Source organism: Hemitrygon akajei, unplaced genomic scaffold, assembly GCF_048418815.1.
Source record: "Hemitrygon akajei unplaced genomic scaffold, sHemAka1.3 Scf000082, whole genome shotgun sequence".
Classification (NCBI taxonomy): Eukaryota; Metazoa; Chordata; class Chondrichthyes; order Myliobatiformes; family Dasyatidae; genus Hemitrygon; species Hemitrygon akajei.
Genome location: NW_027331968.1, coordinates 3,461,734 through 3,605,912, shown reverse-complemented (window position 1 = coordinate 3,605,912; position 144,179 = coordinate 3,461,734). Strand labels below are relative to the sequence as shown.

At 45.3% G+C, this 144,179-nt stretch overlaps 1 protein-coding gene and 1 pseudogene across 2 annotated transcripts; both read left to right on the top strand.

The window, feature by feature from the left end:
• Window positions 1–7,871: 7,871 nt before the first annotated feature.
• Window positions 7,872–8,840, top strand: LOC140722628 (uncharacterized; annotated as a pseudogene).
• A 78,571-nt stretch (window positions 8,841–87,411) lies between these two features.
• LOC140722656 (NACHT, LRR and PYD domains-containing protein 3-like) lies at window positions 87,412–136,637 on the top strand. 2 transcript variants are annotated; one of them, XM_073037369.1, is made up of 13 exons: window positions 87,412–87,526; window positions 94,203–94,370; window positions 100,365–100,461; window positions 103,591–103,932; window positions 104,449–104,615; window positions 112,340–112,511; window positions 112,607–112,672; window positions 121,310–123,047; window positions 130,186–130,272; window positions 134,905–135,075; window positions 135,231–135,401; window positions 135,557–135,724; window positions 135,888–136,637. In XM_073037369.1, the coding sequence occupies exons 3-13, from the start codon at window positions 100,452–100,454 to the stop codon at window positions 135,973–135,975; spliced, it is 3,180 nt and encodes a 1,059-aa protein (XP_072893470.1). In that variant the 5' UTR covers window positions 87,412–87,526; window positions 94,203–94,370; window positions 100,365–100,451; the 3' UTR covers window positions 135,976–136,637. The 2 variants fall into 2 exon arrangements, with proteins under 2 accessions (XP_072893470.1, XP_072893471.1); XM_073037370.1 differs by lacking the exons at window positions 87,412–87,526; window positions 94,203–94,370 and having other exon boundaries at window positions 100,343–100,461.
• The last annotated feature ends 7,542 nt before the right edge of the window (window positions 136,638–144,179 follow it).

Below are 144,179 nucleotides of genomic sequence, written 5' to 3'. Positions count from 1 at the left end.
ATATGCTGGGAAATGGTATTATTAGTCCTTCAGCATCAGATTGGAGCTCACCCTGCATCATTATTGTGCCCAAACCTGATGGTAGTGTTAGATTTTGCACTGATAAAAGGAAGGCAAATGTCCTACCCTAGGGTAGATGATTGCATCAATAAGGTTGGAAAATCTAAATTTCTTACAAAGATTGATCTGTTGAAAGGGTATTGGTGTGTTCCATTGACGGACAGAGGCAGAGAAATTTCTGCGTTTGTGACAGCATCTGGGTTGTATGAATACAATGTTTTGCTGTTTGGAATGAAAAATGGTCCAGGAACATTCCAGAGAACGTTTGATTCTGTAATTCGAGGATTAAAACACACAGATGCCTATATTGATGATTTAGTCACAGGGAATGACACTTGGGAAGAGCATATCTCTGCAGTATAAAAGCTGTTTGACAGGCTTTCCCAGGCCAGCATTACAGTTAACTTGGCTAAGAGTGAATTTGGCCATGACACTGTGACCTGTCTTGGCTATGTTGTAGATCAAAGCAAGTTGGCTCCTGTTCGGGCAAAAGTCCAGGCAATTTCTCAAGTTCCAATTCTGACTGCTAAGAAGGCTCTTAGAAGGTTTCTGGGAATGGATGGATATTATCGTAAGTTCTGTAAGAACTTTGCTGCTATCGCTCTTCCTCTGACTAATCTCCTGAAGAAGGTTGAAAAGTTTGTTCGGACCGAACCTTGTCAGTAGGCATTTGATCGGTTGGAAGTTATTTTTTGAGATTAGACCAATCAATGTAGTATTGTCAGCAAATTTAATTAGCAGATTGGAGCTGTGGGTGGAAACACAAGTCATGGATGCACAGAGAGTAAAGGAGAGGGCCAAAGAGACAACCCTGTGGGGTATGTATGCTGAGGGTCAGAGAGACTGAGGTGAGGGAGCCCACTCTTACCACCTGCTGGCGATCTGACAGGAAGTCCAGGATCCAGCTACACAAGGCAGGGTGAAGGCCGAGGTCTCTGAGCTTCTTGTCGATACTTCATGCTTTGTATGGCTACTGCTCTGCCTATGACTGCAAGGAACTGCAGATAACTTTAGAGAGTAGAGAACATCAGAGAAACAAGCCTCCACTCCATGGACTCTCCCTACACTTCCCCTCCCTCGGAAAAGCAGGCCATGTACACAAAGAAGCTCATAACCTGGACATTCTTGCTGCAAACCCGCTCCCACATTGGCAGAGATACAAAACCCTTAAAGTGCGTAACACCAGGCTGAAGGACGGCTTCCTGTCTGCAGTTATAAGCCAAATGAATGATAAAATGGACTCGACCTCACAATGTAACTCGACTTGACCCTGCACCATATGTCTATCTGCACTGCACTTTCTCTGCAGCCATAATGCTTTGTTACAGTTATTGTTCCGTCGTATATCAGCTCAATGTACTGTTGTAATGTATCGATCTGTGTGGATGGTACGTCAGGCAAGATTGTCACTGTAGCTCAGTACATGATGATAATAAACAAATTTCCCCATTTTAATTGTGTGGAAATATTAGACAGACTGAGCTTCTGCTCTGGAACCACAGAAGGAAACTGAACTGTTGTCATTTCTGTGGAAAGCAAATATATGGAAAATGCTTCAATCTCACATTATGATCTGCAGTAAATGGGATCAGGTGACCGCTGGTGGGTCTCCCATATCAATATCAGAATCAGGTTTAATAGCACCGGCATATGCCTTGAAATTCGTTTTCTCTCCGGTAGCAGTAGAACCTAATTCTTAACAAAAGATTTTAACAAATGTGATTTAAAATAAGTATATATATATATATATATATATAGTACAAAAATAAAAATGTAATAAACCATTTTAATTGTGTGGAACTATTTGACTGACTGCGTTGTTGCTTTGGAAATTCTGAAGTGAAGCTGAATTAAACTGTACACATTTATGAGAAGCTCAGATAAATATCAATGGCTAAATTCTCACATAAATGGGTCAGACACCCAGAAACATCGGCTGCACTTCAGCACGTTGAAACAGTGAATGAAACATGCAGAAAATATTGCAGGAAAAAAACATTGTCCACCCACAACGAGAGGACGTGACAGATCCGGATCTCACTGCCTTGTCTGAACGGGGAAAGGTGAAGCTACAGGTACACGTAGAGCAGTGACCCGCAGATGCTGCAGATCTGCAGAAAAACATGAACGGGAAACGGGATCAGGTGACGGGTGGAGGGTCTCCCACCTGAACCGGTGACTCTGCTCCTTGCCCCTCACACACTGCCCGACCCATCCGCCGCATTCCCCACATTGTTCCATATTTACACCAGATACATGTCTACCTTTCCACACCATATCTACACCGATCCCTTTCCCTCCACCCCCAGGTCACAGAGTCACGGGTTCGATTCCCATCCCGGTCCGAAACATAATTCAAGCCCAAACAGGAAGTGTTCACGTTTCATTTTAATCGGTTCTGTGTTTATAAACACTAACTTCTATTCACAATCCTCCGGCCTCACTGGACAGGAGCACTGAAACATCAAGTGAGAAACAGCAGGAGGTGGCCATTCGGCCCCTCTAACTACCAACAAGATGGCGGCTGCTCTTCCATCTCAGCCACATTTTTCTCTCCGATCCTCATTTCTTCTATCCCTTTGGTATCCACACATCTGCCGTCCTCTTTTCTACGTGATGATGATCACTGAGTCTTCACCGCCCTCTGTGGTGGGGATTTACAGACATTTACCACCCTCGGAATGGAGACATTTCCCCTCATCACAGTCCCGGACAGTCCACCCCCTTTTTCAGAGACTGGGATGCCTGGTTCAACCGGTAATGATGTTGTGCATTTCAATGTGTTCGCCTCTCAGTCCTCGATTCTCTAAATGACATTTAGAGTTATCACATTTGATCTTTCTTCATATGATGACCCCACCGCTCCAGGGATCAGTCAGGTGAATCTTCATTGCGCTCTCTATAACAAATACTCTCTAACCTCTTTGTTCATCCTCTATGGAATTAATATCCATCTTTTGCAGCCCCGTGTTGCCCCAACTACTCACCTCCCACCCTTGTCACTATTTTCACCTTCCACCTCCCCCCTAAACTGTATCCACATCTACATCCCCTGCTCTTGCCCCATCCCCACCCCTCACCTCTTTTCTCCGACTATTTCCCGTCCACTCTCAGTCCAGAGGGAGGGTCTCGGCCCGAAATGTTGGCGGTCCATTTCCCTTCACAGATGCTGCCCGACCCACTGAGTTCCTCCGGCAATTTCTTCTTTGGTCTGTATAACCCGTGTTAGTATGGGGAGCGGGATTTTACACCATATTGCAGGGTTAGGGTTAGGGTTAATGGACTTGTCAGTGGGACAACAACATTAATCACGGATTTCATCACTGAATCCAGTGTTGTGAGATGTAAAGTCCCCTGTTATGTGTCCGGCTGTGCCGTGTTGTTGGTGGAGTGGGCAGCGTGGTGTTTGTCTCGATTCGGATCACAACACCAGAATTGCCAGCGAGGCCCACACACAGTGTATTAGTCAACAGAAAACCTCTCGTCCCTGCAGTCTTTGTCTCCTGATAAACTCAACACCCTGACAATGTGGACCATAGGTACCCCTTCCTCTCAGAGTCAGGGAATCACTCAGACAGCTGATCGCTGAGATGAATTATATTTATTGGTCATTAAAGTTCGCCCAGATTCGTTTGGACGGATTTGATGTGGGGTTTGGGGTGTCACAGTGAAAGGGCGGGACGACCGAACTTCCTCCGTTGTCCAATCCTCCTTCCAGGTGAGGCGACACTGCACCTGTGAATCTTCCGGGGTCGCCTGTTGTGTCCGCTGCTCGCGATGTGGCCGTCTCCACACTGGTGACACCGGCTCCTCCTCAGTTGTTCCGGGTAGGAATGTTTTTTAACGGGTGTCGATATTTTTCTTCCCTTTTGTGCGGGAGGGGCAGATTTTGGGGGTTGATGATCGGGATACCGTCCGTTTTGATGCGGGGGGTTGGGATGGAGTTTCATTTTTTTTCTCTCTGAACGACTTTCATGATTTTTTTGTTTCGTGGTTCTCTGGAGAAGAAAAAAAAACTCAGCATTATTTATGAATACCTGCTTTGATAATAAATTAACCTTTGAACTATCCACTCCAAGCGGGACTTACTTACTTAGTCACTCAGCCAGGAACAGTCTGTGAATGCTCCCACCCAATTCACCAATTCCCCTTACACCACAGATATATCTGTCCAGATACTCCCCACACAAGACAGGCTGGAGCCAAAAATATTTACTACATGCCAGGCCCTAAAGAGAAATTATAAAATAGTCATAATGGCTTACACACACAGAACAGACTGAAGCTGTCCTATCTCTACACATGAGTGCACAAGGAGATAAGCATCCTGAAACCCTAGCTAGCTACCCTCAAGAAGAAATATGGCTCAGCATGGCTTAGTACATCTGTTGATCATCAGCAGTTTCTTTCAGAAAAACAGGCTGCTATGGTTTAACGAAGTGTTAACCTTCTAACATACTTTATCATTCCCTCCTTTAGATCATTACATGATCAACAAAGCAGTAACTTTTTACAGAGAAAGCAACCAAGTACAGCATTGACATCTCAGTGGGTAAAAACGGCATACATCAGTAATTATAACAATGATATGTACAACCATTTGGACATAATGCAATATCATGCCTCACCTATTACCGACAGGTCTTCGTAGATCACCATTTCGACCCTTTGGTGAACCCGTGTAAATCCTGCCCTACTCTCTTGATGCTGTCAGTCTCCTCGGCAGTGTGCTTGGAGAGGGATGTAACGTTAGTAGCCTCATCAGGGATATAGGTGCAGCATTCTGTGTCAATAATAGAACAGGTTCCGTCTTTCTCAGCTGGGATAAAATCTAAAGCCGTACGATTCTATACGACTGTTTGCCGGATTGCAATCATTTCAGTGGATATTTCTGTTACTTGGGCCTGTGTTTCTGTCAGGGCCCCTGTAGTATTGTGGCCAGCTCCTCAAGTGCTTGTAGCCAAATTGATTATCTCTCGTGAATTCCTGGCTACTCCATAGGAGAGAAAAGCGATCATCCAAAATCACTCAGTCTCAGTTATTCCTCTCGGCTGCTGGGCACCTGCAGTTATGGCCAGGATGCATGTTTCCCAGTATAGGAAGTTCAGTTTGGTGGGGGCCTGCGATACCATCCCTGAAAACACCGACAGCCACAGTCGTCTCTGACTGGACCACAGTTCCTCGCTCTCTTCCCCAGGTGTTATTTGAGAAAGCCCAGGCTGAGAGTTCCTCACTCTAGTTGAGCAGGATTACAGACATTGGAATCATAGTTTTACGCAGCAGGCCCCTAGTTCTACCAGTTTGGCAAGGTGTGACAGACAGACAGAAAGGTGTTATCATGGGGGCTCCCAGAAAGACAAAAACACGAACACCTCTGTTACATTCCCTCCACGGTTTAAATGAACCAGCAGCAATAGACCACACCTGGAGTGTGCTTTTGATGTTAAAACCACTGTCTTTATTCGTATCTACTTATAATATAACAAAATAAGCAAAATAATCAAAAGCTAAAAGTGTTATGAGTACACATATGTGTAAATATAACTCCCAAACCACTGAGCTCAGGGAATACCAAGATAAAAGTTTTGAGATGGGAAAGTATGAAATTCAGTTCATCCACGGAATCAATAACGAGAGAGAGATATTTGTAATCCAAGGTGAATGTCAAGAGAAGGCAATTACGTTGAATTCCACAAATTCCACAGTGGTAAAACAGGATAACAGTCGCTGTAGGTCTTATCCGTCGTTGTTCTAAATCCACATACGAATTATCTCCAAAAGTAGCATATCACAGGAGTACTGTTTTCAGAAGGAACTACCAGCCAAGCAAGGGTTAACACACGGGTAGATTCGGAAAGGTACTCCCAATCCAGATCCAACACACAAAGTATTACCGACATTGATTTCCACAGAATATCCCTTCTCACAAGTGGTTACCACATAACACACCCGAATCCAGCTAAGGGTTAACAAAAGTGGTAGCCACGGGATACTCCAACAAAATCCCCATATGGATTATACAAATTATCACCAACAGTGATTGGTCACAGGGGTACCTCTTCAAGTGAATTACCACCCCCAAGCAAGGGTTAGCACAAGTGGTCCTCACAGGACACTCCCAAACCAACAGATCTACTCCAATGGATCAAACAAAGTGACAATCACACATTCGGTTTAGGCTGGATCAGTAGTCAACCCACCTTGTGGGCACAGGAGAGTCCAGAGAGTGGCCCTTTGTTTCGAACTTTCCATCTTCTGTCTTTCTCTCTGTCTGACTGTGTTTGTGACTATCCTTGCGTAAATAAAACAAACTGTGAGCTGTGTAAGCACAAGCTGCAAGCAAGTGTAAACACGCTGCATAGTCAAATAGTTCCGCCCCTCTCTCTCTCTCAGTAAGAATAAAACAGGAGCCGGGAAAGCCAGGCTTGTATACACAGGAATTTAGAAGGAGAATTTAGAATTTAGTACTTTCTCCCCGTATCGCCTTTTTAGTTATCTTCTGTTGCTCTTTAAAAGTTTCCCAATCCTCTGGCTTCCCTCTCATCTTTGCTCTGTTACATATCTTCTCTTTTATTTTTATACTGTCCTTGAATTCCCTTGTCAGCCATGTTCGCCCCCTACTCCCCTTAGCTGGCTTTTACCATTGAAATGGTGTGGGAATACAACCAGAGGCCATGGGTTAAGGGGGAAAGGTGAAATGTTAAAGGAAAATGAGGGGAAACGTCTTCACACAGATGGTCATCCGGGTGTGGAACGAGCAGCCAGCACAAGTGGTGAAAGCGAACATGTTTTCAACATTTAAGCGGTTCGTGTAGATACCTGGATGGTAGGGATGTGGGAGTGGGCAGTTTAATTAGTTCAGCACAAACCAGATGGCCCAAATGGCCTGTTTCTGTATTGTAATTTTCCACAAGAACCTGAAGTAATACTAATATTCACTCTAAGTCCTTTTAACAGCTGTGCAGACCAACCATTCACCTCAGCAGGGATTTTTTATATGGCGTTAAAATTGTGGAACTTTAAGTTAATAATACGTGACAGAAAATCCCAGATGCACGTCAAGAAAGACAATTTGCATGAGAGTGTTTCAGTTACTGTGGGGCCAGGCACCCATGCAGCTCAGCAGGAACAGGGAATAATACCAATGGAGAGAGTCAAACTGAGCCAGGGTAGAAATTGCAGATGGAAATGCCCCATTCTTATAGAAATAGGAAGAGCATCGGGGAAGTAACGGTCATTCCAGATACCAGCACTCTGCCCAGTCAGGAGATGATTTCTCTGTCCAACTTGGGTTCAACCTCATTGTAACAGTGAGGAACAGCCAGATCAAAACTTGGCGATTCAAGCAATCTCATCTGAAATGTTGTCCTACAGCCATTGATGGACTTTGTAAATCATTTCACAGGTTAAAACGAGAAGGAATTTGTCTCCAGGAATCTCAAACACAGCACGCCAGTTTTGCTGTCTCTGTCCAGATATTTAAGAAGTGGAGCGAGGGATTCAATCGACTATCCTTCCTACTCAAGACTGTGGGGAGGGATTTATTCGGTCATCTGACCAACTGGCACGCCCGTCATTTTACACAGGAGAAAGGCCGTTCACCTGCAAAGACAGTGGAATAGATTCACTCGGTCATCTCAGCTGAAGGTACATCAGCAAGTTCACACTGGGCAAGGCCATTCACCTGTTCTGTGTGTGAGAAAAGATTCAATTGGTCTTCCCACCTGCGGACACACCAGTCAGTTCACACCGAGCAGAGGCTGGTGATCTGCTGAATTTGTGGGAAAGGATTCACTCAATCATTGGACGTAATGGCAGACCAGCGGGTTCACACTGGGGAGAGGCCATTCACCTGCTCAGTATGTGGGAAGAGATTCACTCGGTCATCCGACCTACAGAGACACCATTGAGTTCATACTGGGGAGAAGCCCTTCACCTGCTCAGAATGTGCGAAACGATTCACTCGGTCATCCCACCTACAGAGACATCAGCGAGTTCACACTGGGGAGAAGCCGTTCCTTTGTTCAGAATGTGGGAAGCAATTCACTCGATCTTCCACCCTTCAGATACATCAGCGAGTTCACACCGGGGAGAAGCCATTCACTTGCTCACTTTGTGGGGAGAGATTTATTCACTCATCCAACCTACAGAGACATCAGCGAGTTCACACGAGGGAGAAGCCCTTCACCTGCTCAAAATGTGCGAAACGATTCACTCGGTCATCCGACCTACAGAGACATCAGCGAGTTCACACTGGGGAGAAGCCGTTCACCTGCTCAGTCTGTGGGAAGGGATTCAGTCAGTCATCCAACCTACGGAATCACTTGCGAGTTCACACTGGGGAGAAGCCGTTCACCTGCTCAGTCTGTGGGAAGGGATTCAGTAAGTCATCCAACCTACAGAGACACCAGCGAGTTCACACTGGGGAGAGGCCGTTCACCTGCTCAGAATGAGGGAAGCGATTCACTCGGTCAGCCAACCTACTGAGTCACTTGCGAGTTCACACTGGGGAGAGGCCGTTCACCTGCTCAGTCTGTGGGAAGACATTCACTCAGTCATCCACCCTACAGAGACACCAGCGAGTTCACACTGGGGAGAAGCCGCTCACCTGCTCAGAATGAGGGAAGCGATTCACTCGGTCAGCCAACCTACTGAGTCACCAGCGATTTCACACTGTGGAGAGGCCGTTCACCTGCTCAGAATGTGGGAAAGGATTCACTCAGTCATCCCAAGTACTGGCACATCAGTCAGTTCACAATGGGGAGTTGCCGTTGTTATAAATCCCTAGAGTTCGTTTGCTGTAGACTGTCATTTTAAGAGAGAGAAATTAAAAAGTTAAATCAGTTTGACTTGCACGTTGTTTACATCGCGTGCAGCTTGTTTCGTTTTAACCGAGGACACAGACACTCAAAGTCAGACGTAGGCGAAGGAGGAAAAATGGAAGGATCGAAACCAGGGAACTAGTGGCCAAGGGTCACTGATTGCAACTTTCCTATGCCCATAAGAGTGGGTTAATTATCGATTCAGCGTACTGAAATGTGTGGTTATTACCTCGTTTGATCCATAGGAGTGGATCTGATTTGGGGAATCCTGTGAAGACCACTAATGTGTTAACCCTTGCTGGGTGTGGTGTGGTAATTCACTTGAAGAAGATACCCCTTGTGACAAGTCACTTTCCGTGATAATTCGTATGTGGATTTGGAATGATGACGGGTAAAATCTACAGCAACTGTTGTCTCGTTTTACCACCGTGGAACCTGTGGAATTCGACATAATTGCCTTCTCTCAACATTTACCCTGGATTACAAATATCTCTCTCATCACCTATTCTGTGGTTGAACTGAACTTTCATACTTTACCATCTCAAGACTCCAAGCCTTGTTTCTCCCGAAATCAATAGTCTGGGAGTTATATTTGCGCCCATATATACACATAACACATTTGTTTATCTTGTTTAAGTTACTATATTATAAGTAGATTCTAATAAAGATGGTTTTAACATTAAAAACAGACTCCAGGTGTGGCCTATTGCTGGTGTTCGTTTCAAAAGCGTTACAATTCATAACAAAATTTGGGTTGCGTCTGGGATATGAACGGATTTGTGGGCGTAGTCGTTAATTATCGATTTCTTTGGGGAAATCCCTTTTGATTTATTTGTGTGTGAAAAAATCAGTAGCAACGGATGTTGATAGATGTCTCGAAGTGCCAGGCATTGGAGGACGCCAGAAGGATTGAGTTGTTATGTACTGCTAAAAGGTTAAAACTTGCTGAGGGGAAATCGACAATGAGGAGGGCACAGATGCAGAGTGTAATAGCTGAACATTATGTATCTGAAGGTGTGTTTAAAGTGGAGGAGTTGGAGGTGTTTCCTGAACGTAAACCTAGTGAGCTTGAGCTCCAGTACAAGTGAAAAAAATTAAATGCGGAGGCTCCGGAAAGGCAGAGGCAGTTCGAGCTGCAAAGGATAGCGAGATTGCAGCAAAGGGGTCTGGCGTTAGACTCTAGCGATATGTTTAAGGCCAGTCAGAAAGTTAAATTGGTACCTCCAGAAGGCTGCTCAGAGTTTAATGTGGCCAAAAGAGGTTTGGCCTATTCTCTTACAAAGTGTAATTAAGGGGAAGGCTCAGCAAGCCTATTCTGCTTTGACAGTTGATGAAGCAGCTGATAATGACATAGTGAAACAGGCTGTGCTCAAAGCTTACGAGTTGGTCCCAGAAGCATACAGGCATAAGTTTAGAAATTTGAGGAAGTCTGTGAACCAAACTTATATGGAACTTGCTCATGATAAGTTTTTGTGTTTTGACCGCTGGTGCACATATAAAAATATAAATGATGATTTTAACAGCTTGTAAGAGTTGGTTTTAATTGAAGAATTCAGAGGGTGCGTGCCTGATGACATAAAGAGATATTTAGATGAAAAGGATGCTGCCACTTTGCAGGAGTCTGCTGGATGAGCAGATGAGTTTGCTTTAACTCATAAGGTTAAGTTTATCCCGAATAAGAGCTTCCAAAAGAGTAGCAGGGATCACCAGTGTAATCCAGAAATTAAACTAGGACTAGTGACAAGAGTAAGGATGAAGGGAAGCAGTTGAAGGAGAAATATTCTGGTCTTACTTGTTACTATTGTAAGAAAGCTGGTCGTAAGATGGCTAATTGTTGCCTCCTGGGGATGAAAAAGGAAAAGGAGGCAGTCCCGAATGCCTGTGATCAGTCTGTTGAAGCACCAGTAAACCCACAGGGTTCTGAACATTCTTTTGAGGCTCAGATTGGAAAAAGGAAAATGAGGCAGTCCCGAATGCCTGTGATCAGTCTGTTGAAGCACCTCTAAACCCACAGGGTTCTGAACATTCTGTTTGAGGCTCAGATAAGGAAAAAGGAAAAGGAGGCAGTCCCGAATGCCTGCGATCAGTCTGTTGAAGCACCTCTAAACCCACAGGGTTCTGAACATTCTGTTTGAGGCTCTGATAGGAAAAAGGAAAAGGAGGCAGTCCCGAATGCCTGTGATCAGTCTGTTGAAACACCAGTAAACCCACAGGTTCTGAACATTCTGTTGAGGTTCAGATAAGGATTTGAGAGGTCTGACCAACTTAAGAAGAGATTCGATCATTTTACGTCAGATGGGATTGTATTATTAAAGGAAGGGTCAACCCCGGTACCACTGAAAACTGTTTGAGATACAGGGGCTTCTCTGTCACTTATATGAGCCAGCATTCCAAAGTTTGGTGATGAGACTGAAACCGGTGAGGTAAATCTTATTAAAGGCATTGGCGGCGTTTTGGTTTCTGTTCCATTGTACAAGGTAACTTTACAGTCAGGGTTGGTTTCGGGACCTGTTAAAATCGGATTGTGCTCCAGTTTACCGGTGGAAGATGTTACCTTGCTGTTAGGGAATGACCTGGCAGATGATAAAGTTGTTCCTGCATTGCTGTTGGCAACTAACCCAACCACTGACGATCCACAGATGGATTTTAACATTTATCCTTCCTGCGCAGTAACTCGAAGTATGGTTAAAAAGTCTGCCGACGCAGACGGTTCTGTGCAGCATGATTCTGATACCCATGATGGCCAAAATCGGGATTCAGGTTATGATGACTTGTCAGGGACTTTTCTGCCTTCATTGTTTCAACAGGATTCCGGTAGTAAGTCTGATGAGAAAGATATATCCCTATCTAGGAAGGAGTTTATAGAACAGTACCGAGACCCTGAGATTGAAGCTTTAAAAGAAACAGCTCTCTCAGATGAGGAGATTAAGAAAGTGCCAGTAAGGTATTATCTCAAGGATGGAGTGATAATGAGGAAGTGGAGGCCACCTGCTATACCAGCGAGTGAGGAATGGGCAATTGTTCACAAAGTTGTAGTTCCTAAAGTTTATAGGGCTGAAATTTTAACTTTGGCACACAGTATGCCCTTAGGTGGCCATATTGGAATGAATATAACTGTAAATAGGTTTATGAAATAATTGTACTGGCCTAATTTGAGGAAGGATGTGACCTTTTTCAAACATGTCACACTTGTCCATTTGTGGGTAAACCCCACCAGGTCAGCCCAGTGGCTCCACTGTGGTCTATACCTGCATTCGGTGAACCCTTTTCTAAAGTTATAGTGGATTGTGTTGGCCCATTGCCAAAGCCTAAAGCTGGCCATCAGTATCTGCTAACTATAATGTGTACTGCATCCAGATTCCCAGAGGCAATAACTCTCAGAAATATTAAAGCTAAAACTGTAGCGAAAGTTATTACCAAGTTGTTTTCTTTTACCATTTCTGGATTGCCTAATGAAATCCAGTCTGATCAAGAAAGTAATTTTACACCTGGATTATTTCAGTAGCTAGTTTATGAACTAGGAGCTGAACAAATAACATCATCTGTGCACCATCTGGAATCACAAGGGCTGTAGAAAGTTTTCATTCTACACTCAAAACAATGATTAAGACATACTGTGTTGAAAATGGAAAGACTGGGATGAGGAATATATTTGATTTTGTTCTCAGTAAGAGAGTCGGTACAGGATCACTGGGCGTTAGTTCACTTGAACTATTTGGTTGCAGACTGACGGGACGTTTGACCTTGTTAAAGGAACAGTGGATTGATGGGGATGTACATGTTAACTTGTTAGACTATGTTTTGAAGTTCAATAATAAACTACACCAAGCGTGTAGTCTTGTGAGCCAAAACTTAAAGATTTCTCAAAACAAAATGAAGTGTTGGTTTGATAAGCGGGCTTGCGAAAGAAAATACCAGGTGGGGGATATCTTATCTTATCTCCAAAGTTGACGAATCCACTCCAGGTGAAATTCAATGGACCGTATGAAATAGGCTCTCAAATTAATGATGCGAATTATGTTATTAAAACACCCGACCGATGTAACTAACACAAGTTGTACACATAAATATGATAAAGCCTTATTTTGACAAACAGGCACCATCTGTGAATGTTGTTGTCAAAATATATGCATCTGGTAACCCTGAGAATGAAACAATTGACTCATCTGAGACTTTTCACAGGCCAAACATGGTCCCAGTTAGGCTAATGAACTCGGTTGTTCCAGAAAACATTGATAACAAGTTGGCTCATCTGCAGCCAAAGCAACAACAACAGCTGAAGGAATTAATTCTGAAGTTTAAAGATTTATTTCCTGATATTCCCAAGCAAACCACGGTCTCAGTACATGACACAGATATTGGTCAAGCCAAACCGATTAAACAACACCCATATCACATGAACGTAGAAAATGTAAATTGGCAGAGCAAGAAATTAAAAATATGCTGGCAAATGGTATTATTAGTCATTCAGCATCAGATCGGAGCTCACCCTGCGTTATTGTGCACAAACCTGATGGTAGTGTTAGATTTTGCACTGATTATAGGAAGGTAAATGCAGCAACAAAAAGAGATGCCTATCCTATCCCTAGGGTGAATGATTGCATCGATAAGGTTGGAAAACCTAAATTTCCAACAAAGATTGATCTGTTGAAAGGGTATTGGTGTGTTCCATTGATGCAGAGAGGTGGAGAAATTTCTGCGTTTGTGACACCACCTGGGTTGCATGAATACAATGTTTTACCTTTGGAAGGAAAAATGCTCCATGAACATTCCAGAGAATGATTGATTTTGTAATTCGAAGATTAGAGCACACAGATGCCAATATTGATGACTTAGTCACAGGGAGTGACACTTGGGAAGAGCATATCTCTGCAGTAGAAAAGCTGTTTGACATGCATTCGCAGGCCAGCCTTACAGGTAACTTGGCTAAGAGTGAATTTTGCCATGCCACTGTGACCTATCTTGGCTGTGTTGTAGCTCAAGGCAAGTGGGCTCCTGTTCAGGCAAAAGTCCAGGCAATTTCTCAAGTTCCTGTTCTGACTGGTAAGAAGGCTCTTAGAAGGTTTCTGGGAATGGTTGGATATTATCGTAAGTTCTGTAAGAACTTTGCTGATATCGCTCTTCCTCTGACTAATGTCCTGTAGAAGGGTGAAAAGTTTCTTCGGAGCGAACCTCGTCAGTAGGCATTTGATCGATTGAATGCCGTTTTTATGTTATTCACCTCTGCTCTGACTTTACAAAGCCATTTTCTATAGCTGTGGATACCAGCGATGAAGCTGCCGGGGCGGTGTTATTACAGAAAGATGATGATGATGTTGAACATCCTGTAGCTTACATTTCGAGAAAATTCAATGAGCATCAAAGAAATTATTCCACCTTAGCGGGTTATTTTTGATATTTAAGGAAAACCTGGACAGGTATATGAATGAGAGCCGTTTGGGTTGATATGGCCCAGGTGCAGGTCAGTGGAACGAGGCAGAAAAATGTTTCGGCACAGCCAAGAAGGGCCAAAAGGCCTGTTTCTGTGCTGTAATGTTCTGTGGTTCTTAGAGAAAGAGTTGTTGTCACTCATCTTGACTTTGCGGCATTTCGATGTCTGTGTTTGTCCTGAGAAGAAACCTCTTGTAGTTTATACTGATCATAATCTGTTGGTGTTTTTGATTCAGGTAATGGGCAAAACCAGATGATTGTTAATCTAGAGTCTGATTTTGCAAGAATATGGTATTGTGATAATGCATATGAAAAGCACGGACAATATCATTGCCGATTGTCTTTCCAGATAAATGTTTTGTGTGAGGGGAAGTGTTATGAATCCCTAAGTTTCGTTTGCTGTGGACTGTCACTTTAAGAGAGTGCCTGAGGGAGGTGGGGACTAACAATGACGTCAGCCGCTGACTTTCTCAGCTCACTTTTGATTTTTACAGAGAGAGAGCTCAAGGAGGCGGGACTCTCTGACTTCCAGCTTGTTTACATTACTCGCAGTTTGTTTCGTTTTAAGCGAGGACACAGACACTCACAGACAGAAGGACGCAAAGAAAGAGAACAAAAGGATTTGGACAAGGAAGCTAGTGGCCAAGGGTCACTGTTTGGAACTCTCCTGTGCCCACAAGGGCGGTTTGATTATCGATCCAGTGCACATCGAATGTGCGCCTGTCACCACGAATAATCCACAGGAGTGGATTTTGTTTGGGGAATCCTGTGGTGACCACTTACGTGTTAACCCTTGCCTGGGTATGTGGTGTGGCGATTCACTTGAAGACGATATCCCCTAGGAAATCTGAAATTCAAACAACAACACAAACAAAATGTTGGTGGAACACAGCAGGCCAGGCAGCATCTATAGGGAGAAGCGCTGCCGACGTTTCGGGCCGAGACCCTTCGTCAGGACTAACCGAAAGGAAAGATAGTAAGAGATTTGAAAGTAGTGGGGTGAGGGGGAAATGCGAAATGATAGGAGAAGACCGGAAGTGGTGGGATGAAGCTAAAAGCTGGAAAGGTGATTGGTGAAAGTGATACAGAGCTGGAGAAGGGAAAGAATCATGGAACGGGAGGCCTCTGGAGAAAGAAAGGGGGGGCAGATGGAGAACTGGTAATCAACTAAATATGTCCGGGATAGGGTAAGAAGGGGAGGAGGAGCATTAACGGAAGTTAGAGAAGTCAATGTTCATGCCATTAGGTTGGAGGCTACCCAGCCGGTAGATAAGGTGTTGTTCCTTCAACCTGAGTTTGGATTCATTTTGACAATAGAGGAGCCCATAGATAGACATATCAGAATGGGAATGGGACGTGTAATTAAAATGTCTAACTTCCGTTATTGCTCCTCCTCCCCTTGTTACCCTATCCCTGATATATTTAGTTGATTACCTGCTCTCCATCTGCCCTCCCCCTTTCTCCCGAATCCTCCCGCCCCATGATCCTTTCCCTTCTCCAGCTCTGTATCACTTTCGCCAATCACCTATCCAGCTCTTAGCTTCATCCCACCTCCTCCGGTCTTCTCCTATCATTTCTCATTTCCCCCTCCCCACACGACTTCCAAATCTCTTACTATTTTCCCTTTAGGTTAGTCCTGACGAAGGGTCTCAGCCCGAAACTTTGACAGCCCTTCTCCCTATAGATGCTGCCTGGTCTGCTGTGTTCCACCAGCATTTTGTGTGCGTTGTTGATCCCTGTGACAAGTCACTTTCGATTATCATTCGTATGTGGATTTGGAACGGCTGTTCACGTACTGTGAATTTGGGAAGCGATTCGCTTATTCATCTAGCCTTATGTAACTCTCGCTTCGGCTGGCAGCTTAACATAGGAGGTGATAGTCCCCTCCCCACCCATCCAAACTTAAGAAATCTCATTTGGGTGGATGCTGCGTGATGTGTCCACTGTTACAAATCAGTACTGTACCCCGAAATAACAAATGGTACACAACATTTGATTAAACAATTGACTTTTATAATTCCTACTTTGACTGAGGCAAAGATGTACAGTGTATCGGTAAAGTTTCCTGTAACATTTGACTTCATTGTGAAGTCTTATCTTGCACCTTCTATCTCACTGAGTTTTCCAAGAATCAGTTTCTGATTGCTAGAACGACAAAAGGTTTAATTGAATGCAGCACCTGGTGGGTTAAGAGTTATAAGCTACGATCGTAGGGCATGGCAGGATAGATTCTAGCATTTTGTTACGAACAGTAACACTTTAGAAACGAACCAGCAGGAACAGACTGCACCTGGAGTCTGGTTTTAGAAACATAGAAACATAGAAAATCGGTGTAGAGGTAGGCCATTCGGCGCTTCGAGCCTGCACTGCCATTCAGTATGATCATGGCTGATCATGCAAATCAGAACCCTGTACCTGCTTTCTCTCCATGCCCCCGATCCCTTTAGCCACAAGGGCCACATCTAACTTCCTCAAATTTAGCCAATGAACCGGCCTCAACTGTTTCCTGTGGCAGAGAATTCCACAAAGTCACCACTCTCTGTGTGAAGAAGTTTTTCCTCATCTCGGTCCTAAAAGGCTTCCAATTTATCCTTAAACTGTGACCCCTCCATCTGGACTTCCCCAACATCGGAAACAATCTTCCTGCATCTAGCCTGTTCAATCCCTTTAGAATTTTATATGTTTCAGTAAGATTCCCCCTCAATCTTCTAAATTCCAGTGCGTATAAGCCTAGTCGATCCAGTTTTTCTTTATATGAAAGTCCAGCCATCCCAGTAATCAATCTGGTGAACATTCTCTGTACTCCCTCTATGGCAAGAATGTATTTCCTCAGATTAGGGGACCAAAACTGCACACAATATTCTAGGTGCGGTCTCACCAAGGCCTTGTACAACTGCAGTAGAACCTCCCTGCTCCTGTACTCAAATCCTTTTGCTATGAATGCCAACATACCATTTACCTTTTTCACTGCCTGCTGTACCTGCATGCCCACCTTCAATGACTGGTGTACAATGACACCCAGGTCTCGTTGCACCTCCCCTTTTCCTAATCGGCCACCATTCAGATAATAATCTGTTTTCATATTTTTGCAACCAAAGCGGATAACCTCACATTTATCCACATTCAATTGCATCTGCCATGAATTTGCCCACTCACCTAACCTATCCAAGACACCCTGCATCCTCTTACCATCCTCCTCACAGCTAACACCGCCGCCCAGCTTCGTGTCATCCGCAAACTTGGAGATGCTGCATTTAATTCCCTCGTCTAAATCATTAATATATATTGTAAACAACTGGGGTCCCAGCACTGAGCCTTGCGGTACCCCACTAGTCCCTGCCTGCCATTCTGAAAAAGTCCCATTTACTCCCACTCTTTGCTTCCTGTCTGCCAACCAATTCTCTATCCACATCAATACCATACCCCCAATACCGTGTGCTTGAAGTTTGCACACTAATCTCCTTGTGGGACCTTGTCAAAAGCCTTTTGAAATCTAAATATACCACATCCACTGGCTCTCTCCTATCCACTCTACTAGTTACATCTTAAAAAAATTCTATAAGATTCGTCAGACATGATTTTCCTTTCACAAATCCATGCTGACTTTATCCGATGATTTCACCTCTTTCCAGGTGTGCTGTTATCACATCTTTGAAAACCGACTCGAGCATTTTCCCCACCACCGACGTCAGACTAACCTGTCTATAATTCCCCGGTTTTTCTCTCCCTCCTTTTTTAAAAAGTGGGGTTACATTAGCCACCCTCCAATCCTCAGGAACTAATCCAGAATCTAAGGAGTTTTGAAAAATTATCACTACTGCATTCACTATTTCTTGGGCTATTTCCTTAAGCACTCTGGGATGCAGACCATCTGGCCCTGGGGATTTATCTGCCTTTAATCCCTTCAATTTACCTAACACCACTTCCCTACTAACATGTATTTCCCTCAGTTCCTCCATCTCACTGGACCCTCGGTCCCTTACTATTTCCGGAAGATTATTTATGTCCTCCTTAGTGAAGACAGAACCAAAGTAGTTATTCAATTGGTCTGCCATGTCTTTGTTCCCTATGATCAAATCGCCTGTTTCTGACTGTAAAGGACCTACATTTGTCTTGACCAATCTTTTTTTTTTCTTTTCACACATCTATAAAAGCTTTTACAGTCAGTTTTTATGGTCCCTGCCAGCTTTCTCTCATAATCTTTCGTCCCTTTCCTAATTAAGCCCTCTGTTCTCCTCTGCCGGTCTCTGAATTTCTCCCAGTCCTCAGGTGCGCCGCTTTTTTTTTGTTGCTAATTTATATGTTTCTGTTTTGGACTTGATACTATCCCTAATCTCCCTTGTCAGCCACGGGTGCACTACCTTCCCTGGTTTATTCATTTGCCAAACTGGGATGAATAATTGTTGTAGTACATCCATGCGATCTTTAAATGCTTGCCATTGTATATCCACCGTCAACACTTTAAGTATCATTTGCCAGTCTATCTTAGCTAATTCACGTCTGATACCTTCAAAGTTACCCTTCTTTAAGTTCAGATCCTTTGTTTCTGAATTAACTATGTCACTCTCCATCTTAATGAAGAATTCCACCATATTATGGTCACTCTTACCCAAGGGGCCTCGCACGACAAAATTGCTAACTAACCCTTCCTCATTGCTCAATACCCAATCTAGAATGGCCTGCTCTCTAGTTAGTTCCTCGATATGTTAGTTCAGAAAACCATCCCGCATAAATTCCAAGAAATCCTCTTCCTCGGCACCCTTACCAATTTGGTTCACCCAATCTATATGTAGATTGAAGTCACCCATTATAACTACTGTTCGTTTATTGCACGCATTTCTAATTTCTTGTTTAATGCCATCCCCAACCTCACCACTACTGTTAGGTGGCCTGTAGACAGTTCTCACCAGCGTTTCCTGCCCCTTAGTGTTATGCAGCTCGACCCATATCGATTCCACATCCTCCAGGCTAATGTCCTTCCTTTCTATTGCGTTAATCTCCTCTCTAACCATCAATGCTACCCCACCTTCTTTTCTTTCCTGTCTATCCCTCCTGAATATTGAATATCCCTGGATGTTGAGCTCCCATCCTTGGTCACCCTGGAGCCATGTCTCTGTAATCCCAACTATATCGTATTCATTAATAACTATCTGCACATTCAATTCATCCACCTTGTTACGAATGCTCCTTGCATTGACACACAAAGCCTTCAGGCTTGTTGTCACAACACTCTTAGCCCTTATACAATTATGTTGAAAAGTGGCTCTTTTTGCTTTTTGCCCTGGATTTTCCTACCTGCCATTTTTACTTTTCACCTTACTACTTTTTGCTTCTACCCTCATTTAACACACCTCTGTCCCTCTGCACTTGCTCCCATCCCCCTGCCATGTTAGTTTAAATCCTCCTGAACAGCAGTAGCAAACGCTCCCCCTAGGATATTGGTTCCAGACCAGACCCGGTGCAGACCATCCTGTTTATACCGGTCCCACCTCCCCCAGAACTGGTTCCAATGCCCCAGAAATTTGAATCCCTCCCCCTTGCACCATTTTTCAAGCCACGTATTCCTCTGAAATATCCTCCTATTTCGGCTCTGACGAGCACGTTTTTGAAGTTAAAACCATTATCTTCATTAGTATCTACTTACAATATAGTAACTTAAGCAAGATATGTGTGTATATGTATGTGTAAGTATAACTCCCAAACAATTGAGCTTGGTGGTGGGTGGGGGGGGGGGGGTCGTGGAGCAAGGCTTAGAGTCTTGAGATGGTAAAGTATGACAGTGTAGTTCATTCACGGAATAAGGGATGGGAGAGAGATATTTGTAATCCAGGGCAAATACTGAGAGATGGCGATTACGTTGAATTCCATAGGTTCCACGGTGGTAAAATGAGAGAACAGTCGCCGTAGATTTTATCCGTCGCCGTTCCAAATCCACATACGAATTATCACCGAAAGTGACTTGTCACAGGGATCAACAATACACACAAAATGCTGGTGTAACACAGCAGACCAGGCAGCATCTATAGGGAGAATCGCTGTCGTAGTTTCGGGCCGAGACCCTTCGTCAGGACTAACCTAAAGGGAAAATAGTAAGAGATTTGAAAGTCGTGGGGGGAGGGGGAAATGAGAAATGATAGGAGAAGTCCGGAGGAGATGGGATGAAGCTAAGAGCTGGAAAGGTGATTGGCGAAAGTGATACGGAGCTGGAGAAGGGAAAGGATCATGGGACGGGAGGCCTCGGGAGAAAGAAAGGAGGTGGGGGGAGGGAACACCGGAGGGAGATGGAGAACAGGCAAAAAACTAAATATGTCTGGTATGGGGTAAGAAGGGAAAGAGGGGCATTAACGGAAGTTAGAGAAGTCAGTGTTCATGCCATCAGGTTGGAGGCTACCCAGTCGATTATAAGGTGTTGTTCCTCCAACCTGAGTTTGGATTCATTTTGACAATAGAGGAGGTCATGGATAGACATATCAGAATGGGAATGGGACGTGTAATTAAAATGTCTAACTTCTGTTAATGTCCCTCCTCCCCTTCTTACCCCATCTGTGACATGATTAGTTGTTTACCTGTTCTCCATCTAACCACCCCCCCCCCCATTCTTTCTCCCGAATCCTCCCGTCCCATGATCCTTTCCCTTCTCCAGCTCTGTATCACTTTCGCCAATCACCTTTCCAGCTCTTAGCTTCATCCCACCCCCCTCCGGTACTCTCCTATCATTTCGCAATTCCTCTCCCCCCACTACTTTCAAATCTCTTACTATTTTCCCTTTAGGTTAGTCCTGACGAAGGGTCTCGGCCCGAAACGTCGACAGCGCTTCTCCCTATAGATGCTGCCTGGCCTGCTGTGTTCCATCAGCATTTTGTGTGTCTTGTTGTTTGAATTTCAGATTTCCTCGTGTTTGTCACAGGGATATCGTCTTCAAGTGAATCGCCACACCACATACCCAGGCAAGGTTTAACACGTAAGTGGTCTCCACAGGATTCCCCAAACAAAATCCACTCCTGTGGATTATTCGGGGTGACAGGCGCACATTCGATGTGCACTGGATCGATAATCAAACCGCCCTTGTGGGCACAGGAGAGTTCCAAACAGTGACCCTTGGCCACTAGCTTCCTTGTCCAAATCCTTTTGTTCTCTTTCTTTGCGTCCTTCTGACTGTGGAGTGTCTGTCTCCTCGCTGAAAACGAAACAAACTGCGAGTAATGTAAACAAGCTGCAAGTCAGACAGTCCCGCCTCCTTGAGCTCTCTCTCTCTCTCTCTCTCTCTCTCTCTCTCTCTCTCTCACTCTCTCTCTCTCTCTCTCTCATCTCTCTCTCTCCTCTCTCCTCTCTCTCTCTCTCATCTCTCTCTCTCTCTCTCTCTCTCTCTCTCTCTCTCTCTCTCTCTCTGTAAAAATCAAAAGTGAGCTGAGAAAGTCAGCGGCTGACGTCATTTTTAGTACCTACCTCACTCTGGCACTCTCTTAAAGTGACAGTCCACAGCAAACGAAATTTAGGAATTGATAACACTCTTCCCCTCACCCAAAAAATTATTTTTGCTCTAAAAGTGAAAATTTTAACTGCAAGCTACCGTATGTAAGACAATGCATGTATGGTTATCATGTAACATATTGCAGAGTCGTATACAAATACCAGATTGTGCTTCACTATTAAAACTGTAAGCTCAGAATCTGGAAAGACAATCGGCAATGATATTGTCCGTGCTTTTCATATGCGTTATCACAATACCATATTCTTGCAAAATCAGACCCTAGTTTACCAATCATCTGGTTTTGTCCTTTACCTTAATAAAAAGCACCAACAGATTATGATCAGTATAAACTACAAGAGATTTCTTCTCAGGACAAACATCGACATCAAAATGCCGCAAGGCCAAGATGAGTGACAACAACTCTTTCTCTAATAACCATAGGGCATTACAGCAAAGAAAACAGGCCTTTTGGCCCTTCTTAGCTGTGCCGAACCATTTTTCTGCCTGCCCCCACTCACCTGCACCTGGGCCATGTCCCTCCAAGCCCCTCTCATCCATATATCTGTCCAAGTTTTTCTTAAATGTCAAAACTGAGCCCGCTAAGCTGGAATAATTTCTTTGATGCTGATTGAATTTTCTCGAAAAGTTAGCTATGGGATGTTCAACATCATCATCATCTTTTTGTAATAACACTGCCCCGGCAGCTTCATCACTGGCATCCACAGCTATAGAAAATGGTTTTCTAAAGTCAGGTGCCCTGAGCACAGGTTAATGACATAAAAATGACTTTCAATCAATCAAATGCCTCCTGACAACGCTCGGTCCAAATAAACTTTTGACCCTTCTTCAGGAGATTAGTCAGAGGAAGAGCGATATCAGTAAAGTTCTTGCTGAACTTTATCCAACCATTCCCAGAAACCTTCTTAGAGCCTTCTTACCAGTCGGAATAGGAACTTCAGAAATTGCCTGGACTTTTGCCTGAACAGGAGCCAACTTGCTTTGACCTACAACATAGCCAAGATAAGTCACAGTGGCATGACAAAATTCACTCTTAGCTAAATGTAAGGCTGGCCTGGGGAAGCCTGTTAAACAGCTTCTCTACTGCAGAGATATGTTCTTCCCAAGTGTCACTCCCTGTGACTAAGTCATCAATATAGGCATCTGTGTGTTCTGACCCTCGAATTACAAAATCAAACTTTCTCTGAACTGATCCTGGACCATTTTTCATTCCAAACGGCAAAACATTGTATTCATACTACCCAGAAGGTGTCACAAATGCAGAAATTTCTCTACCTCTGTCCATCAATGGAACACACCAATATCCTTTCAACAGATCAATCTTTGTTGGAAATTTAGCTATTCCAACCTTATCGATGCAATCATCCACCCTAGGGATAGGATAGGCATCAGTTTTTGTTACTGCATTTACCTTTCTATAACCAGTGCAAAATCTAATACTGCCATCAGGTCTGGGCACAATAACGGGGGGTGACTCCAATATGATGCTGAAGGATTAATAATACCATTTCCCAGCATATTTTCAAATTCGTGCTCAGCCAATTTACACTTTTCTACTTTCATACGATATTGGTGTTGTTTAATAGGTTTAGCTTGACCAATATCTACATCATGTACTGCGACCGTGGTTTGCTTGGGAGCATTGGGGAATAAATCTTTAAACTTCAGAATTAATTCCTTCAGCTGTTGTTGTTGCTTTGGCTGCAGATGAGCCAACTTGTTATCAATGTTTTCTGGAACAACAGAGTTCATTAGCCTAACTGGAACCATGTTTGGCTTGTGAAAAGTCTCAGACGAGTCAATTGTTTCGTTCTCAGGGTTACCAGATTCATATGTTTTGACAACAACACTCACAGATGGTGCCTGTTCGTCAAAATAAGTCTTTATCATATTTATGTGTACAAACTGTGTTAGGTTACGTCAGCCGGGTGTTTTAATAACATAATTCACAACATTAATTTGAGAGCCTGTTTCATATTGAGTTTCACCTGGAGTGGATTCGTCAACATTGGAGATAAAATATGATAAGTTAAGATAAGATATCCCCCACCTGGTATTTTCCTTCGCAAGCCCACTTATCAAACCAACACTTCATTTTGTTTTGAGAAATTTTTGCGCTTGGTGTAGTTTTTTTTTGAACATCATAATATAGTCTAACAAGTTAACATGTACATCCTCATCAATCCACTGTTCCTTTAACAAGGTCAAAGTTCCCCTCAGTCTACAACCAAATAGAAGTTCAAGTGAACTAAAGCCCAGTGATCATGAACTGACTCTCCTATTGAGAACAAAAGCAAATATATTCCTTCATCACAGTCTTTCCATTTTAAACACATTATGTCTTAATCATTGTTTTGAGTGTAGAATGAAAACTTTCTACAGCCCTTGTGATTCCAGATGGTACACAGATGATGTTATTTGTTCAGCTCCTAGTTCATAAACTATCTACTGAAATAATCCAGGTGTAAAATTACTTTCTTGATCAGACTGGATTTCTTTAGGCAATCCAGAAAAAGTAAAAAAAAAACTTGGTAAGAGCCTTCACCACAGTTTTAGCTTTAATATTTCTGAGAGGTATTGCCTCTGGGAAACTGGATGCAGTATACATAATACTTTGTATTTACTGATGGCCAGCTTTAGGCTTCGGCAATGGGCCAACACTATAACTTTAGAAAAGGGTTCACCGAATGCATGTATAGACCACAGTGGGGCTACTAGGGTGACCTGGTGGGGTTTACCCACAATTGGCAAGTGTGATAGGTTTGCAAAAGGTCATATCTTTCCTCAAATTAAGCCAGTAAAATTATTTCATAAACCTGTTCACTGTTATATTCACTCCAAAATGGCCACCTAAGAGCATACTGTGGGCCAAAGTTAAAATGTTTGCCCTTAAAACTTTAGAAACTACAATTTAGCGAACAAGTGCCCATTCCTGACTCGCTGGTATAGCCGGTGGCCTCTACTTCCTCATTAACACTCCATCCTTGAGATAATACTCTACTGGCACTTTCTAAATCTCATCATCTGAGAGATCTGTTTATTTTAAAGCTTCAATATCAGGGTCTCGGTTCTGTTCTGTTATAATCTCCTTCCTAGACAGGGATAGATCTTTCTCATCAGACTTACTACCTGAATCCTGTTGAAACAATGAAGGCAGAAAAGTCCCTGGCAAGTCATGATAACAGGAATCCCGATTTTGGCTATCATGGGTATCAGAATCATGCTGCACAGAACCGTCTGTGTCGGCAGACATTTTAGCCAGACTTCGAGTTACTGTGCAGGAAGGATAAATGTTAAAATCCATCTGTGGGTCGTCAGTGGTTGGGTTAGTTGTTAACTGCACTGCAGGAACAACTTTACCATCTGCCAGGTCATTCCCTAACAGCAAAGTAACATCTCCCACCGGTAAACTGGAGCACAATCCGATTTTAACAGGTCCCGAAACCAACCCTGACTGTAAAGTTACCTTGTACAATGGAACAGAAACCACACTGCCCCCAATGCCTTTAATAGATTTACCTCACCGGTTTCAGTCTCATCACAAAACTTTAGAACGCTGTCTAATATAAGTGACTTAGAAGCCCCTGTATCTCAAACAATATTCAGTGGTACCGGGGTTGACCCTTCCTTTAATAATACAATTCATCTGACATAAAATAATCAAAGCTCTTCTTAAATGGGTCAGACCTCTCAAATCCTTATCTGAGTGTCAACAGAATGTCCAGGACTCTGTGGGTTTACTGGTGCTTCAACAGACTGATCACAGGCATTCGGGACTACCTCCTTTTCCTTTTTCTTCCCCAGAAGGCAAAAATTAGCCATCATATGACCAGCTTTCTTACAATAGTAACAAGTAAGACCAGAATATTTCTCCATCAACTGTTTCCCTTCATCCCTACTCTTGTCACTAGTCCCAGCTTTAATTTCTGGTTTGCCCTGGTGATCCCTGCTGCTCTTTTGGAAGCTCTTATTCGGGATAAATTTAACCTTATGAGTTAAAGCAAACTCATCTGCTGATCTAGCAGACTCCTGCAAAGTGGCAGCATCCTTTTCATCTAAATACGTCTTTATCGCATCAGGGATGCACCCTCTGAATTCTTCAATTAAAACCAACTCTTTCAAGCTGTTCAACTCATCATTTATATTTTCATATGTGCACTAGCGGTCAAAACACACAAACTTCTCATAAGCAAGTTCCATATAAGTCTGGTTCACAGACTTCCTCAAATTTGTAAACTTTTGCCTGTATGATTCTGGGACCAACTCATAAGCTTTGAGCACAGCCTGTTTCACCATGTCATAATCAGCTACTTCATCAGCCGTCAAAGCGGAATAGGCTTGCTGAGCCTTCCCCTTAATTACACTTTGTAAGAGAATAGGCCAATCCTCTTTTGGCCACTTTAAACTTTAAACAACCTTCTCAAAATGCTGAAAGTATTTATCAACCTCTACCTCGTCAAATGGAGGTACCAATTTAACTTCCCGAATGGCCTTAAACTTATCACCAGAGTCTAACACTCGACCCCTTTGCTGCAATCTCCCTATCTTTTCCAGGCCGAACAGCCTCTGCCTTTCTGCCTCTCTTCTGTTTTTCTGCCTCTCTAGTCTCAATCTGCCTCTGTCTTTCCGCAGCCGCCGCATTTAATTTTCTCACTTGTACGGGAGCTCAAGCTCACGAGGTTTACTTTCAGGAAACACCTCCAACTCCTCCATTTTAAACACACCCTCAGATTCATAATGTTCAGCTATTACACTCTGCATCTGTGCCATCCTTATTGTCGATTTCACCGTAGCAAGTTTTAACCTTTTAGCAATACATAACAACTCAATCCTTCTGGGGTCCTCCAATGCCTCAGAGGCTGGCACTTCGAGACATCTATCAACATCCATTGCTACTGATTTTCCAAACACAAATGAATCAAAAGGAATTTCCCCAATGAAATCGATAATTAATGACTACGCCCCCTAATCTGTTAATATCCCGGACGCAGGCCCTATTTTGTTATGAATTGTAACGCTTTAGAAACGAACAGCAGCAATAGGCTACGCCTGGAGTCTGTATTGATGTTAAAACTATCTTTATTAGAATCTATTTATTATATAATAACTTAAACAAGATAAACAAAAGTGTTATGTGTATATATGTGTGTAAATATAACTCCCAGACTATTGAGCTTGGGGGAAACAAGACTTGGAGTCTTGAGCTGGCAAAGTATGAAAGCTCAGGTGATGAGAGAGATATTTGTAATCCAGCGTAAATGTTGAGAGAAGGCAATTATGTCGAATTCCACAGGTTTCATGGTGGTAAAACGAGACAGCAGTTGCTGTAGATTTTATCCTTCATCATTCCAAATCCACATACGAAATATCACGGAAAGTGACTTGTCACAAGGGGTATCGTCTTCAAGTGAATAACCTCACCACACCCGGGCAAGTGTTAATACATCAGTGGTCTTCACAGGATACCCCAAATCAGATCCTCTCCTACGGATCAAACGAGGTGACATCCACACATTTGAGTACGCTGAATCGATAATTAACCCACCCTTGTGGGCATAGGAAAGTTGCGATCAGTTACCCTTGGCCACTAGTTCCCTTGTTTTGATCCTTCCATTTTTCCTCCTTCGTCTCCATCTGACTCTGAGCGTCTGTGTTCTCGGTTAAAACTAAACAGCTGCGAGCGATGTAAACAAGCTACAAGTCAAACTGAAATAACTTTTTAATTTCTCTCTCTTAAAATGACAGCCACAGCAAACGAAACCCAGGAATTCATAACAACGGCCACTCCCCATTGTGAACTGACTGCTGTGCCAGTACTTGGGATGACTGAGTGAATACCTTCCCTCATTCTGAGCAGGTGAACGGCTTCTCCCCAGTGTGAACTCGCTGGTGACTCTGTAGGTTGTCTGACCGAGCGAATTTCTCCCCACAGACTGAGCAGGTGAATGGCTCCTCCCCAGTGTGAACTCGCTGGTGTCTCTGTAGGCTGTCTGACCGAGCGAATCTCTCCCCACAGACAGAGCAGGTGAATGGCTTCTCCCCAGTATGAACTCGCTGATGACTCCGTAGGGTGGATGACTGAATGAATCCCTTACCACAGACTGAACAGGTGAATGGCTTCTCCCCGGTGTGAACTCGCTGATGACTCTGTAGGTGGGATGATTGAGTGAATCCCTTCCCACAGACTGTGCAAGTGAATGGCTTCTCCCCAGTGTGAACTCGAATGTGTCTCTGTAGGTCGGATGACCGAGTGAATCGTTTCGCACATTCTGTGCAGGTGAACGGCCTCTCCCCAGTGTGAACCCGCTGGTGTGCCATAACGTCAGATGATTGAGTGAATCCGTTCCCACTAATTCAGCAGATCACCAGCCTCTACTCGGTGTGAACTGAACGGTGTGTCCACAGGCGTGAACCAATTGAATCCTTTCTCACACACAGAACAGGTGAATGGCCTTGCCCAGAGTGAACTTGATGATGCACCATCAGTTGAGATGTCCGAGTGAATCCATTCCCACTGTCTGAGCAGATGAACGGCTTTTCTCCTGTGTAAAATGATGGGCGTGCCAGTTGGTCAGATGACCGAATAAATCCCTCCCCACAGTCTGAGTAGGAAGTTTGTTCGATTGAATCCCTCGCTCCACTTCTTAAATATCTAGACAGGGACAGCAAAACTGGCGTGCTGTGTTTGAGATTCCTGGAGACAAATTCCTTCCCGTTTTTAACCTGTAAAATAATTTACAAAGTCCATCAATGGCTGTAGGACAACATTTCAGATGAGATTGCTTGAGTCGCCAAGTTTTGATCTGGCTGTTCCTCACTGTTACAATGAGGTTGAACCCAAGTTGGACAGAGAAATCATCTCCTGATTGGGCAGAGTATCTGGAATCCTGGTATCTGGAATTACCATCAATTCCCTGATGCTCTTCCTGTTTCTATAAGAATGGGGCATTTCTGCCATCTGCAATTTGTAACCTGGTTCAGTTTGACTCTCTCCATTGGTATTATTCCCTGTTCCTGCTGAGCTGCATGGGTGCCTGGCCCCACAGTAACTGAAACACTCTCATGAAGTTTGTATTCTTGACGTGCATCTGGGATTTTATTTTATGTATTATTAACTTAAAGTTCCACAATCTTAACGCGATATAAAAAATCCCCGAAGAGGTGAATGGTTGGTCTGCACAGCTGTTAAAAGGACTTAGAGTGAATATTAGTATTACTTCAGGTTCTTGTGGAAAATTACATTACAGAAACAATTGTGCTGAACTAATTAAACTGCCCACTCCCTACCGTCCAGATACCTACACGACCTCTTAAATGTTAAAAATATGCTCCCATGGACCCATTTGTGCTGGCTGCTCATTCCACACCCGGATGACCGTCTGTGTGAAGAAGTTTCCCCTCATGTTCCCCTCAACATTTCACCTTTCACCCTTAACCCATGGCCTCTGGTTGTAGTCCCGCACCATCTCAGTGGTAAAAGCCAGCTAAGGGGAATAGGGGGCGTCCGTGGACGACAAGGGAAGTCAAGGACAGTATAAAAATAAAAGAGAAGATGTATAACATAGCAAAGATGAGAGTGAAGCAAGAGGATTGGGAAACTTTGAAAGAGCAACAGAAGATAACTAAAAAGGCAATACGGGGAGAAAATACTAAATTCTAAATTCTCCTTCTAAATTCCTGTGTATACAAGCCTGGCTTTCCCGGCTCCTGTTTGATTCTTACTGAGAGAGAGAGAGAGGGTCGGAACTATTTGACGATGCAGCGTGTTTACACTTGCTTGCAGCTTGTGTTTACATAGCTCACAGTTTGTTTTATTTAAGCAAGGACAGTCACAAACACACTCAGCCAGAGAGAAAGAAAGAAGATGGAAAGTTCGAAACAAAGGTTCCTAGAGGACAAAGGCCACTGTTTGGACTCTCCTATGCCCACAGGGTGAATTGATTATTGATCCAGCGTATACCGAATGTGTGATTGTCACTTTGTTTGATCCATTGGAGTGGATCTGTTGGTTTGGGAGTATCCTGTGAGGACCACTTGTGCTAACCCTTGCCTGGGGGTGGTAATTCACTTGAAGAGGGTACCCCTGTGACCAATCACTGTTGGTGATGATTCGTATAATCCATCTGGGGATTTTGTTGGAGTATCCCGTGGCTACCACTTTTGTTAACCCTTAGGTGGATTCGGGTGTGTTATGTGGTAAACACTTGTGAGAAGGGATATTCTGTGGAAATCACTGTCAGTAATACTTTGTGTGTTGGGTCTGGATTGGGAATACCTTGCGGAATCTACCTGTGTGTTAACCCTTGCCTGGGTGGTAGTTCCTTCTGAAGACAGTACTCCTGTGATAAGCTGCTTCTGGTGATAATTCGTATGAGGATTTAGAACAACGACGGATAAGACCTACAGCAACTGTTATCCTGTTTTACCACTGTGGAATTTGTGGAATTCAACGTAATTGCCTTCTCTTGACATTCACCTTGGATTACAAATATCTCTCTCTCGTCATTGATTCCGTGGATGAACTGAATTTCACAGATTGCTATCTCAAGAGTTTAAGCTTGGCATTCTCTGAGCTTAGTGGTTTGGGAGTTATATTTACACATATGTGTACTCATAACACTTTTAGTTTTTGATTATTTTGCTTAATTTTTTATATTATAAGTAGATACGAATAAAGAGAGTGGTTTTATCATCAAAACCACTCTCCAGGTGTGGTCTATTGCTGCTGGTTCATTTAAACCGTTATGGGAATGTAACAGAAGTGTTCGTATTTATGTCTTTCTGGGAGTCCCCATGTTAACACCTCAATGTCTCTCTGTCACACCTTGCCAAACAGGTAGAACTAGGGGCCTGCTGGGTAAAACTATGATTCCAATGTCAGTAATCCTGATCAACCAGAGTGAGGAACTATCAGCCTGGGCTTCCTCAAATAACACTTGGGGAAGAGAGTGAGTAACTGTGGTCCAGTCAGTGATGACTGTGGCTGTCGGTGTTTTGAGGGATGGTATCGCAGGCCCCCACCAAACTGAACTTCCTATACTGGGAAACATGCATCCTGGCCAGAACCGCAATTGTCCAGCAGCCGAGAGGAATAACTGAGACCGAGCGATTTTGGATGATCGCTTTTCTCTCCTATGGAGTAGCCAGGAATTCAGGAGAGATAATCAATTTGGCTACAAGCATTTGAGGAGCTGGCCACAATACTGCAGGGGCCCTGAAAGAAACACAGGCCCAAGTAACAAAAATATCCACTGAAATGATTGCAATCCGGCAAACAGTCGTACAGAATCGTACGGCTTTAGATTTTATCCCAGCTGAGAAAGGGGGAACCTGTGCTATTACTGACACAGAATACTGCACCTATATCCCTGATGAGGCTACTAACGTTACATCCCTCTCCGAGCACACTGCCAAGGAGACTGACAGCATCAAGAGAGTAGGGCAGGATTTACATGGGTTCACCGAGGGGTCGAAATGGTGATCTTCGAAGGTCTGTCGGTAATATGTGGGGCATGATATTGCATTATGTCCAAATGGTTGTACATATCATTGTTATAATTACTGATGTATGCCGTTTTTACACTCTGAAAAGTTTATGCTCTACTTGGTTGCTTTCTCTGTAAAATGTTACTGCTTTGTTGATCATGTAATGATCTAAAGGAGGGAATGATATAGTATGTAAAAGGGTTAACACTACATTAAAAATAGCAGCCTGTTTTTCTGAAAGAAACTTCTGATGATCAACCAATGTGCGAAGCCGTGCTGAGCCATATTTCTTCTTCCGGGTAGCTAGCTCGGGTTTCAGGATGCTTATCTCCTTGTGCACTCATGTGTAGAGATAGGACGGCTTCAGTTTGTTCTGTGTGTGTGAGCCATAATGACTATTTTGTAATTTCTCTTTAGGGCCTGGCATGTAGTAAATATTTTTGGCTCCAGCCTGTCTTGTGTGGGGAGTATCTGGACAGATATATCTGTGGTGTAAGGGGAATTGGTGAATTGGGTGGGAGCTGTTCCTGCCTGAGTGACTAAGTAAGTAAGTCCCGCTCGGAGTGGATAGTTCAAAGGTTAATTTACTATCAAAGCAGGTATCCATAAATAACGCTGAGTTTTTTTTTCTTTTCCAGAGAACCACGAAACAAAGAAAACAGGGAAGTCGTTCAGAGAGAAAAGAAAAGAAACTCCCTCCCCACCCCCTGAATCAAAAAGGACGGCATCCCGATCATCAACCCCCAAAACCCACCCCTCCCGCACAAAAGGAAAGAAAAATATCGACACCCGTTAAAAAAAATTCCTACCCGGCACAACAGCGGAGGAGCCGGTGTCACCAGTGTAGAGGCGGCCGCATCGGGAGCAGCGGACACAACAGGTGACCCTGGAAGATTCACAGGTGAAGTGTCGCCTCTCCTGGAAGGATGATTGGACAATGGAGAGAGTTCGGCCCCCCGGCCCTTTCACTGTGACACCCCGAACTCCACATCAAATACGTCCAAACGAATCTGGGTGAACTTTAATGACCAATAAATATAATTCCTCTCAGCGATCAGCTGTCTGAATGATCCCCTGACTCTGAGAGGAAGGGGTATCTATGGTCCACACTGTCAGGGTGTTGAGTTTACTAGAAGACAAGGACTGCAGGGACGAGAGGTTTTATCTGTTGACTAATACACTGTGTGTGGACCCCGCTGGTAATTCTGGTGTTGAGACCGGAATCGAGAAAAACACCACTCTGCCCACTCCACCAACAACACGGCACAGCCGGACACATAACAGGGGACTTTACATCCCACAACACTGGATTCAGTGATGAAACCCGTGATTAATGTTGTTGTCTCACCGAGATGTCCATTAACCCTAACCCTAACTCTGGAATATGGTGTAAAATCCCTCTCCCCATAGTAACACGGGTTATACAGACCAAGGAACTAACTGCCGGAGGAACTCAGTGGGTCGGGCAGCATCTGTGGAGGGAATTGGACCGTCAACATTTCGGGCCGAGACCCACCCTCTAGACTGAGTGTGGACGGGAAATAGTCAGAGAAAAGAGGTGAGGGGTGGGGATGGGGCTAGAGCTGGGGAGTGAGAGGTGGATCCAGGTGAGAGGGGAGGTGGAAGCTGAAAATACTGACAAAGGTGGGAGGTGAGTGTTTGGGGCAACACGGGGCTGCAGAAGATGGAAATTAATTCCATAGAGGATGAGCAAAGTGGTTAGAGAGTATTTGCTATAAGAAGATTATGAAGATTCACCTGACTGATCCCTGGAGTGGTGGGGTCATAACTTGAAGAAAGATGAAATGTGATAACTCTAAATGTCATTTAGAGATTCGAGGACTGAGATGTGAACACATTGAAATGCACATCATCATTACCGGTTGAAACAGAGATCCCAGACTCTGAAAAAGGGGATGGACTGTCCGGGACTGTGATGAGGGGAAAAGTCTCCATTCCAAGGGTAGTGAATATCTGTAAATCCCCTCCACAGAGGGCGGTGAAGACTCAGTGATCGTCCTCACGTGGAAAAGAGGCCGGCAGAAGTGTGGAGACCGAAGGGATCGAGGAAATGAGGATCGGAAAGAAACGTGGCTGAGATGGGAGAGAAGCCGCCATCTTGTTGATGGTTACAGGGGCCGAATGGCCACCTCCTGCTGTTTCTCACTTGATGTTTCAGTGTTCCTGTCCAGTGAGGCAGGAGGAATGTGAATAGAAATTAGTGTTTATAAACACAGAACTGATTTAAATGAAACGTGAATACTTCCTGTTTGGGCTTGAATTATGTTTCGGACCGGGATGGGAATCGAGCCCGTGACTCTGTGACCTGGGGGTGGAGGGAAAGGGATCGGTGCATAAATGGTGTGGAAAAATAATCATGTATCTGGTGTAAATATGGAATAATGTGGGGAATGCGGCGGATGGGTCGGGTAGCGTGTGAGGGGAGAGGAGCAGAGTCACCGGTTCAGGAGGGAGACCCTTCACCCGTCACCTGATCCCGTTTCCTGTTCACTTTTTTCTGCAGATCTGCAGTATTTGCGGGTCACTGCTCAACGTGTACGTGTAGCTTCACATTTTGCCCCTTCAGACAAGACAGTGAGATCCGGATTTGTCACGTCCTCTCATTGTGGATGGACAATGGTTTTTTTTTCTGTAATATTTTCCGCATGTTTCATTCACTGTTTCGACGTGCTGAAGTGCTGTCAATGTTTCTGGGTGTCTGACCCATTTATGTGAGAATTTAGCCATTTGTATTTATCTGAGCTTCTCATAAATGTGTAAAGTTCAGTTAAGCTTCACTTCAGAATTTCCAAAGCAACAACCCAGTCATTCAAATAGTTCCACACAATTAAAATAGTTTATTACATTTTTATTTTTTCTATTTTTGTACTATATATATATTCTTATTTTAAGTCACAATTGTTAAAATCTTTCGTTAAGAATTAACAATTAACAACGAATTTCCTGGCATATGCACTCGGAGTCCTGCCATGTGCAGAAGTTCGCTGATGACACGGCCATAGTGGGGTGTGTAAGGAATGGACAGGAGGAGGAGTATAGGAAACTGATACAGGACTTTGTGATATGGTGCAACTCAAACTACCTGCGTCTCAATATCACCAAGACCAAGGAGATGGTGGTGGACTTTAGGAGATCTAGGCCTCATATGGAGCCAGTGATCATTAATGGAGAATGTGTGGAGCAGGTTAAGACCTACAAGTATCTGGGAGTACAGTTAGACGAGAAGCTAGACTGGACTGCCAACACAGATGCCTTGTGCAGGAAGGCACAGAGTCGACTGTACTTCCTTAGAAGGTTGGCGTCATTCAATGTCTGCAGTGAGATGCTGAAGATGTTCTATAGGTCAGTTGTGGAGAGCGCCCTCTTCTTTGTGGTGGCGTGTTGGGGAGGAAGCATTAAGAAGAAGGACGCCTCACGTCTTAGTAAGCTGGTAAGGAAGGCGGGCTCTGTCGTGGGCAAAGTACTGGAGAGTTTAACATCGGTAGCTGAGCGAAGGGCGCTGAGTAGGCTACGGTCAATTATGGAAAACCCTGAACATCCTCTACATAGCACCATCCAGAGACAGAGAAGCAGTTTCAGCGACAGGTTACTATCGATGCAATGCTCCTCAGACAGGATGAAGAGGTCAATACTCCCCAATGCCATTAGGCTTTACAATTCAACTGCCAGGACTTAAGAACTTTTTTAAGCTATTATTAATGCTTTTTGAGTTAGTTCTTACTGAGTTAAGTATTGTATGTAATTAGTTTTTGCTACAACAAGTGTATGGGACATTGGAAAAAAAGGTTGAATTTCCCCATGGCGATGAATAAAGTATCTATCTATCTATCTATCTATCTATCTATCTATCTATCTATCTATCTATCTATCTATCTATCTATCTATCTATCTATCTATCTATCTATCTATCTATCTATCTATCTATCTATCTATCTATCTATCTATCTATTAAACCTGATTCTGATATTGATATGGGAGACCAACCAACGGTCACCTGATCCCAGTTACTGCAGATCGTAATGTGAGATTGAAGCATTTTCCATATATTTGCTTTCCATAGAAAAGACAACCGTTCAGTTTCCTTCTGAGGTTCCAGAGCAGAGACTCAGTCTGTCTAATATTTCCACACAATTAAAATTGGGATTTTTTTTATTATCAACACGTACTGAGCTACAGTGAAAATCTTGCCTGATGCACCATCCAGACAGATCGATACATTACGACGGTACATCGAGCTGATACACAACAAAACAATAACTGTTACAAAGCATTATGGCTGCAGAGAAAGTGCAGTACAGGTAGACATATGGTGCAGGGTCACGTCGAGTTACATTGTGAGGTCGAGTCCATTTTATCATTCATTTGGCTTATAACCACAGACAGGAAGCCATCCTTCAGCCTGGTGTTACGCACTTTAAGGCTTTTGTATCTCTCCGCCAATGTGGGAGCGGGTTTGCAGCAAGAATGTCCAGGTTATGAGGTTATTTGAGTACATGGCCTGCTTTTCCGAGGGAGGGGAAGTGTAGGAAGAGTCCATGGAGTGTAGGCTTGTTTCTCTGATGTTCTCTGCTCTCCAAAGTTCTCTGCAGTTCCTTGCAGTCATAGGCAGAGCAGTAGCCATACAAAGGCATGAAGTATCCACAAGGAGCTCAGAGACCTCGGCCTTCACCCTGTCTTGTGTAGCTGGATCCTGGATTTCCTGTCAGATCACCGGCAGTTGGTAAGAGTGGGCTCCATCTCCTCTGTCCCTCTGACCCTCAGCACACATACCCCACAGGGGTGTCTCTTTGGCTCCCTCCTTTACTTTCTGTGCACACATGACTTGTGTTGCCACCCACAGCTCCAATCTGCTAATTAAATTTGCTGACAGCACTACATTGATTGGCCTAATCTCACATAATAACTTAAAATCGTTCAAATGCCTCCTGACAAGGCTCGGTCCAAACAAACTTTTCACCCATCTTCAGGAGATTAGTCAGAGGAAGAGCGATAGCAGCAAAGTTCTTACAGTATTTACGGTAATATCCATCCATTCCCAGAAACCTTCTAAGAGCCTTCTTAGCAGTAAGAATAGGAATTTAAGAAATTGCCTGGAATTTTGCCCGAATAGGAGCCAACTTGCATTGACCTACAACATAGCCAAGACAGGTCACAGTAGCATGGCCAAATTCACTCTTAGCTAAGTTAACTGTAAGGCTGGCCTGGGAAAACCTGTCAAACAGTTTTTCTACTGCAGAGATATGCTCTTCCCAAGTGTCACTCCCTGTGACTAAGTCATCAATATCGGCATCTGTGTGTTCCAACCCTCGAATTACAGAATCATTCATTCTCCGGAATGTTCCTGGACCAGTTTTCATTCCAAACAGCAAAACATTATATTCATACAACCCAGATGGTATCACAAATGCAGAATTTTTTCTACCTCTGTCCGTCAATGGAACACACCAATACCCTGTAAACAGATCAATCTTTGTAAGGAATTCAGTTTTTCCAACTTTATTGATGCAATCATCCATCCTAGGGATAGAATAGGCAAGTGTTTTTGTTACTGCATTTGCCTTCCTATAATCAGTGTAAAATCTAATACTACCATCAGGTCTGGGCACAATAACGGGGAGTGACTCCAATCTGATGCTGAAGGACTAATAATACCATTTTCCAGCATATTTTCAATTTCTTCCTCAGCCAATTTACACTTTTCTACGTTCATGCGATATGGGTGTTGTTTAATCGATTTAACCAATATCTACATCATGTATTGCGACCGTGGTTTGCTTGGGAACATCGGGAAATAAATCTTTAAACTGCAGAATTAATTCCTTCAGCTGCTGTTGTTTTGGCTGCAGGTGAGCCAACCTGTTATCAAAGTTTTCTTGAACAACCGAGTTCATTAGCCTAACTGGGACAATGTTTGGCTTGTGAAAAGTCTCAGACAAGGCTATTGCTTCATTCTCAGGGTTACCAGATTCATATGTTTTGACAACAACACACACAGATGGTGCCTGCTTGTCAAAATAAGGCTTTATTATATTTATCTGTACCACCTGTGTTAGTTTACATCGGTCGGGTGTTTTGATAACATAATGCACATTATTAATTTGAGAGACTATTTCATACTGTCCATTGAGTTTTGCCTGAAGTGGATTTGTCATCATTGGAGATAAGGTAAGCACCTTATCCACCACCTGGTATTTTCTTTCGCAAGCCCACTTATCAAACCAACACTTCATTTTGTTTTGAGAAATCTTTAAGTTTTGTCTCGCTAGACTACAGGCCTGGAGTAGTTCATTGTTGAACTTCAAAACTTAGTCTAACAAGTTATCATGCACATCCCCATCAATTCACTGTTCCTTTAACAAGGTCAAAGGTCCCCTCACTCTATGACCAAATACAAATTCAAATGGACTAAAGCCCAGTGATTCCTGTACCAACTCTCTTACTGCGAACAAAAGCAAATATATTCCTGCATCTCAGTCTTTTCCATTTTCAACACAGTATGTCTTTTTTTGGCATGTGCGTGCGTGCGTCCGATGATGTATTTTTCAAGCCTTTATAAGTCATGGAGTGAGAGAGAGAGACAGTGTGGAACACATTATGTCTTAATCATTGTTTTGAGGGTAGAATGAAATCTTTCTAGAACCCATTGCAATTCTGGATAGTACGCAGACGATGTAATTTGTTTAGCTCCCAGTTCATAAACTACCTGCTGGAATAATCCAGATGTAACATTGTTTCCTTGATCAGACTGGATTTCTTTAGGCAAACCAGATAAAGTAAAAAAACTTGGTAAGAGCCTTCGCCACAGTTTTAGCTTTAATATTTCTGAGAGGTATTGCCTCTGGGAATCTGGATACAGTACACATGGGGATGAATAAAGTATCTATCTCTCTATCTATCTATCTATCTATCTATAATAGTTAGAATATACTGATGGCCAGCTTTAGTCTTTGGCAATGGGCCAACACAATCCACTATAAATTTTGAAAATGATTCAACAAATGCAGTTATATATAGACTGCAGTGGGGCCACTGGGGTGACCTGATTAGGTTTACCCACAACTTGACCAATATGACAGGTTCTGCAAAAGGTCACATCTTTCCTCAGATTAGGCCAGTAGAATTATTTCATAATCCTGTTTACAGTTTTATTCACTCCAAAATGGCCACCTAAAGGCATACTGTGGGCCAAAGTTAAAATTTCAGTCCTAGAAACTTTAGGAACTACAACTTGGTGAACAATTGCCCATTCCTTACTCACTGGTATAGTAGGTGGCTTCTACTTCTGCATTAACACTCCAGCCTTGAGATAATACCTATCTGGCACTTTCTTAATCTCATCATCTGAGAGAGCTGTTTCTTTTAAAGCTTCAATCTCAGGGTCTCGGTTCTGTTCTGCTATAAACTCGTCAGCGTCGGTAGACATTTTAGCCATACTTCGAGTTCCTGCGCAGGAAGGATAAATGTTAAAATCCATCAGTTGGTCGTCAGTAGTTGGGTTACTTGTTAACTGCACTGCAGGAACAACTTTACCATCTGCCTGGTCATTCACTAACAGCAAAATAACATCTTCCTTTGGTAAACTGGAGCACAATCCGATCTCAACAGATCCCGAAACCAACCCCGACAGTAAAGTTACCTTGTGCAATGGCACGGAAACTATGTGGCCCCCAATGCCTTTAATAAGATTTACCTCACCAGTGTGAGTCTCATCACCAAACTTTAGAACGCTGTCTGATATAAGTGACTGAGAAGCCCCAGTAACTCGAAGAATTTTCACTGGTACCGGGGTTGACCCTTCGTTTACTAATACAAACCCATCTGACATAAAATGATCGAATCCCTTCTTAACACGGTCAGACCTCTCAGACCTTAACTGAGCCTGAAACAGAATGTTCAGAACCCTGTGGGTTGACAGGTGCTTCAACATACTGAACACAGGCATTTGGGACTGCCTTCTTTTCCTTTTTCTTCTTCAGGATGGAACAAATATCCATCATATAACCAGCTTTCTTACAATAGTAACAAGTGAGACCAAAATAATTCTCCTTCAACTGTTTCCCTTCATCCTTACTCTTGTCACTAGTCCCAGCTTTAATGTCTGGTTTAACCTGGTGATCCCTGCTACTCTTTTGGAAGCTCTTATTCAGGATAATCTTAACCTTATGAGTACAAACAAACTCATCTGCTAATCTAGCAGAAACCTGCAAAGTGGCAGCATTCTTTTCATCTAAATATCTCTTTATGTCATCAGGAATGCACCTTTTGAATTCTTCAATTAAAAGCAACACTTTCAAGCTGTTACAATCATCATTTATATTTTTATATGTGCACCGGCAGTCAAAACACAACAAACTTCTCATAAGCAAGTTCCATATAAGTCTGTCTCACAGATTCCCTCAAATTTCCAAGCTTTTGCCTATATGATTCTTGGACCAATTCGTAAGCTTTGAGCACAGACTGTTTCACTAGGTCATAATCAGCTGCTTCATCAACTGTCAAAGCAGGATAGGCATGCTGAGCCTTCCCCTTAATTACACTTCGTAAGCGAAAAGGCCGGCCCTCTTTTGGCCACTTTAAACTTTGAGCAACCTTCCCAAAATGCTGAAAGTATATATCTACCTCTGCCTCGTCAAATGGAGGGACCAATTTAACTTCCTGACTGACCTTAAACTTATCACTAGAGTCTAAGGCCAGACCCCTTTGCTGCAATCTCTCTATCTTTTCCAGCTCAAACAGCCTCTGACTTTCTGCTTCCTCCCTTTTTTTCTGCCTCCCTAGCCTCAAACTGCCTCTGCCTTCCGCAGCCTCCATCTTTAATTTTTCTCACTTGTACTGCAGCACAAGCCCATGAGGTTTACTTTCAGGAAACACCTCCAACTCCTCCACTTTAAACACACCCTCAGATACATAATGTTCAGCTATTATCCTCTGCATCTGTGCCCTCCTTATTCTCGATTTCACCTTAGCAAGTTTTAACCTTCTAGCAAGACTCAACAACTCAGTCCTCCTGGCGTCCTCTAATGCCTCAGAGGTTGGCGCTTCCTGACACCTATGAACATCCATTGCTACTGATTTTCCACACACAAATAAATCAAAGCGACTTCCACAATGAAATCGATAATTAATGACAATGCCCCCAAAACTGTTAATATCTGGGACGCAGGCCCAATTTTGTCATGAATCTTAATGCTTTAGAAATGAACCAGCAGCAATAGACTACACCTGGAGTCTGTTTTTGAAGTTAAAACTATGTTTATTAGAATCTACTTATAATATAGTAACAAGCAAGATAAACAAAAGTTAACATTGTTGTGTGTATATATATGTGCAAATATAACTCCAAGATTATTGAGCTTGGGGGAAACAAGACTTGGAGTCTTGAGATGGCAAAGTATGAAAGTTCAGTTCAACCATGGAATAGGTGATGAGAGAGAGATATTTGTAATCCAGCGTAAATGTTGAGAGAAGGCAATTATGTCGAATTCCACAGGTTTCATGCTGGTGAAACAAGACAACAGTTGCTGTAAATTTTATCCGTCATCATTCCAAATCCACATATGAATTATCACGGAAAGTGACTTGTCACAAGGGGTATTGTCTTCAAGCAAATTACCACACCACACCCAGGCAAGGGTTAATACATCAGTGGTCTTCACAGGATACCCCAAATCAGATCCACTCCTATGGATCAAACGAGGTGACAACCACACATTTGAGTACGCTGAATCGATAATTAACCCACCCTTCTGTTGAATAGGAATGTTGTGATCAGTGACCCTTGGCCACCAGTTCCCTTGTTCTGATCTTTCCATTTTTCCTTCTTCGTCTCCGTCTATCTCTGAGTTTCTTTGTCCTCGGTTAAAACTAAACAAGCTGCGAGCGATGTAAACAAGCTGCAAGTCAGACTGATTCACCTTCTTAATCTCTCTCTCTTAAAATGACAGTCCACGGCAAACAAAACCTAGGGAATCATAACAACGGCCACATCCCAATGTGAACAGACTGGTGTGCCAGTAATTGGGGTGACTGAGTGAATCCTTTCCCACATTCTGAGCAGGTGAATCGGCTCTCTCCAGTGTGAACTTGCTGATGTCTCTGTAGATGGGATGACTGAGTGAATGTCTTCCCACAGTCTGAGCAGGTGAACGGCCTGTCTCCGGCATGAACTTGCTGATGTACCTTCAGATACGATGATTTAGTGAATCCCTTCCCACAGTCTGAGCAGAGGAATGGCCTCTCACCAGTGTGAACTGATTGGTGTCTCTGTAGGTGGGATGCTAGTGAGAATCCCTTGCCACATTCTGAGCAGGTGAATGGCTTCACCCCAGTGTGAACTTGCTGGTGACTCTGTAGGGTGGATGAATGAGTGAATCTCGTCCCACATTCTGAGCAGGTGAATGGCCTCTCTCCAGTGTGAACTCACTGGTGTATCTGTAGGGTGGATGACTCAGTGAATCCTTTCCCACATTCTGAGCAGGTGAATTGCTTTTCCCCAGTGTGAACTGACTGGTGTGCCAGTAATTGGGATGACCGAGTGAATCCCTTCCCACACTCTGAGCAGGTGAAGGCCTCTCTCCAGTGTGAACTCACTGATGACTCTGTAGTGTGGATGACTGTGTGAATCCCTTCCCACAGACTGAGCATGTGATTGGCTTCTCCCCAGTGTGAACTCGATGGTGAATCTGTAGGTGAGATGAATGAGTGAATAACTTCCTGCAGACTGAGCAGCTGAATGGCCTCTCTCCAGTGTGAATTCGCTGATGACTCTGCAGATTGGATGACTGAGTGAATCCCTTCCCAGAGACTGAGCAAGTGAACGGCTTTTCCCCAGTGTGAACTCACTGGTGTGCCATTAGGTCAGATGACTGAGTGCATTCTTTCCCAGAAATTCAGCAGATGATAGCCTCTGCCCGGTGTGAACTGACTGTTGTGTCCACAGGTGGGAAGACTGACTGAATCCTTTCTCACACACAGAACAGGTGAATGGCCTTGCCCAGTGTGAACTTCCCTTCAGTTGAGATGACCCAGTGAATCTATTCCCACTGTCTGAGCAGGTGAATGGCCTTTCTCCTGTGTAAAATGACGGGCATGCCAGTTGGTCAAATGCACGAGTGAATCCCTCCCTACAGTCTGAGCAGGAAGGATGGTCGATTGAATCCCTTGCTCCACTTTTTAAACATCTAGACAGAGACAACAAAACTGGCATACCGTGTTTGAGATCCCTGGAGACAAATTCCTTCTCATTTCTAACCTGTAAAAAGATTTACAAAATATATCAATGGGTGTAGGACAACATTTCAAGTGAGATTACTTGAGTTGCCAAGGTTATTTCCAAGCACCTTAAAACTATGCCCCCTCGTGTTAGCCATTTCAACCCTGGGAAAAAAACCTCTGACTATCCACACGCTCAATGCCTCTCATCATTTTATACACCTAAAAAAGGCTCTAAACACAAACAAGGAAATTATACATTGGATTGAGGATTTGTTAGAAGTATAGAAAATTATGAGGGTATAGATAGGGTAAATGCAAGCAGCTTTTTCCACTGAGGTTGGGTGGGACCACAACCAGAGGTCATGGGTAAGTGGGGAAGGTGAAAATTTAATGGGAACATGTGGAAAAGCTCTTTACTGAAATGGTTGTGAGAGTGTGGAATGAGATGCCAGCACAAGTGGTGAATATGAGCTCGGTTTCACCACTTAAAGGAAGTTTGGATGGGAGCCTGGATGGTAGGGGTATGGAGCGTGATGGTTCCAGTGCAAGTAGTTGCATTAGACAACTTAAATGTTTTTTTCAGCATTTACTAGATGGGCCAAATAGCCCATTTCCGTACTGAACTTCTCCATGTTTCTATGACAGAGAAGCTGGCCAAACTTGTTTGGAAGGGAAAGATAGGAGTGACAACAGAGCAGCAATGGCTGGAGTTTCTGGGAGCAATTTGGGAGCTGCGTGATTCCACAGAAGTGGAAATATTAAAAAGACAGGAGGACAGAACCGTGGCTAAAATGAGAAGCCAAAGCCAACATAAAGCCAGAGAGAGGGCACATAATAGACCAAAAACTTTTAGAAACCAACAGCAGACAACTAAAAAAAACTCAGATGAGCTCAGTGTGTGGAATCATGATATTGTAGTCATTATTGGGTCTTGGTAGCACCCAACATTCTGAGGGATTTAGAGGAACAAAATATCTGGGGCCTCGATATCTCTTGAAAACCAAGGTTCCCTGCACCAGTTATCTCTCAACTTTTATTTTGGCAGGCACATACAGACTCTACACCCTCAAAATTTCACTTCTTAAGGCCTCCCACTTACAAGTACTCCGTTGCCAGGAAACAGCCTGTCCCAAAGCACACTTGTTAGATCCTTTCTGATACCATCAAAATTGACCTTTCTGCAATATTGAATCTCAACCCATGGTCCAGACTTCTCTTTTTCCATATTTCCTTTGAATCTCATGGCACTATGATCACTAAATTCTGTCACGAGCCTTGGATCATTTCCTAACAGCTTATTGCACACTTCTACGTCGGAAATTTTACGTACTGATTAAAGGCACATTTGACCAACTTTACCCCATCTAGTCCTTTTACAGTATGGGAGTCCCAGTCAATATATGTAAAGTTAAAATCACTTACTGAATATACCTAAGTTTATTGACATGGTCTACAATCTCTCTACAGATTTGTTCCTCTAAATCCCTCAGACTGTTGGGTGTAAACAAGTCCCAATAATGGCTATAATATCATAATTCCCTGTCCTGAGCTCATCTGGCTTTCCTCCGATGCTTCGTGCATTGTGATATACACAGCTCAGCACATTCATCGCAACATGCTCAACCATTTGATTGCTGACTCTGTCTGAGGTCTGAACAACATCTGACTGGTGTCAAGGAAACAAACCCTCCCTCATTGTCACAAAAACAAAGGAGCTGATTGTGGACTACAGGAGGAATGGAGACAGGCTAACCCCTATTGACATTAATCAATCTGTGGTTAAGAAGGTGACGAGCTTTAAGTTCCTTGGCATAAACACCACCGAGGATATCACATGGTGCCGTGACGAAGGGTCTCGGCCAGAAACGTCGACAGAGCTTCTTGCTATGGATGCTAGCTGGCCTGCTGTGTTCCACCATCATTTTGTGGGTGTTGCTTGAATTTCCAGCATCTTCAGATTTCCTCGTGTGTACGTACCAGCTGTGTTGTGAAAAAAGCACAGCAGCACCTCTTTCACCTCAGTCAGCTGCAGAAGTTGGGGATGGGGTCCCAAATACCAAGAACTTTCTACAGGAACACAATTGAGAGCACTCTGACTGGCTGCATCCCTGCCTGGTATGGGAACTGTACTTCCCTTAATTGCAGGAACCTGCAGAGAGTGGTGCGGACAGCCCAGAACATCTGTAGATGTGAACTTCCCACTATTCAATCCATTTACAGAGACAGGTGTGTAAAAATGTCCAAAGGATATTGGGGACCCAGTTCACCACAACCACAAACTGTTCCTGCTGCTACCATCCAGGAAACGGTACCACAGCGAAAGGACCAACAGGCTCCGGCACGTTTGTTATGTGAAAGCTACTTGTTGCACAGGACCAAGGTTTTTGATGTCACTATCTTCCCAGAGAGAATGGGCCAAAACATGTCGTCACGGGTAGAAAAGTCCAGAACAAAAGGAGGTAGAACAAGTAAGACACACAAAATGCTGGAGGAACTCAGCAGGCCAGGCAGCATCTATGGAAAAGAGTACTAATGCTGAGTTCCTCCGGCATTCTGTGTGTGTTGCTTGGATTTCCAGCATCTGCAGATTTTCTCTTGTTTGTGATTGGAAGTGTAACAAAGGTGATTTTCTCAACTGGTGATGTAAAAGATTCTGTTCCCTTTTTCCGAGTTCCTAATCCTTGCATTTAGATAGTTGGAGCTCAGCTCTGTGTGAGAGATCCATCGGTTCCCATTCCCTCAGCGGAAAGAAGCTCCCCGGGGCCCGTGTACGGATCGTGGCGCTGAGAGAGAGGGAAGAGAGCATGACTGTGGCGGGCCACGGCACCCGCAGTTCACAGCAATTGACCCTCACTCGGTGTTTAAGACAGTCACTCCGAGATAATCGCTTAACTGCGTCCGAGACCAGCAGCCGTGTTCCCGAGAAGCCTTTTCTGAGCTGCGCGCATGGGTGATATTCGCCAACGTCATCAAACTTGACGCCTGCGCTAATGATCGATGCTTCAGCGCCGGTGATATTTTTAATGCACGGCATTATAGGTAATCACAGTGCCATTAACTGTTTCTGCAAGCACCGGTTCCATGTCCATACCTCAGTATTTTTTTGTATATAGAAAACTCAGCAGCTGTTTCAACGCAGAAAGAGGCTCCCATAAACAATATACTCAATATCAAAGTTTTTCTAATGCCAAAGTACAATCTCTTACAAAGGTCGATATGAAACACAAGCGATTCTGCAGATGCTGGAAATACAGAGACGCACACACAGAAAATGCTGGAGGAACTCTGCAGTTCAGGCAGCAACTAAACAGAGGAGTACACAGTCGAGGCATTCTGAAGGAGCCCGGCCTGCACGTTGTCCATTTATTCCTCTCCGCATTTGCTTCCTGATCTGCCGATTTCCTCCAGCGTTTTGCATTTTTTTTCAATCAATTTCCAAATGTTTCCGATCGTTCATCTGTAGGCACATCCTGCTCGCCTGCTTCCTCCTTCTCCTGGGAAACTCCAGACCCCATCTCTCTCTGGAGCCCCAGAGTCCTGACTCAGGCTGGCAGCTCTTTGCTTTCTGACTCTGCACCATCGAAGATTCACTCACTGGTCTGCTGTCAGACTTTAGAGGCACATTGCAATAACCCAGCTGTCTGAAGCACGTCCTCTGAAATGTGAAAATATTACAATGACGTTCAAAAGAGCAGGGAAGGAGTTTAACCAACTTAGTCCGGAGCCCTGGGGAACGTCACAACCACAGTGAGCTCATCGTCTTATTTAGTCTGGAGAAAATCATGCAGGTGTATAAGATAGGTACGTGGAACTTAGAAAATTAGAGGGTAATGCAGTATCGTCATTCTAGGCAGTTCCAAGAGTACTTTATATGGTCAGCACAACATTGTGGGCCGAAGGGCCTGTATTGTGCTGCAAGTTTCTATGATTCTATGACATTCAAGGAGATCTCTTCTCCCACGGACTGGTGACGTGTTGCAACCTGTCATCACTGGGAAAGCGAGAGGGAAACGGCAGGGAGAGATTTTAAAATACTGTTATGGAACAGAAACATGGGCAGGGTCCAGATGGGCCGAGTGGCCTTTCTAGTGTACATTGTGAGTGTGGTAGAGACTGTAACTACCTGAGACACGGGATTTGATACAGAATTGATTTATCTTTCACAGATCCACAATATTAAACACCTGTCTAGTTTAAGGCTAACGTCAGCAGAACAGACTCCTCCAATGCTCAGTGACCAGGGTTCAGTCCTGGGTGCGATGAGCAGCCGCAAGAACTGCAGAATCTGACAGTAACAGTCCCTCATGAACCTGCAGCTGCCTTCAGTCACCGTGATGGTTAAACATTTAACACGGAGCTGATCTGAACTTCCTCCCTGATGTGAAGTTGCTGGTGTTGCAGCAGCTGGGATGATTGAGTAAAACTCCTTGCTCACTCCGGACAGAAATGTGGCCTCTATTTATTGTGAACTCACCGGAGCATCACAAGGTGGGTTAACTGAATGTGTCTCTTCGCACACACGGAGCAGGTGAACGGCCGCTTCTCAGTGCGAAGTTGCTGGACTTTTGGAAATGGTGAAGAATGTTGTCACGCTGCATAAATCGCCGGGTCAAACAGTTAAACAAAGCTGGGAATTATATTAACGGGAGAGAGAGAGAGAGAGAGAGAGAGAGAGAGAGAGAGAGAGAGAGAGAGAGAGAGAGAGAGAGAGAGAGAGAGGAGAGAGAGAGAGGAGAGAGAGAGAGAGAGAGAGAGAGAGAGAGAGTGAGAAAGAGGGAGAGAGACAGAGAGTGAGAAAGAGAAAGAGAGAGAGAGAGAGAGAGAGAGAGAGAGAGAGAAAGAGGAAGAGAGAGTGAGAGAGACAGAGAGCGAGAGCGAGAGAGAGTGAGAAAGAGGGAGAGAGACAGAGAGCGAGAGAGTGAGAGAGGGAGAGAGAGGAGGAGAGAGGGTGAGAGAAAGATAGAGAGAAAGGAGGAGAGAGAGAGGGGGTGGAGACAGAGAAAGAGAGAGTGTGAAAATGTGAGCGAGAGAGAGAGGAGGAGTGAGAGAGAAGAACTTACAGGATGCTGGATAACTCGGAATAACTCGGCTAGAAGTTCATTCGGCGAGGATCAGGACGACCGAGCCCCGAGAGATTAGCACCGCCCCTTTAGATATACTCCAGGGCAGGAAGGAATCAGAGCCCAGACTCGGGACAAGTTTACAGGTAACCAGTCTGATGAGAGGCAAAAGTCCAAGGGGACTCAACTGGATTCCTGCAAAGTCTGAAGGAAAATTAATTCGAAGTATCCAAGGATAATTGCAGCGTGATTGTAAACTATGGAAACACAACTCTAACATATAAAAATCCCCGAAGCGCGACAACACATTATAACTATAATTAATAAAACTCAGAGAATGACAAAAAAAAGCAGCAAAAGGGAAAAACAAAGAGCTGAGAATACTCTGAACCGAGGGTGAGGCAAATTCCGTCCCACCATGGCCGGCATCTGACGGCCCAGTACTGTCCGGAATGTCCTTTGGAATTCTGAATAAAGGACAGGATCCAAAATATCCCTGGTTCCTCCGGACCATATCCCTCCCATACTGGTAAAATGATCCCCAGTGGTGAGGGGCGGAGGAAGAGGCATGTGTGGCTTCCGATTCGGGGCCAAGTAGGGACAACGTACAAGTTTAAATCCCGATACATGTAAGGCGGGATGAGGGGGAATGGTCTCTGTTGGAGGCTTGTGGAGAGATGTTATTGGGGGAGACGTGTGTTTATTGGGAGGTGTGTTTAATGAGCAGGCGAGCTGAATGGGAACGGTCTCTGGTGGAGAGATGTGGGTACAGCTCGTCCGGAAGGCTCTGGGTGATTGGAGGAGGTTAGAGGAGGAGTTGTGGTGTCTCTGGGGGCTGAGAGATTCCGATGGTCAGTATCTGTAGCTACTTGGAGACACGCGTAGTCAGTGTGAGAGTGTCGCGCAAGAGGCGTGTTTTATTATCGGGAGTCACGATCTTCAGTATTTTATTTCACTTGCTATATTTCCCATTAACCTTCTTCTATATCGCGGTTATGTTCTCCCAAAGTTTTCCCGCTCTCCATTAGGGATTATAAAAATTTGGAAATGCTACTGACATCTGAGGAAGTTCAGTGTGAATCCTTCACCGGTCCGGAGAAGCAGCAACATTTCAGGGCTTGATTCTGCAGAGTCGCGCTCCCCGTTATTGCACGATATCAAATCTCCATGGCAACCCGATTATCCAGCAGCTGTTGGAAGTCAGTAACTGCCCCGTTGCATTAGCTTGCGCATCTTCTGCTTCACTGAAGGGTTCTCCCGTGATACTAAGAAGCGATTTTTTTTTAAACAACCTTGTTCTAATATATCGCACTTGTCCAAGTGAATGCAAATTGAGCCCCTTCCCCGCATCTCCATCCTCTGTGTGGAATGTGTTTTGATTCCCGGTCAGATTCTTCGAGACACATTCACTGTATTCTTCCCGTACCGACCGTCCACAGTCCTTACACCCACTCTGACTCTGCCTTACAAGTTCTCAATCATCCTGGCAGACTCCCCACATCTTCTCTCTTCTAAGGATAATTTAAGTACCTTCTGCAAATCTTTCATATAACTGAAAACCAACATTCTTAGTGTTTGACTGCCCTTCTAAACTTCTATATCATCCTGGCAGATTCCATCACAACCTCCCGTCTTCCAAGGATAATCTAACCCCTCTCGCCAAATCACCCGTATCACTGATAGCAAACGCTCTCAGCAATTATGTTGCAAATTTATCGTTTGACTGTCACGATATGAAAACAACAAAAATAATAAAAATTAATACTGTGATTGACCTTTCTGAAGCAAAATTGCCGGGCACACATTCGTCCGACTGAAGATAACGTCAAAGGTGAAAACCAGGCAGCTTCATCACAATAAATGACCCGTGACTGCCCCCTTCCGGAATCGTCGGGGTAACGCATGCCAATAAGAAACGTGTTCCGATGTGTTGTCAAATTACAGACAAGTTGGGCCGAAGCGAAATCAGATCTCCTCCGTCCTGTGGGCTTTGTCGTTTGCTGAAACTATAAAGCTTCAACCGCATAGAGACAAAGTACTAAATCTCCCAGCAATATGCTGCTGCAGTCGGCAAACCGGAACTTTAAGTAAAGGGAAAACTCCGAAAAAGCAAGAAAGAGAATGGAAGTCGGGATTGGCAGACTAGGCCAGATCACTCCGAAGTTTTAGATAGTGGACACCGACAATGGATCTGTGTGTTTTCAATCCAGGATATGAGGGTGACATAATGTGCAAGGCAAACTACATTTTACAGAAGGGAAATAACCAAACACTCTAATTTATAACAGTTACTTTATGAAATAACGGAAAGGCAGAACAGCTGGAAACAGCAACTTTCATTAATATGCTTACCGAGCAGGCATGGATTTATTTTCGAAAATGGAAAGTTATTTGACCCTTCCACCTGAGCGGTGCAGACTTCTAAAACATTTCAAAAATAAAATTGTCGGGGAGAACAGAACAACTTTCACCTGCTCTCTGAATTTTGTCTGGGTCACTCCGTAAATAAATGTATTCGTGCAGCTGCTGAAATTCTGAATCACAGAACCCGCAAACTGCGCCTGATAAAGTCGAATAGATATTTCCAGGTCTGTGTAGAGGCATCGCATGAGAATGAAGACCAGAGTGGTTGTCGCCCAACAGAGAAGGAAACTCGCCGACAGGCTGAAGAGCAGAATGATGGATTGTCTCCGACTCTCCATCTCCGGATCTCGCTGTTTCCCTCAATTTCCCCGTCCCTTCAGCCCCCCGCCAGTATCTGTCTGACGGTCAGAGCATTGAGGGTCAAAATGAGGAAGAAAGTAAGTAGCGGATTCAACAGACGGTCCACCCAATAAAACCCCTCAAACCCTTTGATGAAAGGAAGTGCGGATCTACCGGAACAGATCCAGTTACCCGTCATGTACAACGTTGCTTTTTCCATGTAGAGGAAATAAAATGGGATGTTTTTTTAAACAGATCCCAATAGATACCACGATAATCACCAAATTCGCAGTTTTGGTGATGCAGTATTTTGTTTTAAATTTAGTCATGCAAATGGCCACAAAGCGATCGAAAGTGAAAGCGACAGTAATCCACACGGAAAAGTCAACCGCCACGTGACACAATGCATAGTGGACAAGGCAGAACGGAGCCCTAACCAGGACTCTGTAAAGTCCGTATTCTTGAACAATCTGGTAGAACAGGACCTCGATAATCACCACCATTAGATCTGCCGCAGCCATCGCCACCAGGTACCGCGTGACGCATTTGGAGAGACCGCACTTTCCTCGACTGAGAATGATGATTGCCACAAGGTTAACTGCAGAAACACAAAAACAGACAAAAAAAAGATTAAAAAAGCGCATTTTATGTAAAAAATATAAACATCTTTTGTTCGCTTGAAATAACATCCATCATTCATCTCTAATGCACTGTTACAGAAGAAATACAAATATACCCGTGTTTATGCGGTGTGTTTGAACACGTGACTGCAGCATAAAGCTCTTTACAGTAACACATGTTCACATTAATCTCTTCACGTTCATGGTAGAGTCCAGGAATGATAGAGCACAGAACCCGGTCCCATCACCATGCGGATCTAATGGCTATCTGAGCTAGTCCTGTTTGTCCGCGTTTGTATCATATCCCTCTAAATCTTTCACATTCATCAACTGTCCAAATATCTTAAATATTGTCAACGACCCTGTATCACCAACTTCCTCTGCAAGAATGTTCAATGCACAGATCAACTTTTGTTTAAAAAAATAACCCTCGGGATCCAACTACATCGCTGCCGTCTGGAAGTATACCTACCTGTTTAGTTCATGATTCCCCAATCCCATGGAGAAAACTGACTGTACCATTGACTGTATCCGTTCATCATCATGGTTGTATGCGCATCTATAAAGTCATCCACCAATCATCTGCCTTAAGGAATGAAATGCGACTCGGCTGAACCTCTCCCTGTGACTCAGGCCTTAGAGCCCCTGAGGCATCTTTGTAAATACTGTTTGTACTCCTTTCAGCGTACGTCTGCCTTTCCTATAGCAGAGCCTCTAAAACTCCACGTGTGGCATTTTCAAGGAGAAATGTAGTGTAATTACTGTGTGGACGAAGAGTTATATAAGGGCAGCACCAGCAATGGAACCGCAGGAGATTCTTTGGAGGAAGCGCCGGGACAGATTCCTCATCAACCCGAGCTATGCTCACCTGTGTCTCTATCCGAAAGGCCCAGTTATTATGGGATTGCAGGGTCAGATTCTGAACCAGGACCTTGAGTGCCCCTTTCTATGTTCTTTTTTTTAAACAAACCACAGTTCACAACACTAAACGCCATCAGACTGGCAGAACAACTGAGAGGTTCAATAGAAAAAATAAAATGTTATTCCTTAGCGCAGGAGAGGCACCAGAGGATTGGAGGATTGCCAGTGGTGGTCTGCTGTTTAAGACATGTTGTAAGTAAGTGTACTATCGCCCGGTGAGTCTGATATCAGATGTGTGAAAGTTTTTGAAACCTTTTCTGAGTGACCAGATATATAAGTATTTGGATAAAGATGGACAGAACGGGAATAGTCAGTGTGGCCTCCTGCGTGGTAGACCATGTCTATATAATTTTATCTACTTATTTTTCTTGAGGAAGCTGGCAGAAAAGTTCATGAGGGCAAGGCAGTGCGTATTGTCTACATGGGCTTTAGAAAGGCATTTGGCAAGATCCCGCATGGGAGTTCGGTCAAGAAGGGTCAGTGTCTCGGCATTGAGATGAGATAGGATCTTATACTACCTTATAAGATAGTAAGGTATCTTACTATCTAAGGTATCTATTATCTTAGGTATTGAATCTTGGCTTTGAGGGAGAATTCAGAGACCTGTTGCTTTCCGGCTGGAGGACTGTGACTAGTGGGGAAGCACAGGGATCGGTTTTGGGTCCTTTGCTGTTTGTCATGTATATCAATAATCTGGATGATAATGTGGTTAACTGGATCAGCAAAGTTGCGAACGGTACCAAGATTGGAGTGTAATTGACAGCGAGGAAGGCTATCATTACTTGCGGAGGGATCTGGATCAGTTTAAAATGTGCTGGTAAACAGCAGATGGAAGTTAATGAGGAAAAGAGCGAGATGTTGCACTTCGGTAGGACCAATCAGGATCGGTCTCACACAGTGAGGAGTGTGGTAGAACAAAGTGATCTGGAGATACAGGTAAATGATTCGTTGACAGTGTTGTCACAGGTAGAGATGGCCGTAAAACTAGCTGCAGGCACATTGGCTTCCATGAATCAATGTACTGAGTATAAGAGATGGGATGTTACGATGAAATGTATAAGAGCCCGAATTTACAATATTGTGCGCAGTATTAGTCAGCTACCTACAGGAAAGATGCCAGCAACGTTGAAAGAGTACAGAGAAAATTTACAAAGATGTTAGTGGTACTGGAGGACCTCAAAAAAAAAAGATCAAATAGGTTTGGACTTTATTCCTCAGAACGCAGAGCAGTGAGAGGAGATTTGATCGATCTATACACAGTTATGAGGGGCATAGGTAGGGTAAGTGTACGCAGGCTTTTTCTTTCCACTGAGGCTAGGTGGGACTACAACCAGACGTCATGAGGGTGAAAGATAGAACGTTTAAGGGAACGTGAGGAAAAACTCTTTAAGCGATGTTTGGATAGGGACAGGGGATATGGTGGGCTATGGTCCCACTGCAGTTTAAATTATTTTGGCGTGGACTAGATAGCCCGAATGGTCTGTTCTGTGCTGTGCCTGTCTGTGACTCTGACTCTACGCGTGCGCTACCGAATTCAGATCGGTGTTTATTGTTGCCATTTGTAACAGTGCTTTAGCTTGAAATACTGATAAAGTGAAGCTCCAAAACGCTGCAAAGTAAAGGTTCTGATGCGGTTATAGATTAGAAATTATGTAGATTATATTTATTAACACAATTAATTTCAAGGCATTCCGTGATTATATAAACAAGGATTTCAAAATATATTGGCATAACTTCAATATTATATTACTGTTATCTAAAATAAATCTCCAAGTGCACGGTGTTCACGGGAGCATTTCAGCTGCAGCCCGGCCGCGCACCGCGCACCTCGGTGGGAACAATGCTGACAGCAGGGAACACAGATAAGAACCTGGCAATGGGGAGAAACTGGGAATTGTCAAAGACCGGAGAATACAGTTTGACTTATTTCAACAGAGGCAGGAGAAATGGAAGCGGAGGAGCAGAGCTTGCTTTTCAGAAAGAGGGAGGAAAGTTTTTGAATTAAAATTGGTAACTTTGCAATTGTGCGCTCGACGGTTGGAGGCTCGTGAGTGCGAGTTTGTGAAGAGACGAGAGTCTCTGAGCCACAGCTGGAGCGGCGCATCATTTATCACAGGATGCGAAACAGAATCCGACCACATATTTGAATTTCGATCATCAGACGTGTCATTTCGCCCTTCCTTAAACAAACGCCGGCCTCAGTGAGAAGCACACGACCTCACCAAATTAATGCAAAACCTCAATTGTTCACAGACGTCCTTTCGGGATGGGGAATAATCGCCTTTCCTGGACTTTATGTGATGTAGATTTACGAATCATGTGGATTGCTAAATTAATCCTCTGATCTGGGAATTTTTAGAGTCGGTTATAATATCAGAATTGACGGCGATGCCCACAAACCGTGAACCCAAACAAGAAAGGGGAACAGAATTTCACAAGTTGATATCGATGCCATTTGCTGTAACTTAAAAACTTAATCAATTGCTCACGTGAAGGATTTATAAGAAATGAATTCTGCTAATGATAGGAGGTTTTGATGGACGTGGATTGTTTGTGTTGTTTCAGTACAGTTCGAAGTCTCACGTCACAAATGAGAAGACTGCAGGCAGTTCCAGTGACAAGTCCGCATGAACCAGGTTAAAATATCAACAGGGCAGGAGACTGAGAGGAACGAGACGGCAGTTTAGGGACTTTTGAGGATCTGAAAGGAACTGCTGACATATCAGGTGATCAGAGAGCAGCTCTGGCTCTGCTGATTGTTTCAAGGAATCGGGTCATTTATGAACTACTCCGTTTGAAAGCGGGCCGACTGCGCAACGATTCTGACATGGAAGGTGAGTGAGAAACAAAAGGTCACCTCGTAAAGAAGACTACAGTGTGGACATTTTAATAAACAGGGGATAAAACAACATCAGCAGTAGCTGAGAGCGGCGTGAGGTCGCTGCCTTCCGACAAGTAACCGAAATGTACTTACCAGGGATACCGACAATCACAATTACTGTGTAACAAATAGTCCTCTCTTGTTGCATTCTCTAGAAATCGAAATTCTGCTCTAAATTTTCCAAACTTCTACTTTTCATAAAAGACGGCGCGGGTAAATAAAGTCAAACAGATAAAAGAAAGCCCATTGATCGAATTTCTCCTGTGTCTGCCGGGTAAAATGCTTCACAGATCTGACGTTGAAATTCCACTGCGTCCTGATGTTTCTCTCCTAAATGCGGTAGAAGCACGGAATGACATTCGTTTATAGAATAATCTGTTACCAATAATGTTACCAATAGCAGTGATTGACATCAATTACCACTAATTGATAATTATTTCTCTGCTGTAGCGAACCGCTGTGCCAATGGGGAAATAACTCAATATAGTTCATAGATCCAAACGCAGCACCTGTCATGAAGCCTCTAGGGACGGCCGATGCTGGGACCGCAACGCCAAGTACGATGTTGTCAAACTACTCGGTGTAATGACAGGACGTTATCTGAGCAGGTAGTAGTGTGTAATCCTGTGGGTGAGTCCTCAGCGCTGATTCCACTCTAACCCTGCGAGTGGAGACTCTGCTCCGGTGTAATGACAGGACGTTATCTGAGCAGGTAGTAGTGTGTAATCCTGTGGGTGAGTCCTCAGCGCTGATTCCACTCTAACCCTGCGAGTGGAGACTCTGCTCCGGTGTAATGACAGGACGTTATCTGAGCAGGTAGTAGTGTGTAATCCTGTGGGTGAGTCCTCAGCGCTGATTCCACTCTAACCCTGCGAGTGGAGACTCTGCTCCGGTGTAATGACAGGACGTTATCTGAGCAGGTAGTAGTGTGTAATCCTGTGGGTGAGTCCTCAGCACTGATTCCACTCTAACCCTGCGAGTGGAGACTCTGCTCCGGTGTAATGACAGGACGTTATCTGAGCAGGTAGTAGTGTGTAATCCTGTGGGTGAGTCCTCAGCGCTGATTCCACTCTAACCCTGCGAGTGGAGACTCTGCTCCGGTGTAATGACAGGACGTTATCTGAGCAGGTAGTAGTGTGTAATCCTGTGGGTGAGTCCTCAGCGCTGATTCCACTCTAACCCTGGGAGTGGAGACTCTGCTCCGGTGTAATGACAGGACGTTATCTGAGCAGGTAGTAGTGTGTAATCCTGTGGGTGAGTCCTCAGCGCTGATTCCACTCTAACCCTGCGAGTGGAGACTCTGCTCCGGTGTAATGACAAGACGTTATCTGAGCAGGTGGTAGTGTGTAATCCTGTGGGTGAGTCCTCAGCGCTGATTCCACTCTAACCTTGCGAGTGGAGACTCTGCTCCGGTGTAATGACAGGACGTTATCTGAGCAGGTAGTAGTGTGTAATCCTGTGGGTGAGTCCTCAGCGCTGATTCCACTCTAACCCTGCGAGTGGAGACTCTGCTCCGGTGTAATGACAGGACGTTATCTGAGCAGGTAGTAGTGTGTAATCCTGTGGGTGAGTCCTCAGCACTGATTCCACTCTAACCCTGCGAGTGGAGACTCTGCTCCTGTGTAATGACAGGACGTTATCTGAGCAGGTAGTAGTGTGTAATCCTGTGGGTGAGTCCTCAGCGCTGACTCCCCTCTAACCCTGCGAGTGGAGACTCTGCTCCGGTGTAATGACAGGACGTTATCTGAGCAGGTAGTAGTGTGTAATCCTGTGGGTGAGTCCTCAGCGCTGATTCCACTCTAACCCTGCGAGTGGAGACTCTGCTCCGGTGTAATGACAGGACGTTATCTGAGCAGGTAGTATTGTGTAATCCTGTGGGTGAGTCCTCAGCACTGACTCCACTCTAACCTTGCGTGTGGAGACTCTGCTCCGGTGTAATGACAGGACGTTATCTGAGCAGGTAGTAGTGTGTAATCCTGTGGATGAGTCCTCAGCGCTGATTCCACTCTAACCCTGCGAGTGGAGACTCTGCTCCGGTGTAATGACAGGACGTTATCTGAGCAGGTAGTATTGTGTAATCCTGTGGGTGAGTCCTCAGCACTGACTCCACTCTAACCTTGCGTGTGGAGACTCTGCTCCGGTGTAATGACAGGACGTTATCTGAGCAGGTAGTAGTGTGTAATCCTGTGGGTGAGTCCTCAGCGCTGATTCCACTCTAACCCTGGGAGTGGAGACTCTGCTCCGGTGTAATGACAGGACGTTATCTGAGCAGGTAGTAGTGTGTAATCCTGTGGGTGAGTCCTCAGCGCTGATTCCATTCTAACCCTGCGAGTGGAGACTCTGCTCCGGTGTAATGACAGGACGTTATCTGAGCAGGTAGTAGTGTGTAATCCTGTGGGTGAGTCCTCAGCGCTGATTCCACTCTAACCCTGCGAGTGGAGACTCTGCTCCGGTGTGATGACAGGACGTTATCTGAGCAGGTAGTAGTGTGTAATCCTGTGGGTGAGTCCTCAGCGCTGATTCCATTCTAACCCTGCGAGTGGAGACTCTGCTCCGGTGTAATGACAGGACGTTATCTGAGCAGGTAGTAGTGTGTAATCCTGTGGGTGAGTCCTCAGCGCTGATTCCACTCTAACCCTGCGAGTGGAGACTCTGCTCCGGTGTAATGACAGGACTTTATCTGAGCAGGTAGTAGTGTGTAATCCTGTGGGTGAGTCCTCAGCGCTGATTCCACTCTAACCCTGCGAGTGGAGACTCTGCTGCGGTGCAAATGATCGAAACTTTAATTGAACAATAAAGTCAGCACTCCCTTGTTGTTTCTCTGTGATCACCCACCTTTAGTATGATTCACTGTTACTTTGTGCCGGTGATAAATTTTTCACGATATGAAAGATTAACATTGCCGGTATTGGCGCAAACTGTCACTGTCTGCGCTGTTCCCGGAGTCAGCCGAAAACACAGATGCCGGCAAGTATGCAGCGCGTGGTAGAAAACAAACACGCTGTATTACAGACCCGATCCTCCACCGCTGCTGTCGCGTTTACTCCTAGAGACAGGGGGAAAAAAACAGAAAATATACTACAACTTTGGTTTTAATGCATAACAATGCTAGTAAAAATATTTAATAAGTGATTGAGTTACCAGAACATTTGTAAAGGTGGACTTGACAAACTAACTGAGGGAAGAAGATAACGTGCACATTAAGCTGCTAAACAGAGATGAACCGCGTAATGGGACATAATTCACGTGCACAGTAAAGCATCAGGATATATAAAGTGAGCTATTCCTGAAGTCCGCTGTTCATCGTGTTTAGACAGAGGAACATGCAGAAGCAGGGGGCGGGGGTTCTTTGACATTTCATGAAACATCAGTTTACAACGGGAATTCCTCGTCAATTCAGCTACCGGACATCAGGAACAGAGTGAAGGTCCGAGGAGAGACGCTTTCGAAAGAACGCAGCATTCTGAAACCAGCATCAATAGCTGAGCTTTTGTCTGTGCAGTGGCTTGAAATTACAGCTGCACGAATATCTGCGTGTCGGGAAAGTGGATTCATGGTATATCTGGGAGCAGTCTGGCACTACCTGCCGAACCCCTTTGTATGGGCATGAGAATAAAATGATTAATTGTGCGCAGCGATCCCCTCCCCGAGGATCTGTATATCATGGATTGTATGACTAATCAAGATAAAGTTCCCCCACCCGAAAGGCCGATATTACCCCACAGATGCTGCCCGGCATGTTCGGTTCCCTCAGCGTCGTCCCGGATGCTCATACATTCAATCAAATGAGTTGCCGGGCTTGCTCAAGGCCAAGTCAGGAGCCGCCAAATTCAATAGGTAATTCCTACTTCTAGTTCGTGCTTGGAAAAAATATTTAGTTTTTGCCAATTGAGATGATCTTTACCCCTCTGGAGAACATCCCGCAGTGGCATTTGGTCACAGAGTCATCGAGCAGTCCGGCACTGAAACAGGCTCTTCTGCTCATCCTCCAGCGCCGAACTGATCCTCTCCCTAGTCCCGTGGACACTGCACCTGGACCATGTCGTCCATAACCCTCCCATTCATGTCGGATCCAATTTCCTCTTCAATGTTGAAATCGCACCTTATCCACCACTTCCTCAGGAAACTCGTTCAACACTCTCACCGCCGCACGACGGTTCCGCCGCGTATTGCCACGAAATATTTCACCTTTGTTAACTTTTGTGCCTTCGTTTTTCTCGAATCAAACCCCAGGGAAAATGTCCTCTCATATTTACCCTATCGATATGCCGTGTAGGTAGCATCCAAACTGATGGAATCAACATCGTTTTCTCTACTTCCGGTAATGCCCCATACCACCCCCTTCACCACTTGACATCCCCTTTTCCCTCTCTCACCCTATCCCCTTGCCCGCCCATCACATCAATCATCTTCCCAGCTCTTTACCTTATCCCTTCCCCTTCATGTTTCACCTATCACCTTGTGTTTCTCTTTGCCCTCTCTCGATCTTTTAACCCGACTCCTCAGCTGTTTTTATTTCTCCAGTCCTGCAGAAGGCATTCAGCCCGAAACGTCGAATGTACTCTTTTCCATAGATGTTGCCTGGCCTGCTGAGTTCCTCCAGCATTTTGTCTATAAAAGCCTTGGATACAGCCCATGCCATCACAGGAAACACCCAAGCCAACAGACCAGAAAATCCCTTGCCACCGTTGAACACCCAAGACCAGACGACACAGGAGCAGAACAGGCCATTCAATCAATCGAGTCTGCTTTGCCTTTCCATCATGGCTGATCTCGGATCTCACTCAAACCCATAAACATTCCTTCTCACCATATCCTTTGACGCCCTGACCAATCATGAAGAATATCAAGTACCGCCTCAAATATACCGCTGAGCTCCTGCTGCTCTCGGTTTTCGGACTACCCTGGTCATGGGGTTTGAAGGGAAGTATCTGGACAAACAGGAACATTAGCGATAGTCCGTCTGGGCCAGTCCGTAGTAGGTCATGTCTAACCAATCTCACAGAGCTTCACTAGGTAGTTACCCGCAATGCGGTTGAAAAAATGTGTCAGGTTTCCGTGTGGGAGAATGCTTGAGAAGATTCAATCGCTCGGCTTTCACAATGAGGAAGTAAATTGGCTTAGCCATCGGGTGCGTTGGGGAAGCTAGAGTGCGGTAATGGATGGTTGTCTCTCTGACTGGGGACCTGTGATGAGCGGAGTGCCCAAGGGATCGTTGCTGCGTCCGTTCTTGTTTCTCATCTATATCAATGATCTGGATAATAATGCCGTTAGCTAGATCTGCAAATTTGCCAATGACAGCAACATTACGGGTGTAGGCCACAGCGAGGAAGAGTACCGGAGCATGAAGCAGGATCTGGACCAGCTCGAAAAATGGGTTGAATTATTAGATCGGATTTAACACACACAACTGTTAGATATTGCCCTTTGTGAGGACCACCCAGGGTGGGTCTGACACAATGAGAAATAGGGCACTGAGGAGTACGATAGAATAAACGAATCTGGGAATGCAGGTCCATAATTCAATGAATGTTGCTGCGCAGTTGGACAGGGTCGTAAAAACAGCTTTTCGCACTTTGGCCCTCATAGACCAAGGTACTGAGTGCAGGAGTTGGGATCTTACGTTGTTATGGTTTAAGGATTTATTGGGGCCCAATTTGGAATATTGTGTGCGGTTGGGCTCAACTACCTGCAGGAAAGATGCAAATAAGATTGAAAAAATGCAGAAAAAAATCAACACGGCCATTGCCGGGACTGAATGTTTTGAATTAAAAGGAAATATTACATATGTCAGGACTTTATTCCCGAGCGGGTAGGGGACTGAGGGGAGATTTGACAGAGGTATACAACAGTATGAGGCGTATAGACACTGTAAATGCAAGCGGGCTTTCTCCACTGATGTTGGGCGAGAATACAACTGGAGATCATGGGTGAAGGGTGAAATGTGAAGTGTTTAAGGGAAACATGAGGGGAAACTTCTTCACCCAGAGAGTGGTCAGAGTGTAGACAGTGCTGCCAACACAAATGGTAATTGTGATTCCGATTTCAACGTTTAAGGAGTGATTGGATGAGCACACGGATGAGAGGGATATGGATGGCCACGGTCCGGGTGAGGACGATGGGAGTAGGCAGTTTAAATATTTCCTCACTGACTGGACAGGCTGAAGACCCTGCTTCTGTGCAGTGGTTCCCTATGGATGTCTGACTGTATATCTGGGTTAGAGCTTCAGTGTCCCACAGCACCGACCAATCTAGAAAGTCGTTAATACTGTTTTATCCCTCTGTCCTTGCACACACTAAAGCATGGAGACTGAGTTAACGGATGGTTACAGCATGAGAAGATGGAAGCTTTTGAAATTGTTTATTCTGTATTCTCCAATTGCCTGCGATGCTTTTGAAGGAAGACAAGTGTGAGCCCGGATATTTGCTTTGCCTTCACTGCGTTTTCAGTTTGTGTAGTTTTGTGTGGTTCATTTATTATTGATTTCAGAGGGAGACACGGATTCCACACCGGCCATGTGGATTCAGGGTTAAATGGATCTCAATATGAGCGTATCTACACTCGATACGATAGAAACAACGATTCAGAGGTAAATTAGCTTTAGGGTAAATTGGTGTGTACTTGAATTGTGAATTTAGAATTGGCATTTTGGAAGGCTGGTTCTTTTAATAAGCGCCAGAAGCTGCTGCTGAGCACTTTGAAATGCTGGTTTTAAATTGTAGGGCTCCACTGGAAAAGGTGTTTTGCAGACATTGTAGCGTTTGCCCTGTAATATGTAAATAACAGGTCAGTTCAGAAAACGCGCTGGTGCAGTCAATAGCTCAGCCATTTGCTTACGTCATCAGCCCTAATTCCATTAATTAACCGGGTGCCGCTGTGTGGTCAGATTAAAAAGATTAATTACTCAGCCCTATTTCACGGAGTACTGTAACTGCAGACTCGCAATAGAGTTGTAAAGTGTACAGAAATTTCGACTCTCCATGCGGAACACGGCTGCCATTTGTCTTCCCGCCAAAATTTATTCTGTCTAAGACATCATCTGCCGTCTGTTAGGAAACCAATTCTGAATCAGCGCAGCCAGGTTTCCCTCGATCCCATGCCTCCTGACTTTCTGAGTCTACTATGGGGAACTGATCAAACGCCTGACCATAATTAATGCACCCACATCGACTGTCCTGGTTCATCCGTTAGTTTTATTTTCACTTTTTCAATGCAATCAATCTGGCTCATTAATGACAACATACCATGCTTTCTCTCCGTAGCCAGACTACGTTTCTCCAAATACTCATTAGTTCCCTCTTTAGTAATTGTCTCCAGTAGTTTACCCACTACTGATGTAAGACTCCCTGGTCTATAATTCCAAGAAGTATCTCTGTCATTTTTCTTCAACAAATGAATAACATTTTCCACGCTCCAATCTTCTAGTTCTACTTCCGCGGCCACTGAAAACACAAATATCCTGTCCAAAAGCTCACCAATATTTGAGTTCGCTTTCCAAAATTAGCTGGAATATAACTCTTCCGGCACCCGGGAATCATCTATTATAATGTTTTCCCAAGTTTCCAGCGCATCCTCTTTCTCAGCGTCGGCACGTTCGAGCATATCTGCCTTATTACGTTGTGGGCACATTGATCAATGCATTCAGTAAGGATCTTCACTGTTTCCTTGGTCTCCAGACACAAGTTTTCCTCTTTTACCTCTGATTTGCCCACACTCTCCCCAGTCTCCTCTTGTTCTTCACAGTGCAACTCGTCAAGGATTTCTCAAATCCCCTTATCATTCCTTTCAGTCCACTGTTATATTCCTTCCTGTCTACATTGTGACTCGCTATAGCGTTATTTGATCCTTTCTTCCTGTTCTGTAAGTATCGTTCTTTCTTCCTCTTGACGTGTTGTCCAACTTTCTTGTCTCCCAGGGTTACTTTACACTGTCATCCTTTCCCTGCGTCACTGAGACAAGCCTATACTGAACCCCGTGTAACTGCTCCCTAAACAATCTCCACATATCTGTTGCGCAATAACCCGAGTGCATCATTTCCCAATGTACCTTCCTAAACTCCTGCCAGGCAGCACCATAATTCGCAGACCCCCAATTAAACACACTCCATACTTTCTGGTCCTATCCCTGGGCAAGGTAAATGGAGGGAGTTCTGTCCTATCGTTCTGAAATGCTGACCCGCGGAGAGATCTGTCATCTGACCCGTTTCCTTTTCTAATATTAGATCCGGTACGTACTGTTCGCTAGCGCGCCTGTCTTCTTGTAGTGACATGAATCCTTCCTGGACACTACCAAGAAATTACGCCATAATTAAAACTTTTACCCTGGGGAGATGCCAAAGAACATTATGGATGTTTCAGTTACTCATGTAAATAAACTAGAAAATGTCCAAGTCCCGCTTCACGATCGGTTCCTCACTGTTCCAATTGCCGTTTTTCTGTTAGAGGGCAGCTGTACAGAATACTCCAAATGTTTCTGCGTTCGTCTCACATTTTATTAACAAACGAACGCTCCACGTTGTCCTCCCTTTCTGCAGCTGCGATACTATCCCTGGTTTGCCATCGCACTCCCTTTACATTATGTTAAACGACCCTGTCCATTTTGAAACATCTAAAACACGGAACGTCCTGAAGCCATCCCTGCCCTTGTAACAGTCGGGTGTCTGTGATAGTTTGGAACATACTTCAACCAGTGTAATATTCACGCCTGTATTGCTACGAACCTGAACTTAAGATGTGGGCAATCCTCCGTCAATTCTGCAATTTCCGAGCGACCAGGCACATGATTGTTTGAGTTTATGACATATTTGCCAAACCTGTTCATTGCAAAACGGCTTTATTTGAAAACTCCGCTGAATCGTCAGTAGACACGGGCATTATCTACACAGATGGCCATTTAATGTAAACACATACTTCACTCCATTCCTCAGCTCTTCTCTGAATTTCCTCTGTGTCAGTGTGTAGATACAATTATTGGTGCACATGCTGAGTGTTTGCAACATGAACTTAAATTGTTGTAGGATGTATACCGGGGAACTCAAATATCTGTCCTCGTAAAAATAGTTCTCCGGTTGCCATTTCAGAGAATGAGCAACATAGGGCATCCACAATAATATGAAGTTAGCTGATATAGAAAACAGCAAAATCATCGATTTTCTGCGATTTTCCACCTCGGCATCTTTCTGATTGTCGCTGCTATGGCGAAGCTTTCTGCGGACTCTATTTGCCACAACGATATACCTTACGGTTAACCCGTTAAACACCAGGATTAAGCCGATTGGTAGCAATGGTGTTAAAATACAGTCCAGTATTGCGTATCCTCTCCACACGGGTGAAGTAGCGTATTCATATGTGGTGGTGCACCGCCACGGCGTGTTATCAATGATGACGTAAGGTTCAATGACAAAGTATAACGGGACACATCTCCCGCAGCTCACAATAACCACGGTCACGATAACCACCGTTGCTGTTCTCTCGGTGCAGTATCGCTCCCGCAGCTTTCGGCAACATATTGCGATGAAGCGATCGAAGGTAAAACTGACCGTAAACCAAACAGAACAGTCCGTCGTTACAGCCCGAAATACAAGTGTCAGAGCGCATACAGGAGTGATGAGCAGGGATCTGGAATAAATGTAGATATTGTTGGTCTGTTCCACTAAAGCAACAACGATAACCACCATCAGATCCGCTGTTGCCATTCCAACCAGGTAACGGGTGATGCATTTGGAGAGTCCGCATTTTCCCCGAGATAGGATCACAATCGCCGTTAAGTTAACTGCAAGAAATTTGGAAAGAAAATAGAAATATGGTCAGCTCCCTGAATGCCCCCATTCTACCGATGCTATGGAGGGTATGGTCTGTTTGGAAGTGTAAAGCGGGAATCCAGTGTGTGCGGTCTCCGTCGCTGCACTCCGCCTGGAGGACAATGACGGATGTGAGTGTCAGTGGATTGGCGACATTCCCACAGTTTAGAGCGAGGCATCCGAGTTCCACGACTCACGTACCGGTGAGCAGTCGAACGCTCCTGTAAACAACACCATTTCCATTAATAGAGCTGAAAGAACAGACGGGATTATTTGTAGCGGTGTCAAAGTGCCATCGAGGAGATATAAAGCACGAGTTCTCATTTACTGACTTACAGAAGAACAGACCTACGTGTCATTTAAATAAGCTACCACGTTGTTATAATGTCGGAGTGTCTGCACTGATAGAGACTCGGACCTAGAAAAACAGAGACCGGGCATCACTTCAGAAAGCCCAGCGAGGTGAAATTATGAAACAATGTCAATATCATCACGAACATAACTGATAAAAGAAAAAAATCACTTCGATCAAATTATGAAACAACGACAATATCGACACCAGCTTAATTGAGAAAAGAAGAAAACACTGCGATCGAAATATGAAAAATGAAAATAAAACCATTGGATGCCTGAATCCTCCATTCCGGAAACACGTTTCAGCCAACAGTAGCATCTGTGCTCAGTAACAGTGCGGATACCGCAGCAGAGAAACGACGGCACCATACATAAAGTGACCAGCTCCGGAATCTTACCGGGGACACCAACCGCTACAAGTGTGGGATAGTAAATTCCCGCGATGTAGTAAATCGCCGCATATCCCATATTCCGTCAGAAGCAGCGTTCAGTTGTGCGGAGCGTTTCAGCTGCTCAGATTGACTGGGGATCGGTTTAGCAGACTTTTATTGAGCAGAGAGCAATTCCACTGAGGCAATTAGCGTGACTATCACGTCAGGGACATTAGTGACAACCAACTGCACAAATACCTTGCGTTAAACTATTTATATCCCCGTGTCATGAATTTGACTCCTAAAGGGTTTTTGCAATGTAATTACTTTAAAACAAAATTTGATGTGCTTTTTTCCATGTTATTTTCCATGACACCTGGCTTCAGATATTTGAATGAAGATATATTTTGTCATTGTTGCTTTAAATCAGGCATTCATCTTGATGTCGATTTATTTTGTAACATTTGACGGAGTACATTCGCTTCTGAAATTGAGGGAAGGTGTTTCTTCTGGAAGGAGGAACGGAGAGCACTTCTTTATTAAAGGGGAACATTCGTTCATTCTTTTCTTTCGTTCGTTCCAGTCATTTCGGGGGATTGAGTGTTAGAAATCACAGTCACAGCTGACATGTGTTACAATAAAATACACCGCATATGTTCCGCCAAACACTGTAAAAGATTCACAGCGATATTCCAGAGAGCTGTGATCAAAAAGGGAACGTGTCCTCGGGAGATTAGCGAGGGCTGTGGAAAGTTTGAAGAACAATGTTTTCCAGCGCACACATGGGTCGTTTGGCAGGAACCTGACCTCTTCCAGTGAATGACCTGACCACCCCATACACGTGACCTGCGATGTAGTCTGTTTAACTTTAAAGATATTCTCAAGCCTGCCACAATTCTACCACCACTTATCCATTCATTCGGTCTTTGAACAAAAGTAGCAAGTGAAATCTGTGAACTATCCGCAGGTTCCAGGGCTTTTCTATTATTTGCCAGGAAGTTCTATTTTCTTTCTCCTGATTTACTGTCAGGTATATTGAGTGTGTGCAGAACAACGGAAGTGTTCAAGCTCACCTGTCAATCACATTTCTACCTGCTCCTGCAGTGAACCGCTCCGTGCCGATTGTGGTACTCGTAGCGATGAGCGGGCCTCGGTTTATTGGAGAATGTCTCATCACCCTGTTTCCGTTGTGGAACTCGTACTAATGTGCGGCCCTCGGTTGACTCGAGAAAGTATCACATCTGCCTTCAAATTCATCCTTCCAAAGTGAATCACTGAGTAACGTTTCGGGTTGAACTCCATCTGTAACTTCTCAGCGCTGCTCTGCGTCCTGTCACTGTCCTCTTGTAAACTCTGACTATCTTCTATACTATCCATAATTCCTCCAACTTCCACATCATTGCAGATACAATAACTCACCGTTCCACTTCCTTATTCACGTTATTTTTAAAGCACAAATATCCTGGGTTCTCAGAACAGATCTCTGCAGGCCACCACTGGCACCAGCATCCGGGGAGAAAACTCTCCATCCACAACTATCCTCTGTCTTCTTGGGCGTCAGTCCTGAATCAACAAGCCAACTTTCCCAGGATACCAAGCCTTCTTAAAGGTCCTACCATGGTTAACCATAAGTATAACCGTCACATCCTCACAGATTTGAACCAGGCTCGTGAGACATGATCTGCTCCTCACAAAGCCATACTGACTCTGCCAAATTAGGTCATGTTTCTCCAAATTCTCGTAAATCCTTTTTCTAAGAAAGTTCACTGATAATTTTGCCATCGCTGAAGTCGGACTCACCGCTTCCCGCAGTCACTCAGGCTTTCTCCCGACCACACAAGAAGACGTATTTAACCTACTGCATATTTTTTTCAAAAGTTCCAGTACATCCTCTCTCTTGACTTCAGTTTGCTGTCGCATATCGGCCAGTTTAACGCTCTCCTCACAAATGTCCCTCTCACTGGTGAATACTGAACTAAAGTCTTCATTCAGGACTTGTACTTCTTTCCCCGACCTCAGCGGCTTGTTTTATCTTCTATCCCCGACCGGTCCGACACTCATTCCAGTCATCCTTTTCTTCACATACATCTCGAATGGCTTGGGGGTTTCCTTAAAACCATTGTCCCCGGCTACTTTGTAAATCTACAGTAATCTCTGATCCTTGCTTTCTAATCCTTTGAAGTCAGCTTCCTAAAGCTTCTTTCTTCCTCTTGTTCAGATGTTTCACATCGTCTTTCGACCATGGTTCCTTCACCCTACCGTCCCTTCCCTGCGGGAATGGAGCAAACCTATCCAGAACCCCATGTAAGTGCAGCCTAAAATATATTCACATTTCCGTTGTGTATTTCCCAGGAAATATCCGTTCCAGATTTATGCTTTGATGTTCCAACCTAATATCATTATAATTCCAATTACTCTGTTAATAACTTTTGGAACTGACATGGGGCTGTGGGACGGGAGCGGGCAGTGTGATTAATTTGGACCCTGGCACGGGGCAGTGGGCAGAGATTGGGGCAATGGGATGGGTATGGGGAATGACACGAGGTTGTGGGGACACAGCTGGGCATTGAGATTGCTTGGTGACTGACACGGGCCTGTGTGATTAGTGTATGCAACCCTTTTACGAAAGGAGGGTGCTGGACCCCTTATGATTTGCCTACCGACACAACCGATCCACAGACGGCGCAATGGCCACTGCTCTACACACCATCCTTACACATCTGGAGAAGAAGGATGCTTATGTGGGAATGCTATTCTTGGACTACAGTTCAGTATTCAACACCATAATTCCCCCCAGGCTCGACAGGAAGCTCAGAGATCTCGTCCTTGACCCTGCCTCTCAGATCGCCAGTATGTTGTAAGAGTGGGCTCCCTCACCTCCACCCCTCTGACTTTCATCACAGGAGACCTCTGTGCCATGTACTGAGTCCCTCCCTTACTCTCTATATACCAATGTCTGTATCGACACCCACAGCTCAAGTCTGTTAAGTAAATTTGTCGATGATACTATATTGATTGGACTAATCTCAAAATATAACGAAGTGGCCTACACTTGTCCTGTCTAAAGTTCTTGCGTATATCTTTAGAATATAGTTCAGTCAATTATTTAATTAATTCTTCTATCTTTGATGATGAAGGAGCGATCGACTGCCTATACACTGTTTGACAACCTATAATAGTTATTATTATTTTTTAATTGTTTTTAGCTCAAGGTGGTATAACTTGAGGTAGAGCCATCGCGAAGATTTTTCTTATTTCTCAGTTGGCTATGAAATTGTGTGCTCAGATCGTTGGGATGTCTTCTATGGATGGACATGAGTGGTTCACTTGATCTTCCATACTGACCATTTCTTCATGTTTCTGGATTGTGCTCTCATTTAAGTTTAGTGGTGTGTATTTTGTATTAGTTTTACACATGCCGGCATAGATAGATAGATAGATAGATAGATAGATAGATAGATAGATAGATAGATAGATAGATAGATAGATAGATAGATAGATAGATAGATAGATAGATAGATAGATAGATAGATAGATAGATACTTTATTCATCCCCATGGGGAAATTCAACTTTTTTCCAATGTCCCATACACTTGCTGTAGCAAAACTAATTACATACAATACTTAACTCAGTAAAAAAATATGATATGCATCTAAATCACTGTCTCAAAAAGCATTAATAGCTTTTAAAAAAAGTTCTTAAGTCCTGGAGGTAGAATTGTAAAGCCTAATGGCATTGGGGAGTATTGACCTCTTCATCCTGTCTGAGGAGCATTGCATCGATAGTAACCTGTCACTGAAACTGCTTTTCTGTCTCTGGATGGTGCTATGTAGAGGATGTTCAGAGTTATCCATAATTGACCGTAGCCTACTCAGCGCCCTTCGCTCAGCTACCGATGTTAAACTCTCCAGTACTTTGCCCACGACAGAGCCCGCCTTCCTTACCAGCTTATTAAGACGTGAGGCGTCCCTCTTCTTAATGCTGCCTCCCCAACACGCCACCACAAAGAAGAGGGCGCTCTCAACAACTGACCTATAGAACATCTTCAGCATCTCACTACAGATATTGAATGATGCCAACCTTCTTAGGAAGTACATTCGACTCTGTGCCTTCCTGCACAAGGCATCTGTGTTGGCAGTCCAGTCAAGCTTCTCGTCTAACTGTACTCCCAGATACTTGTAGGTCTTAACCTGCTCCACACATTCTCCATTAATGATCACTGGCTCCATATGGGCATGCAGTGCTCAATTCTGTTTTCGTTAAGAAAAACATCCTGAAGAGGTTTTTTTAAAAAGATTAACACCCCTCCCCTTCTCCCAGTTTCACCGACGAATTCACCTCCTTGTTATTTTTCCTCCTCTGCCCACAACACTTTTTATTCTGACTTATCATCTTCTTTTTCTAAAGAAGCCAAAAATTCAAGGACAGAAGTTAGTGTAGATGCCATTACTAATGAGAAAATATGCTTTGGAAGCTGGAACGCCTGGAGGTAGATAAGACCCCTGGACCAGATGATGTACACCCCAGGGTTCAGAAAGAGGTAGTTGAAGAGTTTGACAAGCGTTTGGCCTATAATTCCAAGAAATATCCCTATAATCTTTCGTCAACAAATGAATAACATTTTCCACCCTTCAATCTTCTAGTTCTGCTTTCGTGGCCAGCGAAGACACACATATAACGTCCAAAAGCGCAGCAATATCTTCGCTCGCTTTCCCAAATTACCTGGTATCACAAATGCAGGTATCGGGAAATCATCTATCACAATTTTTTCCAAGTTTCCATCGCATCCTCTTTCTGAGCGGCGGCATGTTCTGGCATATCTGCCTTTGTCCGCTGTGTTCACATTGATCAATGTATTCAGTGAGGAGCTTCACTGCCTCCTTGGACTCCCGAGACGAGTTTTCCTCTGATCTGCCCACACTCATTCCAGTCTCTTCCTGTTCTTCACAGTGCTACTCGTCAAGGCTTTCTCAAGTCCCTTTCTAAATCTTCTAAGTCCATTGTTAAATTATTTCCTATTTACATTCTGACTCGCCATAACCCTAGCTGATCCTTTCTTCCTAATCTTTAAGTTTCGTTCTTTCTTCCTCTTGACGAGTTGTTGCAACTTTCTTGTCACCCAGGGTTACTTTACGTTATCATCATTTCCCTGCGTCAACGAGACAAACCTATACTGAACCCCATGTCAGTGCTCCCTAAACAATCTCCACATATCTGTTGCGCATTACCCAGAGTGCATCATTTCCCAAAGTACGTTCCCAAGTTCCTGCCAGGTAACACCATACATTGCAGACCACAAATTCCAGGCTCCCTTCTCCTATCACTGTGCAATGAAAATGTTGGGGAGTTCTCCCTATCGTTTTGAAATGCTGACCCGCAGAGAGATCTGTCACCGGACCGGTTTGCTTTTCTAATAGTAGATCCGGTATCGACTGTTTGCGAGTCCGCCTTTCTTCTTATAGTGGCATGAATCCATCCTGGACACAACTGAGAAATTATGCCATACCTGAACCTGTTACCCGACCCTGTCCATTTTGAAATATCTTAAACCAGGAAAGTCCTGAAGCCATCCCTGCCCTTGTGACAATCGAGTGTCTGTGATGACTTGAACCAATGTAACACTAACGCCGGCAGCATTGAACGTTTGCATTGCTACCTTTCAGAACTGTACGAAATAGTCTATCTTCCGCCAATTCTGCAATTCCGGAATATGATTGCTTGAATTAATGACATATTTGGCAAACTATTTAATTGTAAAATGCCTTTAATTGATAACTCCGCTGAATTGCCATAAGACACGGGCATTAACTACACAGATGGCCATTTAATGTAAACACATACTTCATTCCATTCCTCAGCTCTTCTCTGAATTTCCTCTGTGTCAGTGTATAGATACAAGTATTGGTGCACATGCTGAGAAATTGTAACATGAACCCAAATTGCTGTAGGATGTATACCGGGGAACTCAAATATCTGTCCTCGTAGAAATAGTTTTGCAATTGCCATTTCAGGGAATGGGCTACATTGGGCATCCAAAGTAATATGAAATTAGCTGATATAGAAAACAATAAAATCATCGATTTTCTACGTTTTTCCACCTCGGCATCTTTCTGATTGTCGCTGCTGTGCCGAAGCCTTCCGCGGACTCTATTTGCCACAACGATATGTCTTACAGTTAACCCGTTAAACAGCAGGATTAAGCCGATTGGTAGCAATGGTGTTAAAATACAGTCCAGTATTGCGTATCCTCTCCACACGGGTGAAGTGGCGTATTCATATGTGCCGGTGCACCGCCACGGGTTGTTGTCAATGATGACGTAAGGTTCAATGGCAAAGTAAACCGGGGCACATCTCCCGCAGCTCACTATAACCACGGTCACAAAAACCACCGTTGCTGTTCTCTCAGTGCAGTATCTCTCCCGCAGCTTTCGGCAACATATTGCGATGAAGCGATCGAAGGTAAAACTGACCGTAAACCAAACAGAACAGTCCGTCGTTGCAGCCGCAAATACAAGTGTCAGAGTGCACACAGGAGTGATGAGCAGTGATCTGGAATAAATGTAGATATTGTTGGTCTGATTCACTAAAACAACAACGATAACCACCATCAGATCCGCTGTTGCCATTCCAACCAGGTAACGGGTGATGCATTTGGAGAGTCCGCATTTTCCCCGAGATAGGATCACAATCGCCGTTAAATTAACTGCAAGAAATTGAAAAAAAATAGAAGTATAATTAGACTGAATGTAGATAAAGTTGGTCTGTTCCACTAAAGTAACATCGATAACCACCATCAGATCCGCAAAAGCCATTCCAACCAGGTATGGCTGATGCATTTTCCCCGAGAGAGGATCACAGTCGCTGTTAAATTAACTACAAAGTAATTGGAAATCAAATAGAAATATGGTCAGTTCCCTGAATGCCCTCATTCTTCCGATACTATGGAGTGTATGGTCTGTTTCGACGTGGAAAGCGGGAATCCAGTGTGTGCGGTCTCGGTCGCTGCACTCCGGCTGGTGGACAATGACGGATGTGAGTGTCAGTGGATTGGCGACATTCCCACAATTTGGAGCGAGGCATCCGAGTTCCACGACTAACGTACCGGTGAGCAGTCGATCGCTCCTGTAAACAACACCATTTCCATTATTAGAGGTGAAATAGCTGAAGGGATTGTATGTAGCGGAGTCAATGAGATAAAAAGCTCGAGTTCTCATTTACTGACTTACAGAGGAACAGACCTACGTTTCATTTAAATAAGCTGCCACGTTGTTATAAGATCGAAGAGACTGCACTGATAGAGAGTCGGACCTAGAAAAGCAGAGACCAGCATCACTTCAGAAAGCTTAGCGATGTGAAATTGTGAAACAACGACAATATCGGCACCAACTTAATTGACAAAAGAAAGAACACACTGCTATCAAAGTACGGATAATGAAAATAAAACAATCAGATGCCTGAATCCTCCATTCCGGGAGCACGTTTCAGCCGACGGTAGCATCTGTGCTCAGTAACAGTGCGGATACCGCAGCAGAGTAACGACGGCACCATACATAAAGTGAGCAGCTCCGGCATCTTACCGGGGACACCAACCGCTACAAGTGTGGGATAGAAAATGGCCGCGATGTAGTAAATCGCCGGATATCCCATATTCCGTCAGAAGCAGCGTTCAGTTGCACAGAGCGTTTCAGCTGCTCAGATGGACTGGTGATCGGTTTAGCAGACTTTTATTGAGGAGAGAACAATTCCACTGAGGCCATTAGCGTGGCTATCACGTCAGGGACATTAGTGACAACCAACTGCACAAACACTTACGTTAAACTATTTTTACTCACTCTGTCACCGTGCCATGAATTTGACTCCTCAAGGGACATTGCAATCTTCTTACTTTAAACCAAAGTATAATGTGAATTTGCCAATTTAAATTCCATGACAACTGACCTCAGCTATTTAAACAGGACATTTTCGTATCAGTGTTTATGGAGGCGTTCATAATGAAGTCGATTTATTTTGTAGCATTCAACGGAGCACATTTGCTTCTAAAATTGAGGGAAGGAGCTTGTTCTGGCGGGTGAAATGGAGAACGCTTCTTTATTAAAGGGGAATATCGGTTCATTCTTTTCTTTCGTTGGTTCCGGTCATTCCGGGCGGTTTGAGTGTTGGAAATCACAGTAAGAGCTGACACGTGTTACAATAAAATACACTGCACATGTATTCCACGGCACAATTTAAAAGATCCACAGCGATATTCCAGAGATCTGTGATCAAAAAGGGAACGTGTTTTCGGGAAATTAGTGAGGGCTGTGGACAGTTTGAAGAACAATGTTTTCCAGCGCACACATGGGCCGCTTGGCAGGAACCTGACCTCTGCCAGTGAATGACTTGACCACCCCACACCCGTGCCCTGCGATGCAGTCGATTTCACTTTAAAGATATTCTCAAACCAGCCACAATTTTCCCAGTATTTCACCATCCATTCTCTGTTTGAACAAAAGTAACAAGTAAAATCAGTGAACATTCCGCAGGTTGTCAGGCTGTTCTATTATTTGCCACGAAGTTGTCTGTTTCTCTCCTGATCTGCTTTCCGGTATATTGTCTTTCATACAAACATAGAAACATAGAAAACTTACAGCATAATACAAGTCCTTCGGCCCACAAAACTGTGCCGAATATTTCCCTACGTTAGAAATTTTTCGGATTACCCATAGCCTTCTATTTTTCTGAGCTCCATGTACCTATCCAAATGTCTCTTAAAAGACTCTATCGTATCCGCCTCCACCACCGTTGCTGGCAGCCCATTCCACGCACTCACCATTCTCTGCGTAAACAAACCACCCCTGACATCTCCTCTGTACCTGCTCCCCAGCACCTTAATCCTGTGTCCTCTTGCGGCAACCATTTCTGCCCTGGGAAACAGCCTCTGACTATCCACACGATCAATGCCTCTCATCATCTTATACACCTCTATCAGGTCACCTCTCATCCTCCGTCGCTCCGAGGAAAAAAGGCCGAGTTCACTCAACTGCTTTCATAAGACAATCGTCACTATGAGTCTGTGCTGAACAGCAGATGTGGTCAAGCTCACCTGTCAATCACACTTCCTTCTGCTCCTGCAGTGCACCGTACCGATGAGCGGGCCTCGGCTTATTGAAGAGAGTCTCATCACTCTGTTTCCATTGTGGAACTTGTACTAATGTGCGGCCCTCGGTTGACTCGAGTAACTAATACCTCTGCCTTCAATTCCATTCTCCCAAAGTGAATTACTTCGTACCTTTCTGGGTTGAACTCCATCTGTAACTTCTCAGCGCTGCTCTGCGTCCTGTGACTGTCCTGTTGTAATCTGTGAAAACCTCCTATACTGTCCATAATTCCACCAACGGCCACATCATTGCAAATACAATAATCCACCTTTCCACCTCCTCATCCAAATCGTTCATAAAAACACAAAAGCCGGGGGTCTCAAACTGATCTCTTCAGGACACCACTGGTCACCGACATCCAAGGAGAAAACGCTCCATCCACAACTACAGACTGCCTTCTGTGGGCATCAGTCCTGAATCCACCAGACAACTCCCCCTGGATACCAAACCTTCTGACTCTATGAATCTATTTATACCAGATCAACTTCTCTGCCTTTACCAATGTGCTTTGTCACATCTTCACAGAACTGACCCAGGCACGTGAGGCATGACCTGCCTCTCCCAAAACCATTCTGACTCTCCCAAATCAGGGTCTCCCAAACCTTGAAAATTCGGTTTCGCAGAATGTTCTCCAATAATTTGCCCATCACTGAAGTAGGATTCACTGGGCTATAAATTACAATAGTATCCTTACTCCCTTTCCTGAGCAAAGGGATAATATTTCCATTTCCAATCCCCTGATACCACAAGTGCGGCAGTGATAACGCAAAGGTAATCGCCAAGGGCGCAGCAATCTCTTCCTCCGCTTCCCACAGTAACCTGGGGTTTCTCGCAACCTCAAAAGAGGACTTATCTATCCGAATGTTTTTTCAAAAGTTCCTGTGCATCCACCTTTTTTTATCCTCGTCCAGTCGTTGAACATAAGCCCGTTTATAACTGTCCTCCCAAACGTCAGTTTCTCTCTTACTGGTGAAAATTTAAGTGAAGTCCTCATTAAGGACCTGTCTCACCTCCACCAACTCCAGCCGTGTGTTTCATCTCTATCCCTGACCGGTTCTACTCTCAGTCTGGTCATCTTCTTCTTCACATACATCTAGAGTCTCATGGGCGTTTGTTAATCCTACTTTAGGCCTTCTGTGGAGGTTTCAAGTTCTCCTCATTCCATTCTTCAGCTCGTCCCTGGCGGCCTTGTAATTCTACAGCCGTGTCCGATCCTAGCTTTCTAAACCTGGTCAGCTTCTTTCTTTCTCTTGACCAGATGATCCACATCTATGTCAAACATGGCTCCTCCACCTATCCAGAACCCTATGCAAGTGATGTCTAAAATACCTTCTCATTTCCGTTCTGCATTTTCCAGAGCGCACACGTTCCCTTTTAGCTCGGAGATTCCGGCCTAATAGCATCATAATTCCATTTAGCCAATTAATTACTTTGGGAACGGATAAAGACCTGTCGGAATAGAGCAGGACAATGCGCTTAGTTCGAGGACTGATATAGCTCCGAAGGAAGAGATCGCGGTAAGGGGATTTGTTTGGGGACTGACACGGGGGTTTGGGGAGATAGCGGGGCAGCGGGATTAATTTCGTGACTGATGCAGCGCCGTGGGAAGAAAGCCGCGCAGCGAGATTAGTTCAGGGACTGGCATAGGGATCTGGGGAATAAGCTGCGACAACGTGGAAGTGAGGTTAGTTTGCGGTGACGCGAGGATGTGCAGACACAGCGGGATGGTGGCATTATTTTTGACTGGTACGGGTTTCTGGGATTAGTTTGTGTCCCGTTTACGAAAAGTGGGAGCTAGTACAGAGGGAAGCACACTAAAATATGAATTTTACTGTATTTTTCACAAGACTTGGACTTGTGTTGTTCCATAAATAATTGAAATGCAAATCGATCTCCCCGACGCCCTCCCTCCATCCAGTAGCTCCCCCTAACGGCCCAATCCCGCATTCCCATTCTCTCACTCTATCCTTCCTCAGATCTCCAGGCTGCGGAATAACCGAGCCCAGGAGCACCGCCAAACACACGAGTGCCTGGAATTCTGATCACCCACCTGCCGGGCCGGTTCTCCCCAATGTATCAAAGACGTTAGGTAAATCTCCAACTTTCCCTCACTTTCCCACAGCTCTTCGGCCTCAGGACCTATCGACCCGAAACTCCTCGCAAGCGAGGCCCCTCTGCAGACACACTCGGGATGCTCCCGCGCCCGCAGCACTTACCGCCTGGGACAGAGGCAGGAGGTCGGGGGCGTTTTGCGTCCGGATGAGGATAGGCACCGGTGAATCACCGTATTGAATAGGAGTAGAAGGGACCTGGTGGGTGGAAGGGGAACCCGGGTACTTCAAGGTAATGGTGACACGGGCCAGATTCTCCTACCCACTTCCAATCCGCCCGACTGTAGTCTGCACTGAGCTCCGGCTGCGACTCTAAATCCGCCTGCAGACTGGAAAGAGGGCTGGTTGTATCCCATCAGCGTCGACCCCCCCCCCCCCCCGGGCCATTGCACCTCTCGCCGGCATGCAGGCACGGTACCGATCGGGAAGGACAAGGGGCGCCAAATAGGGAACGGAAGTCTATTTCATTGGGGGTCTCAGAGATAGTGAGGGTCAGGTTAGAGGAGGGGAGGGAGGGCGTCATGCAGAAGAGGGTGGGCGGGACAGGAAGTGAGGGTCTTCGCGGAGACGGATTAGAGAAGGGAATGGCGAGATAGAGCTGTTGAAAATAACTTCTAACGGGTTAAAAAGAACCAGCAGAAATGGACACAGCTGGAGTCTGAGTCTTCTGTTAGAAACTCTATTTTATCAGTAACCACGTGAGTAAAGTAATATAAATCAAGATAAGTTAAACAGGTTAGCGAAGTATATGTATATATATATATATATATATATATATATATATATATATATATATATATATATATATATATATATATATATATATATATATATATATAGATATATAGGTGAGTAAATAAGCTTCCCCGGCTCAGGTGATTGGGTGATACAGTCTCACGGTGGGATGGTGAGTAATCAGTTCAGTTCTGGAATTTGGTTTGAGTAGAGTTGGAGAGAGAGAGTTAGAGTGTTGGTTTATCTTCCAATGTCGATGCCAATTCTCCACGTCGTCATCCTTGCTCCCGAAACTTATTTAAAGTCACCAACTTGTGGCCACAGAAAGGCGACCGTTTCCACGTTAACGAATTTAGGAGCCGACAGCTAATGTTGCAGCTATATAGGACCCTGGTCCGACCCACATGGAGTACTGTACTAAATTCTGATCGCGTCACTATGGGAAGTACGTGGAAACCAGAGAAAGGGTGTAGAGGAGATTTGCAAAGACGATGCTTGGATTGGGGAGCATGCCTTCTGAGAATAGCTGGAGTGAACTCGGCCTTTTCTCCTTGGAGCGATGGAGGACGAGAGGTGCCCTGATAGACGTGTACAAGATAAAGAGAGGCCTTGATCGTGTGGATAGTCAGAGGCTTTTCCCCTCTCTGGTAGGTTGATGAAATTTACTGAGGGATAGAGTTCACAATTCAAAGTTCTCGTTGTTTGTTCTATCTCTATCGTTCCATTCGATTTTAATTTAGTATCTGTGCATTCCTGGAGGACCATCTGTGATTGTCATTGATCCTTTCTCCCACATGGTTCCATCAGCTTACCCCATGCCGATTTTGTTCAAAATCTGTCCAGCTTGTATCTCTTTAAGTTAATGATACATATCAACCATCTTGTCCAACCTCTGTCCAATCTATTTCCCTCCACATCAATGAAATATATCAACCACCTTTTTCAACTTCTGTCCAATCTGTATCCCACCACCTCAATATCAGCTACAGCTCTGTGCATTTTATTTGTCTCTGACAGTGTTCGAGCAGTTTCTGCACTGGCCTCCCACAAGGTCCAAGGGAACAACTTGTCAGGCCCGGGGGATTTGTCCATTCTAATTCAGCAAACACCTGTTCTGTAATCCGCATACAATCTATAGCAAGACTAGCATTTCCCGATTTCTATAGTCTCTGTATCTGTCTCCCAGGTAAATACAGGCAAACAAAAATCATTGAAGATCTACCCCATCCCTTTCGGTTCCTTGACTAGATAGCACAATGTTCTTTTTTGACAATTAATTGGGCACTACGAAACAGTACATGAGGCTCAATAAATTAATCCCCCGGCAAACTGTCTGTATCCGAGGGAATGTGCTCATTACTGTTGTTGTTTACAAAGTTCGAAAGAGTGATTCTGGATTGAAAAGTTTTATGTATGAGGAGCATTTGGTGTTTCTGGGCCTGATCTCAATGGAGGGGTGGTGACTCTCAGCACAGGAAGCTCAATGAAATCCTGAGGTCTGGATAGAGCGGATAGGGACAAGATGTATTCAACAGTAGGGGAGTCTAGTAACTGAGGTTACAATCTCAGTATATTCAGTTGTTTCTGCAGACCTTCCCTTCCATCATTCTGTCCAGTAGCAGGATCCGAATTGAACATGAATCAATACCTGGAGTTGATCATAGATATAAGCTATTGGCATCCATAAGAACATGATGGAATTTTAGCCACTTAATTGAACAAAGAAGTACACTTTATGGTTATCACCATGTGATATCTTTTGTAAATATCCCATAGTTGCCATTTGAAGCAGATAGGCCGCATCCAAGAACGTGTTTTGATTTTGGAACAGGTTCTGCACTGCTGGAAGTTCTGTAGAGATGGACATACCAACAGATTTAGAGGATACACCTCGAGACAGGGTTAAAACAACCACTGGATTTTTAGCTTCCCCATTACAAAATGGCTGAGAGGCCAGTATTCATCTTTGTCATAATGAAACTCAGAACATGTGAGGTCAAGTTCGTTATTTCCTATTTTCCGTTAGTTCTGTTCAGTCACTTCCTCCATCACCAGAGTAACAGCCCACCTGAGCTGCAAGGAGTATTGGACATTTGTATCGCTCTCTGGTCACTGCCCTTCAGCGGAGAGACAGTGACTTCAGGAGGCCGTGTGGATGCGAGGATGCCTTGAGCATTCACTGTATGGAAAATACGATGTTTATATTGGAATAAAGAGATACCGAATGAATGTTGGGATTGCATTGATGCAAATCTCTTCAGGATGCCACAAACATCTTGCAGTCAGCCAAAATGTGTGCATCAAAAAGGCAAAATCCTGCACTGAGATTCCAGTGATTTATTTTCAATTTTAAATTAAAAGTATTTTCTTACTGTTTCACTACGGTATATCTTACTATCTTTCCTTTCAGTTAGTCCTGACGAAGGGTCGGCCCGAAACGTCGACAGCTCTTCTCCCTATAGATGCTGCCCGGCCTGTTGTGTTCCACCAGCATTTTGTGTGTGTTGTTTGAATTTCCAGCATCTGCAGATTTCCTTGTGTTTGCATTTTAATTCTGATTCCCATTCAGAGACCTCGATCAATGGCATCCTCTTGTGCCAAGATGAGACCGTCCTCAGGGTGGAGGAGCAACAGCTTATATTCCATCTGGGTACCCTCCAACCTGATTGTATGAATATTGAATTCTCCTTCCAGTAAAGAAATCCACCCCCCACACCAAAAAACTTCTCTCTTCCCTACTCTGAACTTTCATTTCTGTTCACCAGCCTGTTATTGCTCCCAGGTCCCCTCCTTCCCTTTCTCCTATTGACAATTTTCCGATTCTTTCATCTCCAGCCCTTGACCACCTATCACCTTCCAGCTCGCCTCTTTCCCCTCCCCTACTTTTTTATTCAGATATCTTCCCCCTCCCGCATCAGTAATGAAGAAGGCTCTTTGCCCAAAATGACGACCGGTCTACTCTTTTCCATAGATACTGCCTGTTGTGCTGAATTCCTTCAGCATTTTGCGTGTGTTGCTTTGGATTTCCAGCGTTTGCAAACTTTCTTGTGTTTAACTGTAGTAATTACCGTAACAATTATTTGTGCTTTGTTGAGATTGTACCTGGAATATGGTGTAAAATCCCGCTCTCCATACCAACACGGGTTATCCAGACCAAAGAACAAACTGCCGGAGGAACCATGGACGTCCAGTGTAGTTTCTCCTTTGGCTCCTCCCACTTCCGCCAAACCAAGGGTGTAGCCATGGGCACCCGCATGGATCCCAGTTATGCCTGCCTTTTTGTTGGCTTTGTGGAACAGTCCATGTTCCAAGTCTATACGGGTATCCGTGTCCCTCTTTTCCTTCGCTACATCGACGACTGCATTGGCGCTGCCTCCTGCACGCATACTGAGCTCGTTGACTTCATTAACTTTGCCTCCAACTTTTACCCTGCCCTCAAATTTACCTGGTCCATTTCCGACACCTACCTCCCCTTTCTTGATATTTCTGTCTCCATCTCTGGAGACGGTTTATCTGCTGATATCTACTATAGGCCTACGGACTCTCACAGCTACCTGGACTATTCCTCTTCGCACCCTGTCTCTTGCAAACATGCTATCCCCTTCTCGCAATTCCTCCGTCTCCGTCGCATCTGCTCTCAGGATGAGGCTTTTCATTCCAGGACGAAGGAGATGTCTTCCTTTTTTAAACAAAGGGGCTTCCTTTCTTCCACCATCAACTCTGCACTCAAACGCATCTCTCCCATTTCCCGCACATCAGCCCTCACCCCATCCACCCGCCACCCCACTCGGGATAGGGTTCACCTCGTCCTCACCTACCACCCCACCAGCCTCCAAGTCCAACGTATAATTCTTCATAACTTCCGCCACCTCCAACGGGATCCCACTACCAAGCACATCTTTCCTTCCCCCCCCCCTTCTACTTTTCGCATGGATTGCTTCCTACGCGACTCCCTTGTTCATTCGTACCATCATCCCTTCCCGCCGATCTCCCTCCTGGCATTTATCCTTGTAGGCGGAACAAGTGCTACACTTGCCCTTACACTTCCTGCCTCACCACCATTCAGGGCCCCAGACAGTCCTTCCAGGTGAGGCGACACTTTACCTGTGAGTCGGCTGGTGTGGTATACTGCGTCCGGTGCTCCCGGTGTGGTCTTTTATATATTGGCGAGACCCGACGCAGTCTGGGAGAACGTTTCGCTGAACACCTACGCTCGGTCCGCCAGAGAAAGCAGGATCTCCCAGTGGCCACACATTTTAATTTCACGTCCCATTCCCATTCTGATATGTCTATCCATGGCCTCCTCTACTGTCAAAATGAATCCAAACTCAGGTTGGAGGAACAACACCTTATATACTGGCTGGGTAGCCTCCAACTTGATGGCATGAGCATTGACTTCTTTAACTTCCGTTAAAGCCCCTCCTCTCCTTCTTACCCCATCCCTGACATATTTAGTTGTTTGCCTGTTCTCCATCTCCCTCTGGTGTCCCCACCCCCCCCCCCCCCTCCTTTCTTTCTCCCTAGACCTCCCGAAACCATGATCCTTTCCCTTCTCCAGCTCGGTATTACTTTCACCAATCACCTTTCCAGCTCTTCGCTTCATCATGTCCCCTCCGGTCTTCTCCTATCATTTCGCAGTTCCCCCTCCCCCCACTACTTTTAAATCTATTACTATCTTTCCTTTCAGTTAGTCCTGACGACGGGTCTCGGCCCAAAACGTCGACAGTGCTTCTCCTTATAGATGATGTCTGGCCTGCTGTGTTCCACCAGCATTTTGTGTGTACTGTTTGAATTTCCAGCATCTGCAGATTTCCTCGTGTTTCCGCAACATGAAAGACAGGACATCAACAGGATCCCGGACAGCTTCTTCCACCAGGCTATGAGAATGATTAATTCATGCTGACAAAAATCGTATTTCTATGTTCTATTGTTGAACATACTATTTATTATAAAGTACTATAAATTGCACATTGCATATTTAGACGGAAACGTAAAGATTTTTACTCATGTATATGAAGGATGTAAGTGTAACTATCTTGGTCAACCATTGTATCCGTCAACCTGTATCCCACAACCTCAAAGATATATATACACACACCATTTTGGTCAACATCTGTCCAGCCTGTATCCCATCAACGATTATATATCAACAATCTCTCTTCTACCGTTGTCTTCATTATGACGTATTTTTGCCTCACTGAGTTGATACTGAAATCGGTGTTTGTTACCTGGAACTTGCGGAGGGTTTATTGAATACAGCGCGTACTAAGTTAAAGACAGCCATTGCGATTTTAGCTTCAAAGTTAAAATGTCTGCTGTATGAATCTTTGTCGGAAGGAAGCTTGGAAGCAGAGAATACAGATTGATAGTGGGGTGGGATGGATGTTGTGAGCATTGACTGCATTATCCCTGTATTGGATTGAAGAGAAAACTAATGAATATTGATTGGTATTACATTTGTGCTAATTTGTTCTGACCGTCACAAATATCGTGTAATCAGTTAATAGTTGTGCATCATTTAAAGTAAAAAGAGAAAATGGTGGAAACGTTCAGCAGATCGGGCAGCGTCTTGGACAGTCCCGGTTCAGATACTGGGTCTACCACAGTTTCTCTTTCCACTGATCCAATCTGATGTACCGAGTTTCCAACACGTTACTTTCAATTTTACATTTAAAATGTTTTATTCCTATTAGCCTGCAGGAAATGTGACGGGCAATTGTGCTGGGCAAGATCTCATTTAACAATAGCATAATAATAAAATGTGTTCAGTTTAGCTGGTGGAGACAATGTGAAACATTATACCCGCCTGCTGTTACCCCGCGCCCAGGTTTTCCAGCCCGCTCTCTGGCCCAGTCAGAGGTTCATCAGGTTCCCGTTCTGCCACAGGTTGATGTCGGAGTGTTGGTGTTTGAATTCTGAATGGCCGAGCCACTGCAGCACATTACTGGCGACAAGGAGTCCTGGGCGAGTTGCTGCTTGAGCTGTAACCCTAGGAAACACTGGGCCTATGTAGCTGTCAGTGTTTGGGATTAGACCCAGATCAGTACTTCCACAGATGGGGGCTGGATGTTCCTCCTTTCACAATGAATCAAAAGCCTCGGGGTGCTGGGCATTGGCTATGGGGAAATTTCTGATTACACCACGCAGTGTGAGATGCGGGGACGATGTGTGAGGATTCGGGGGTCCGTGAGTGGCAGATTCAGCTGTGTGACCCTGTGAGGTTAGGTCCTGAGATATCACAGTTTTAGATCCAAGTACAATGGAACCGGGGTTCAAGCTGCCCAGGTTTATGAGGTGTTGAGCCAGTATTTCTGTTCTGGGCTCAGATGTTTGTTTCGGGAGTTTCTTTGGAAGCAATGACTGCTATGCTGAGGAGAGGGTGAGTTTCCATCCCATTCCTCACAGTGAGAGGCTGTGAGTAGACGGGCTGTTCCGTGTTTGCAACAGTAGAAATAGACCCGTGAGTTTGGTTTTCAAACTGTGTTTGGAAATCGCCCCTCATTGTCTCCTGTCTGTCAATCGTTGGAAATGAAACAGATGTGTTCTGTACAACTGTGGCTCACATGGTTCACAGGTGTAATCTCAGGAATGAGAGGGTTTCTCTACGAGGGGTGATTGATAAGTCTGTGGCCTGAGGTGGAAGATGAGTTATTATCTTCAAACTTTATGCATAATCACTCAAAGAGTTGATCTGAATGTGCATGTAACGAGAGCTGTATAACTCGTCTCCTTCTACCTTAAGCCATGAACTTATCAATCACTCTGATTGTCGACCAACTCTGGAGGCCCAAGATGTCGAATTCTGCAAAGAAGGGATCAGTTTGCTCCACGACCGCTGGACTAAGCGTGTAAATGTAGGCGGGGACTATGTTGAAAAATAAATGTGCTGGGTTTTCTAAAATTGACTCCTTCTACCTTGGGTCACGAACGTATCAATCACCGCTAGTATTGCAAGCATTTCATGACTCTGAGCTTGTACTCTATTGAGTTCAGAAGTATAGGGGTGGACGGGTTATTTAAACCTACAGAATACTGAACAGCCTGGAGACAGTGGACACGTGGAGGATATTTCCTTCAGACGGACAGTCCGGGGTCTGAGAGGACAGCCTCGGAATAAACAAGCTACACTTTAAAACTGAGAGCAACTTCCTCAGCCAAAGAGTGGTCGATCTGTGGAGTTTGTTGCAACAGATGGTGATTGGGGCTGTCACTGGGTATATTTCCGGCAGAGGTTAATATATTATTGATCGCTGACTATTGTCATTTTTTGTTAGCCAGAACTATCAGAGTATTATTGAAAACAGCACGTTAAAAGCAGACTTTACAATTATAGATTCTTCGATTCAAAATGGCTGCAGTGTTAAACTTTATCATAATTAAACTCACAGCATACGATGTTGTGTTTGTTATTTCCCTTTTCGGTTATTTTTGGTGAGCCACTTCCTCCGTTTCCAGGGTAACTAGAGCTGCAAGAAGAGTTGCACATTTTTTTATCGCTTTTTGTTCACCGCCTCTCAGGGTAGAGACAGTGGCCTCAGGAACAAATGCCACATCATGATAGCGGGAGGAAAGAATGCTGTGAGCCTTGGCTGTATAGAATGAACTGAGAACATAGAAGTAGAGAAACATAGAGAACCTACAGCATAATACACTGGCCCTTCGTCCAACAGTGCTCTCCCAAACATGAACATACTTTAGAATTTTCCTAGGGTTACCCATCAGCCCTCTTCTTTTTATCTCCATGTACCTACCAAAAGTCTCTTAAAAGGCCCTGTTGTATCCGCCTCCACCACCGTCGCCGGCAGCACATTCCACGCACTCACCACTCTCTGAGTAAAAAAAAACTTACCCCTGACATTTCCTCTGTACCTTCTCCCAAGCATCTTAAAACTGTGCCCTCTCGTGTTAACCATTTCAGCCCTGAGAAAAAGCCTCTGACTATCCACACGATCTATGCCAGTCATCATCTTATGCACCTCTATTAGGTCACCTCTCATCCTCCGTCGCTCCAAGAAGAAAAAGCTGAGTTCACTCACCCTATTTTCATAAGACATGCTCCACAATCCAGAGAAATCCTTGTAAATCTCCTCTGCACCCTTTCTATGGCTTCCACATCGTTCCCGTAGTGAGGCGACCAGAACTGCACTTCATGCACAGAACTCCAAGTGGGGTCTGACCAGGGTCCTATATAACAGTAACATTACCTCTTGGCACTTGAACTCAATCACAAGGTTGATGAAGGCCAATACACCGTATGCCTTCTGAACCACACAGTCAGGCTGCGTAGCATTTTTGAGTGTCCTATGGACTCAGACCCCAAGATCCCTCTGATCCTCCTCACTGCCAAGTGTCTTACAATTCATACTGTATTCTGCCATCATATGTACCTTCTAAAGTGAACCAGCTCACACTTATCTGGGTCGAACTCCATCTTCCACTTCTCAGCCCAGTTTCGCTTCCAATCCGGGTACTGCTATAACCTCGACAGCCCTCCAAACGATCCACAATACACCTAACCTTTGTGTCATCAGCAAATGTACTAACCTATCCCTCTACTTCCTCATCCAGGTCCTTTATAAAACTTATGAAGAGAAGTGGTGCCAGAACAGATCCCTGAGGAACAGCACTAGTCAGCGACATCCAGGCAGAATATGACCCATCTACAAACAATTTTGCGTTCTGTGAGCAAGACATTTCTGAATCCACAAAGCAATGTCTGCTTGGATCCCATGCGTCCTTACTTTCTGAATAAGCCTTGTATGGGTACTTCATCAAGTGCCTTGCTGAAATCCACTGAAATCCACCTCCATAAATGTGTTTAGTCACATCCTCAGAAAATTCAATCAGGCCGGTAAGGCACGACCTGCCTTTGACAAAGCCAAGCTGTCTATTTGTAACAATTTTATGCCTCTCCAAATGTTCATAAATTCATGAAAAGAGCATGTGAAGTTGAATTCCTTATTTCCTATTTTCAGTTAGTTCTGCTGAGCCACTTCCTCCATCACCAGGGTAACAGCCCACCAGAGCTGCAGAGTGTTGAACATATTTATCACTCTCTGGTCACCGCCCCTCAGTGAACTCAGCAGCCGGTATGGGGGCCCGGATGCACTGTATGGAATATATGATGTTTCTATCGCAGTAAATAGATAACTAATGAATGTAGGGATTGCATTCATGCAAATCTGTTTAGGATGTCACAAATAGGGTTCAACAGGGATCACTCCCTCCACAATTCCCTTGTTCATTCATCCCTCCTCATTAATCTTCTTCCAGATACTTATCCCTACATCAGCCTAAGTGCTACACCTGCCGTACCCCTCCTCCCTGACCTCCATTCAGAGACACAAAACAGTCCTTCCCGGTGAGGCAACACTTCATCTGCGAATCTATTGCTGGGGTCATCTATTGTGTCCGGTGCTCCCGATGCGGCCTCCTTTACATTGGTGAGACCCACCATCAAATGGGAGACCGTTTCGTCGAGCATCTCTGTATCATCTGCCACAAGGGGGACTTTGCAGTGGCCGGACATTTTAGTTCTGATTCCCATTCCGACGTTTCGATCAACGGCCTCCTCTTGTGCCAAGATGAGACCGTCCTCAGGGTGGAGGAGCAACACCTTAGTGACCGTCTTCAAATAAAACAGAGGCCGGCAGATGTGTGGAGATCGAAGGGATCGAGGAAATAAAGATCGGACAGAAACATGTGGCTGAGATGGGAGAGCAGCCGCCATCTTGTTGATGGTTAGAGGGGCTGAATGGCCTCCTGCTTTTTCTCACTTGGTGTTTCAGTGTTCCTGTCCAGTGAGGCCGGAGGAATGTGAATAGAAAAAAGTGTTTATAAACATAGAAGTGATTTCAATGAAGCCTGCAAAATTTCTTTTCGGGAGGGAATTGTATGTCGGACCGGGATGGGAATCGAACCCTTAACTCTGAGAACCGGGAGATGGAGCCATGGGGACGGGGAAGATTCTTAGGGAAAAATAAAAATGGAGTTGGTGTAAATATGGAATAATGTGGGGAATGCGGCAGGTAGGTCGGGCAGCGTGTGAGGGGCGAGGATCAGAGTCACCGGTTTCTCGCTCCCATTTCAAACGCAGATCTGCAGCATCTGTGGTTTCCCTTCCGAGGCCCCGCCCCCGCTCTCACAGTCTCCGGGTGGGCGGGGGTTTTCTTTCCGTTCTCTGTTGAAGCTGGTCGTCTGTGGGGAGCCGGTGGAAGGATCTCGCTGCTCTCCAGCAAATTGATGATGTTCTCATCGGTCAGTATTGAGGCCGGTCACTGGGGTTGAACGCAAGTGAAAACTTCCCATCGGTGAGTACTGAAGCCGATCCCAGGGGCGGGGAACCTCATGTGGGGTAGAGAGTCCCGTCAACTTCCTCGAACTGGCGGCCTCGTCCCGCTTCCTGGACACAACCTGTCGTGGTCGGTCCGGGTTATGGGACCTTCACACCGAACCGCCTGAGATGAGCCGCCGCTCAGCCCCTGGTGTTCTGGTCCCAGGAGCGGGATGAGGTGGTGATGCCGAGACTGAACCCATCCATTAAGATGTACCTGGTGAACTTTACCTCCATCACCCGGCCCGGTACCGGATCCAAACTTCACCCGGATCGACGCCTGGGGTCGATAATTGTTTTATATTTTTGCAGCACACTGGAAGCGGCCGTTCGGCCCGTTGTGTTCTTGCAGACTCGAGGGTTAAACAGAGTAATCGCACCCTCGGTAGACTCCTCCACGTATATAAGTAGTTTCATCTTTCCCAGTTCAGACAGGATAGTGAGATCCAGATCTCTCACGTCCTCTCGGAGGACTGGGAAGTTTATTTCCATCTTCTTTCCATTGATACGGCTTGCCGAAATGCTGACAGTGTTTCCCGATATCTGGCCCTATTAATGCGAGAATTAAGTCTTGTTCATTTATCTGGGATTCTCGGAAATGTGTACACTCACTCCGGAATTTCCAAAGGAGCAACCCAGGCTGTCTAATATTCCCACACGATTGAAATGGAGAATCTTTATTTTGTTTTCCATGTACAGAGGTAGATTGAAAATCGTGTCTCCGGTATTCTCCACACAGATCAGTACATTGCAGCAGTACATTGAGGTAAAACAAATCATTCTGATTACAGAGAAAGTGCAGTGCAGGTAGATATGTGGTGCAAGGTCACATTGATTTAGACTGTGAGGTGAGGAGTCCACTCATCACGCTGTTCGCTTCTAACAGCAGAACGGACACCGTCCTTGAGCCCAGCGGCATGATTCTGTTTTATTTTTTCTTCGCCCCGATGAGAGGGTGAGAAGTGAGAATGTTCACGGTTGTGGGGATCTTTCATTATGTTGGCTGTTCTACCGAGTCAGTGGGAAGTGTAGACAGACTCCATGGTGGGGAGGTTGGTTTCTATGATGTATTCAGCTGTGTCCACAGTTCTCCGCTATTTCATTCAGTTACAGGAAGAGCAGTAGCCGTATGAAGATGTGAAGTATCGGGATGGGATACTTCTGCGGTGCATTGATACAGCCTGTAGAGTGGAAAAGGACATGTACTGAAGTTCTTATTGTTTGTTCTGGTTTTGTTATATTGGAATCTGTTATCTACTAGTGTGTACTATTATTTCAGGATCTGTATTACTGGACCACCATCAGAGAGTGCACTTGATTCCTTCTCCCACCTGGTTCCATCTGCTTATTCCCTGCCCATCTTGTTCAATCCCTGTCCAGCCTGCATGCTACCACCTCAAAGATATATATAAACCATCTTGTTCAACCTCTGTCCAGTCTGTATGCCCCCACCTCAATGATATATATAAACCATCTTGTTCAACCTCTGTCCAGTCTGTATCCCACCACCTCAATGATATATATCAATCATCTTGTTCAATCTCTGTCCAGCCTGTATCCCACCACCTCAATGATATATATCAACCATCTTGTTCAACAATTCAGACTGTATCCCGTTGCCACAATGATATCTTTCAGCAATCTTTCTTCTAAACTTTGTCCTCATTGTGAAGTTTTGTTTTGCCCCTTTTCCAGGGTTGTGCTTTTTTTTTTGATAACTAGAAATACCACAGGTTTAATTGAGTACAGCGCGTGGCAGGGAAAAAGCAGCCATTTCAATTTTAGTTTCACCGTTACAAAATGGCTGCAGTGTTAATCTTTGTCATAATGGAACTCATAGCATCTGATGTTAAGCTTGTTATTTCCTTTCTCGGTTATTTTCAGTGAGCCACTTGCTCTGTTTCCAGGGTAACGGCCCGTCAGAGCTGCAGCAAGTGTTGCACTTTTTATCGCTCTGTGGTCACCGCCTCTCAGTGTAGAGACAGTGGCCTCGGGAGCAAATGTAACAGAATGATAGTGGGAGGAAAGGATGCTGTGAGCATTGACTGTGTGGGATGTACTACACCAGGGTCAGAGTGAACTCAGAACTAACAAAGTGGTTGGGGTGGGGTGGCATTTACAATTTAGGGTAGCAATGAGTTACTATCTGTGCATTAAAATGAAAATGCAGAAAATACTACAGTTACAGGAAGTTTAAATAAGGAGGAGATAATACTGGAAACGCTCAGCAGATCGGCAGCATCTTGGACAGTCTCGGTTCTGGAACTGGGTTTTCCACCATTTGTCCTTTCAGAGATGTAGTCTGATGTACTGAGCTCCCAGCATTTTCTACTTTATAACTTTACATTTTGTTCCTGCTACGCTGCAGGAAACATGGCAGCCAGCTGTGCAGGGCAAGATCCCACACAGCAGGAAGATTGTGATCAAATGTGCTCGGTTTAGCTGCTGGGATCAGGCTGAAGTGTACCGCATCCTCTATACAGACCGGGGAAACAGCCTGAGCACCCGCCCCGACAGAGGGTCATTAGGTTCCAATTCCACCTTAGTTTGTGAATCGGAAATGGCAGGAACACCACAGCAAATTGCCGGCACCAAGGTGTTTTTGTATGGGTGATAATATTGGGCTGGTGACTCTGAGGATATGGAACTGGCAGTATACGGGCTACAGTCCAGGTTGGTAATTCGACAGCTGTGATCGGAATTTTCTCAGTCTGCAGTGAAGCTGAAATCCCGGGCGGTTGGTCTTTGGTTATGGGGACATCACCGTCTACACTGTCCAATAGGATATCATATCTGTCAAGTATTTTGGAGATTATTTAAGAATGAACTAGGGCGTTAGGTGAAGTTGGGCAGTGATGTTCATCTGAACTTTTGTAAAGTCTGTAACAAGGTTCTGCATCGCAGCTGATCGGGAAGGTTGGGTCACGTGGGATTCACAGGGAGCTGGCGAGGTGGATTCACACCGGGCTCGAGAACAAGAAGGAGAGGGGGATGAATGTAGATGGTTCTAGCGAATGGAGGCCTGTGACGAGTGGGATGTGAGTGTCAGTGTTGAGACCTCTGTAATTTATTATTCATGCCATTGATTTGTACATGAATGTACATGGCTACACAGAGTATTATGTACCGTTGTGTTCACCCTACTCTAGTAAATATATTATCAAGCTGGAGAGGGTGCAGAAGAGATTGCTGAAGATGTTGCCTGGACTAGAGGGCCGAGTCATAGGAAGCTTTTGGCCGAGCTGGATCTTCATTGCAGAGGAGAATGAGGGTGACATTATAGGAGTTCATGAAATCACGAGGGAATATAGATAATGTGGTTGGTCGTGGTATTTTACCCAGGTTTCAAGATTCAAGATTATTTAATGTCATTCCAGTAACAAGTGTAAAGGAGAACAAAATAATTGTTACTCAGGACAGAAGAAAAAACCAAAATGATGGAGGCCACAATAATAAACAAAACACTAGACATGAAGTATGATAGTTTAAAAAGATTGATTCTGTGTCCATGAAGTGATGTTAAGCACAGAAGTGTCTGGACATATGAGACTGACATTGATACTTCTTCTGCATGTGCCTTGTGCGTTACACGCCTGGGCGATCATGGGACTCCACATCCGATGATCCCTCACAGTGTCAATGATATCTCGTACACTTAGATCTGTTAGTTCTTTCACAGTGTCCATATATTTTCTTCTTTGGCTTCCTCTTCCGCGTTTCCCAGGCATACGGCCTTACAATGTAAGGCATTCCGTTTTTCCCTTTCTGATGACATGATCCAGGAATTTAAGATTCATCTCATTTAATGTTGTCATTAAAGATCGTTTTGTATGGGCACGCTGGAGTACTGTCTCATTAGTTAACTATCTCTATGTGATATTTTCAGCATTCTTCTAAAAAAACACATTTCTGTTGCTTCTAAGTTTCTTTGGAGTTCTAGTGTTACAGTCCACGTTTCGGAAGCAAGATTGACCAGATGTAGCATTTTAGTAGCCTGAGCCTTGTTGTCATAGAAATATGTCTGTTTCATTATTTGGAAGTTGGTTTTGGCAATGGCAATTCTTCTTTTAATTTCTACTTTACTTCTCGCATCTTGTGATATAAAGCTACCAAGGTATTTAAAGCTGGTCTTTTGTTCAACCTCTTGGTTACCGATGGACAATTGGCAGTTGGGAGTATGCTGCTCTTTTTATATTACCATATATACATTTTTTTTTTACCGTTGATGGTTAGACCAAAATCTGTACTTGTTTGTACCCTTTGTCTAGGAGGATTTGTAGGTCTTCTGCAGCACTTGCTATTAGGGTGTTATCATCTGCGTATCTTATATTGTTGATGTAAACTCCTCCAATTTTTATCCCATCTAGGTCTTCTGTTTCCCTGAGAATCATTTCAGTATAGATATGAAATAATTTCGGTGAGGCAACGCATCTCTCTCTAACTCCCCTTTGAATTTTAGTCCAACTGCTTATATTATCATCATTTTTACCGCCACTGTTTGATTCCAATATAAATTTTGAAGCCGTTATTGGTCCCTTCTGTCAATGTTTAGTTAAGTGAGAACTTGAAATAATTTTCCATGTTGCACTTTGTCAAATGCTTTAGTGAAATCAATAAAACATAAAAAGAGATCATTTTGATATTCAATTGCACTGCTAAGAGTGTTGTAAAGCAAGAACTACCATGAGACTTACTAAATGCACCGCAAAAGGGTAAAAACAACCACTGGAATTTTAGTACCACCATTACAAAATGCCTGAATGTTCTGTTCATCTTTGTCACAATGAAACCGAGAACGTGTCACACTGAGTTTGTTATTTCCCCGCTCGGTTATCTTTGCGAGCCACTTCCTCCGTCACCAGGGCAACGGCTCACCAGAGCTGCAGAGAGTGTTGAACGTCTTTATCACTCTCTGGTTGCTGACTCTCAGCGGAGAGAGAGTGGCCTCAGATACGAGGATGCTTTGAGCATTTCCTGTGCGGGATGGAATGAAGAAGATTGTAGGGAATGTTTTTGTGCGATTCTGTTCTGGGTGTCAAACATCCTGCAGCCAGTCAATCGTTTCTGCATCAAAAGAACAAAAAGAAATCTCCTGCACTGAGTTTCCAGTGCTATATTTTCAATTTTATATTTAAAACATTTTGTTCCTGTTACACGACGAGGAAAGTGGCTGCTAATTGACCTGGGCTGCACTGCGCTCAACAATAAAATAATGAACAACTGTGTTCAATGTAACTGTGGGAACAAGCTAGAATGTATCAGCACCCTCTTTGTGATCCAAGACCCATGTTTTACAGCTAATCCCCGTCTAGAAAGAGGATCACCAGGCTCCAGTTCTGTCATGCTTTGGTGTGGGAGTGTAAGTTTTTGAACTGTGATTAGCTGAGACACTGCCGCATTTTACCGGCAGCAACGAGCCCTGGGAGAGTTGGTGCTTGAGATATAATCTTGGGATGGGGGCTCCAGGAATATGGAATTTGCATTGTTTGTGCTTTGGTCTACGTTGGTGCTTTTACAGAAGCAGATATCTCCGGTGTCTGGATATTGGTAGCGTGAATCTTTCAATGTGAGATGTGTGAATACCCAGTGTGAGATGTGGAAAAGATGTGCCAGGCTCTCAGTGTGGGCTGTGACCCTCTGAGGTTGGATCCTGGGTTACCACACATGTCTTGACCCAGATAAAATGAATCAGGGGATCAAGTTGTCCGGGTTTATGTGACGTTGAGCGAGTATTTCTGTTCTGTGCTCACATGTTTGGTTTTGTGTTTGCACCAGTAGAAATAGACAGGGGTTTCAGAATTCAATTCACATTTGGACATTCCCCCTCACTGTCACCTGTCTATCTGCCAGTGGGAGTCAAACAGAAACTCAAGATGCTGAAAAGTAAATCAACCCCGCCCATAAAATCTAGAGTTGGTGGAGGGGGGCAGTTAGGACGGGAGTGATTATTTACACCAACCGAATAACAACAAGCCCGGATGCAGTGGAAATGGAGAGGGTGTCTGGATTAGACAGAGAGTCTGGGATCTGAGAGTGCAGCCTCAGAATAAAGAAGCATCACTTTAAAATTGAGATGAGAGACATTACTTCAGCCAAGGGTTGTTTGATCTGTGGAATTTGTCACCACAAACAGTGATGGAGGCGATCGCTGGGTATATTCATGTTCTGGGTTGCCAAATAGGTTGAGTGTTATAACTGGGAAGCAAGAATACGGTGTTGGAAAATAATCCTCCATGATTGATTATGGAGTAGACTGGAATGGCCGAATCGCTTAATTCTACTCCTATATATTGTGACTTGTATCTTATACCATGACTGAACGATGACTTCCTTGTATCCCATCACAAACAATAGGAAATCTTCAGATGCTGGAAGTCCAAGCAACACACACAAAATGCTGGACTAACTGAGCAGGCCGGGCAGCATCTATGGAAGAGAGTAGCGTCGACATACAGATGCTTCCTGGCCTGATGAGTTCCTCCAGCATTTTGTGTGTGTTCCTTTGTATCCCATGTCAGGATTTGTAAGGTGTGAGGGACAGTTACAGATTTCTTCACTCGGATCATGACATACGCGTTCAAAATTTAAATGTCAGGTTAATGCTTAGTTCTCGTTTGTTTTAGTAACATACTTCATTATCTCTCTGGTTAAAGTTAGACCTGCGGTGAGAGATTTATTGGAAGAGAAGTCCACGACTGGAAGCACATCCCAAATGTAGACGAGGGAACAGCAACAATGAACCAGCCCGACGACGGAGGGCACCAATTCGAGAGAACCCTTCTGACCCGGAGTTTCCATTGATTCAGTCAGGAGAAAGCTTGGTGAGTCTCATTTACTCAAACACTGGTCCTTTAGACATTACATTTCTGAACCAAGGAAGGCAGGGAATAGCTGGAGTGAGACTGAATGAGCCTAGAAATACCAGTTATGCCAGTTGCAATCATTCCAGATCTGCTAATGTGCTGTCAGCATCAGCTCCGTGAAGCCACGCACATTCCTCATATTGTTTGCTCATTTGAAACTCTTATCAGTTCTGATGTTTCCTTGCTTGTCTGTGTTAGGTCACAATAATCTCAAAATGCATTGAGAATTTCCTCCCTTTATAAGAGGCCGCAGTTTTTTCCTGCTCCAGTGATGGCAGAAATGTAGAATTACCGTGAACTACAACAACATGTCATTGACTCCTCTGTCTATTGCAAGCTACAATGATATACTTGCCCTCGAGTGTATCGTCGTGCAAGCCTCTGCTAAGAGCAAACCCTCTTGAAGCCAACTGTCCCGGCACCACATTTCATTCAGTCCAAACTAGCAAATGTCAAACAATAATTTACATTTACATACCCCGTCGTCATCAAACACTTTTCTTCTAACAAATAGTCAGAACCTATGAATCTGTGAATAAGCATAAATAGGTTTTGCAATGTTCCCATTTGACCCTGTACCATGGGTTATATCTGTCCTTGAGATGAACAAGTGCTCTTGCAGCCAGGACTGCTGGAGCTGCCGGAATCGGTTTAAACGCAATCATTTCGGGATGGGAAGCAGCGTGTTGGGTCAGATGATGAAGCTGTTGATATTAAGATATATCCAATTTTCAGAGAGACTGTGAGAGGTTTGGCTGTGGACTGGCTGTGTGCTGTGAAAAGCAGCAACAGTTTCCGCTCCCCCCCACACACACTCCCCCTCTCACCTTCCTATTTTTTGCTGGTGTCAATCGCGGGAGTTAGGAACTCTTTCTACTCACTGAACAGTGAAATTAAAGCCTGTGATTCCATTCAAAGCCCAGTTTCTTTATAAAGAGTGGGGTTGAAGTGTTATCGAGATGAACATGGGGGAATGCGTAACGAAAGTTTAAATCAGATCAGCAGCAGTTTTGGAGGGCCGAGTGGTCTCCTTATGCATTTGTTGTGTTAATTAGAAAAGTTCTGACAGTTCAATTAGTGTAAGACAATGTAACTTCAGCATATTAATTATATTGTGGAACTGGAAAGAAACACTGCATTGATTAACAATATACATTGAGATTTGTGCGTTAATGTTGGACGCCAGCGGGTTGCAGATCGACCATGACTCATTTGGTGATCTGGCCAGCGCGGTACGGGACCGAAGGATGCGCTCCCCGTTCCCTGTTACGCTACCGCGCACTCCCGCTTAGTGCGTGCCCTCTCACGGAGCTTCGTCACACTAACACTCCCGGGCTGACGTTGAGACGATTTAAGCGGGCTGCACGTGCCCGGTATGTCTCGTGAAGTGACGTGAGATTTACTTGCCTCTCATTGGAGATTTCAAATACCTATTTAGTATACCAACCAATGGGGATATGAGCTTCGTCATTTGTCATTCAGGAGTTGCCTCCGTAGACCCCACCACGTGTTTCCTACCTGACTGCTGGGAAAGATCCAACAAGCTTGTTTTTGAATGTCATTTTTCTTCGCCAAGGAGTTGGCGGAGCCGTAAGGGTGACACATTGAAGTGGGAGAATAGGGGGTTTCTCTTCTCAGAAGTGGCGAGGACGAAGAAGGCTTCAGTATATCTGTTGCAGACACTGGTAAAGTGTTGCCCTGCAAGTGCGGTGTGGGGAGGGAAGTGATTTTGAGAGCAAGTCACGATCATACTATGGGACACAATGGGAACCGATGGCTGCCATTTTTTTAATGTCTGGCTTTTAAAAAAAGGAGTAAACTGACTCACCTTAGGCCAGCAGGCTGTCCCAGTGGCTGTTGTGGGGACAGAATCAGGATCAGACTTTATTCGCCAAGTACCTATGCACATACAAGGAATTTCCTTCCGGCAGATGTTGTCTCTCTGCTCAAAACAATACTAATGATAAATATAAATGAAAATATAGATTATACATACAGGTAGTGCAATCCAAGTAATAGTTAGCCGACAGTTAACCGGCAGTTAACTGTTCAGCAAAGTGACCGCAGTAGGGAAAAAAACTTCTCCAATGCCTATTAGTCTTAGCCTGGAGGGATCTGAAGCGCCTACCAGACGGAAGCAGATCAAACAGCCCGTGCGCAGGATGGGAGGAGTCCTTTATGATGTTCCCCGCCCTCTTCTTCAACCTGGAAGAGTACAGGTCCACAATAGAGGGCAGGGAGGCTCCAATGATGCGCTCGGCAGTCCTCACTGTGCGCTGTAGTCTGGTTCTATCTTGCTTGGTGGCGGCTCCAAACCACACAATGATGGAGGTGCACAGGACAGACTCAATGACTGCAGTGTAGAACTGCAGCAGCAATTCCTGAGGCAGACCGTATTTCCTCAAGAACCGCAGGAAATACATCCGCTGCTGGGCCTTCTTCAGGATGGAGCTGATGTTCTGCTCCCACTTCAGATCCCGAGAGAGGGTGGTTCCCAGGAACCTGAAGATGCTTGGAGTATGGTTCCTCCTTGCTTGCATTAGCAATTTATCTGAGGAATAATTTGAGCAGCACCATCCGTGGCCGGAGGTCACTAGGTCAGAGCGTTTGGCTGTCCGGTTCTTTCACTGTGACACCCCGAACTCCACATCAACTCCATCCAAACCACCCAAGGCGAACTTTAATGACCAACAAACCATAATTGCTCTCAGTGATCAGCGATCTGAATGATTCAGTCGCTTTTAGAGGAAGGGATACCTAGAGTCGACATTGTGGAAATGTTTAGTTTCCCAGGTGACAAGACTGTGGACGAGAGGTGTTCTGTTACCTGATGCAATCTGTGTTTTCCCTGCTGGCAATTCCAGTTAACATCAATAAAACTGCTGTTTATGAAAATCCTAAACAACAAGACTCTACCCTGACTGCAGCCACTCCATCCCAAAGCAGATCACCCTGCACAGTCCTCCCCTCTGATGACGCATTGATCACATTGCGCATGCTCGCATTCTCGGAAGGGCGGTGTTTTCCTTTCCATTCCTTGTTGAATAGGTTTCGGGGTCGGAAAAAGTCCCCCGGGCGGGGAGCAGGGGGATGGATCACTGACTGCGGGGTGAAGACATAACTTTCCCATCGGTGAGTATTGAGACCAGTCCCGAGTGAGGAGGTCTGATGCTGGGCAGTGAGACCCGTTATCTCAATCGAACTGGCGGCCTTCGCCCCGCTTCCTGGACGGAACCTGCCGGGGTCAGTCCGGGTTGTGGGACCTGCACCCCGAACCGCATGGGATGAGCTAACGCTCAGTCCCTGTTATTCTGCTCCTCGGGAAGGGTGGGGATGAGGCGATGATGCTGGGACCACACCCATCTTTCGCCCGTTTGAACAAGGCAGTGAGATCTACATCTATCACGTCCTTTCGTTGCAGGTGGGGAATGTGTTTCTCCTGACTCCATTCCACTCTTCCAACCTGCCGAAATGCAGCCTGTGTTTCTGGGTATATTACCCATTTGTGTGAGAATTTGGTCTTTTCTATTTTTCTGAGCTACTCAAAAATATGTACACTTCTATTAAACCTCCCTCCAGAATTTCCAGTCTATCTGATATTCCCACACAATTAAAATGAGGATCCGGTTTATTGTCACGGGAGACACTCCACCAGTCATAGGATCCTGTGTTCCCCTCTCATTTTACCGCAGATCTGCAGTATCTGCAGGTTTCATTTCAGCCCCGCCACCCCCTGCACTGATGGTGCAACGATTACTGCGCATGCTCACTGTTCCTGGATAGGCGGCAGTTTCCTTTCCATTCTGTGTTGGGATTGTCTGCGGGGTCGGGATTGGGAGAGGACCCTCGCCCCCAGGGGCAGTGAGCCGGGGGAACATCACCAGCACAGGTTGAATTAAATGCAGCATGAGGCAGGGTAAAAGGAGCCATTACAACTTCAATTTCATTATTATGGAATGTTGCCGCGTTACTCTTACTCATAATGAAACTCACAGTACATGATGTAGAGCTTTTTTTATTTGCTTTTTTCGGTTATCTTCGGTGAACAATTACTCAGTAACGGCCCAAGAAGGAGTGCTGCCTGTTTTTTTTTTCTTTAATTCTCTGATCACTGCCCCTCAGTGAAGAGACAAGTGACTTCAGGAGGAGATGTAACAAATTGACAGTGAGCTGCGGAGGTATTGGGGATGGATGTTGTGAACATTGATGTATTGGAATGAAGAGAAAACTAGTGAATAAGGGAATTGCATTTCAGCAAAAATCTGTTCAGGACATCATAAGCATTGTGAAATCAGTCAATGTTTGTGCATTGTTTAAGATAAAAAAAAAAGAAATTACTGAAATTCTGGGAGATCTCCAGCCTCCCAGATAACCACATCTGCACCAGGTGCACCAAGCAGCAAATCCTCAGAGAATGCGTTAAGGAACTGGAGCTGCAGCTCGAGGTCATTTGCCTCGTACGGGACGCTGAGGAAGTTCAAAGTAAAAATTATCAGAGTACCTTTAAAACCACCATCCCCGCAAAACTATTCAGCAAACTCCAACACCTGACCTCAATACATCCTTGTGCAATTGGATCCTGGATTTCCTCACTTATAGACCCAACTCAGTTCAGATTGGCAAAAACATCTCCTCCACATTTTCCAACAGCACAGGAGAACCACAGGGATGTGTACTTAGCCCCCTGCTCTCCTCGCTTTACACCTGTGACTGTGTGGCAAAGTACAGCTCCACCACCATATATGTTTGCTGATAATACCTCTATTGTGGACTCTATCAAAAGGGGAGGTGAATAAGCATACAGGAGTGAGTCTGAAAACTTGGCTGAGTGGTGTAATAAAAACAACCTCTCACTCAATATCAATAAGACCAGAAAACTGATAGTAGCAGTCAGGAGAGGGAAGCCCGAGGTCCCTGAGCCAGTACTCATTGGAGAATCAGAGTTGGAGGGGGTCAGTAACTTTAAATTCTTGGGTGTCACTCTCAGAGTTCCTGTCCTGGACCTTTCATATAAATATAATTGCGAAGAAAGTAAGGCAGTGCCTCTACTTCCTCAGGAGTCTGTGGAGATTCGGTATGTCATCAAAAACGTTGGCAAACCTCCGCAGATGTGTGGTGGAAAGTCTGCTGATTGGCTGCATTACGGATCGGGGAACACCAATGCCTTTGAGCAGAAAATCCTTCAAAAGGTACTGGATTTGGTCCAGTATGTCACGGGTAAAGGTCTCCCAAATATTGAGTTTATCTACATGAAATGTTGCCGTAGAAAAGCAGCATCCATCATGAAAGATCCTCACCGCCCATGCAATGCACTTTTCTCGCTGCTGCCATCAGGTAGAAGGTACAGGTGCCTGAGGACACGCAACGCCAGGTTCCAGAACAGTTACTATCCTACACACATTTGGATGTGAAGGTACAAGGCTTGACCAGTAAGTTCGCAGATGGCACAAAATTAGTGGCTGGTGTTCACGGTGAAGATTATCGTAGCTTATAGGGGATCTAAATGGGCAGAGGAGTGGTAAATCGATTGAAAAACCAACACTAGCAACAACGGTTTCATGTAGAGGTTGGTGATTATGTGGAGGGAATTGCCAGAGGAAGTGGATGAGGCAGACCCAATTGTATAATTCCAGAAGCAGTTGGGATGTGTAGATGGAGTGAAGAGGCCAGTAGGGAAATGGGCCCATCACAGGAAATTGGGACCATCTCGGTGAGCACTGTAGTCAGCATTGTCTCATTGGGCTGAAAGGTCTCTATCTGTGCTCTGTTACTCTGTAACTCTATCAGTAGATGCACTGGACAGACACAGACATGGTGTGGGAGTTCATGTTAACAGGAAATGTTTTGTCCCTAAGCCAACGGATGCTCTGATACAGGGGATGGCGATACTGTTATTTGCAAATTCTGTAATCGTATTCTCTCTGACTCACTGTCTGCTTGTTTGTAATTCAGGGTATCACCAGTAGGTGGAACTTTCCTGCTCCGGGACCAAAGTATAAACAAGACGACGGCAATCAACCATCGTCAGTCAGATACAGAATGGACAAAGGTATGATCACTGGGATCATTCTAACTGAACTTCTGTCCTGTTGGCACACACTAGTACAGATGAACAAACTTACACAGATGCTAACTGGGCACAGAAAACTTTCATCAAGCAGTATCATTGATCCCACTGGTAAAGCGGCCTTGATGTAATTGATCAATCTAACAGTTCCAGCTCAGGGACCTGACACCGGTAATGGTCGAATCACTCCACTCACCTGAGTGAGCTTCAAAGCTTCACCTGAGTGAAAGGAGCAGGTACTCCTTGATCAGATGGCTGTGAGTGAAACACAGGAATGTAATAGCGGGCTTGTGGGCTATGTAAAAGTCCTGGGTCAGCTTCTGTTTCACCTCGACACAGGCCCTGGTGTGTAAGATATCTCCAAATTTCATTTATAAAATTCAGAACCAGATGGTAGGAGCATTTCCAGGAATTCAGAGATGTGTGATAAACGAGCATTTCAGGATTTGGAACGGCAGCTATCAACTCCCTCTTGGTTTTCTTGTCTGCTGTGGAAAGGACATGAGGGGAGTTTCCGAAATCTGTTCTCTGTAGCCAAGCCGAGAACATTGGCAGCATTGGGAATGGTTGAAGATCAGATGACATTTCATTCTGGATTAATATGTGGTTTGCTTCAGTATTTTAATACCCGAATCCATGTCTGCGCTGTGTACAAATGGTGAATGTGAGTTCTCAATATTTCCCTATTAAGTTGGCCTGCTACCTGGATTTAAAATTCCCAGGATCTCTGATGGAAAACCCGGTATAGCCAATGACCAAATGTCTCAGTCCCCAGTAGGCACTGTGATTGTGCTCAACTCTGATTCCGGGGAAAATAAAACAGACATAACAGCCTGGACACAGGTCCTTCGGCCTAGCTAGTTCATGCTGATCCAAATGTCTTTTGTGCTTGCTCCATTTTCCCACAGCTTTTCCCAAATTTCCCTTATAGACTTCTATCCTTTTCCCTGCCCACATCCTCTGAACTTTGTAAATTTATTTGTGTTTATTGCCTCTTCTGGCTGCATGTAATTTATACCCATCACCCGCCACATAAACGAATGCCCCTTCGGTCCATTTTAAATTTCTGCCCTCGAGTCTTAGACTCCTCTACCCCGGGAAAAAGACTATGACCATCTACCCTATCTAGGCCCCTGATTATGTTTAAGTATATGTGTAAGGTCACCCTTCAAGATCCAATTATCCAGGGCAAATGGTCCCAGACGAACCATATAATAGAAAACCCAACATCCTAGTCCAGTGACGTACTGGTCATTCTCCACTAAACTCTTTCCAGCTTAATCAAGTCCATTCTATAGAACCAGAGCTCCAGAGCAGACAGTGGAGCGGGGGTGAAAATAAATAATGTTAGAAGTTCATGCAAAATCAGAAAGGCTCTTTGGTGGTGGTAATAATCTTCTGAGGTGTGTCTATTTCAATGCAAGGAGTATTGTGGCGAACGCTGACGAGCTGAGGGCCTGGATTGACACGTGGAATTACGACATTATAGCCATTAGTGAAACTTGGCTGCAGGAGGGGCAGGACTGGCAGCTTAATGTTCCAGAGTTCCAATATTTCAAATGTGGTAGGGGCACAGGAATGAAGGGTGGGGAAGTAGCATTGCTAGTCAGGGAAAATGTTACAGCAGTGCTCAGGCAGGACAGATTCGAGGGCTTGTCTACCGAGGCCATATGGTTGCAGCTGAGAAACAGGAAAGGTATGACCACATTAATGGGGTTGTATTATAGACCACCCAATATTCAGCGAGAATTGGAGGAGTAAATCTGCGGAGAGATAACAGACAACTGCAGGAGACAGAAAGTTGTCATTGTAGGGGATTTTAATTTTCCACACTTTGATTGGGACTCCCATGCTGTTAAAGGTCTAGATGGGTTAGAGTTTGTAAAATGTGTTCAGGAAAGTTTTCTAAATCAATATATAGATGTACCAACTAGGGAGGGTGCAATATTAGATCTCCTAATAGGAAATGAGTTAGGACAGGTGTCGGAAATGTGTGTAGGGGAACACTTTGGTTCCAGTGATCATAACACCATTAGTTTCAACTTGATTGTGGATAAAGTTAGATCTGGTCATCGGGTTGAGTTTCTAAACTGGGAAAAGGCCAAATTTGAAGAAATGAGAAAGGGTCTAAAAACCTTGGATTGGGACAGGTTGTTCTCTGGCAAGGGTGTGACCTTGGTTCTCAAGGGATATTGGAACTATGATAAAGAAGAAGAGAGAGATGTATGACATGTATGACAACATGGAGGAAATAAGATGCTTGAGGAGTATAAAAACTGCACAAAAATACTTAAAGAAATCAGGAGGGCTAAAAGAAGACAAGAGGTTGCTTTGGCAGTCAAGGTGAAGGTTAATCCAAAGAGTTTCTACAGGTATGTTAAGAGCAAAAGGATAGTAAGGGATAAAATTGGTCCTCTTGAAGTTCAGAGTGGTCGGCTATGTATGGAACCAAAAGAAATGGGGGAGATCTTAAACATGTTTTTTGCATCTCTATTTACAAAGGAAACTGGCATGGAGTGAACGGGAATAAGGCAAACAAGTAGTGAGGTCATGGAACCTATACAGATTGAAGAGGAGGAGGTGCTTTCTATCTTGAGGAAAATCAGAGTAGATAAGTCCCCAGGACCTGACAGGTTGTTCCCTCGGAGCTTGAACGAGACTAGTGTTGAAATTGCAGGGGCCCTGGCAGATAAATTTAAAATGTCGGTATCTACGGGTGTGGATTGAAGGATAGCTCATGTTGTTCCATTGTTTAAAAAAGTATCTAAAAGTAATCCGAGAAATTACAGGCCGGTAAGTTTGACGTCATATCTTTATTTCATTTCCCAGTATCACCGGACACCGTTGCATTAAGATCCCATGGTCATCATTCAACTGCTGTAAATTAAGTGATCAGCATTACTGTGTCTATCAAGTTATTTTAATGGGAGTGAATATGTCCAGTCACCGTCTTATCAGGATGGTCACCAAACAGGATGTACGGTTCACATTACCCAGCACAGTCCCATTCCAAATCTGGTCAGCCAGAGTCACAGCTAAATTGCAGTCTGAATCAGTTTTGCTCAGATCTAAATCATAATCGTTTAACCTGCAATTCATCATTTATTTCAGGTAGGAAACCGAAACGAGTAGGAAAAGTACTGAAGAGGATTTTACCAGGCGGATCATCGAGGGAAGATGATCGGGCCAAGGGAAGCAATGTACCAAAACAGGGTCAGATTGAGAGCAATATCCCAGAATGCAGTACGGCCGCAGAGGAAGTGGAGAAAATTCAGCCCAGAGACACCGATCAGGACCCTGGAACCGGCACAAGTGAGGAGACTGCCTGTCAGCTCAGAGACAGTGACGTCAGAGACACCGATCAGGACCCTGGAACCAGCACAAGTGAGGCGACTGCCTGTCAGCTCGGAAGCTCATTAAACACGGAATTGTCAAGTCCCCAACAAGGAGCAGGTGAGTGAAATATGAGGGTGATGTGTTTGCAGAATGTGGCAGGGAGGAGGGTAAATGCGATTCCTTGTTGGAGGGTTGGTCAGAGAGAGGGGGAATGTGTGGGTGTGGTACATGTGGTGTAGTGGGGCAGCCGTTATCCCACTACAGGAAATGTACTACCTGCTCTGAGGATTTCCACGATGTGCACTAAGGGAAATGTGTTTGCCAGAATGGAGAGAGTATCTCTGGGAAGGGAATATTACCGACAGTCCCAGCATTTATTGCCAACCCAAAATTGAAATAGGTGAGTGGGCCGCATGGGGGATGGACTGGTTTGCATTAAATATGGTCCTTTATTAAAGTCATGGCTAGAACATTGTTGGTTCGGTTTTAAGGCCAGTGTTGGAGATGGGGAATTAAACCGTTTCTGTGTCTGTGAGCAGGTTCAAGTCATGTTTTTTTTGTTGAGTTGGGTGAGAGCGGTGGAGACGAGTGATATCTGAGTTCAAACCTGTATTTTCCTTTTTATATTCACAGAGTCAGAGTTTACAATCTCTGACCTCCTGGCAGAGGGGGAGGAGTATCGACTGTACCAACTGACAAAGTTCTACAGGGACAGACTCCAACAAGCAATTGAAGAAAAGGTTGAAAGACTCGGTTGGATGTTGACAAACGAAGGACATTTCAGTAGAGAAGAGAATGAGGTGAGTGTAGTGTGTGTATTGTCACAGAACTGTATAGTGTATGGTGACCAAAATTAATCTTCACGTTCTTGGCATTCTACATGGCAATGGAGACTTTGATCTCTGACTTGTCTCCAGCAGATCTGGTTTCAGCTGTTTAATTGGGGAGCACTGGGAACTATAGGTTCAGCCTCAGCTTCTTTTCTCTCACACATGCTGCATTTATCAGTGTGATATCAGAGCAGTGGCTGCGTATCTGGACCTTGAACAGGCATTGAGTCTGAAACCAATTTCAAATCTTGTCTGAACCGTTGGGCAGATTCATCACATCTCACTAATCCAGGATGAATATTGAACTGTCAGATTGTAAACTGAGACAACCGGCTTCACTGCCGTACTTGACAGAGGGAAACCTACTAACCGCATCTGGTCTTGGCTCCGTGAGTTCCCAAACAATGTATGGCTGATCTGCCATAGTCCTAAAAAAGTACAGCACAGAATCAGGCCTGTTGGACAATCTATTTCCATGCTGGAATACTTAACTACATATTCCCATCAACCTTCACCGGGCCCTGGTGCTCTATACCCTTATCATTCATGGATCTCTCCAGACTTCTCTTAACCGCTTGTACTGCCTGCGCTGCTAGCTAGTTTCACACTCTTAGCACCCTCTGAGTCAACAAGTTTCACCTTTGTACCCCCTGAACTTTTCACCTTTCACCCTTTACTGATAACCTCTTGTTCTAGTACCTCTTTACTTCAGTAGAAAATGTTGCTGCATTTATCCTGCCTGTACCTCATGTATCGACAATAGACAATAGGTGCAGGAGTAGGCTATTCGGCCATTCTAGCCAGCACCGCCATTCACTGTGATCATGGCTGAGTATACAAAATCAGAACCCCGTTCCTGCCCTCTGCCCATATCCCTTGAGCCCGCTATCTATAAGAGCTCTATCTAACTCTCTCTTGAATGCATCCAGAGACTTGGCCTCCACTGCCTTCTGGTACAGAGCATTCCACATATCCACCACTCTCTGGGTGAAAAAGGTTTTCCGCATCTCAGTTCTAAATGACCTACCCCTTATTCTTAAACTATGGCCTCTAGTTCTGGACTCACCCATAAGCGGGAACATGCTTCCTACCTCCAGCGTGTCCAATCCCTTAATAATCTTATATGTTTCAATCAGATCCCTTCTCATCCTTCTAAATTCCAGTGTATACAAGCTCAGTCGCTCCAATCTTTCAACATATGACAGTCCCGCCATTCCGGGAATTAACCTTGTGAACCTACGCTGCACTCCCTCAATAGCAAGAATGTCCTTCCTCAAATTTGGAGACCAAAACTGCACACAATACTCCAGGTGTGGTCTCACCAGGAACCTGTACAGCTGCAGAAGGACCTCTTTACTCCTATACTCAATTCCACCTGTTATAAAGGCCAGCGTGCCATTAGCTTTCTTCACTGCCTGTTGTACCTGCATGCTTGCTTTCATTGACTGATGTACAAGAGCACCTAGATCTAGATCTCGTTGTCCTTCTCGTTGTAATTGTGTAAACTTCTCTGAAATCACCCCTCAATCTCCCACGTTCCAATGAATAAAGTCCTAACCCGGTCACTCTTTTCTTCTAATCCCGACAACATCCTTGTTTTTTTTTTGTGTGTACTCTTTCAAACTTATTTCGATCTGCCCTGTAGGTAGGTGAGCAGAACTGCACATAATATCCAAATTAGGCCTCAGCAACCTCTTATTCAACATCATATACAATCTACTGTACATAATATTTTCATTTACGAAGGTTAATATGCTAAGAAACTTTATTTCAGATCAGCAACTTGAGCACATATGCCGTCACTTTCAATGACTTATGGACCTTTATTCCCAGATCACTCTGTTCTACCACACTTTTCAGTGCCGTACCGGTCGCTGTGTAATATCTATCCTGCTTGGTCCTTCCAAAGTGCAATTTGTCTGTATTATATTGCATCTGCCCCTTTTAACCCCATTCTTCATTTTGTCTAGATCTCACTGTAAGCTCTTGTAGTCTTCCTCTTTGTCCACTGTACCTTCCCAATGTTGGTGTCATCCGCAAATTTGATGATTCTGTTAACCATAATTTCATCCAGATCATTGATATAGATGACAAACAACAACAAGCACGGCACCGATCCCCGTGACACTGCACGAGCTACAGGCGCCAATCAGAAATGCAACAGTCTATAGTCACGCTCTGTATTCCTCCAAAAAGCCAGTGTCTAATCCAGTTTACTACCTCATCTCGGATGCTGAGCAACTGAAACTTCTTGACCGACCTGCTATGAGGGACCTTGTCAAATACCGTGCTGAAGTCCATGTAGACAATGTCCACAACCTTGGCCACAGCAAATTTCCTGGCAACTTCCTCGAAAATCTCTATGATATGTTAAGCGTGAAAGATCACGCACAAAGCTGCTATCTCATGACCACAAAAGTCAATATTTTGACCTAAAAGGGAAGAAGAAAGCACAAAACATAAATCTGCTGACTGGCTGATATCTCATGATCTCAGAAATCAACAGGTTGTCCTGAAAGAGAAGGGGCAAAATGAAAAAGAAATCTGATAACTTGCTGAATATCTAACTAATGAGAGACAGGGACACACCATTTCAGGTCCCTCTCCTTGGAGCTCAGAAACAGTGATTGTATTGTCCTATAACTAACCAACTCAGCCATGAGTGGTATTAGAAAATCAAGTGCGTTATACCCGTGAGTGACTCTGTTCTCGTTGGGATTCATTGGCGCTGTCTGTAATGAATCAGACAGGCATTACCCAAAGGTAAGAGAAGTAATTTGAAAATATGTATGTCCATCTATAAAATCATCACCTGAAGACATCGGCTTCACTGGAAAACCATTAAGTCAAATCAAGTCACTTTGTTTTCGACCATAACTGCTGGTACAGTACACTGTAAAAACGAGACATCTTTTTTCAGGACCATGGTGCCACATAAAACAGTACAAAAATTACATTGAACTACGTAAAAAACAACACAGGAAAAAAAAACTACACTAGACTACAGACCTACCCAGGACAGCGTAAAGTGCACAAAACAGTGCAAGCCAGTACAATAAATAATAAACAGACAATAGGCACAGTAGAGTAAGTTAGTGTCAGTCCAGGCTCTGGGTACTGAGGAGTCTGATGGCTCGGGGAGAGAAACGGTGACATAGTCTGGTCATGAGAGCCCGAATGCTTCGGTGCCTTTTCCCAGACGTCAGGAGAGAGAAGAGATTGTATGAGGGGTGCGTGGGGTCCTTTATAATGCTGTTTGCTTTACTGATGCAGCATGTAGTGTAAAGGTCCGTAATGGCGGGAAGAGAGACACCGATGATCTTCTCTGCTGACCTCACTATCCGCTGCAGGGTCTTGCGATCCAAGATGGTGCAATTTCCGAACCAGTCAGTGATGCAGCTGCTCAGGAAGCTCTCAATACAATCCCTGCAGAATGTGATGAGGATGGGAGGTGGGAGATGGACTTCCCTCAGCCTTCGCAGAAAGTAGATTCGCTGCGGGGCTTTCTTTGCTATGGAGCTGGAGGGACCAGGTGAGATTCTCGGCCAGGTGAACCCCAAGAAATCTGGTGCTCTTAACGATCTCTACCGAGGAGCCGTCGATGTTCAGCGAGGAGTGGTTGCTCTGTGCCCTCCTGAAGTCAACAACCATCTCTTTTGTTCTGTTCACCTTCAGAGACAGGTTGTTGGCTCTGCACCAGTCCATTAGCTGCTGCACTTCCTCTCTGTCAGCTGACTCATCGTTCTCTTAAATCTCTTGTTAAATCTCTTTCACAACTGTAACTCATCAGACCTGGTAGCAGTGAAACTGAGGGATTATTTTACAGTGCAGTGGACCATCAGGGAATTATGCTGATTTATTCCATAATTGTTGTCCAATATTCGTGTTATGGCAAACCTTTCCAATTCCTTACTGGTAACTGTTCTGGGAGATCAATCATTCAAACCCAGGACACCATTCCTCTTGTTTCTCAGAGCAATGTCCTAAGCCCATCCATGTTCAGTTGCATCCTCGATTACCTTAATTCCATCATCGGTGTATGTTCTGGTCAGACCACTCGTATGAGTGCTGCCGGTACCATGTAACCCAGTACTACCTGTCGCATGGTCGGATGGTTGGTGACTAAACCAGCTCCCCCACCAGACTGGCCTGGTGAGGAGGGTGGCTAGACATCCTGCAGGACGAAAAACAAGACCTGTCAAAGGGCGGATGACCCCTCTGGTAGGGTCAACGGCCATCTAGCAAAGAAGAGCGGAAGGGGCATCCCTTGCATCGAGCTTAGTCTGGCCATTGACTGCAACAGAACTTCCCCCAGCCATCCTGGACCCAACCTGGCTGCTGGATCCGGGAGGGGATGTCGAGAGGGTGGATCTGGACCGGTGCGACGCCCTACTCACCTAAAATCCACTCACGCACACGGTTCCTTTCTGAGGAGTGGGGTACCACCCCACTAACTGACTGAAAGGAACCATCATCACCCTATGGGACGGATAGCCAGAGAGAGAGAGAGGGAGAGAGAGAGAGATGTTGCTTGAAGACGGTTGAATGTTTAATTCATTATTCCTCAGTAAATGAGGAAGCCCATGCCTGCATTCAGGAAGTGATCACCATTTTACAGCACGAGTGCCAGGCAGTAACGATCTCCATTATAAGACGGCCGCACTGACATTACTTAATGTTCTGTTGTCTTTACACATCATAATAGCATAAAGCATCGGAACACAAATAGGCCATTAGGCCCATCGATCCTATTCCGCCATTACATCATGGGTGATTTACTATCCCTCTCAACTCCATTCTCCTGCCTTCTCCCAGTGAAACTTGCTGACCTGATTAATCAAGAAGGAACCAACCTCTGTTTTAAATATAATAAATGACCTGGTCTCCGCAGCAGTTAGTGCCAACCAACTCGACAGATTCACTACTCCTCGGCTAAAGAATCTCCTCATCTCTGTTCTAAATGGACGTCCCTCTATTCCGAGGCTGTTCCGTCTGGTTGTAGACTCCCCCACTTTGAAGCATCATCTCCACGTCTTCTCAATGCCTTTCGATATTCCACAGGTTACAATTAGATTCCCCTCATCCTTCCACACTCCAGCCAGTACAGGCGCATCCAGGAATCATTCTCATCAAAATCAGGTTTAATATCACTGGTTCTGTTAGCTTAGATTCCTCTCTGGACTTTCCACAATGCCATCACATAATTTCTCTGATCAGGGGACTAAAACCGTTCACATTATGCAAGTGCGGTCTAGCCAGTGCTTGTTCTTATATTCCAATCCTCTCGAAATGAATGCTAACATTGTTTTTGCCTTTCCTAACTCCGACTCAGACTGCAAAGAATCCTGCACTTGGTCTCCAGAGACTCTTTACAACTCTGATTTCTGAATTTTCCCCCAGTTTAAAAAACAGTCTATGCCTTCATTATTTCTGCCAAAGTGTATGGCCATGTACCTCCCTATACTACATGCCAGATGCCACTGATGTGTCCTTTTATTCAACGGTCTATGTCCTCCCTTGAAATCCTTGCTTCCTCAACGCTTCCTCTTCTCACTATATCTTCATAACGTACACAATCTTGGCTATATAGCCTTCAAATCATTGACATAACGGAAAAAGAAACTGTCCCAAAACCAACCACTGCAGAACACCACTGGTCACCAACATCCAACAAGAAAAAGCCCTATTTGTTCCCGTTCTTTGCTTCCTGACAGTCAGCAAAATCTGTCTGGAGAAAAACATGGATCCTCTATCCATGCTAGTATCTTTCTTGTCCTACTGTCGGCCCTGGTCTTGTGAAATGGCGTCATGTGGGACACCTGGTCAAAGGTCCTTGGGATGTCCAAGTAAACAACTTGCTCTGACTCTCTGTTGTGGACCCAGCATGCTGTTCTCTCAAAAAATTCTATCAGGCAAGATCCCTTCCATGGACTTTGGCCTTTTTTTTATCATGTGCGTCCAAATACCCCGAAACCTTATCCTTAGTTATCGACTGCTGACATCTTCCCAAACGCTGATCAGACTAAATGGTCTATAATTTAAAGTGGTGGGTCCTCCGGAACCATTCCAAAATCTATTGATTCTTGAGCGATCATTACTAACGTCTCCACAATATCTTCAGCCTCCTCTTTCAGAAGCAATCGGGTGCAGTTGGTCTGGACTCATCTATCTTCAGAACTTTCAGTTTCCCGAGCGCCTTCTCCTTAATAATTGCAAATACACTCACTCCTGCCACCTGACATTCTCAAATACCTGGCACCTTCTAGTGATTTTTACAGTGAAGACTGACGCAATATACTGACTAATACCCTCCGCCATTTCCTTGTCCCCTGAGAGTACCTCTCCACTGTTATTTTCCAGCAGCCCAATATCCACTTTCCTCTCTTTCCCTCTTCATATATCGGACAGACCTTTGTTTTGTTAAGCTATTTTACATTATTCGCTAGCCTACCTTCATATTTCATACTTTTTCTACTTACGGCTTTTTAATGGTCTTCTGTTGGTTTGTATAAACATCCCAGTCCTCCAGCTTTTTTCTACATTTTGTAATATTCTGAGCCCTCCGCTTTGCTTTTGTGCTGCTTTGACTACCTCGTCAGCCACGGCTGATCATCCTCCCTTTAGAATAATTCTTCATCTTTGTGATCATTTGTTCTGCGCCTTCTGAATTGCTCCGAGAAGCTTCAGCCATTCCTGCTCAGCTATGGTCCCTGTTAGTCATTTTTGAATTTATTTTTGCCCAGTTCCTCTCTCGTGCCTCTGTAATTCCTTTATTCCACAGTAATACAGGTACATCTAACTTTACCTTCTCCCTCTCAAACTGCAGTGTGAGTTCTGTTATTTGATGATCACTGCCTCTTAAGGGTTTATTTTCCTTAAGCTCCCTAATCAAACCTGGTGCAATACGCAGCACAGGATTCAGATCCACCTTTCTTGTAGTGGGATCAACCATAAGCATCTCTCAAAAAACCATCTCAAAGGCATTCTATAAATTCCCTCATATGGGATTCAGCAATGACCTGATTTTCCAAAGCTACCTGTATATTGAAATTCCCCATTGACTATTTTAGCATTGACCTTTTTACATGCCTCTTCTCTTTCCCACTGGAATTTGTAGCCCACATCCTGGTTATTGTTAAGGGGCTTGTATATAATTTCCATCAGGGTCATTTTTCGTATGCAGTTACTTAACATCTACAGCGTTCAATCAGATATCACTTGTTTCTCAAGACCTTTCATTTTTAATGACAACAGAGTCAACCCAACCCTTTCACCCACCTGCTTATCCTTTCGATTAAATATTTATCCTTGGAAGTAAGCACCCAAATATGATCTTCTTTCAGCCACGATTCAGTGATGCCCACCATCCACTTTTTTTTGCTCTCTCGCCCTCCCCTCTCTTCCGTTCTTGTTGTCACATCTTTTTGATGTAATGTTGCACATTGATGAACCAGTTTATTAATCACATTGCATCTACTGCAGGGTGTCAGTGAATCCTTATTCTTACGCACTATTGATTTAGAATTTCCTTCAGTTACTGTTTCTCTGTTAATGACTGAACCCAGGGAGGATGAGGCAGCAGCCCAGTGACTGCATCTGTTCTGAAGCTACTGGGGCCATGAACAGATATTATCCTGTACATTCTCCATACCTGTCTGTCTGCTGCACAATAAATTCATTGTTTCCTTTTGTAGAAAGTCACTGAGCTGACAGAGAAGGGAAACCGGACAGAGAGTTCCAGACTCTTCCTCAGTTTGGTGATGGGCAAAGGCTCCCAGGCCCGGAGGGCGATGTGGGAATCCTTTGTGATGTGGAGGACTGAGTTACCCAAGTTGGACAGAATTCTGAGGGAAATAAAGGAACTCGGTACGTTAAAAACATGCACTGAACACAAAGACATATTGGTAAACATTTTAGTTATTTTTGCTCTGTTTTCATGGACATTATTTTGACTTAAACAGGTCCTGATCCACTGGAATACATAGACATTGCCCAAGGGTTATCTGAGTTGCCCTCTCATCTGATAGGTGAGTGACGAAATGCACCGTTCAAACCACATCTCAAATGTTATACTGTGACTTGGCAGAATCTGGAAATGAAAATTCACCATTAATCATTCGCTTGAGTCTGGTTTCAGGTTAAAATTCAGATCATCTCTTTTTGCAGCCTGAATATTCTAAAATGTATTTTTCCAGCTGTTCCAGCTGTTAATGTGTTAATCCATCTGTTGGGTGTGCTGAACCCTTGACTCCAGTTTCTAATACTCTGGGAATCCCCAGACACCCCAGACAGGCTCCTGATACACTGTATGTCCCAGTCCAGGTGACTTTTCTATCTTCAGACCTTTCAGATACAGAAGCAACCTTCCCCTTCATAATTGCAGCTACACTCAATTCTGTCCGCGGATGCCCTTTACATTTTGGAATTCTGCTAGTGTTAATGTATTTAAGTAAACTACTTAAGAACTTTTTAAAAGCTATTATTAATGCTTTTTGAGAGGGTGATTTTAGATGCATATCATACTTTTACTGAGTTAAGTATTGTATGTAATTAGTTTTTGCTACAATAAGTGTATGGGACATTGGAAAAAATGTTGAATTTCCCCATGGGGATGAATAAAGTATCTATCTATCTATCTATCTATCTATCTATCTATCTATCTATCTATCTATCTATCTATCTATCTATCTATCTATCTAGTGACTTCCACAGAGTTTGTCTAGAATGTCCTTCTCACCCGTTACTAAATCTACAATATCATTTTCCAGCGGTCCGATATCAACCCTCTCCCTTTTTTTCCACTCTTTATATATCTGGGAAAGAAAAACAAATCTTTGATATCCTCTCTCGTGTTATTGACAATAACCTCACATTTCCTGCACATTCAGGTATATCTTGGAGCATCTTTAACACAGTTGCCTCCAACACGACCCAAGCTGTAAATTCCAGGCATCTACCACCCTGTGAAAAAACGACCCAAACATGCTGTAAATTTACCCCATCTCACCGTAACCAAATGCCCTCTGGTATGAGTATGAGCTAAGTTGAAAGCAAAATGCAGGCTCTCTACCCAGACCTTATCTTATAAACTTCAGTCAGATCTCTATTCTAACTCCAGAGTAAACAAACCAAGTTTATTAAACCTCTGCTTGTCTCACATGCCACCGAATCCAGGCAGCATCCTGATGAACCTGTTCTGTACCCTCTCCAATCCTTCCCAGAGCTGGACCATCGGAAATGAATACAAATCTCCAGATGGTCCTTAAAACCATCAGAATTAGGAAGAGAATTAAGCTATTTGGCTCTGCGAATTTACTCCGCAATTCCTTTCAACCCTATTATCCTGCCTTCTGTAAATGTTGACGCTCTTCCGAATCAGGAACATAGACCTGCATTTTAGTATACCCATTGACTTGTCTTCCTCAGCTGCCTATGACAATAATTTCAGATTCACCACACACCAGCGAAAGCAATTTCTCGCAATGTGGGTCCCCATCAGCCAGAACAATTCCCCACAGTTCCCAAGCATGTTAATATCCTGTATGAGTCTCCCATGTGGGATCTTGTCAAAGACTCGACCAATATCCAAGTAGACAATATCCATCTGTAACTTCATCCACCACCTTTGTCACCTCCTGGAGGAACTCAATCAAGTTAGTCAGACGCAAACCCCACCCAAAACCTTGCTGATGAACCCTCAAACATTCTCCCTTTCATACTCCCATGCAGCAGAAAATATAAAAAAAACTGAAGGTATGTATCGCCAGCTTTAATTCTGCATTTATAAGACTATTGATTGGTCACCTATTATTATATTACTGGCTGATAATAATAAGGCAATTTTATATATAAATTTGTAACATTGTGGATCTCATAAATAATAACCACTCATTTAGAAAACCACAATACTTACAGAAGAGCAGAAAGAATACCATTAGGGTATGAACGGATTTAAGGAACAACTGATAATAGATTATGTAATTCTATATCAAACCCTCAGGAAAGCAGAAATATTTCAATGTTATATTGTATCAAAGACATTTGATTCCCTCCCTCACAGGGTTAAGAGAAGTTCCAAATATATATAAGATTCATCCAATACTTGTGAAATTACAACTTCTAATAAAACATTGGCGTACAAGAATCACCTTATTAACAACCACAAAGGAACAACCACCGTTATAAAAATAAATGTAGGGATTTTTCAGTGTGACTCACAAAGCCCACAATGGTTTTGCCTGGCTTTAAACCCGCTCATAATTTTCAGAAACGGACAAACCTCACGTTTCAAATCAGAAAAGAAAATCGAATTATACCTTGACACAGCTGTACATTGATGTTTTGAAATTATTTACTCTTGCATCAGTAAAACTAAAACAAATAATTCAAATAATGGAATTAATCTCCAAAGATGTAAACATGAAATTTAAGCTAGAAAAGTACAGAACATGAAACATAAAGAGAGGTGCAATAGAGCCGGTAGAATATCAAACAGAGCATCAGGATTCAAGGCAACTGATGGATGAATATGAAACATATATTTAGAATATCAATAAGCAAAGAAAATAGGTCATCGTGTGATGAAGGAAAATCTTTCAACAAAATTTACTTCAAGGCCGAGGAAACGTTGAATTTACTGCGAGTCTGAAGGAAAGGTGAATTTATATCAAGGCTGAAGGAAATCTGCCAAACAGAGCTGAACAGTAAAAATATAACAAAGGTACTAAACTCTCCCTATGCCCATATTGACGTATTCTTCTGGTATGAAATGGATCTGGAAAATATGCAAAGAAAACTAAGAACTTAAATAACAATTTCTAGAAAAGACCATGTGCACTGGTGCGCACTTAGATTGATATGAACGAGGACAGTATGAATATAATGAATAACAGATCTAAAACAAACGGCACAACAGTAAGAAAAAAATTTTCAGGATCAGGGTTAATATCACGGAGATAAGTTGTGAAAAGTGTTTTTCTGCGCCAGCAGCACAAATGTAGTATATGTATACAATTGTAGAAGTAGAATTGTATCAGCTTGAATTAATGAGTCTGATGGCCTGGTGGAAGAACCTGTCCCGGAGCCTGCTGGTCCTGGCTTTTATGCTGCGGTACAGTTTCCCAGATGGTAGCAGATGGAACAGTTTGTGTTTTGTGAGACTTGGGTCCAGGATGATCCTTTGGGCCCTTTTTACCCCGTGTCTGTAACGTTCTGAATAGTAGGAAATTCACATCTAGAGATGCACTGGGCTGTCCGCAGCACTCTCTGCAGAGTCCTGCAATTAAGGGAGGTACAGTTTCCATACCAGGGCATGATGCAGCTAGTCAGGATGCTCCCAATTGTGTCCCTGTAGTAAATCTTTAGCATTTGGGGGCCTATACTAAATGTCCTCAACCATCTGAGGTGAAAGTGGAGATGTTGTGCCTTTTTTCACCACACAGCTGGTGTGTACAGACCACGTGAGGTCCTCAGTGATGTGGATGCCGAGGAACTTAAAGCTGTTCACCCTCTCAACCCCAGATCCATTGGTGTCAATGGGGGTTATCCTCTCTCCATTCCTCTTGTCTTTGCGACATTGCAACCAGCTCCTTTGTTTTTATGACATTGAGGGAGAAGTTGTTTTCTTGACACCACTGTGTCAGGGTGATGACTTCTTCTATGCAGGCTACCTCGTTTTTAATTGAGATTTGGCCAATCAATGTAGTATCATCAACAAACTTAATTAGCAGATTGGAGCTGTGGGTGGTAACACAGTCATTGGTATATAGAGAGTAAAGGAGGGAACAGGACATAGCCCTGATGGGCACCTGTGTTGAGTGTCAGAGGGGCAGAGGTGAGGTAGACCCCTCTTACGACCTGCCGGTGATATGACAGGAACTCCACGATCCAGCTGCACAAAGCAGGGTCAAGGCCGAGGTCTCTTGAGTTTCATGTCGAGCCTGGAGGGAAATGATGGTGTCGAATGCTCAACTCTAGTCCAAGAACAGCATTCTGACATAAGCACCCTCTTCTCCAGAGGTTTAAAGACAGTGTGCAGAGCAGTGACTATTGTGTCATCTGTCGATCGGTTGTGTCGGTAGTTGAATTGTAGGGGGCCCAGTGTGGGTGACAGCGTGCTACAGATGTCGTCCATGAACAGCCTCTCAGAACATTTGCTTATTATTGAGGTGAGTGCGACAGAACACCAGACGTTCAGGCATGTTGCCTTAGTCGTTTTAGGTACAGGAACAATGGTAGACGATTTGAAGCAGGAGGGCACTCTAAACCTGGAGAGGGAGAGATTAAAAGTATCCGTAAGCACACCTGCCAGTTGTGCCGTGCAAATCCCAAGCACACGGCCTGGGATGCCGTCCGGTCCCGAGCCTTGCGACTGTCCACTCGTTGGAAACACCTGCGTACTCCAGACTCAGAGATGACCAATGTGCATGTCGCATCGGCAGCTCTCCTCGGGGGTTCAGTGTTGGCGATATTGAACGAAGTGTAAAACAGATTCAGCTCATCGGGGAGAGAGATGGCAATGTTGGCAGCACCACTGTGCTTAGCTTTGAAGTCCGCGATGGTGTGCAGACCTTGCCATAAGGTGTGTGTGTTGTTGGTGGAGAGTTGTGCCTGAATCCTGTCTCGGTATTGTCGTTTCACTGTCTGGGATGACTTTGCACAGATCGGAGCTGAATTCCTTGAGCTCCTGCTGATCACCAGCATTGTAAGGTGTCGGTCACGTGGCAAGTGCTATTCACACGGAACTGTTGATCCAAATTTTGTGGTTTGGGCAGTCCTGACCGATGTGTGGTGGAGAACATCCCCCCTCTGTGATAATAACACACAGCTGAGGAAGTTGTGATTACAGAGCTGTGATAATAAGAGCCGTGACTCCCTCAGCAGACAGAAAGGTTTACACAGCAGCACCAGGTACTCCAGATCTGGGGAACAAAAGGATTTGAGGGAATGGACATTCCAGGGTTCCATTAAGCATTAATGACCAGGAAGCATTGTGTGTGTGTGTGTGTGTGTGTGTGTGTGTGTGTGTGTGTGTGTGTGTGTGTGTGTGTGTGTGTGTGTGTGTGTGGTGTGTGTGTGTGTGTGTGTGTGTGTGTGTGTGTGTGTGTGTGTGTGTGTGTGTGTGTGTGTGTGTGTGTGCGCGCGCGCGTATTGGATGACGGCACGGTCGTTGGTGACTGTCAGGGCCAATGCTGGATCTGCGGACCTGGGAGCAGTTTGAACACGGGACAGCTGGGATGCAGGCGCTTGGGTAGTTGGATCCTTCTTGCATCTCATTTTCTTTTCGGCAGTCGCTCTTCTGGGTTCCTCAGAATTCTTCTCTTCTCCGTGGATCAGCAGCTGCCACTCGTTGACCTCCATATTTGCCTGAGAGAGCTGCTATTTAATTTGGTCCTTGTACCTCTTGTGCGGAACACCATGACCTCTCTTACCTTGGGAGAGTTCTCCGTAGGGTACTGATTTCTGTAACGAGTTCTCCATGCGAGGCCATGTCCTGTCCAGTAGAGCTGTCTGAGCAGCAAAATGGCTTCAGGCTTGGAAGTTGAGCATATAGAGTTATGCATGTCTGAGTGATTATATGAAATGTTAAATTAAATAAGTTGTGCAAAAATAGAAATAAAAAAAGAGGTTAATGAGGCACTATCTATGGGTACAATGTCCATTCAGAAACTGGATGGCAGAGGAGAAGTTGTTCCTGAATCGTTGAGTGTTCACCTTACTCCCATCTTGTACAGTAGTCCCCGTGAACCAGACGGTGATGCAGCCAGTTACAATGCTCTCCAAGTTACACCTGTAGAAATATTCGAGTGATGTTGGAAACTCCTGATGAAATATAGCCACTGTTGTGCCTTCTTTGTAGCTGCATGGATATATTTGGTCCAGGTTAGATACTCAGAGATATTGACAGCCAGGAATTTGAAACTGCTCACTCTTTCCACATCAGATCCCTTGATGAGGACGTGTGTTGTGTTCCCTCATCTTGCCTTTTCTGAAATCCACTATTAGCTCTAAGGATATATTTTCATCAACGCAAGCAGGATTCAGCACTCCGTACAGGCATATGCAATTCTGATAAAGGGTACAAATCACTGAACGGAAATGAAAACATAACCCATAAAAATGAATAAACTATCATAATGGTAGAAAATGTTAACCAGTGGAAGAGTCTGACTCCCCATGGAAGACATCCCCATGATCTGAGCCGACTAGATGTCAACAAGGAAGCGTCGAGCGCCTGGCTCAGAGTTGGAGACCTTTTCCCAGAAACAGAAGAGATCATTGAAACAAATCAGGTCAAGGTTGTTAACACATGTAGTTATTAATAATACAGAATAAAAGACCAATAGGTTCAAGACGATAAATGCTGAGAATTACAAGAGAAACCAGACACAATCCAACACTTTACAGGATCTTGCTGTAGTGTAACTGAATCTCATTACTTGCACAAGCAGTATCAAGTGGTGGATAACATTCCCAAAAATCTCGCTTAAACGACAACTGATGAAAAACACGATAACTTACTATAAGTACAAACCAGCTCCACTTTTACAGTTAGAGTCCTTCATCTCATATTGCGATTGATCATTATTTCAGATAGGATAATCCATGATAACCGTTTGGATATAATTTTACAGAACAAACAAGTAAAAACAACTTTTTGAATATATATAGCCATTCCAAACACAACTTACAGAAACGAATTAGTGAAAAACACCAGAAATATGCTGAATTAAAAGGGGAGATTGAAAGACTATGGAACACGAACAGTGTATTCATTATCCCAATCGTAATATTGATAACTGGTATCATCCCAAAGGCTTTACACAATAGTATTAATAAATTAGGCCCACACGGGAATACTTGTGTAAATCTTCAAAAACCCACAATACTATACACCACGAGAATAGTCTGAAATATCCTATCAATTCAATCATGAATGTGCTTGGCTATGCCCGTACCTCCAGTTTTACCAGTTTAGGCTAAGAAAATAATAACAACAACAACAACAACAACAACAACAACAACAACAACAACAACAACAACAACTCCTCAAACCGCATCACAACGGGATAAAGTGCCAACTAGAAAATAAAGACAAAATGTTGCCAGTCATAATATACACCTCAGGATTGTGCACAGTACTGTAGTTTTAGGTGTTGAATTCTACAGTTTACGAGCATAGTTTCAAAAACAAAACCCTGACCTCCCAATGATCCTTTAGCCTTCTACCTTATTGTCTGCCTGCACTGCATTTTCTCGGCAACTGAAACACTGTTTCCCTGAACTATTCTGTTCCATTTTTCCTTGTACGACCTCATTGCATCGATGTGATGTAATGATCTATTTGGGTCGCATCCAGAAAAGTTTTCCATTTTTCTGTGGTGCATGTGTCAATAATACAGCGCCCCTTGGTTGCTTAAGATTGTTTTACTGGGGGTTGGTAGTGGGGATGAGCTGCCACGAACTATGAAATGCTCCCATTGGCATTCGAGTAAAATAGCCTCTGGCAACGAAGTCCAGCTAGGGGCTTCACGTGTGGTTTAGCCACTAAGCCCAGTGGAAGCATTTCTTCTGAATGGTGCCTTACAGCCAGTCGCTTTGGGCAGATGGGCTCATCGGCCGTGATTGGCAGCTCACCCAGGAACAGGAAAACTCTGATCTCAAAACTCCGCTGCCTTGCAACTATAACCCCTCATGGGGAAGAGTTTGGTAGTAAACCCAGTAGGAAAAGCCTGGAGCTGGAGCCCCTAAGTTAGTGTTAAATGGTGTTCAACGCAGACTGGCATATCCTGCGACACCTCTGGTCCCAAGCTGTGTCAGTCTCTACCGTTCCGTCGTGTTCATCAGATGCATAGAGAGAGGGAGCTTGCTACATCGGCAAGTTTCCTCTCCATATCGAAGTGTCCTGACTTGCAGGGGCAGGACATCCATGGCCGACTCTGACAGACGGAGGCCTTATAAGAGAGCACCCCACACCCCCGCAGCAAGACTGATGAGTAGCATTTGCCAAGACTTCACCACCCTCTCCCACAAACACGATGTACATCACTAAGACAGACGCTTGTGGTTTCTTCCATTAACGGAGATTTCATCTTTCCACCAATCCTCCATCACTGCGATTGAAAACCAGTCATTTTCTTTCTTGCCATTCCGATGGGTTATAGATCCGCAATTTCACTGTGATTCTCACCCAGACTCTGCCCGACTTGAGTATTTCCCGCATATTCTGCTCCTGTTTTGATGCAAGAGCAGTGGACACCTGTGACTCCCCAGTGTGCAGCTTTGCCAAAATGCACAGTGTCCTGCTCTCCATATTTCCACACAAGATCAGCATTAACATTATCTGTTAATGATGCAAGCAATGCTTTAAATATAGTGAAATGTTGCTTTAACGGAAGTGCAGTCAGGATTGGAATAGGATATCAGGGGTATCTTCACCATCACAAGTAATGAGTACCAGAATATGAGAATTGGACATTTTCTGGGACATTCATCGCTGTTAATTCCAGTGTCTGTGAACAGAAATGTACTTCCTGTCCTAATATCCATGGAAGCATTGAATTAATTCATGTAATCTCAAACACAGAATATTGGAATGCATTTAGAAATTTCTTTGTCCGTTGAACTATTTAATATTTTGACTACGTTCTCTGTTCCCATGGAAGATGTTCAACAGAAACACAAGGAGAATCTGCGGGCACAAACTGAAACACTGAGAGTGAACACGATCCTGATGAGGGAGAAGGTGAAGGTTTTCCATCTGGTTGATCGATACGCTGAGCTCACGGTCATTTCTACTGTTCGAGATCGGACACTGGTGGAACATGAGCTGCTGGTAAGAGGCAGAGACAACGAGGAGTGGAGAGAGAAACATCTCCGTGGAAAGCTGGAAAAAATCCGGACTGATCAGTTGTTCCAGAGCAGCTTTTCCCGGAGTAAATCCAAATCTGGGAGTTCGGCAGCAGTGGCCGGAGTCCCGGGGATCGGGAAAACAACAATGGTACAAAAGATTGTTTATGATTGGGCCACGGGGAAAATATACCAACAATTCCAGTTTGTCTTCAGTTTCAAATTCCGGGATTTAAACACCATTAACTGCAGAATAAACCTGAAGGAACTGATTCTGGATCAGTATCCTTACTTTGGGAATATCCTGAGAGAGGTCTGGAAGAACCCAAAGAGATTGCTGTTTATATTCGATGGTCTGGATGAATTCAATGACACAATTGATTTTGCTGACAGTTGGAGAGATACAGAACATCGGTCCACATGCTCAGATCCTGAATTCAAATGCAAGGTGTCTGATATTGTGTACAGCTTAATCCAGGGCAAGATGCTCCCAGGGTGTTCAGTGCTAGTGACCACCCGTCCTACTGTGTTACATTTATTGGAAAAGGCTAAGATCAGTGTCTGGGCTGAACTCCTGGGATTTGTCGGTGAGGAACGGAAGGAATATTTCTTCAGGCACTTTGAAGATCAGACGGTGGCAGCAGCTGTTTTCAAACACGTGAAGGAGAACGAGATACTGTACACCATGAGCTACAACCCCTCCTACTGCTGGATCCTCGCTCTGGCACTGGGCCCCTTCTTCACACAAAGAGTCAGGGACCCGCAGCGAGTTCCCAAGACCATCACCCAACTGTACTCCTACTATATTTACAACATCCTGAAAACCCACACCCGTGAGATTGAGAACCCCCGTGATGTGTTACTCAGGGTTGGTCAGATGGCCTTCAGAGGAGTGTCCGAGAAGAAGATTGTGTTTACAGATGGAGATTTGATCAAGTACAATCTGCAGCCTTCCCAGTTCCTGTCCGGGTTCCTGATGGAGCTTTTGGAGAGAGAGGATTCTGCCCGGAGCGTGGTGTACACATTCCCACACCTCACTATCCAAGAGTTTGTAGCTGCAGTCACACAATTCCTGTTCCCAGATGGCAGAGATATTATGAAACTCCTCACTGAAACCCACAACATGACAGATGGGCGATTTGAGGTATTTCTCCGTTTTGTTGCTGGTCTTTCCTCCCCAATGACAGCTCGGTGCCTGGAGGAGTTTCTGGGTCCATTTCCTCATGAAACAACCTGCCGGGTGATTGACTGGGTGAAGGAGGAGGTTAAACGCCAGATTGGAAACACAATGAGTAAAGCTGGTAAAAGGAGATTCCTGAACACATTGCACTACCTGTTTGAGTCTCAGAATCGTGGACTGGCTCAGGCTGCACTGGGATCTGTGGAAACACTTTCATTCAGTGGAATGACACTGACCCCGATTGACTGCGCGGTCCTGTCTCATGTCATCGGACTCTGTGATACAATAAAACACCTCAAACTGGAGGACTGCCACATTCAGTGTGAAGGAATCCAGCGTCTGGGACCCGAGCTGCACAAGTGCCAGGAGTTGAGGTAACTTGATTTATCTCTCACTCTGAACTGTGGAACTGTTCCATTGCGTTATTTCAATGTAATGGAATTTGGGTTAAACTTTAGTAAATCAGATTGTGAAGAATTGTGACAAATGCCCAGGGGATCGGTCAGTAATATCTCAAGGACGGGAGGGTTCTGTGGTTCCTTGTGAAGGGATGTTGGAGACTTCATCAGATCAGTGACACCCAGACCGACACTGACTGCAGCAGGTGGGTCAGAAATTCACACTCCCTTCCCGGTTAGGGACAAGAGACCGTCAGCAGACTGATCCAGTCAGAGGGAGAGAAATACAATTGTCAGATTGTCCTCACCTGCCCCTCCCCGTGTATGACTTTGCTCACTACCAGATACGCAGAGAGAGAGGGCGCATTTCCTCTGGGCCTCTGTTCAGACCCAACACACAAGTACAAAAATTATCTGCATCCTATCGTCTCGTAGGATTACCGTTTAACCTTGGAATCCTGTGGGATCTCTCTTCTCAATCCCGCTTCCTCCTGTGGGATCTCCCTTCTCCATGCCCTTTCGTCCTGTGGGATCTCTCTTCCCCATCTCCCTTCCTCCTGTGGGATCTCAATTGCCCATCCCCTTTCCCCCTGTGAGTTTTCTCTTCCCTATGCCCCTTCCTCTGCGGGAGCTCTCTTCAATTCCACTTTCCACCTGAGTGAACTCTCCTCCCCATCCCCCTTCATAGAATCATAAAATCATAAAACACAAGCGCACAGAAAACAAGCCATTCGGCCCTTCTGCTCTGTGCCAAAACTTTATTCCACTAATCCCATTGACCTGCACGCAGTCCATAACCCTCCAGACCTCTCCTATCCATGCATCTATCCAATTTATTCTTAAAGCTTAAGAGTGAGTCCGCATTTTTTACATCAAATGACAGCTCGTCCGCACTCTCACCACTCTCTTAGTGATGAATTTCCTCCTAAACCTTTCCCCTTTCACCCTGAAGCCAAGTCCTCCTGGAATCTATCTCTCCTAATCTATGTGGAAAGAGCCCATTCGCACCTACCCTGTCGATACCCCTCAGAGTTTTGTAACCTTCTATCAAATCTCCCCTCATTCTTCTGGGCTTCAAGGAATAAAGTCCTAACCTGTTCAATCTTTCCTTGTAACTCAACTCCTGAAGACCCGGCAACATCCTAGTAAATCTTCTCTGCACTCTTTCAATCCCAGTGATATCCTTCCTATAGTTCAGTGACCAGAACTGCACACAATACTCCATATTTGGCCTTACCAATGTCCTATACAACCTCACCATAACATCCCAACTCCTACACTCAGTACTTTGATTTATGAATTCCAGGATGCCAAAAGCCTTCTTTACAACCCTGTCTACCTGTGACGTCACTTTCAGGGAATTATGCATCTGAACTCCCAGATCCTTTTGTTCCTCCGCACTCCTCAGTGCCCTACCATTTACTGTGTATGTCCTACCTTGATTTGTCCTTCCAAAATACAACACCTCACACTTGTCTGCATTAAAGTGGTGACTAGTGGTGTGCCTCAGGGATCTGTACTGGGTCCAATGTAGTTTGTCGTTTGCATTAATGATCTGGGTGATGGAATGGTAAATTCGATTAGTAAGTATGCAGATAATACTAAGATAGGTGGCGTTGTGAATAATGAAGGTTTCAAAGCTTGTTGTTCAAAGATTTAGGCCAGTTAGAAGAGTGGGCTGAACGATGGCAGATGGAGTTTAATGCTGATAAGTGTAAGCTGCTATATTTTGGTAGGAATAATTCAAATAGGACATACATGGTAAATGGTAGGGCATTGAGGAATGCAGTAGAACTGAGTGACCCAGGAATAATGGTGCGTAGTTCCCTGAAGGTGGAATCTCATGTGGATAGGGTGGTGAAGAAAGCTTTTGGTATGCTGGCTTTATAAATCAGAACATTGAGTATAGGAGTTGGAATGTAATGTTAAAATTGCACAAGGCATTGGTAAGGCCACATTTGGAGTATTGTGTACAGTTCTGGTCACCGAATTATAGGAAAGATGTCAACAAAATAGAAAGAGTACAGAGGAGATTTACTAGAATGTTACCTGGGTTTCAGCACTTAAGTTACGGAGAAAGGTTGAACAAGTTAGGTCTTTATTCTTTGGAGCGTAGAAGGTTGAGGAGAGACTTGATAGAGGTATTTAAAATTATGAGGGGGATACTCAGTTGACGTGGATAGTTTTTTTCAATTGAGAGTAAGGGAGGTTAGAACAAGAGGGAATGAATTGAGAGTGAAGGACCAAAGGTTTAGGGGTAACACGAGGGGGAACTTCTTTATTCAGAGAATGGTAGCTGTGTGGAACGAGCTTCCAGTAGAAGTGGTAGAGGCAGTTTCGATTTTGTCATTTACAAAAAAAATTGGATAGGTATATGGACAGGAAAGGAATGGAATGGAGGGTTAAGGGCTGAGTGCAGGTAGATGGGACTAGGTGAGAGTAAGCATTCGACATGGACTAGGGCCGAGATGGCCTGTTTCCGTGCTGTATATGGTTATATGTCATATGTTATAAATTCCATCTGCCATTTTCTGGCCCATTTTTCCAATTGGTCCAGATCCCTCTGCAAGCTTTGAAAGCCTTCCTCGCTGTCCAAAACGCCTCCATCTTAGTGTCATCAGCAAATTGCTGATCCAATTTATCACATTATCATCTAGATCTTTGATATAGACAACAAACAATGGTCCCAGCACCGATCCCTGAGACACACCACTAGTCACAGGCCTTTGTCTGAGAAGCAATCATCCACTACCACTCTCTGTCTTCTCCCACCCAGCCAATTCAAATCCAGTTTACAACATCTCCATGGATACCTAGTGTCTGGACCTTTAGAACTAACCTCTTATGTGGGACCTTGTCAAAGCCCTTACAAAGGTCCATGTAGACAACATCCACAGCCTTTCCTTCATATGCATTCTTGGAAACTTCCTTGAAAAACACTACAGGATTCATTAAACATGATCTACCATGAACAAAGCCATGATGACTATCTTTAATCAGCCCTTGGCTGTCCAAATCTGTGTATATCCGATCTCTCAGAACACCTTCCGCTAATTTACCTACTATTGATGTCAGGCTCACTGGCCTGTAATTAGCTGGTGTACTTTTGGAGCCTTTTTCCAACAATGGAACAACATGAGCTACCCTCCAATCCTCCAGCACCGCACCCGTGGCTAAGGACATTTTAAATATTTCTGCCAAGGCCCCTGCAATTTCTACACTAGTCTCTCTCAAGGTCCAAGAAAATATCATGTCAGGCCCCGGGGGACTTATCTACCTTTATTCACTGTAAGGCAGCAAGCAGCTCCTCTTCTTTAATCTCTATACGTTCAATGACACTCCTGCTTGTTTCCCTTAATTCCATATCCGCTATGCCAGTTTCCTGAGTAAATACTGACACAAAAAAACTTTAAGATCTCCCCCATCTCGCGAGGCTCCACACATAGACGACCACTCTGATCTTCAAGTGGAACAATTATGTCCTTTACTATCCTTGTACTCTTAATATACTGGTAGAAACCCTTCGGGTTTACCTTCACATTATCTGCTAAAACAACCTCATGTCTTCTTTTTGCCTTCCTAATTTCCTTCTTTCGTAATCCCTTACATTCTCTATGCTCTTCAAGTACCTAATTTGTCCCTTGTTACCTATACCTACTAAACACCTACTTAACCAGATCGCCAATATCCCTTGAAAACCAAGGTTCCCTATCCCTGTTAACTTTGCCTTTAATCCTGGCAGGAACATGCAAACTCTGCACTCTCAAAATTTTACCCTTGAAAGCGTTCCACTTACTGAACACATCCCTGCCAGAAAACAACTTAACCCAATCCACTTTTCCCAGATCCTCTCTCATTTCCACAAAATTGGCCCTTCTCCAATTCAGGACCTTAACTGGTGGACCAGTCCTATCCTTATCCATAATTATCTTGAAACTAATGACATTATGGTCACTGGACCCAAAATGTTCTCCTACACATACTTCTGTCACCTGACCTGTCTGGTTCCATAATAGGAGATCAGGTACTGCACCCTCTCTCGTTGATACCTCAAGATATTGATTTAGAAAACTTTTCTGAGCACGTTTGACAAACTCCACGCCATCTAACCCTTTCTCAGAATGGGCGTCCCCGTCAATATGTGTAAAGTTAAAATCCCCTACGATTACAACTTTCTGTTTCTTACATTGGTCTACAAACTCTCTACAGATTTGCTCCTCCAATTCTCTCTGACTATAATACAACCCTATTAGTGTGCTCACACCTTTCCCGTTCCTCAGCTCCACCCATATGGCCTCTGTAGACGAACCCTCCGCGCAGACCCGTCTACGCACATCTGTGATATTCTCGGTGACTGGTAATGCCACTCCCCCCCCTTTCATCCGTACCCCCTATCACGTCTGAAACAATGGATACCCGGAACATGAAGCTGCCAGTCTTGCCCCTCCTGCAACCAAGTCTTACTAATAGCAAAAATATCAAAATCATCGTGTGCCAATCCACGACGTAAACTGATCGGCCTTACGTACAAAACTCCTTGCATTGAAATAGATGCACCTGAGAACATTTCTGTCACGTACAAACCATTGATATCTGTCTATACAAGCAGTCCTCGCATGACGCTTATCCTCCTCCACCTCACTATCTGCTCTAACACTCCGGTTCCCCTCCCCCTGCAATCTAGTTTAAAACCCCCGGAGCAGAACTTGCTAACCTACCGGCAAGGATGTTAGTCCCCCTCCAGTTCAGGTGCAAACTGTCCAATTCGAACTGGTCCCACCTCCCCTTGAAGAAAGCCCAATTGTCCAGAAACATGAACCCCTCCCTCATGCACCATCCCCTCAGCCACGTATTTAGTTGCATTATCTTCCTTTTTCCAGCCTCACTAGCACGTGGCATGGGTAGCAATCCACCTGTGGGATCCCCATTCCCCATCCCCCTTCTTCCTGTGCGATGTACCTTCCCCAACTGACATTCTCCTGTGGGATCCTGCTTCCCCAAACCCCTTCCTCCTGTATGATCTCTCTTCCACGTCCCTCCTCTTCCTGTCGGATCCCTATTCCCCATCGCCCTTCCTCCTGTGAGATCTGCCTTCGACATCCCACTTCCTGCTTTAAGATCGCACGTCCATCCAACCTCCTCCTGTTAACCGTCCCCCTTCCTGCTGATGGGCCTCTGTACCCATTCCCCTCCTCCTGTGGCATCTGTCTTTCTCATCTCCCTTCCTCCAGTGGGATCTCTCTTCCCCATCCCCCTTCCTGCTGATGGGTCTCTGCTCCCATTCCCCTCTTCCTGTGGCATCTGACTTTCTCAGCTCCCCTCCTCCCGTAGGATCACTCTACCCCATCACACTTCCTCCTGCTGTATCTCTCTTCCTCATGCTCCTTCCTCCTGTAGAATGGCTTTTCCTCATCCCCCTTCTTTCTGTGGGATGACTCTCCCACATCCCCTTCCTCACTCCCTTGATCTTTTTTCATCTCCACCTCTGTTCATCCTGTGGGAATCTCTCTTCCCCATCCCACTTCCTCCAGTGGGATCACTCTCCCCCATCCGCCTTCTTCGTCTGGGATCTCTTTCCCCATCCACCTTCGCCAGTGGAGCATTTGTTCCCATCCCCCCACTCTTCTTGTGGGATCTCCCTTCCACATCCCCCTTCCTCCCGTGGGATCTCTCTTCCACATCCCCTTTCTCCTGTGGGATCCCTCTTTCCCATCTCCCTTCCTCCTGTGGCATCTCATCCCCATCCCCCTTCTTCCAATGGGATTTATCTTCCCCACTCCCTTTCTTCCTGTGGGATCTCTCCTCCCATTCCCCCTTCATGCACTCTCCTTCCCAAACTCCCTTCCTCGTGTGGGATATCCCATCCCCATCACCCTTTCTCCTTTGGGATCACTCGTCCATCTGACTTCCTCCTGTGGAATCTCTCTTCCACATCCGCCTTCCTCCTGCGGGATCTCTATTCACCATCACCCTTTCTCGTATGGGGCCTATGTTCCCATCCACCACTCTTCTTTTGGGATTTCTCTTCACATCTGCCTTCCTCTTGAGGGATCTATCTCTTCCCCATCCCCCTTCCTCCTGTGGGATCTCTCTTCCCCATCCCCATTCCAGCTGTTGGATCTCGATACCCCATCCCCCTTCCTCACGTTGGGTCTCTCTTATCCACCCCCTTCCTTCTGTGGGATATCTCTTCCCCATCACCCTTCCTCCTTTGGGATCACTCGTTCATCTGACTTCCTCCTGTGGAATCTCTCTTCCACATCCGCCTTCCTCCTGCGGGATCTCTATTCACCATTACCCTTTCTCGTGTGGGGCCTCTGTTCCCATCCCCTACTCTTCTTTTGGCATCTCTCTTCCACATCTTCCTTCCTCTTGAGAAATCTATCTCTTCCCCACCCCTTTCCACCTGTGGGATCTCTCTTTCCCCCCTTCCTCCTGCTGGATCTTTCTTACCCATCCCCCTTCCTCCTGTGGGATCTGTTCCCCATACCCTACCTCCGCTGATTTATCTCTTCCCCTTCGCCATTCCTCCTTTGGGATCTCTCATCCCCATCCCCCTTCCTCCGGTGGGATTTATCTTCCCTACCCCCTTTCTACCTGTGGGATCTCTCTTCCCCATCCCACTTCCTCCTGTGGGATATCCCTTCCCCATCACCCTTCTTCCTTTGGGATCACTCGTCCATCTGACTTCCTCCTGGGGGATCTCTCTTGCCCATCCCCTTCCTCCTGTGGGATCTCTATTCACCATCACCCTTTCTCGTGTGGGTTCTCTGTTCCCATCCTCCACTCTTCTTGTGGGATCTCTCTTCCCCATCCCTTTAGCTCGGGTGGGTCTATTTCACTGTGTCCCATTGACATTTCTGCTTTTCTGTTAGGAACATTTTGTTTAGCCATCTGGAAATGAGAGAGTTTACAGGGTCACACCGACAAACTAAATTACCGACATTTGGTGAATACGCTGGAGCTGGGCAGTGAGGGGCAATGACTGAGATGGGAACTCCGATCAGTGATTTACTGAAGGTTTTAATGTTTCCTGAAATATCCGAGCGAGAGAAATTCCGCTAAACCCACGGTTTGAATCACTTTGTTCATCAATCTGTCTGTTTGTGTTTAGACTTGGGCAGAATAAACTGGGAGATTCAGGAGTGAAACTGGTGTCTGCGGCTCTGAGGAACCCAGAGTGTAAAATACAGAAACTGCGGTAAGTACCAGGCTGTGGGAGATTGTGTTTACAGTCACTGGGTGTCTGACACTGAACATTAATGTGATCAGCAAAAACAAAGAAACATAGAAAACATACAGTACAATAGAGGCCCTTCGGCCCACAAAGCTGTGCCGAACATGTCACTACCTTATAATTACCTCGGTTTTACCCATAGCCCACTATATTTCTAAGCTCCATGTAGCCATTCTGGAATTAAAAGACCCTATCGTTTCCGCCTCCAGCAGCCCTTTCCACGCACTCACCAATCTCTGCGTAAAAAAATCTTACCCCTGACATCTCCTCTGTACCTAATTCGAAGCACTTTAAAACTATGCCCTCTTGTGCTAACCATTTCAGCCCTGGGGAAAAGCCTCTGACGAACCACATGATCAATGCCTCTCATTATCTTGTACGCCTCTATCAAATCACCTCTCATCCTCTGTCTCTCCAAGAGAAAAGGCTGAGTTCACTCAACTTATTCTCATAAGGCTTGGTCCCCAATCCAGGCAAAATCCTTGTAAATCTCCTCTGCACCCTTTCTAATGGTTTCCACGTCCTTCCTATAGTGAGGACACCAGGATTGAGCACAGTACTCCAAGTAGGGTCTGACCAGGGTCCTATAGTGCTGCAACATATAACCATATAACAATTACAGCATGGAAACAGGACATCTCGGCCCTTGTAGTCCATGCCAAACGCTTACTCTCACCTACTCGCACTGGCTCCCACTCAGCCTGTAACCCTCCATTCCTTTCCTGTCTACTTACCTATCCAATTTTACTTTAAATTACAATACTGAACCTGCCTCTACCACTTCTACTGGAAGCTCATTCACAGCCACCACTCTCTGAGTAAAGAAATTCCCCCTCGTGTTACCCTTAAACCTTTGCCGCCTAACTCTCAGATCATGTCCTCTTGTTTGAATCTCCCCTACTCTCAACGGAAAAAGCCTATCCACGTCAACTCGATCTATCCCCTTCATAACCTCTCAACTCTTAAACATTACCTCTCAACTCTTAAACTCAATCCCACTTCTGCTGAAGGCCATTACACTGTACGCCGTCTTAATTACAGAGTCAACCTGCATAGCAGCTTTGAGTGTCCTATGTACTCAGACCCCAAGATCCCTCTGATCATCCACACTGCCAAGACTTACCAATAATACTATATTCTGCCATCATATTTGACCTACCAAAGTGAACCACTTCACACTTATTTGGGTTGAACTCCATTTGCCACTTCTCAGCCCAGTTTTGCATCCTGTCAATGTCCCGTTGTAACCTTGGACAACCCTCCACACTATCCACAACACCCCCAACCTTTGTGTCATCATCAAATTTACTTATCCATCCCTCCACTTCCTCATCCAGGTCATTTATAAAAATCACAAAGACTTGGGGTCCCAGAACAGATCCCTGAGGCACTCCACTGGTCACCGGCCTCCATGCAGAATATGACCCATCTACAACCTCTCTTTGTCTTCTGTGGGCAAGTCAGTTCCGGATCCACAAAGCGATGTCCCCTTGGATCCCAGGCCTCCTTACTTTCTCAATAAGCCTTGCATGGGGTACCTTATCAAATGCCTTGCTGAAATCCATATACACTACATCTACTGCTCTACCTCCATCAATGTGTTTAGTCACATCCTCAAAAAAATCAGTCAGGCTCGTAAGGCACGACCTGCCTTTCACAAAGCCTTGCTGTCTATTCCTAATCATATTTTGCCTCTCCCTACCTCTCAGGATCTTCTCCATCAACTTACCAACCACTGAAGTAAGACTCACTAGCCTATAATTTCCTGGGCTATCCCTACTCACTTTCTTGAATAAGTGAACAACATTCCCAACCCTCCAATCCTCCGGAACCTCTCACATCCTCATTGATGATGCAAAGATCATTGCCAGAGGCTCAGCAATCCCCTCCCTCGCTTCCCACAGTAGCCTGGTGTACATCTCTTCCAGTCACGGTGACTTATCCAAATTGATGCTTTCCAAAAGCTCCACCACATCCTCTTTCTTAATAACTACATTTTCAAGTTTTTCAGTCCACTGCAATTCATCCCTACAATCGCCAAGATCCTTTTCCGTCATGAATGCTGAAGCAAATGATTCATTAAATACCTCCGCTATTTCCTCTGGTTCCATACGCACTTTTCCATTGTCACACTTGTTTGGTCTTATTCTTTCACATCTTGTCCTCTTGCTCTTCACATACTTGCAGAATGCTTTGGGGTTTTCCTTAATCCTGTCTGCCAAGCCCTTCTCATAGTCCCTTCAGCTCTCCTGATTTCACTCTTAAGCTCCTTCCTGCGAGCCTTATAATCTTCCAGATTCATGTCATTACCTCGTTTTTTGAACCTTTCATAAGCTCTTCTTTTCTTCTTGACTAGATTTACAACGGCCTTTGTGCACCATGGATCTTGTACCCTACCATCCTTTCCATGTCTCATTGGAACGTACAAACTCAGAACCCCACGCAAATATCCCCTGAACATTTTCTACATTTCTTCAGTATGTTTCCCTGAGCGCATCTGTTTCCAATTTATGCTTACAAGTTCCAGCCTTATAGGCTCATAGTTTCCCTTACTCTAATTAAAGGTTTCCCAAGCTTGCCTGATCCTATCCCTCTCTAATGCTATGGTAAAAGAGATAGAACTGTGATCACTATCTCCAAAATGCTCTCCCACTGAGATACCTGACACCAGGCCAGGTTCATTTCCCAATAGCAGATCAAGCACAGCCTCTCCTCTTGTAGGCTTATCTACATATTGTGTTAAGAAACCTTCCTGAACACACCTAACAAATTCCACCCCATCTAAACCCCTCACTCTAGGGAGATGCCAATCAATATTTGGGAATTTAAAACCTCACACCTCAACAACCCTGTTATTAAAACTCCTTTCCAGAATCTGTCTCCCTATCTGCTCCTCGATGTCCCTGTTACCATTGGGTGGTCTACACAAAACACCCAGTAGAGTTACTGACCCCTTCCTGTTCCTAACTTCCACCCACAGAGACACCTTAGACAAACCCTCCATGACTTCCTCCTTTTCTGTAGCCGTGACACTATCTCTGATCAACAGTGACAGGTCCCCACCTCTTTTGCCTCCCTCCCTGTCCTTTCTGAAACAATTAAATCCTGACACTTGAAGCAGCCGTTCCTACCCCTGCACCATCCAAGTCTCTGTAATGACCACCACATCATAGCTCCGAGAGCTGATCCACGCTCTAAGCTCATCCGTTCTATTCATCATACTCCTTGCATTAAAATAGACACATCTCAAACCATCGGACTGAGTGCCTCCCTTCTCTATCACCTGCGCATCCTCCCTTTCACACTGTCTCCAAATTCTCTCTATTTGTGAGCCAACCTTCCTCTCCTCCATCACATCAATTTGGTTCCCTCCCCCCAGCAATTCTAGTTTAAACTCTCCCCAGTAGCCTTAGCAAACTTTGCTGCCAGGATATTGGTGCCCCGGGATTCAAGTGCAACCCGTCATTTTTGTGCAGGTCACACCTGCTCCAAAAGAGGTCCCAATGATCCAGAAATCTGAATCCCTGCCTCCTGCTCCAATCCCTCAGTCAATGCGTTTATCCTCCACCTCATCCTAATCTTATTCTCACTGTCACGTGGCACAGGCAGTAATTCCAAGATCACTACCTTTGAGGTCCTGTTTCTCAACTTCCTTCCTAACTCCCTGTAGTCTGTTTTCAGGACCTCTTCCCTTTTCCTGCCTGTCACTGGTACCAATATGTCCCACGACCTCTGGCTGTTCTCGCTCCCACTGCAGGATATCTTGGACGTGATCAGAAACATCCCGGACCCTGGCACCTGCGAGACAAACTACCATCCGAGTTTCTTTCCTGCGTCCACAGAATCGTTTGTCTGACCCCCTGACTATAGTCCCCTATCTCTGCTGCCTTCCTCTTCCTTTCCCTGCCCTCCTGAGCCACAGGGCCAGACTCTGTGCCAGAGGCACTGACACTGATGCTCCCCAACCCATAGGCCATCCCCCTCCGGCAGTACTCGAACAGGGGTACTTATCGTCAAGGGGTACAGCTACTGGGGTACTCTCTAGTACATGCTTCTTGGCCTTCCCTGTCCTGACTCTGACCCACTTCTTCAGTCTCCCGTGGCCCCGGTGTGAGCACCTGCCTGTAGCTCCTCTCTATCACCTCCGCACTCTCCCTGACCAGACGAAAGTCACCGAGCTGCATCTCCAGTTCCCTAACTCGGTCCCTAAGGATCTGCAGCTCGACACACCGGGTGCAGATGTTGCCGTCCAGGAGGCTGGGAGTCTCCAGGATCTCCCACTTCTGACACCGAGCACAGAAAACCAGCCTCACACACATACTCTCTGTCTGTATTGTCAACAGATAACCTACCTCGCCTCGACCCTTTATCGCCGAAGCCCCGTTGAGCCAAAGCCTTCCTACTCTGTCTCCCGCTCCTCTGACGCTCACTCTGTAAATCTGTCTTCCTTTTAAACTCTTCTCGCTGTTTTCACTGGCTGACTTGCACAGTCGTGCTGAAGAAAAAAATCAGCAATTCTGTTACTGATAAACACTGGGGATTTGTACCGTCTCCTGTGTCTCTGTGTCCTTCACCCTCACTCTCTCTCATCTCCAGGCTGAGGGAGGTCGGTCTCACAGATTCTGGTGCCGAGGATCTCGTCTCCGCTCTCAGTACAAACCCATCACTGACGGAGCTGAACCTGAGTGATAATAAACTGGGAGATTCAGGAGTGAAACTGGTGTCTGCGGCTCTGAGGAACCCGGAGTGTAAAATACAGGAACTGCGGTAAGTACCAGACTGTGGGAGATTGTGTTTACAGTCACTGGGTGTCTGACACTGAACATTAATGTGATCAGTAATTGTGTTACTGATAAACACTGGGGATTTCTACCGTCTCCTGTCTCTCTGTTTCCTTCACCCTCACTCTCTGTCATCTCTAGGCTGTGGGATGTCGGTCTCACAGATTCTGGAGCCGCGGATCTCGCCTCTGCTCTCAGTACAATCCGATCACTGACGGAGCTGAACCTGGGTTCTAATAAACTTGGTGATTCAGGAGTGAAACTGGTGTCTGCGGCTCTGAGGGACCCGGAGTGTAAAATACAGAAACTGTGGTAAGAACCAGACTGTGGGAGATTGTGTTTACAGTCACTGGGTGTCTGACACTGAACATTAATGTGATCAGTAATTGTGTTACTGATAAACACTGGGGATTTGTTCCGTCTCCTGTCTCTCTGTGTCCTTCACCCTCACTCTCTCTCATCTCCAGGCTGAGGGAGGTCGGTCTCACAGATTCTGGTGCCGAGGATCTCGTCTCCGCTCTCAGTACAAACCCATCACTGACGGAGTTGAACCTGGAATTTAACTCTCTGACAGACGGATCTGTCCCCGCTCTCCACCGCCTCATACTGACCCTCCCGAGACTGAAGCAGATCGAGTGAGTGTTTGTGTTAATGTTCAATGTGATAAAATATCAGCGGATCCGCGGGTTTTCTGGTGATATTTGTCTGTGAGTGTTGTTGAAACATTAACCCCAGTCCCTGTTACTGACACTGTTGTGTAATCTGTTTTTTTTATCTTTATTCTCCCATCTGTTTCAGGCTGGGGGGGAATCGGTTCAGTGTGACCGGGAGGAAGGAACTGGGATCTCTGCGGGAATCCAGACCCGGACTGAGAGTGGCCGTGTGAACATCTGAATGTGTGAACATCCCCGCCCGCGGGATGGGGACATTTGGTCGATTCCCTGCCCTCCCCTTTAATTCCCGCCCTTACCTTTAATGGCCGCGCGCCTGGTTCAACTCTCAACAGTTTTAACTGAACCGGCTCAGGTCTCGCGCTGTGTGTCGCTTGGAACGGTCCCGCCGTGACGTCATTCCGCCTGTTGTCCGGCGGGTCAGCTTCCGCCGGATGTGCGGGTTCGAGGCTCTCCCACGTGACACCCCGGAGAATTACCCAGACAGGAAGAGCCCGGGGGTCCGGGGCTCAGTCTGGGACACCGGTTTCCCGGGGTGGGATTATCCCGGGAGAGAATCCTTTTGCTCCCATTGCTGAGGACGGTGCATTCGGCAACCTGGCCGATATAATGATGTTAAATTGACAAATCCCTCGGCAGTGACCCTGGATCTGCAGCGATCCCGGACACGGCCCTGAAGTGTGATTTTATAATCGTCGGTTCCCCGATGCAGAGTGACGGTGAGAAACGGGACTGATTATTCAACCGGTCACTCGTTGTCGCCGGTCAGTTAATTGTGTGTGACTGTGAGTGAGTCGGGAGCAGCTTATTTATTCCCGCACGTCAGCAGCTCACACATTGTTTGATTTACATTTGTCATGATGAAATCAATAAACCACTGTAACATCCCGTCCTGGTGCCGGACTCGAGTTTTATTTGAGGTTTCTGCTGCCCCCCGCACCCTGTGCACTGCAACAGTGGGTCGGAGCTCCTCACACTGACACAGTAGCGTCTCAGCTCCAGGCTGAGGGAGGTCGGACTGGCAGAGTCTGGGTGCCCAGGATCTCATCTCCACCGAACTCCCATTCTGGCTATCTGTCCCCCTCCTGCCCCCCGATTGAAAATGGTGACCAGGGAGGGAACGACAGAAGGATTTAGAATGGTCACCAGGGAGGGAGTGAAAGGTTGACTGAAAATGGTCTCCGGGGAGAAAGCGATGGGCTGAGTGACAATGGACGCCAGGGAGGGGGCGATGGGCGGAATTAAGATGGCTGTGGTCACCTTGTTTCTCATGGCCGGCAGGGAGGGAGTGATACACTGACAAGAGAGTGGGAGTGACAGGCAGAGTTAAAATGACCGACAGGGTGGGGATGACACACTGACTGAAAATTTTAACGCGGGGAGGGGGGAGTTATCTGCTGATTAAAATAGGATTCTGGATTAAAGCCTGAATATAATATTATTACCGGGGCAGAGTGTTGCGCCGAGATAACAGTGTCACCAGGGAGGGGGTGACGCACGCAGTGAAAATGATCACCAGGGAGGGAGGGATGCACTGACAAATCCGAGGGAGTGGCGGTCCGACCTGAAATAGTAGTCCCTGATTCCTTTGTTACAATGGCCGACAGGGAGAGAGTGATGGACAGACTTCAAATGGTCAACAGGGAGGGAGAGATGCACCGGGAAAAATGGCCGAAATTGAGACAGTGGCACATTGAGAAGAGAGAGGGGGTAATAGGTCGATGTACAATGATCTAATGGGAGAGAGTGACGCTCTGACATAAAATAGCCGTTGTTTCGCTTAAAATGCCTGACAGGGCAGTTTAGGGTTCGCGATACCTTGTTTAAAGTGGGCGCCGGGAAGGAAGGGGGTGAGACTGCGATTGAAAACGGCTGTCACTATCGTCAATTTTGTTGAGGAAAAGGGAGAGATGTGGTGACTGAAGGAGACCCCGTTCGGCCGAGTTGAAACGGGACCAAGGAGGGAGCGGCGCCTTGGTTTCAGTGATCGGCAGAGAAGGAGTGAAGGATACGTTGACTTCAAATGGCCGACGCTTCACTGGAAATGGCCGCTGGCGAGGGAGTGGCGGCTTTGGTAGAAGTGAGCACAAGAGAGGGAGGGACGCGCTGATTTAAAATGGGCGAACCCTTGGTTAATGTGGCCGCCAGGGATGGAGTGAGACACTGACTTACAATGGCCACTGTCGCACACAGAATCTATGGCGAAGGAACATGCGGTGCCCATGGATACAATCCCGGGATCGAGTGTGTTACTGATTGTAATAACAGTATTTTAATTTGTGTTTTATATCGTCTTGGGTACCGTATATATGTTTTAATTCTGATAATTTTGTCATCGAATAAACTAATGTATATATCTCAGATCACGCACACACATATACATGTGGGTTTTGGGGAGGAAGGGTGAGGGGTTTGGGAGGAAGAGGAGTGATGGGACAAGGAGTGGACTGATGAGACGGTGAGCGTGGCGAAGTCACTGATCAATAGGGGACGGAAAGGTGAGGGGCGAAAGTTCCTGTCACAAACTGGTGGCCGACGTGGAGAAGATATAGACGGGGTGAGAAGGAGTGAAACGACAGGAAGGAAAGGGGAGTGATGGGACGGGGAGAGAGGGAAAGTGATGGGACGGGAGGGAGTGGTTTGATTGGACAGGATGTGGGGTGTGGGGGAGTGACGTTTTCAATAGTGGAGGATGAATGGGTGGTGACATTTCCTTCGCAAATAAGACGAGCTGCAAAAAAGTGGGGCGTGGGAAGGAGAAAGGGGGAGCGGGGGTCGGGGACGCGGTCAGGGCTGATGGATCGGGGAGATCATTGTCTCAACGAGGGAGAGGGGAGCGACTCACTCAACGGACGTGGGAGAAGGGATTGGGTGGGGGAGCGAAATTTCCCATCAGAAATTGTTCACCAAAATGTGGTGGATGGCGGGAGAAAGGGCAAGGGCCAGAGAGGGGAAAGGGTGTCAGGAGTGACGGAGTGAGTAGGAGAGTGACTCACCGGGTAACAGAGAGAGAGAAAGAGGGCGATGAGGAGAGGCGAAGATTGACATCGCAAAATGGCAGCCCCAACCAGCATACGATGCAGAGCGTCGAGATGGCGGGGAGAGGAGAGCGAGGGGAGGGAGGGAAGGGGTTTGCGAGTGATGGGATGGGAAGGAGGGTGACAAGATGGCGAGTGTGAGGAAGTGACACTTCGTGGTGGAGGAAGTGGGAGGGAGGATCAGACCCTGTCACAATATGGCTGTCGGCAGAAGGTTAAATGGAGAGATGTGAGAGTGGGCACCGAGGGGAAGGAGAGGAGGGATGAGGAGTTGAGATTGGATAAACAGGAAGGGAAGTGAGTGGAAGGTGAGGAAAGGGTTTGCCCCATTCTACAATGGTGGGAGAGCGGTTGTCAATGTAACCATCACAAAATGGCCACCAGTCAGGGTGTGATGGGAGGTGATAGAGGGGAGAGCGAGGGGACAGAGAGCGGAGTGTTTCAGGATTGACGGGAGCCGAGGGTGGGAGAGTGTAGCTCGTAACGAGGGAGCAAGAACTGGGGGGTTCCCACGGGGGAGGAATGTGACTACGGGAAGAGGCTAGCACCGTTACCCTCCCCTCCCCTCCTCAATCTCGAAAGTCCTGCTTTGACTTTTCTTTCGGGCTGAGCCTCAGATCGCTCGGCCCGAATCCTTCAGGCGGTCCGGTGGAGTAGGGGACGTGTCGTCACTGGGGCCCGTCAAAGGCAGGAGTGGGCGCCGGCTTGCCGGAGAAGACGGAGGCGAGGTCTGATGGTGCGGGCTGGTTGGCGTGGATCACCACCATTTTCTGCAGGGTGGGGGAGAGGGAGGAAACAGATTGAGGAGGGGAGGGGAGAAAGAGAAGGTGAGGAGAGGTGATGAGACCCACTACCCACTCCCTCAGCCTCTCTCTCCCTCAGTCCCCTCTATCCATCTCTTCCCCAACATTTCTCTCACCACACTATCCTCTCTCCACTCCTCTCGCCACCCTGTCGTCCACTCTCCACCTTCCCCACCCTATACTCCTCTCTCCACCCCACTCCCCACCCTATCATCCTCCCTCCACCCCTCTCCCAACCCTATCCTCCTCTAACCACTCCTCTGTCCAACCTCTCCTCTGATCTCCACCTCTCACCCCACCCTATCCTCCTCTCTCCACCCCTCTCCCCACCCTATCCTCTTCTCTCCACCCCTCAATCCACCCTATCCTCCTCTCTCCACCTCTCTCCCCACCCTATCCTCCTCTCTCCACCCCTCCCCTCCCTAACCTCTCCTTACCCCTCTCCCCACCCTATCCTCCTCTCTCTACCCCTCTCCCCACCCTATCCTCCTCTCTCTACCCCTCTCCCCACCCTATCCTCCTATCCCCACCTCTCGCCCCACCCTATCCTCCTCTCTCCACCACACTTCCCACCCTATCCTCCTCTCCCATCACTCTCCCCACATCCTGCTCTCTCCAGCTCTCTCCCCACCCTATCCTCCTCTCTCCACTCCTCTCCCCACCCTATCCGCCCTCTCCACACCTCCCCACCCTATCCTCCTCTCTCCACCCCTCCCCACCCTAACCTCCTCTCTCCACCCCTCCCCATCCTATCCTACTCTCTCTACCCCTCTCCCCACCCTATCCTATCCCCACATCTCTCCCCACCCTATCCTCCTCTATCCACCCCTCTCCGCAGCCTTTCACCTCTCCATACCTCCCCACCCTATCCTCCACTCTCCACCCTATCCTCCTCTCTCCACCTCTCTCCCCTCCCTATCCTCCTCTCTCCACCCCTCCCCTCCCTATCCTCCTCTCCTTACCCCTCTCCCCACCCTATCCTCCTATCCCCACCTCTCGCCCCACCCTATCCTCCTCTCTCCACCACACTTCCCACCCTATCCTCCTCTCCCCATCACTCTCCCCACATCCTGCTCTCTCCAGCTCTCTCCCCACCCTATCCTCCTCTCTCCACTCCTCTCCCCACCCTATCCCCCCTCTCCACACCTCCCCACCCTATCCTCCTCTATCCACCCCTCTCCGCAGCCTATCACTTCTCTCCATACCTCCCCACCCTATCCTCCACTCTCCACCCTATCCTCCTCGCTCCACCATCCCCACCCTATCCTCCTCTATCCACCCCTCTCCCAACCCTATCCTCCTCTAACCACTCCTGTCCAACCTCTCCTCTGATCTCCACCTCTCACCCCACCCTATCCCCCTCTCTCCACCCCTCTCCCCACCCTATCCTCTTCTCTCCACCCCTCAATCCACCCTATCCTCCTCTCCACCCCTCCCCTCCCTATCCTCCTCTCCTTACCCCTCTCCCCACCCTATCCTCTCTCTACCCCTCTCCCCACCCTATCCTCCTATCCCCACCTCTCGCTCCACCCTATCCTCCTCTCTCCACCACACTTCCCACCCTATCCTCCTCTCCCCATCACTCTCCCCACATCCTGCTCTCTCCAGCTCTCTCCCCACCCTATCCTCCTCTCTCCACTCCTCTCCCCACCCTATCCGCCCTCTCCACACCTCCCCACCCTATCCTCCTCTCTCCACCCCTCCCCACCCTATCCTCCTCTCTCCCCCCCTCCCCATCCTATCCTACTCTCTCTACCCCTCTCCCCACCCTATCCTATCCCCACATCTCTCCCCACCCTATCCTCCTCTATCCACCCCTCTCCGCAGCCTTTCACCTCTCCATACCTCCCCACCCTATCCTCCACTCTCCACCCTATCCTCCTCTCTCCACCTCTCTCCCCTCCCTATCCTCCTCTCTCCACCCCTCCCCTCCCTATCCTCCTCTCCTTACCCCTCTCCCCACCCTATCCTCCTATCCCCACCTCTCGCCCCACCCTATCCTCCTCTCTCCACCACACTTCCCACCCTATCCTCCTCTCCCCATCACTCTCCCCACATCCTGCTCTCTCCAGCTCTCTCCCCACCCTATCCTCCTCTCTCCACTCCTCTCCCCACCCTATCCCCCCTCTCCACACCTCCCCACCCTATCCTCCTCTCTCCACCCCTCCCCACCCTATCCTCCTCTCTCCACCCCTCCCCATCCTATCCTCCTCTCTACCCCTCTCCCCACCCTATCCTATCCCCACCTCTCTCCCCACCCTATCCTCTATCCACCCCTCTCCGCAGCCTATCACTTCTCTCCATACCTCCCCACCCTATCCTCCACTCTCCACCCTATCCTCCTCTCTCCACCTCTCTCCCCACCCTATCCTCCTCTCTCCACCCCTCCCCTCCCTATCCTCCTCTCCTTACCCCTCTCCCCACCCTATCCTCCGCTCTCTACCCCTCCCCACCCTATCCTCCTATCCCCACCTCTCGCCCCACCCTATCCTCCTCTCTCCACCACACTTCCCACCCTATCCTCCTCTCCCCATCACTCTCCCCACATCCTGCTCTCTCCAGCTCTCTCCCCACCGTATCCTCCTCTCTCCACTCCTCTCCCCACCCTATCCCCCCTCTCCACACCTCCCCACCCTATCCTCCTCTCTCCACCCCTCCCCATCCTATCCTCCTCTCTCTACCCCTCTCCCCACCCTATCCTATCCCCACCTCTCTCCCCACCCTATCCTCCTCTATCCACCCCTCTCCGCAGCCTATCACTTCTCTCCATACCTCCCCACCCTATCCTCCACTCTCCACCCTATCCTCCTCGCTCCACCATGCCCACCCTATCCTCCTCTATCCAACCCTCTCCGCACCCTATCCTCCTCTCCTTACCACTCTCCCCACCCTATCCTCCTCTCTCCACCCCTCTACCCACCCTATCCTCCTCTCTCCACCCCTCTACCCACCCTATCCTTCTTCTCTCCACCTTCCCCACACTATCCTCCTCTCCTTACCCCTCTCGCCACCCTATCCTCCTCTCTCCACCCCTCTCGCCACCCTATCCTCCTCTCTCCACCTCTCTCCCTACCCTATCGTCCTCTCTCCACCCCTCTCGCCACCCTATCCTCCTCTCTCCACCTCTCTCCCTACCCTGTCGTCTTCTCTCCACCCCTCTCGCCACCCTATCCTCCTCTCCTTACCCCTCTCGCCACCCTATCCTCCTTTCTCCACCCCTCTCGTCACCCTATCCTCCTCTCTCCACCTCTCTCCCTACCCTATCGTCCTCTCTCCACCCCTCTCCCCACGCTATCCTCCTCTCCCCACCACTCTCCCTACCCTATCGTCCTCTCCCTACCCCTCTCGGCACCCTATCCACCTCTCCTCAGCCCTCTCCGCACCCTTTTATTCCTTTTCTGCCCCATCTCTCTGAACTGTCTAGTCCATCAGCAATAACAGGAACGATTCTCTAATTCCCTATAAAGTATGAAATTACAAGTATTATCGCGGATAAATTCCCCCGTGGAAAAGACAGTGATGTGCGAGTTTGAATAATCGTTATCAGACGAAAAATAGATATTGGCAATAAATTATTCTGTTTTCGGGTAGCAGGCAATCGCATGTGCGGTAGCGCTCAGAATGAAACCCGTCTGTCATGATATAGACTGTATCGATTATATTGATTAGGTCGGGACCGGGCGTTTTATTCTTTTCTGGCGTCCCCGGCGATGTGCGGAATTATGAGGACAGAATATATTTTTTTCTCCTGGCATTCCCGGTGATGTGAAATTGGGCGATGTGGAGAATTACATGAACGTTTTTTTTTTCCCCCCTGACGTTCCGGGCGGGATGAAATTGGGTTATTTGCAGAATTATGAGGATGCCAGGATGATTTAGTGCCATTTAGTGAATCTCGATGTGTGCGGAAATCCATGGCAATTACAGAAATATAACGTGGATAAATGTAACGTAATGGGGAAAATTAAAAGCGAAGTGCTACCAAAATAGCGACTTGCATAATATATTGGAAATTTTTCGTGAGCTGATTCTCGGGTCACCTGGAACACTCTTCACTTGTAAATAGGGCAACCAGTCAGATTCAGAGATGGTCAGTTGATATTCTCAGCAAGTAACTTTTATCCCACTGTCAGAGTCATGTTTTCCTACTCTAACTTTGTCTCGACATTATGATACAAGCATTGTTGTACCACGTGCAACTTGTGTTCCTTCCTTAAGAAATACCGACTCGCAATAGAGGAATGTTCACCATCTTGGCTTCTGACGTGGCTGTACTGTGACGGGGATCGGATCACGTGGACTGGACGCTCCGTCGCGAAGCTGCTTCATTCAAACAATGACCTGTGCATTCATTCACACTGAGCAAGATGAATGATTTGCAAATATTGCAGATAATCTCTATCTGAGTTTACATGGACGGCACAACATTGTGGTCCGAAGGGCCTGTAATGCGCTGATTTCTATGATTCTATGACTGACAGTCTGGGTGCAGGGAATATGCATCCTGCACCGTGCGGTCGAGGCCGAGGAGGCAACACTTCAGAAGAATGAATACGCTGTTCACGACGGATAACAGAT

Coding starts and splice junctions, on each gene's coding strand:
- LOC140722656 (XM_073037369.1), top strand. Junction 112,673..121,309: donor GTTGCCCTCTCATCTGATAG/GTGAGTGACGAA, acceptor TTCCCATGGAAG/ATGTTCAACAGAAACACAAG. Junction 130,273..134,904: donor TGTAAAATACAGAAACTGCG/GTAAGTACCAGG, acceptor TCTCATCTCCAG/GCTGAGGGAGGTCGGTCTCA.